The 144,179-nt window shown below is 43.9% G+C and overlaps 1 protein-coding gene across 4 annotated transcripts; it reads right to left on the bottom strand.

The window, feature by feature from the left end:
* Positions 1 to 207: 207 nt before the first annotated feature.
* On the bottom strand, positions 208 to 83,008 carry EDARADD (EDAR associated death domain). Of its 4 annotated transcripts, XM_027597234.2 has the most exons (7): positions 82,909 to 83,008; positions 82,273 to 82,388; positions 51,904 to 51,962; positions 47,919 to 47,958; positions 37,187 to 37,245; positions 14,324 to 14,369; positions 208 to 2,726 (listed from the first exon to the last, which is right to left on the bottom strand). In XM_027597234.2, the coding sequence occupies exons 3-7, from the start codon at positions 51,904 to 51,906 to the stop codon at positions 2,344 to 2,346; spliced, it is 531 nt and encodes a 176-aa protein (XP_027453035.1). In that variant the 5' UTR covers positions 51,907 to 51,962; positions 82,273 to 82,388; positions 82,909 to 83,008; the 3' UTR covers positions 208 to 2,343. The 4 variants fall into 4 exon arrangements, with proteins under 4 accessions (XP_027453035.1, XP_027453034.1, XP_027453033.1 ...); XM_027597233.2 differs by lacking the exons at positions 82,273 to 82,388; positions 82,909 to 83,008 and adding an exon at positions 60,465 to 60,803; XM_027597232.2 differs by lacking the exons at positions 82,273 to 82,388; positions 82,909 to 83,008 and adding an exon at positions 54,599 to 55,312.
* Positions 83,009 to 144,179: the final 61,171 nt, after the last annotated feature.

Here is a 144,179-nt window from a genome sequence, read left to right on the forward strand (position 1 = left end):
TCCAATCCTCTCCTCCCTCGGGTTGCTCTTTCTTCCCATTGCACCTCTGTTCTCTGTGAGCTGGAGGCAGAGGAATTCTCTGGAAATAAGGGAGACCTCCCCGCCCTCCCCACCATGGGAATGATGGCTGGGCATGGGGCTGCAGGGATCACCTGTTGTTTTGGGTCTCTGTCTGGGGGGCAGGGGTAGGCCTAGAGGCGGGGAGGAGGGAGGAGCCAGCTGAGGAAAGGGAGCCAAAGGGCTTTTCCCTCCCGTCCCCCTCCCTCTGGGCTCTCCCCACTGCTTCTACCTGGCCAGAGCCTCTGCAGCCTGGTGCTGAGCCGGGGTGACGAGTCTGCCAGGACGGAGACGGTTAGGAGGGTACTGTGCAAAGATGGAGTTCCCCAGCAGCACGGAGAGGGGAGGGACTTTCTGTGGCACTGGCCAGGCAGCGGTCGGCAGGACATTGGTCAGGCTGGGATCCCCTCCTTGTATCCTAAGGGTGGTGGGACACAAGGTGACGGCATCCCCTGCTGGGGGTCCATACCACGCCGCACTGAATAATCACAACCCTTTTCCCTAGCGTTGTCAATAACAAATACCGAAAGCTCCTCTATATTTTTCCCCAGCACATTTTGGGCTAACATATGGGGGGGGGGGGCGTGTCGCGTGTAGCTTAATGAGAACATGGAGCATAAAAATCAAATTCCTAGAAGATTAGAGCCCCTTTAATGAGTTCTGTATGGCGCCTGGAGCATGGCTGACAATAATTATTTAACGACTCCCTCACTGGACATCAACTGCTGAAAAACCTATTTTTAAAAATCTCCACATTTTATTACGGGCTGCTCCTTTAAATACATCCTGTGATAAACCTGACATTTATCTGATAAATCAGACAAGGGAAGATGAGCTGGGTGTGATGAACCCTGAAGGAGAAGTGATGAGTAAATCTCCATAGATTTTGCTAGTTTAGAGTTTACATTTGGTAGCGAAGCTGACTGTATATATTAGCAACCTAATAAAACCCGCTAAAACTGTTCGTGGAAAACTACGTTAGTGGTTGAGAAAATAATTTTCTTTTGCGTTATTCCTAATCTTTTTTGTACTCCAGTCAATGCTCTTCATCATTTTTGCTTGTTTTAATCAGGGACGTAGACAGAATACCACCAAACCGAAAGAAGAGCCTTAGTTGTCTGAACCCACAGCCAAAACCAAATAGCGCTTTTATGAAATTGTCAAGCAAGCCAAGGCTTTGCCTTGCATCTGTTACCCTGTAAAAAATCGAGAATATCGGATCTCTCTAGTAACAAACCCTCCCATCCTCCACACTTTACCTCCCCTTAAGCCACCAAATAAGAACACCAGATATTGTTTGGACCCAATTTTTCATTTGGTTTAAAATCCTTTGAAGTTTGGATTTTAGTACCGATTCCCGGTTCTTGGCTAAACCGCTAGGTAGTGCTTGTTACAAGTGGCCCTGTTTCCAGTTGGGATAGCAGGTGCTAGAAGAGTGGTTAGGTTGCAGCCATGGGCCAGGTGATGTTTATTTCTTCACTGAGCTTGATCTCAGGCGTGAAACCCTCAGCCTTATATAAAAGATGTAAAAGTAAACATTAAACTAATTTTTAAAAAGTCTTGGGTAACAAAGGGCATTTGGTGTACTCTCTTTGTCAAACACCATGCCCAAGGTCCTTATTCCCCCCGAATCCTGACTCTCTCTTCCCACCACCAATTTTGCATTTCTTCCAAAAATGCTTGAGCAAATGACATTTTTGATAGTGCACAGATTACCAAAGTATTTGTATAAAAGAGACGGCACATACGGTGTGAAGGTACGGCCCCATAACACCAATATCCTGCTACTTCACCTAAGCACTTTACGACCAAAACAGGTAACTTCTCTGTGCTGTTTTCTTGTCAGCTGTGGGAGTGCTGTCCATCCTGAAGGAGCCCATGGATGACGATCGACTGGGGCCATCAACAATCCTAGTTCTTATTTTAATCTTCCACAGCATTGAAGGGAGAGGATAATTTTATTTTCATCATGGCATGAATCCACTCCGATTGTAGACTTTGGCCCAGGCCCCTATAGAAGTCTACAAAGTATCTTTCCCGCTTCCAGGTTCAAATATTAAATTAAAACCGAGGTGCAAAACTAAACAAAAATCCGCCACCAAAACATAACCTACCCCTCCAAAAAAACCACCAGCTTTGGGGAAAACCAATGTCCACGGTTCCGTGTCCTTATCCTAAACTCTTAAAAAAAAAAAAAAAAAAAAGGACAGATCCTCAACCTGTGGTTGTTTCAAGGTCCTGTGCCTGGCTCAAGGTCCAAAGAGGCCAGTACGAAGAAGCGGAGGTCTAGAAGTTCCTGGGGTGGTCTCCACGCCCCCTCTTGGGCCACTCCTCGTCCACCCACCTGTGCAGGACCTTCTCCACGTCAGCCCTGTGGTAGAATCTGCACAACTCCATCAGTTGGCCCACTGGTCTCTGGCTGTTCCGCAGCAAGAACTCCAAGGTGGGGCTCTGAGGCCTCTGCTCCAAGAAACACAGTTCATCATAGGGCATGCCCCATTTGCTGGCAAAATTCCTCCAGTTTTTTACTGTCGGGTGACATGGATCCAGCTTTATCCTGATGACGTCAAGCAAGTCCTGATCATTGAGTAAGTCACTTATGGTCGGGGCCCGGAGCGAGCAGGCGGGACAAGTACAGTTCTCCTTGCAGGACTCGCCTTTGCTTATATCTGCAGGAACAAGCAATACAGCCCACAGGTCAGCAAGAAAGCAAATGCATGCGTCCATCTCTCCCGTCCTTGATTTTCCTGCTCAAATGCCGAGAGCACCGGTGAGAGTGTAACACAGCGTAGCCTACAGATACTCATAGATGCTTTCAGGTTACTCATTTCCATAGGCTCACACAACGAACGTGGCGTTCTTGACAGCCAAGGGATGGGTGGCTTTGCTGGAAGCACTAGTAAGACTTTATACAGCCAGTTTCCCTTTCTTTCGGAGACTCTCTGAGTCTCACATTGGGCATTGGCAAGACTGCTGGCTGGAATTTGGGCTCCGAGGAGCAGGGCTCTCTCTGGGGGCGGGTCCCCGGTGGGAGTCACACTGCGCTGTTCCACAAGTAAACTAGCCCATACTTGCCTGAACCTCCACTCTTACCCCTTCCAAGTTACAAGTCGGCCCTGACGGCTTTTTAATGCCAAACACAGCACGTTGGGGTATAAAGGATTGCACAACTCTTTAAAAGGCCTTTAGACACACCCACATACACTGAAAACTGGAATATTCACTCCATATGCATATTTGAAACGGAGTGATAATTGATAATGCTAGAAAACTTACTTTTGAGATTTATGGCCACCTTATCATCCTTTGCCTTTATCTGTGTTTTCTTCACTCACTTCACTTCTTCTGCCTTTGAAGTAGAGCCAATACCCTGAGGTGTGCACCGTGGGATGGAAGAACAGGAGGCTTTTGAGCTGAGCCTCACCAAGAAGGGCACAGCCCCAGCCCAGAGGAAGGGCAAACATTCTTCCATCAGTCATCTTTAGCCTCATTTCAATGCAAGGAGGCATGTTGCGGGGTGGGGTGGGGGGCGGGGAATGAAGGAGTCGGGAAGAAGTGCTCACAAGTCACTTATCATTAAGTTGCTAAGTGGTGTTTGCACGACATGGCAACCTGAGTGTCTTAACTTCTGCATCAGCACCGGGGCTCCTGACCCTTCTGACCAGGGATTTTAACAGCCAAAGGCTACACGAGAGACCACTGGCTTGGAAAATTCTGGGAGGTTGGTTACAATGACCTTTACTATACTGAGCCCTGGACTTCCCAATTTAGGAAAGGAAAGAATTTGGGAAAAAGGAGTGTCTTCGGTGATCTGAAGGTTGAGAACCAGCCATCCGGAGGCAAGCACAAACGACAAAATGACAAGAACCATGAAAATCCTGCTCCTACTCTTTGACCTACTAACATAACTTCTGGGAATCCAGCCTAAGGAGATAATCTAGAATATGTATACACATGACTGATTCTAATTACAGTCTTATCTTTATTATCCATTTTTTTAAATAAATGCCAAAGGTGAGGGACTAGTGAGATAAATTATTGTACTACTTGATGGAATTTTATTTAAGTAACTATGAAGACTAGGTAGCGACCCAGAAAACGCGTGTGCTGTAATTTCAAGTGAAAAGTGCAAGATGTAAAGAATGTGCGTCCTTGACATTAGAAGCGTGAAAACTCTATACTACGGAAGGAAATGCACAAAAATAGTAATAGCTATTGTCTTAATTCTGTAGGATTGTTTCTGTTTTCCAAACTTTCTCCAGTGGTGTTTTATTTCTGTGGTAACCAACACAATGTATTACACGAATAAGCAGGCTCCCACCTGACTTTGAAGGTCACCTGGACCTCCTGTGGCTTCTAATGCCCCCCTCACCCCAGCTCCCCTTGGATACGGCTGCCTCTGGAACTGGGCCCAAGGCTCCTTTGCCCCTTTGGACACTGTCTATTGCACGGCAGGGTGCATCCTCCCTGAAGGTTCCTTCCGACAGCCGAGCCCCAAAACCCCAGCCCCAGCCCACCATGTCCCAGCTGCATCCCTCCCCCATCACCTGACGTGCTGGGATCCCAGCCTGTCTCGCTCCCTGCCAAGTCCTTGAGAGGGACAAGGAGGTGCTCCAGGTCTGTTCTTAGCCCGAAGCTTTCCCCTCCCCCCCTCCCCCCCTCCCTCCCTTTGGTCACCTCCTCTGCTCCCAGTGTTCCACCACACACTCCCACTGAAATGGAAGGCCCCTTCTTTTTGCATCTGTGGGACCCCCCCGCACAGCCCTTGACATACAGCAAATGCGTAAGCAATGTTTATTGAATGAGTGAGTGAATGCACGAGTGAACAAATGAGTGAGCAGCCCTGCTTGCTCTTCTGGGCTCCACAACTGAGCACTGGGAAGCCCCTCTTGATGTTCAGATGACATCTCCAACTCAGGGGACCTAAAACAGTACTGAAGTGTCTCCCCCTAAGCATCAAAAGCACCCTGACCCCCTACTGACACAGCTCCCTAGGTGTCCTTGTAGACTTTTTCACTGTATTCAACCAGTGACCACGTCGTGGCCTCCACGGGAAGCTCTCCATGCTACAATTCCTGTCTTCCTTCCCAGAACTTCCTTAAATACAATCTGTGCTCCAGACCAGCTGGACTACTCCATTCCCCGAACTTCATCCATCCTGTAAAGCCTACCTCAGATTAATTAAAAGAAAGACTAATATAGCGCAGGGTAGAAAAATTGGAAATTATATACCATTACAGATTTTGTATAAACTATTGAACATTTAGGGTTTTCTCCAATTCTCATGACTAAGAGGAACAATATGATGCAGACCCTTGCATATATATTTTTGGCCACATCTATACTCATCGTACCCAGTAATGGGATTATTAGGCCCAAAAGTATGAGCATTCTAAGGCTATCAATGCATGTGCCCCAAAGTGCTTTCCAGAAATAAAGGTGGTACTAATTTACACTCCAACCAGGGAACAGTGATGCCGCTTATCTCACTTGACCTTTGTCAGCACCGAGTGAAAAATGTTTGTTGGTTTCACAGGCAGGAAAATTAGGCTTCATATTCTTCTGCCTCCACATGTCTTTGCTGGTGTTTTCTCTCTGATCAGTTTTCTCTCTTCTCCCCCTCTCCCTCTCACAGGACTCCTTCTGCTGAACTTCATCCATCCTATAAAACCCACCTCAGATTCACCCCTTGCATGAAATCTCCCCGGCTGTGGCCCGGAATGCTGCCCCATTCAGAATCCCATCATTTTGTTTGCATTTCCTGACTCTCCGTTGCGGTGAGATATTCTGCATGGTTTTCTTGTTCCTCATTACACCTTAAATGCCCTAGAACAGATCCAGATCATTCTGCACTGTGCTCTACATCTTAGAGTTTAAAAATGTTGCATTACATTTCTATGTAATATAGCCGTTCTTGAGCCATATTAATAATGATGCATTAAGAAGTAAAGCTTTGGGGCGCCTGGGTGGCTCAGTTAGTTAAGCATCTGCCTTCGGCTCAGGTCCTGATCTCAGAGACCTGGGATCGAGCCCTGCATCGAGCCCCGCATCGGGCTCCCTGCTCAGCGGGGAGTCTGCTCCCTCTCTCTCTGCCCCTCCCCTCTGCTCATGCTCTCTCTTTCTCTCTCTCAAATAAATAAGATCTTAAAAAAAAAAAAAGAAGTAAAGCTTTAGCAGCACAATGGGACAGAAGTCTATTTGTTTAAAAAATGAACTTTGTAATGGTAAAGGTGATTTTTTACTAAAAGAAAGGTATAAGGGAAATCCTGCAATTTTCTTTGCTTTTATTTAAAGGTAGGGTCAAATGAACAATATTCCATCAAATGGCCAAGAAAACAGGCTACCAAAGAGTATGTATAATTCTGATTTTCTAAAAACAAACAATATAGTAGGGGCGCCTGGGTGGCTCAGTTGCTTAAGAGTCTGCCTTCAGCTCAGGTCATGGTCTTGGGGTCCTGGGATTGAGCTCTGCATCAAGGCAGGCTCCCTGCTCACTCTCTCAAAAATGAATAAATAAAATCTTTTTTAAAAAGACCAAAAGACAATATAGTAATTCATACCCATGTAAAGCATATATTATATATATAGTCACAGACAGAAAAAGTCTGGAAGCATGTATAACAAAAATGTTACCAATGGATATTTCCTAATTTTTTTTTATAATGATTGTGTTTCTTTGGATACCTCAAAAATATTTTTTATATGTCACAGAAAAAGAAAGGAGGATTTAAATCTCAAAGTCCAGAATTAAATGTATTGGTGCCCAAGGGTGATCTCTGGTACCACCTTTGTAAGATTCATTGTTGGCAAGGTTTTCTCCTTTGGTGTCAAGACGACGACTAAAAATAATACAATAATAAATAATATAAAGAAGAAAGACATCAGTAAGGTTTCTGTGAAGCTCCTTTAAGCCCTCTAGTGTAAGAGAAGCTTTTCTTTGAACAATTACATTGACGATTTATTAATTTGTTTGAAAATAGATGATGTGCCAAAAATCTATCGATGTTTTCCTTTTGTATTTTCCGTGACACAAACCACAAACCGTTTATTGAATTGCAAGCTCCACGAACTGCCAACACTAGTGAATTTAGAGCTGCCTTTTAGAATCATAAACTATAATTAGCTCTCTGGCGGACTTAAGAGGAGAAACATGTTTTGTTTTGTTTTGTATCAAATATATTTTGTCCTGCCCTGCTTTAAACACCTATCATGTAATAGTGCACATAAAAGGCTAGGCTAGGTGATGCCTTGGGGAAGAAACAATTGTGGGGAGAGAGACAGAGGACCAAAGAAGCTTTCATCAGAAATGGGGAAAAATGGGATTATTATCTGATGCCTCTCAAAAAACAAGCAAAAGATTGCTGTACAGTTGAAGCTCAGAAATTGTTTGCCAGATGAATGAATAAGAACAATGCTTTCTCCCAGGAGACAAGGGACGCTTGTTACTTTTAAGTAATCTCTACACCCAGTGTGGGGTTTGAACTCACGACCCTGGGATCAAGAGTCACATTCTACCCACTGAGGCAGCAAGGCACCCCCTTAGAGACTTGTTATTATTGTTTGATGACTCTTAGGACCTGAAGAGAGAAAGTTAAAAGAAAGGGAAGTTTGCTGGTGTCTCCTGGTGATAAATAGATATTGGTGGAAAACAATACAGCGTTGGTTAAAATACAACAGAATGGACTGATTCTAGATTGGGGGAGCAGAGGAAGGGGCTATTTCAGAAAGGAAGTTACTTATGTATAAAAAGTCACTCAGATTCGCTAATGAGGGTCCTCACTTGCCACATTTTGACGCCTGACTTGTGTATTTTCTGCTGATGAAAAGCCAGAATGGAAGACACCATTAATGTATGACTTCTTATTCTAGAGGCCAAAGCCCTGGAAGACTCGTTCTCTGTGAGTCTAGTCTGAGTACCAGCTTACACCCGGGGAGAATTTGTCACAGGAGGAAGTGCTGGATTTCTGTGTCTCTTCATCACACCAACTGTCATTTATGGAAGGGCTACTGTATGACCAGCCCGGCATGGAGCCCTTGATCCTACATCATTCCAACCTGTGTCATGTGGGGTTCATCAAATCTCAGCACTCTAACCTCCTAGAGCTTGACTTCTCCAGGCATTTAACGTCCACAGACTTCAGATTCCTCATCCATAAAATGAAAATGATAATTTCTCTATCTCATGAATTAAATGCGATAAAGGATGTGAACGCATTTTTGTCAGGTCTTATGTAAAGATGGTAGGTCTTACTTTTTTTTTTTTTTAAGGACACAGGGAAGAAGAGAGTCCCTATGTAGTCTGGCCTCTGCAGATACCTCTCAGCTCACTTCCTTCTCTATCGCTCTTCCCTGCCCACACTTGTCCCTAGATCGCTAAGCTCAGGCCTGCCTCAGGACCTTTACACCAGCTAGCTCTTCTCCCTGGAGTCTTCTGTCCTCAGATCTTCACATGGCTGGCTCCTTTGCATTGTTCAGGTCTCCGTGAACTTTCTTAGCTAAAGCAGCTAAGCTTCCCTGCCAGGCAAAATCCCATTACCCTCGTTTATTTTCCTCAAGGCACACTCTACCACCGTATGTAATGAATTATTTCTGTTTATTGTCTGTCACTCCCAAGTAGTACATAAATTCCAAGAGGAAAGAGACTTTCGTATCTAATGTCACCACTTCATCCCAGGCACACAGTAAGCGCTCAGTAATATTTGTTGAGTCAATCAAATGAATGAAGAATGTGTCATGGAGAAACAGTCCAATTATAGTCCAATTAGAAACCCCTGGGCAGCCTAAGAAGAGCTATCTAGAAAATTCCACATCAACCGAAACATTTTTGTGTGTGTGTGTGTGCTGAGCATATATAAGGCAGAAGAAAGATGCCTGGTCGCTATGGAGAAGACGTAACCTGTGTACAACAGAGATTAAGAACAGCTTTAGAGGCATGCCAACGGACTCAGTATCAGCTAGCACGATGCAGGTGTGCAACTTGGACAGGTAACTGAGCTCTCCAAGGCCATATCCTCACTCCCTGAACAGGGACAGTGAGATCTATTTCACAAGGTTGTTGCAAAGATTGAATGAGAGCATCCATTAAAGCCTCAACCCACGGCATGGTGGGCAGGCAACAAAGGATTAATAGCTGCCGGTAAAGAAGCACAACCAACAGCCCTTTTTAAAGCAGTAGTTCTCAACCTTGGCCACGAGATGGAACTCCTCCTCCCCCAGAACCCTGCCTACACCCCAAACCCTCTGGCCCCACCCACTGAAATCCTTATTTAATTGGTCCTGGGGTGCAGGAGGGACATGGGAATTTTTAAAGGCTCCCCTGGGAATTCTAAAATGCAGCCAGGGTTGAAAACCATTGCCTTAAAGACATCCACAGAGTAAGTTCTTAGTCAGAAGGGCCTGCCATAATTACATTTTGGAATCAGAGCTACTTTTGAGAGATGGTGTGTCTGTTCAGTGATTAAGTCTTTGAACAGATAACATGTCCCCACACTCAACAGTAGAGTAGTGGGTTTTCCTATGGGGTGTTTTCTGTCCTCTCCCCCTGCTCTTCATCCTCTCTCACACACACACATTTACATAGACTTTAAAGAAGTGTTTCGGGATTCTAGAATGTTCTCCCTCCAGGTGTGGCTATGTCACTTAAAACAACGGTAAGAAACAGCTCGCATCCAACGGCGCAGTGTCTAACTCCGGTTTGGGGCTGGCGGGTTTTAAAATACTGTTCAATTAACAGTTAATTGTAAACTGGAACAAGATTCAGGATTCAGAAAGGTCATGATTACTTGAGCCTAGAAATTGGCTCCAGTCAGATGTTGGCAGTGGATCACAGATTGACTTAATGTGTCTCCCTGCAGGGTAGGTGCCGTTTTATCTTGTACACTCTGGCTTTTCGAGAACTATTACCACACGGGTGTTTCCCTCCAGTGTGCTCAGGACCACTGTGAGCTCTTAGATCATTTATAATAATGTTCCCCAGGATAACTAGGTCTTGAGTTAATTCAAACAATTAAATAGTAAACATTTTTTTATTGGCAACTTAGCAAATAGCAAAATATTGTGGTCCTGAAATAAAATAACTCTATCCCAGGTGTCTATAAATTATCAGATTTGGAGCCTGCAAAATACCAACAAAGTGTGAGAGTAGAGTCAAATATTTCTGCAGTTATGTGTGTTAAGGGTATAAACTCATGCTTTTTTCTATGTGTGTGTGGTTTCCAATGTGGTTGGAAATATATTTAAAATGTCAGTTTATGGCTTTGATAAATCACTGGGGTGCGCGCACGCACACACACACACACACACACACACACACACACCACATTATTCATCGGAGGTAGTTTATATGCTTTGAGCTGGAAAATGATGAAGAACTATTTTTATCTCCCAAGAAACTAACCCAAGGGCTTTTGGTGGGCGTTTGATCTCTTAACCAAAGGGAAAAACAATGCAATTTCATTCTCTCTCTCTCTCTAAAACACCCTTTTAAGGAGACATCAAGTTGGCAGCAGCTGTGGGGAGTCTAACTGACAAATTGGAAGGATCTGGGCTAGTAGATCACGCTGTGCCTTGATTTTGTCATCAAACAAAGCTGGAGTGTAGAGGGCACTTTAAGAAGAAAAAAAAAACAACAACCAATTTAGGTCAGGAAGGACCCAGGTAAAAATTCAGCTTAGAATTCCATGTGAATTTGGATTCTGAAATTACGTGACACAAACATATGAATGAAGTGTCATGTAATGGACCTAATTTGAAACAAAAGTAACAATCCTATTTTACCTGCATTTCTGTGGGGAAATTAGGTTTAGGTTGGGCAAGCGCTGAATTATGCAAGGTTGTCAGAAAATCATCCTTGAAAAGCTGGCCAAATGTGGAGAGCAGGTGCATTATTCTATTAATCGGGGGCACCACACAGAGTCTTCTTTCTTGCGCTCTGCCTCCCATGGGCGTTTGCTTCTGTACTCCCTGGTTCCATGAAGAGGGGACTTTGCTTTTCCAGGGGGAGCTGATTCTGATTTGTATTCTCTTTCTTTCCTTGCTTACAAACTGTCGGCTGTCATTTCCCATGTCTGTCTAATCCCTCCCTCTGTGGCAGTACCTTCCATTGCTTATTTTAACCAGCTATAAGCTGGATCACAGATAACTAAAGTTTTCAAAGACAAAAATTTAATAAAATCCAGGCTCTGAGTTCAGGGCCTGAGGGCCTGATCCAGGGAAAGTAGCGAGCTTTTTGTGAAAGCTATTACCGTGATTCAGAGACTGACTCTGAGGGCGGGGGTGTGAGGGTGGGCTTTGGCTTTGTTCCAGGTTAAGACTGTATCTGAGAAGGCTGACCCTCACCCCCCCTGTATGACACTCAAGCATTCGATGTGTGTACTACCCAGGCAATGCATCTGACCAGTAGAGAGGCAGCCTGGTTTGGTGGTTGGGATTGAGCTCCTGCCAGGCCCCAGGCCTGAGTCCCACTTAGGACTCCTGTGACCCAGCACCAGCCACGTGACGCAGCATCACTTCTGTAACCTCCATCTTGTGAGGAATATAAGTTCGGAGCTGTCATGTGCACTTTTTCTAAGCGGCTCTTTAAAGTGCTTACAACAGGGCCTGGTATATAGTAAGTGCTAAATTAGTGTTTGTAAGTACAATGATAAAGCTTACTTAAGCTGCTACTCTCACTCAAAGACCGAAATATACAGATCAGCTTTTGCCAGTTTACTCAAGAGCAAAGCCATTAAGTGTCTCTCATCCCCTTGTTTATGAAAAACAAAAACAGAAACAAAAATCCAACCAAACACTCACTCTTGTGTGCAGGGTAGCACGTCGGGTGCGAAAGGTATTGACTTCAATAGCACCATATGCACGCAATCATTTTACCTATCACTGTGAAAAGTTTATTCTCTTCAAAAGTCTTCCATTTCATTTTGACACAGGTAAAATTTTTTTTTTTAAAGATAAATGTACTTTTATTTTTTTTTAAAGATTTTATTTATTTATTTGAGAGAGAGAGAATGAGAGATAGAGAGCACGAGAGGGAAGAGGGTCAGAGGGAGAAGCAGACTCCCCACGGAGCGGGGAGCCCGATGTGGGACTCGATCCCAGGACTCCAGGATCATGACCTGAGCCGAAGGCAGTTGCTTAACCAACTGAGCCGCCCAGGCGCCCGACACAGGTAAAATTTTTTAAGAGATGACTGAAATTTGATTAAAGTTAATCTATTAGTCAACAACAACCTTAAATCATAAAGGTTTATAGATATTCCTAAACAACTTTATCCATTTTCATTTTAGCTCACATTCCACATTACTATGTAGGGTGTTAGTCTTTTAAAAGTTTAAATACAGGTTTTTTGTTTTGTTTTGTTTTAATTAGAAAAGAAAGGGGTGCCTGGGTGGCTCAGTTGGTTAAGCCACTGCCTTCGGCTCAGGTCATGATCCCAGGGTCCTGGGATCGAGCCCCGCATCAGGCTCTCTGCTCAGCGGGAAGCCTGCTTCTCCCTCTCCCTCTGCTGCTCCCCCTGCTTGTGCTCTCTCTCTCGCTGTATCTCTGTCAAATAAATAAAATCTTAAAAAAGAAAAGAAACGAAACATGTGCTTACTGCAGAAAATCTGAAAATTCAGATGAGCATAGGGGAAAAAAATTCATGCTCTTACCACTGAGGTCGATCAGTTAGCCTTTTATGGATTTCCTTATTTTATCACATGTTATATATATTTGCCTACATCTGATCATTTGTTATATACAAGTTTGTATATACAGGTTAAAAGTTGGGGGGGAGAGATTTTTTTCTGATATCCACTCATGTTAGAAATTTAAAAAATATAGGAGAGTGGAAAGAAAACAAAAATTGACTGCTTGTGAGCAAAGATGCTTTCTCCGCCTCACATCACCCAGCTAGTGCTTCTAATTTGAGCTTGTCGGCTGCAGCATTTGTGGAAGAGAGATAATTACTGGCCAGCAGTCCTAGCCTCCGGTGGGGGGCGGGGTGTGGTCGAGGGAAGGCAAGTTCCAACGGGGTGTCCAGATGGGACCCTGACCTTAGGCCTGTACCGTGAAACCTGCTGGGAAGGCTCCAGTACAAATTCAGCTGACTCAGTTTCCCCTTTGACTTCTCTAATCACAGCAGGATAGTGGCTGGACTGGAACCAGGATCCCAACTTCTGTCTCCCAGAGCTGTACTTCTGTCTGGGACTCACATAGTAGGTCTTTAATAAATAAAGATCTACTGAATGAAAAAAAAATCACCTAGAGTCTCACCACCCAGAGCTAACTGCTGCTAACACCTTTTTTCTTCCTTTCTTTCTTTCTCTTTCTCTCTTTTTTTTTTTTAAGTAGAGCCCAATGCAGGGCTTGAACTCATGACCCTGAGATTGAGACCTGAGCTAAGATCAAGAGTGGGATGTTAACCGACTGAGCCACCCAGGTGCTGCTCATGTCATGTTTCTAAGGGAGGAAAAAAGTTGATTATACACTACATGTTCTGATTTTCAGCATGGTTACATGGGCACAGTCTAGGTAGGATTGGTGACCCATTATCCTGAGGGCTTTAGGGTCCACCACCCTCCCCCTAAGAAAGAAAGAAACAAAACCCTGATGACTCAGGTCCTTCAATATGTGTTTTAAGAGGTATAGAAAACATTAGGGAGGTTTTAATGTTTTTTAGTTATTCTTTTGGTAGCTTCTTTTAATGCTCACTCCAGATTTTCTCCATGATGAATTAATAAGAAATCTGAAGACGGCCAAAGTTTCCAACTTACATTAACAAGTGGGAAAGGAGGCAGATCTTCATGTTTCTCTGGTTAAACACACCAGCGGCAGACGGGACGAGCACATGGCCGGTGCGGGAGGGGCTCCTCAGCTAACAGAGCGCCCCAGGCACAGAGAAGGGATGGAGGCAGTGACTGGCTGAGCCGGCCCTTCCCACAGGGGCCTGTTTGGCCCCAGCCCCGTTGCCTTCTTCCACCTGGCAGTTTTCCATCAATGCCAAGGCCCCCAGCTCTGTTGTGACTGCTACCCCCTCCTAAACTTTTCCTATTGAGAACCCGGCTGTGCCCTTCACAAGCCAAAGAGGGTCAGCTCGGAGAAAATACTCTGAAGGCTTTTGTGAAATCTGGTTACCATTTCCTTCCACTTCCCCCGGGCCTGTGGTTGGAAAGTTTCTCTAGCCTTTAATACAGATTTTTAAAGTTAATGATAAACATATTTGCAAATTATCTTTAATTCTGTCATGCCAGTTATCAGAAAAGCCCAGACCTCTGCAGAATCAATCCTTTACCTGAAAGGGGATCTCCAGTACTGTCTGGAAAGCCATTTTCTTCTCCCTGTTAACCAGAAAGCAACCTTCATTAGAATTATACCCATATGTGCACGGAGATAGTATCAATTTTCCAATGTAGTTAAATTTCCACCAGAGCCTGGCAGGGGAGGTGGTGATGGCTCTCAAGAACAGTATTGTAATGGGTATAGAACTATGCATTTCTTCTAGAATAGGGGCTCCTGGAGGGCAGGAGCTTTGGTCTGTTTGCTCCCTGTGCTGGGTTCTCCATTCCCAGGACAGCGCCTGGCACACAGCAGACCCCAGTGGATGAAACAATGTGCTACATTTTACTTTTATTTCACACGAGGGATGATTTTTATTTTATTCCCTATCTACTCTTTGTTTGGGCTTGCTGTCAGTCCAGGTTGTAATTCGTTTCCGGATCTATTGTATTTTTTAAAAATATATTTCGAAACGGCGAAGAGACACGGTCCAAAGGAAGTGTCCAAATCTCTTGAGAGATGATTGCGTTTCTGCCCTTCTGCTGGGGGTTCTGTTTTTACAAACAAGGCTGTGCTACGGGATAGGCTCCATGTAGGGATACAGTTTCCCTTGCTGGGGGGTGGGGTGGGGTGGGGTGGGGTGTGTGTGTGTGTGTGGGGGGGGTGGGGTGGGGTGGGGTGGGGTGTGTGTGTGTGTGTGTGTGTGTGTGTGTGTGTGTGTGTGTGTGTGTGTTTTCAATGAAGTCAGCAGAGGAGACCATCCTCAGGACATGTTTGTTTATATTAACGACATCTTCAGACAATGAAAGCCTCTCTCTGCCGCTAGTATGACCCCCTCCATCAGGTTCCAGAATTAGCACCAGCATGGGGTCAGAAGCCCTAGGTTTTCATCCAGCTACACTAATAACCTAAAACACCTCACTTACTGGCTTGGGTCTCTGCATCCTCATTTGTAGATTAAGGTAGCCGACAGATTGGCTCATCCCTAAGGTGCTCTGTGTTCTCAGTTTCGCCCTGAAAGACGTGCTAATGCCCTGGGGTCATGCCTTTTAAATAGTCTTTTTCTCTCCATCGTCTAAGAAGCCCTCCCCCTCACTCTGAGCTCATAAATCCCCATGTCTCAGCCGTGTAGATACATTTGTCTAATTATGAGCCTCATTTTTTTTTCCACATAAGAAGCATTCCGATGTTTAACCAGCCAGATCCCTGCCCCCCCTCACCCCCCAACGAATCTAAATATTTCTTGTTTCTGTTTGAGTCTCGCCTCTCACCACTGTCCTAACTGGAATGAAAAGCAACCTGCTCGCTCTATGCATACAGGGGCTCAGGGTTATAGGAAGTTTTTGAAAGAACAAAAATCTCTTTTTTTTCTTTTTTACTTTTACAAGCCTAACTCCAGAAGCTCCACAATGGTAGGGCCACTGTTCGACGGGTCATGCAGGGACCTGCCTTCCCACATCTGTACAACTGTGGCAGGACTGGGCAGGCATGCTTTTTTTATCAGCAAAGTCACGGTTCTGCTCACCGAATTGGAAACATGCATGGAGCAAACAGAAACAGGACCTTCAGCTGGTGCTGAGAGACACAAACGTGAAAACGGAGGTCCCTGCTAACCCATGAGCTTTCCCTTAACTAGAGACTACGTAACATGGCATATGTGACCTGATGTCTCATAACCTGGAGAACATTTCTACCAAAGACAATGTCTGGCCAGAATCATCCCCATGACAGAGATGAGGGACATGACATGACTCAGAATGACTTGTGAAGGTTGAAGGAGACAGAATAATAGAATAATATCTACGATCTCTGTTCTTGCTCTGATTATATTATGTTATGATACTTCTTAGGTTAGTTTTCTAAGAGTGAAATCAGAAAAGACTTATTTTTGCATTTTTTAAAATGGCCTTACTGAAACCACATTCACGCCTTTACTCCACACCTCCGGATGGAGTACCCAGGATGTACCAGTTCCCCATGTTGAACCTATATACAGAGATAAAGAAATCTGAACCCCTGACCTCAAGGCCTGCCTTCAGATATGCTGGGGAAGTAGAGACGCACACAACTAACTAAAATACAAGGCAGACAGTGATGGGTTCCAATAGAGAGGTGCAGACAGAGAGGAGACGTTTCCTCTGATGGAAAAAACCACAGGCGGTTTCTTTGAACCAGAGATATTTGAGATGAGCTTTGCTGAGGATCTGGACAGTAGGCACTTGGAGGCAAGGGCATTGAACCAGAGGCCCATGTGAGCTGGCAAGGAAGTGGCAACATGGCGCCTGTAGGGCACTTCCTCTGAAGCAAAGGCCATGCGAGGCAAGAGATGGAGATGCTCTGAGGCCAGACTGAGGCCTGGAAACCCATCTAAGGAGCAGGGCTTCCTCTCACATACAACGGGCCACTCACTCAGGAGCTCTCTCCAGAAGCAGGCCTGCTCAGAGCTGGCCGGGAGCGGAGCAGGAAATGCCCCCTACTGTGTGTGCAGCATAGGTACATGGCGGTTAGGGAGCATGTACAGGCCAGGTGACTGTGGGGTGTGGGGGCGGGGGAAGCAAGATGGCCTCAGAGGTGACAATTAATGAGACCCCAGACCACGCATCTGGGAAAGGAAGGGATAAGGCCGGAGCCACCACAGAGATACCGTCATGAGGTGAAAGGCGATAAAATCAAGAGTTTTGAAGGGTGATGGATGAGACCATGAGATGTCCGTGGCTGTTGAAAACATGGTGCTGGGTCCTTGAGGGAGGCCAGGGCCGGAGAGGAAAATATGGATGTTGACACGATTATGGAAGAAGAGAGATGCTGGAGAGCAAGACGTGTGGTCACAGCCTTGAAGAGGACACCGACACGTATATTTTGGGGGCAGGGGAGGGCACGAAGGGGGGGAGCAGAGAAGGGAGGTCAGAGAGGAGGGAGAAAAGCAAGAGGTGACAACATCTGTGGGCCCCGCAAAGACAAGATTTGGTGAGGAGCTGAGTGGTGACATCCGAAAGCAGTTCCAGCTGAGCGAAAGCCAGCTTCCACCAGGTGGGCAGTGAGGAGAGGCGTCAGCCCGCAGTGCTACACTCCCCTCACCCTTCTGTCTGCTTAACTTCCTCTTATCTTTGGGGTCCCGGCTCAGACATCACTTCCTCTTGGAAAGCCTTCTGCAAACTCCAGTGTGGGTCATGTGTCGGGGTGTTCCCAGGGCATCCTGTCTGTGCCGCCCCACGGGACGCTTGCTACACTGGGTGTGGGGAGTTGAAGTGTCTCTCTTCTGCACTAGACTCTGGACTACCAGGCAAGGGCTCATGTCTCGGCTGTCCTGTGATTAGCACGTGGGAAACAGATAACACGTAGTATCTGTGGAAGGGACAGCGAGTGGGAGGGAGGAGAGGAAAGAAGACACAAGTATGGTGTGGAGTCTGTGGTCTCCGGAGCAGGGGATGAACTGCCGTCCTCCATGATGCTCTCTCCGTGCTTCCCTCATGCCCTCTGACCCTGCTCGTTGGCCTCATCTTCTTGGGCCCTGATTCTGTGGCCTCCAACCGCACTCCATTGTTCTGGCCTCACCTGGACTCCTGTCCACTCAGTCATGGGCCAGTGTCTTAGCCACGTGTTTATAAACACCCTAGACTTGTCCGTCAGCTGTGAGCCCCCGGCCAGTCCTTAGCTCTGCCCTCCTTTCCCCCCTGTCTTGTTCTGAACTGCTGAGTACGGCTTGGGAGAGAGAAGTGATAAACCTCCCACATTCATAAGATCACATATCTGATCTCAGCTGGGTCTCAACTCTTCCTCGGTCATGCCTGGTTTTTCTTCCACTGTCCTCCTTAAGGCCCCCTTGGGTTTCGTTCCAAACCTTTTCCACTCAGCTGAAGGCTTCATACCCATTTGCGTCACTTATCCCGAGAAGGGGCTGGGCCTGTGTGTTCTTTTCTCCTATCTCCAAAGAGATGGTGTCTTTTCATCTTCAAGGCCTAACCTTTATCCTTGAACTAGGGTCCTGGGGTCCTGTGCAGGTGTTTTTAATGGCACTTTAAAACCAGGAAGGTTGGGACATATCTTATCCATCTTTATATTGCCTAGCGCTGAGCTTAGATGCTGCGTGCAGAAATGTTAGTTCAATATAACTGAACCCACCATTGTCGCAAGGGGGCCTCTCACTACAGCTCAGCCCTGAGGAGTGGTCTGAGGTGGACAAGGGAGCAGAGGATCAGCTCATGGACAAGGCCCAGGATACAGAGGATGTGGCAAGTTCTGTGATGGTTCTGGAAGCAGCTGACATGAGGGATTTCCAAAAGGAGACTGTGGGCTCCACCTGGATTTCAGAGGGATGTGACATACCAGTAGGGAAACATGGGCAGATGATCCCGGGTGGCAGACAGGGCCAGTACCGGTCCTCAGGAGGTGTGCGCTGTTGGGAACCTGACATAAGCCCAGTTCTAGGAACTGGAGTCCAAGGGACTGGGGGAGCTGTGACTTGGGCACGGAGGTCCAGCCTGTGGCATCCCTGGGACCTAGGACTGGGGCCTGAGGAAATGAATGGTGCTCAGTTGCACAAGCCGTAGCTTGTGATCTGCTGCTCCTGTTGAAACTGATCCAGGAACATGGAGGAGGGCAGAGTTGTAGGTCAGAGTGGCACCGGGCTTAGCTGTGAGCAACCCAAGACAGCAGGAGAAATGAGCCAGGGCCTCCTATCACATACAAGTCTCCCCTGTTCTAAGCCAACCTCTGAAACCAGTCCCTTCATTCTACCCCCTTTCTTCTTTCCTAATTCTTCCCAGACTTCTCAAGGACTTACTTCTGCAGAGTGCATACTATGTGCCAGGCACATGATGCTGTGGGTTAGCTCACTGCCTACTCCAAGTACTTCTCAGGAGCGAAGAACTACCATTTACAAATGACAAAAAAGATTTCTGTTTAAAAGCCTTATTTTAATTCTGAACGAAGTTCAAGTATAAAATATCGGTTTTGTGGGAGAGAATAGTTTCTGGGTATGGTTGGGCCCATGTGCCAAAAAAGAAAGGTCTAGATAAGAAAAAAGATGGAAACGACCCAAATGACTGTTGACAGATGAATGGATTAACAAAATGTCGAATATGACCCAGCCTTAAAAAGGAAGGAAATTCTGTCCCAGGCTACAAACATGGATGAACCTTGAGGACATTATGGCAAGTGAAATAAGCCAGTCACAAAGGGGAAAATACTATATGATTCCAGTTATATGAGGTACTTAGAGGAATCAAATTCAAAAGACAGAAAGTAAAATAGTGATTACTGGGATGTGGGGTGAGTGGAGAAGGGAGAATTAGTATTTAATGGATTTAGAGTTTCAGTTGGGGAAGATGAAAAAGTTCTAGAGATGGATGGTGGTGATGGCTGAACAGCCTGAATGGACTTAATGCCACAGAACCATATACTTAAAAATGGCCAAGATGGTAAATATTACGTTATGTGTACTTTACCACAATAAAAAAAATTTTTCTTAATCTCCTTAGGAAATTTGAAGGGACCGCAAAGTTGAACACCAGCGTTTTCTATACCCAAGCAGGCTAAAGAAAATCCCCATTTTGTAAAGCCTTCTCATTGTGAATACGGGGGAATTACCTTATACTTGGGAAAAGATGTTAACTGCTGCCAAGAATTCTTTGAGCAGAAAGTTGGCTAGGTTGCACTCGTTTTGTACTTTGGTTAGCTTATAAATGAGTCGCCAGGTCCCATTTCTGCTTAGGGAGCTGAAGGCACCAGGTGACAAAGAGCCACCTCTGGAAATTTCACACAGATTTCACATGGCAACAGAAACCCAAAGGCCAAGAACACTCTGTGGGGAAAACTTTCTCCTCAGAGATGAATGTGTATCCCACGTGGGGATGGACTGATAAGCAGAAGACGCTGACAGATTGATGGGGAAGGTACTAATCGGCACCTAGGAGTTAGTCTTCTAGGAAACATGCTCTTCCGGACTGTCTAGTTCCACTTTAAATGTCTATGCTTAGCTAATGAATAAAGAGTTCCATCTTTGTTATTTTGTAAACCAGGGAAAGGAAAACTGGGTGGGAAAGCACTCAACAGGTTGGTTCACCTGATTATCACCTGAGTCTGGTTGGAAACCACCATGGAGACCCAAACCAAGTTATCACTGCTCACTTGGTTGCAGCAACCCGAATTATACCCAAAGAGCCAGAAAAGAGCTACCTTCCACGCAAATGGACTTACCCACTTGAGGTACCAGTTCAGTCAAAATGCTTAGGTAGCTTCTTTGGGAGAACAACCAATGCTAAAGCTTGATCTCTGTGCTTTAAGACAATATTTTAGTAAATGGCTTTGAAAATATGATTTTAAAAGCTTAGGTGTGCAATAGTAACAGATCTTCTATAGCTTGGATTTAGACTGACCTAGAGTCTCCTGTCACATGGCCAGTGAAACTCAAGCCACCTTCAGTGGTGTGAATTCCCAAGACACAGTGGGTATCTGGTGTAACTCTCCTGAATGAACGTTATCGATCATCCGCTTCTACACATTAGGACTAGACTATGAGTCTCCTGTTGGATTTTTCTAAAGCAATTTATACTTAATTCTTTTTTCTGCAAATTAAATATGATTGTTGCAGTTAACTGTTTACACTTTTACTTTTTACTGAAGTATACTAAATATATAAAAAGCTGGGCATATCTATTTATTTGAAAGCGTATTCCAGAAACTGGCCTTTAGAAATGTATTTAATTTAGGGTACGTTTACCAAGCACCAACGCAGTGTCCGAGGCCATTCTAAGGCTTGGAATATGGAGACAAAGGATCCAAATCCTCGTGGCTTCAAGGTTCCAAGCCGGTAATGAAACAAAGACATGAGCATAAATATTGATACCACAAGGAATGAGTAACGTGTTAGAAACGCACAGAGAGAAAGCCAGGGGAGCACAAAGGTGGGCAGGAATTCAAGTGAGACCTCAGGGAACAGGGAAAGTTCCACTGAGGATGAAAGAACGAAATGCAGAAGAATGGAAATTTGAAATAAAGGCTGCACTGCTTTGCTGGGGTGAGAGCGAACCTGTGGGTTTGTGTACATTTGGTTCAAAGAGGGTTCTATCCAACCGCAAGGAAGACCTGCTACTTCTGGAGTTGAAGTGGGGGTCAAAGCCCGGAGCAGCTACTCCTGTGACTTGGAGGCCAGGCACACTCAGGTGTAATTTCACACCCTTGCTACGGTTTCAAAGGTGAAGGAGGGAGGGGTTTTCCCCTTGAGCATGAAGTATAGTTGATTACTGTTCCGAAATATCATCAAGTGTTTCACAGGAGGTTACAGTTTGCACATGCAAAGGGAGAGGGTGTCTCGGAGAAGCAGGGGGTTTCTGCCTAGATTTCTAACACTCGAAAATCGATGCACGCGATGCCGGAGCACACACTGCCTGTAAGATGAGCAAGCACCCTTACCACTCTGCAGTTTACCCTATCACCTTCCCATGGTGCATAATTATGTAGGGCTGGAGACAGACCACTTGGTTGCAAGTGTCAATATATGGAAGTTGGTTAGGCCTTTTTAAAATTTTTTTTAAAGATTTTATTTTATTTATTTGACAGAGAGAGAGAGAGACAGCGAGAGAGGGGACACAAGCAGGGGGAGTGGGAGAGGGAGAAGCAGGCTTCCTGCAGAGCAGGTAGCCCGATGTGGGGCTCGATACCAGGATCCTGGGATCATGACCTGAGCTGAAGGCAGACGCTTAACGACTGAGCCACCCAGGCGCCCCTAGGCCTTTTTTTTAAATTTAAGATTTTATTTATTTATTTGAGAGAGAGGCTGAGAGAGAGAGAGAGAGAGAGAGAGAGAGAGAGAGAATGAGTGGGGGAGGGGCAAAGGGAGAGGGAGAAGCAGGCTCTCTGCTGAGCAGGGAGCCCAACATGGGACTTGATCCCAGGACCCTGAGATCATAATCTGAGCCAAAGGCAGACACTTCACCAACTGAGCCATCCAGGTGCTCCTGGAAGTTGGTTAGGCCTAAATACCATTCAAATGTTTGAATGAGTTATTCCATGACTTTAATTTGAAAAAAAAAACAAAAACAAAAATACACACAAAATAAAAAATACAGATGGCTCCTGATTTTTCTTAAAAAAAAAAAGGCTTATGATTTTTTGGCTTTACAGGGGTGCAAACATGATACATGTTCAGTAGAAACTGCACTTGAGATTTGGGATATGCATATTTTCTCGGGCTAGTGATCTCCCAGTACGATCCTCTCTCTTGATGCCAGGCAGCGGCCCCAGCTTCCAGGCCACCATGCAACCACAAGGGTCAACAGCCAACACACTGACAACCCTTCTGCACCCACACAGCCGTTCTGCTTCCCACTGTCAGTAGGGTGCTCAATGACATGAGATCTTCTGCACTTTATCAAATAGGCTTCATGTGAGATGCTCTTGCCCGACGGCAGGCTAACATAAGTGTTCTGAGCGTATTTAAAGTTGGCCGGGCTGAGCTATGATGTTTGGTAAGTTAGGCGTAGCAATGCATTTTCTTTTTTTTTTTTTTTTTAGATTTTATTTATTTTTGTGAGAGAGAGGGAGAGGGAGAAGCAGACTCTGTGCTGAGCAGGGAGCCTGACGTGGGACTCGATCCCAGGACCCTGGGATCATGACCTGAGCCGAAGGCAGATGCCCAACCAACTGAGCCACCCAGGCGCCCAGTAACGCATTTTCAACTTAAATAATTTTAACTTACGATGGGTTTATGAGGGCATAACCGCACTGTAAGTTAAGGAATATTGTTATTCAAACTGTTTTTTTCAAAAAGCCACAAAAGATGTGAAAATCTTTCAATCTCTCAGCCCATCTCCCCCTCAGAGGTTACTGGTTACAATCTGGGGCATGTCCTCCCTGATTCCTTAGTCATAGGAACAAAGACTGAGACAGTTTTTTAACCCCAAACCATACTAGTCTGCATCTTTTTTTTTTTTTTAAGTGGAGGAGGAGCAGAGGAAGAGGGAGAAAGAATTTTAAGCAGGATTCCCACCCAATGTGAAGCCCAATGTGGAGCTCGATCCCACAACCCTGAGATCATGACCTGAGCTGAAATCAAGAGTCAGACGCTTAACCGACTGAGCCACCCTGGCACCCCTACAATTTGTTTTATTTAACAATATCTTATGGAGGGTAGCCGAGTGGCTCAGTCGGTTAAGCATCTGCCTTTGGCTCAGGTTATGATCTCAGGGTCTTGGGATCGAGCCCCATCTTGGGCTCCCTGCTCAGCGGGGAGTCTGCTTTTCCCTCTGCCCCTCCCCCCGCTCATGCTCTGTCTCTTTCTCTCAAATAAATAAAATCTTTAAAAAAATAATATCTTATGAATATCTTTTAAGGCCAGTGGTCTCTCCTCTTTTTAATGGTTTTAATTGTACCGTGTCAAAGTACCAAAATGTCTTCAACCAGTCTCTACAGATGGGCATATAGGTTATCTGCAATTTTTCTCTATTTCAAACACACTCTGCTGGGATTTCTGTAGGATCCTTAAAGGGTGATCGCCTAATCAATGAGTAATAGATGCTGCCAACCAGTGTCCTGAAAGTTGTATCAATTTGCACTCTCAACTGTGCATGTAGGTGGTTGTACCCCAACACCCACACCAGTGGGAGGCTAGTGGAATTGTAACTCACTAGTGAAATTCAAAGGCATTACAGTCAAATAAAGCACTGAATGATAATAAGAACAGAAGCCTTTAAGTCAAACAATTAGAGTGGATATAATGAGGGACTGTATAATTTAGTGATTAATAAACTCCTCTTATGCTGTTCCTAGGGAAATAATTACTAAGTGCTAGAAAGCCGGCATTTCTGCCCTTTGGCTTGTATGTGTCTGACCACAAATATATTATTTTGACTTGGCCCAAAAGTAGAAATAAGTTAATAAAACATCACATTAGACTATCAAATTAGATTCTAGATCTTCCTTGACTTATGACAGTGTTATATCCCAATAAACCCATTGTAAGTTGGAAAAACCCTAAATTGAAAATGTACTATGATAGCTAACCTACTGAACATCATAGCTCAGCCCGGTTGACCTTGAACATGCTCAGAACACTTAACATTAGCTGGCGAGTCTGGGTGGCTCAGTCAATTAAGCCTCAGATTCTTGGTTTCGGCTCAGGTCGTGATCTCCAGGTTGTGGGATCGAGCCCCATGCTCAGCAGTAAGTCTGCTTGAGCTTCTCTCTCTCTCTCTCTCCCTTGCCCCTCCCTCCTGCATGCTCTCTCTCTCAAATAAGTAAATCTTAAAAAAAAAGAGAGAGAGAGAGAACACTTATATTAGGCTGCAGTTGGACAAGAGCATCTCTTGCAGTTGGGCAAGAGCATTTGATAAAGTGCAGAAGATCTCATGTCATTGAGCACCCTACTGACAGTGGGAAGCAGAACGGCTGTGTGGGTGCAGAAGGGTTGTCGGTGTGTTGGCTGTTGACCCCGTGGCCGCGTGGTTGCCTGGGAGCTGGGGCCACTGCCTGGCATCAGGAGAGAGGATCATACTGGGGATCACTAGCCCAAGAAAATATGCATATCTCAAATCTCAAGTGCGGTTTCTACTGAACACGTTTCGCGTTTGCACCCCCGTAAAGTCGAAAAATCGTTCAGTTGGCCCATTCTAAGTTGGGGACTGTCTGTACTTTGATCTTTCTCCTAAAATTTCATTTCTGGAAAGTTTATTAAAGAAAACATTATCGAGGCCCTGGAATGATGACTGCAGTGGACAGCATGAATTTGTTGTGGGAACAGCAGTTTACATTTCATTATTGTGTCCAGCATTCAGAAACACAGAATACAGGTGGTCCTGGTCTACCCCAGCTGAGCGCGAGGCAAGGCAGGGTCCACCAAAAATCAGCAAGAGCAGCGCCGTCCGAAATGCCTGACAAGGGGAGGGCTGTTGAGAGCTGAGGCTGCAGGCAGGGGGAGAGACGAGGAGGGAGAGCAGAAAAGGGACAAGGTTGGGTGTTGGGGGCGGGGGTGGAGGACTTGCTCCCTGTGATGATGTGCTACCAGCCACAGTCATTCCCAGGGATGGCGCAAGCAGAGCGAGGAGGCAGGCCAGTGGAAGGTCACCTTGCTGGATACACAAATTAGTCTAGAACAAGTAAGGTTCTTGATACAACCTGCGGAAGTTCAGTTCTATCCTGGGAGTCAGATCTTTATGTGTTTTAGGCAAAACTGTTTAGGGTATCAAGACAAAGAAAAGATCTACCCCTTTGAAAGATTCTAATCAAATTCACCTGGTACCACTTGGTTTTAAGGGGTTCGTGTATCTGTTCTCCACATGGGGCACCCCAATCCCCAATCCCCTTAGTAGAGGTGAGGTGGTCAAGTGTGTAGACTCGGGGGCGGGGGTGGAAGGTGGGTAAGTGAAGGAGAGAGGGAGCAGGGGAAGTGGGAGATGTATAAAACTTACATTTACAGAACAGGTGGTTCCATCCCAGCAAAACCCACCCTTGAAATTCCTTCCCCTTCCTCTAAATGCGCCTCGGGAGCCCTCTCCCAGCCTGTTTCAAGAAAGGGCACTCCAGTCTGGACTGGTAGTGAGGGACCGCAAAGCCGAAGGAAGTCCCTCTCACCAGAGTTAAAAATAGCAAGTTCAGGCTCCACGGAAAGTTTTCTGGTTTTACCTAACAGCACTGCTTCCTCATTCTCGAAACGTCAGTCTCAGGGATGAAGTGAGAGACCACTAAGTATTTCCTCCAGCCAGAGCTCTCTGCTTTTCCCTCAAAGAACAAACCAGAGGGCTCAGCAATCTGTTAAGCAGATCTTGTTGGCGCTTGAACGGATTGCTGCGAAAGGGCAGGTGGTGACCTGCCGGGCTGCCTCCCCTCAGATACCATCGCCGGCGAGCGCTGCCTGGGTCCGTTCCCTGTTATTATAAAGCACATAATTGCTCCGGGTTTGCAGAGTCTGCTAGATCAGTGGGTCTGCCAAGGCAATGTAGCTGCTGGAGAGGATTTTGCCAACTACCTCTCAATCCAATTTAAGCAAAAGAGCAGCCCCACCGTTTACCGGTTTTGTTCCAGTCGCTCTGACCCACGCGGCGCTGCCAGACAGAGAGCATTTAGAACTGTGGGAAAAGCCAAAAATCTCCCCAGGCAAGAGGCCCAGCAGCAACTGGGAAGAGCAGTGGCTACTGACTCAGAAATGCTGGGCATCGGGGGTGGGGAGGGGGTGTGTGTGTGTGTGGGGGGGGAGGGTGACCCAGGACAAGGCACAGGTCCCCACACTGTCCCTCATCAATGGTCTCTGGTTCCCTCCACTGTAAAACAAAAGAAACCACGAACAACATGATTTCTGGGGGCCCCCTCGGCCCGAACCCTGCCAAGCTGTCAGTTTGCACATCTGGGCCCAAACCCACGTTCTAAATTGTCAGGATCAGCAGTGCCTAGCTAGCTGGCCTCTGGGAGCTGGGAGGAAGGTGAGGACCCAGAGATCAGAAATGAAGGCACGGAGGTGCCTGGGTGGCGCAGCTGGTTCAGTGGCTGACTCTTGGTTTTGGCTCAGGCCGTGATCTCAGGGTTGTGGGATCGAGTTTCGTTTGGGCTCCGTTCTCAGCACAGAAGTCTGCTCGAGACTCCTTCTCCTTCTCGCTCTGCCCCTCCCCCTGCTTTCTCTCTCTCTCTCTCTCAAATAAATAATCTTAAAAAAAAAAAAGAGGCATGGATGGTAGATGAGGGGTCAAGGCCATGGGGTGGGGGGAGAGAGTCCTACCTAAGATACAAAACGTGTGTCCTCCTAAGATACAAAACATGTGTCCTTGGAAATAAAAGACTTCTGTTTCTTTGATGAATAAACAAGATCCAAGATTAGCCACAATGTCTTGGGCATCAATCATTAATTAAGAGAGTTCTCTGGCTTGCAAAGGGTTGAGAACTTCAGTCTTGGTCTCAGTAGGGTACTTGGTATACTACTGTCAACAAGCATGCTTGGCATTCCATGGCTTAAAAAATGGGTGTGGGCCCCCTGCCCCCCTCCCATCTAGTCTGGGCAACATACTGTGCAGCTTTATCTTTAAAAGGTTTTGTTCAATTTCAAAGAAATCACTTAGTTATTGAGAGGCTTTCAACAGATAAAACAGCATCTTTTTATTTAGTGGCGTTTGTCACTAGGAACTGATTTGAGCTCTTAGAACTCGTTCGGAGGAAGGTCAGACTGGCAGCCTGGCCTGTTAGGTCTAGTCTGTAAATACAGATGCAAATGTAGTCTAAGAAATTGACAGCCTCACGCGGGGGTGGGCGGGTGGGGGGAGAGAGGCAGGGGAAGGACGTTGACCACAGCAATATTTCAGAGAGCAAAACAGTTGAAACCACCTCAAGTTCCACAATAAGGAAACTCTTAAATTACTCTACGGCCAAGAATATCACAGGATATGAGATGGGACATTTTCCTAGCGTCTCAAGAGTTTTGACTGGGGCCCCAAGTGGAGGACAATGGTATGTGGTGCCAGGTAAATCCCAAAGGACTAGCTAAAAAGGGGCCCAGAGTGGTGGTGCCACCTTTAATTACCCCATCCCCACCTTCAGCTTTTGTAAGAGATTTCTTCGAAGGAACTGGAAGAAGAGGCTATTTCCCTTCCCGTGCCATTAGGAGGGAGGGGAGCCTCTCTGCCCATTCAAACCAGGTGAGGGGGCCTCAGGATCACCACCTGTGGGGGGGTGCTTGCCAGAAGGGGGAGGCCAGCCTCCCGCTCCTTGACTGGATGCTGACTGACGTGTAGCTACCCTGGGCCCGACCCTCCTGCCACTGGGAGGCCCGAACCTGCATGTATGAGCAAGTGACAAGGGAGCTGTCCCTGCCCCTGACATGTTTCCCGTGGCCAAGTGGAGCGGAGCCATCTTGAAAGGTCCCTACTCAGGTAAGACGCTGTGAGATACCACTGGGGGAGAAGCGGCTGGGGTTGGCTGTTGGGGGCAAATGCAAACATTCAGCTGGGAGTGCTCCGTCCACATCAGGCCATTATAGGGTCCTGTGTTCTCACTGGGGGAAGGAGAGAGGAACTACGTCCATATCTCTTTGGGCCTCAAAATTTCAATCAGGCCTGAGCTGGAGGTGAGGAGACAAGCTTTGAGTTTTAAGGCCAAGAGTTAATCAGGTACGGTATGATGTTCATTTAAATGCAACACTAACCAGATATTTATTGAGCGTTTACTGTGTGCCAGGAGACTGGTACTATTCTACCCATTTTAGGAAGGAGGAAACTGACCAAGAGAGGTCAGGTAACCAGCTCAAGGTGACAGAGCTAGGGGCCTCATAGGTCCGCCTAGCTCCAAAGCCCATGGTGAGGCCAGTGGCAACCCCAAGCATGGAGGCTGGAGTCAATATGCCTGCACGCTTCAAATCTTGGCTCTCCTACTCAGTAGCTGAGTGGCCGTAAATGAATTATTTAACTCCTCTGTGTCGCAGTGTGCGTCTGTAAAACGGACATCATACTAGTGCATCCCACATAGGGTCATTTGGAAGATTAAATGAGTTCCTACAGGCGAGTGCTTGGAATAACTCTTGGCCTTAAAAATGTTAATTATTATTCTTTTGATTACACCCCATTAATCTCTTAGAATGCTTAGGATACCGTATTAAGTTGAGAAAGGAAGGGTGCCTGGGTGGCTCAGTCGGACTCTTAGTTTTGGCTCCGGTCAGGATCTCAGGGTCATAAGATTGAGCCCTGTGTTGGGCTTCATGCTCAGCAGAGTCTACTTGATATTCTCTCTCCCTCTCCCTCTCCCACTCATACTCTCTGTCTCTAAAATAAATAAATATTTTTTTAAACGTTACATGTACAGTGTGATTACAGCTATTTACAAAAGTTATATCCCCGTAAAGGGGGAAAAAAAAAGGAAATAATACTTCCCGTATCTTCTTTTCATAATAACATGACTTTTATTTGGAGATTAGTTAGTTGGGAAAAGCCCTGGCTTTCTGCTTGGAAGAGGATGTAAACAATCAGGGTGTGTGTTTTCTGCACAGATTAGTGGTTGGCACACAATACCCCGGATGCTAGAAGGTAGGTGTTCATCCGTCCATTCCACTTATTAAATGCCAAACGAGTATTAGATTCCAAGATAAATGCTGTAATATAATCAACACCAGATCACTGAATGCTGTTTTAGGTTGAATTGTGCCTCCTCCCACCACCCTCCCCCACCCCCACTCCGAATTCATACGTCAGAGTCCTAACCTCAGTACATGACTGTATTTGGAAATAAGGTCTTTACGGAGGCAATCGAGTTAAAGAGAGGTCATTAGGGAGGACCCTCATCCAAGAGGATGGGCGTCCTTATGAAAAGGGGACATTTGGAGAGGGGCACCACACAGGGCTACGCCGGGAAGGAGCAGGTGGGAGCATGCACGGAAAATGAAAAGTTAATGCTGTGGGCGTGTCTGGTCCCCTCACGTCATGGATGCATATCTACCCCAGCCTTCCTCACTGTGCCTCACAGTGAAGTTCCCGGGGCATTAAGAACTATCTGTGATGGGAACCTACCCCAAACCTGATCTCAGTTAGAATCTCTGCGGGATGGGACCCAGGCATTGGTGTATCATAAAAGTTCTCCAAGTGATTCCTATGTGCAGTCAGGGTCCAGATCCATTGGGCTGAGCAGATCATAGGTGGACACTAATTTTAGTAAGAAAATTTAAATCTGTTTTCTATGGGTCACTAATAGGTGCTTTCCACGTTCTGTAAATCTGTCCTTAAGGATTCTCGTTCCTGCCTACGGCGTCAGATCATAGAGCAACCACTTGATGAGCGAAGGACGCCTGCCCCTTCTCTGTGCAAAGTCACGTGTCAAGCTCACGGATTATCTAAAAATGGCCAAGAAGGGTAAGGTGGTGAGAGGATATGGCAGGTGAAGGGTAGGAGGTACATTTGTGACCAATCTTGCAATAACTGCACCTGTAGATTTATGTTAATGTGAACTAAAATTATTCATACATCAGCCTTGCTGTAGAACAGGTGAATTTAACCCATGGCCAGATGCTATTCCTCCCATTCAGTGATTTTGTTTGCAGGAGAGGAAGTGGGGTGCCTCGGAATCACCTATAGGGCTTTTAGAATCTACCCCTGGGTTTGGGAAGGTTCCGCCCTCCTCTTCCTATTCTGGAAGCTCAAAGCTCCTACAACCTGCCCCACTCCCTTATCTCTACCCCGCCTGCCTCTCTTCTCAGTGATGGCCAGCAGGGTGGTCTCAAGGAGCAGGAGCCTGTCTGAACCCCCAAAGTCAATGCCTTGAGCTGTGTTTGTTTCCTTGCATGTCCTGCCAGCTTAGCTCCCCTGTGGGTTTCTGGAGGGAGAAACCTGGCCGTGTGGGTCCCTGCAAGCCACATGGCCACACGAGGGCCTGGGTGGGTGGAAGGGGGGAGGCTGCTGGTACCCGAGGCTCTTGATTTCTGGGGACTCTGCACGTCTTCTGCCTTGACTGCTTTCTTTTCACATGTTCCCCAAATGTGTCATTTGCTCTGGTACCCAGAACACAGCAAGCTTGATTCCAAGTCCCGATTACAAATGGCAACTCCCACCCAGTCCCTGGGGCTCCCCGTCCATTTCCCCTGCTTCGTTTCCCTCTGAGCACTATTACCCGTGGAAACACTCGATATTATACCGTTTGTTCCTGGTCAGCCTTACGTATTAGTTGCACGCCCACGAAGCCTCTGTGATGTGCTAGGTGACATTTTAAGAGCTTAAAGAAAGATCAATTCATTCCCCGCCTCCCCACTGCCCAGATTAGCTGTTTTCCTATTTCTGGCAGTGACCCCCGTGTGCCCGGTCACCAGTGTTCCTTCTCTCCAGTCCCAAGCCTGACAGATGCCAAACCCTCTCACCTCCTCCCACACATGTTGTCATTTGGTTCTCGTTTTGTTCTGTTTGCAAATGTCCTTATGAGTTGAATTATGTACCCCCCCCAAAGAGATACGTTGGGGTCCTGGCCCCTGGCACCTCAGACCGTGGCTGTATTTGGAGACGGGCTCTTTACAGAGGTATTGAGTTCCATGAGGTCATGAGGCTGGGCCCTAAACCAGTATGACTGGCGTCCTTGTGAAAAGGGGACGTTCATACAGAGAGCCATGCACAGGGAGGAGATGGCCATTGACAAGCAAGGGCAGAGCCTGCCCCCAGCGCCCTCAGAAGGATCCGTCTCGGACTTAGAGGCTCCAGAGTGGTGACACCCCACTTGCGGTGCTTGGGCAACAGCAGTCCTAGACACCAGCACGGGTGTTCGGAATGGCACCCTCCTCTCTTCACTCTACCCTCCGCATCTCACACCCGAGCCCTGGGGACCCCATTCCTGGGTGAGCACCAGAGCCTCTGGGTTTCTCCCTAGGTCTCCCGTGGATAAGCCACCGCTGGGATGACTTGTCTAAAACTCTGTTCTTATGCCATCACTCTACAGGGAGACTCAGGAAGCTCCCCAGGTCTGGGAGACCAAGACCTCTTTGCCCCAAGCAGCACTTTCCGAAGTAGAGCTGTTAACCCTGCTGGATGCCCAGGTTAACAGGCATGCCCAGGTGGTGGGAGAAACATGGCTTCCTCTGTTCAGAGAAGTTTGCTCATCTGCCGAATGAACTCGATCAGCTGTCTCCTCTCCCTCCCTTCCCTTATGGAGATGTGCTGAGATTCTCCGAGAATCTAAGGGAGAGTTTCTCAGCTTACCTGCCTACGGGGGCCTCTGTTCTGGGAGCATCCAGAAACATTACTACTCAGCTTTCCAGGCCAGAGATGTCAAAATGCTAACTTTGACTGTGGCTCTAAGCATTCCCCATTATATCCCCGGTACCTAAGAGAGTGGTGGTATCGAAGACTTGACGGATGGATGGATGCGGCATCATCTATCCTGTTGCAATCCATTTCCAATTTACCAAATGCCACCATGCCACTGCCTCATTCATGACGGCCTCTCGCCTCCCTGCTGTGTGGACGGAACACACCCTCTAGCTCCTAATCTCCTCACTAAATTTCCTCCCTTCCCGCCCCACTCAAGGGTCGCCATCCAGGGCGCTACTCAAATCTGACATCAGCTATCCCAGCTTCTAGAGTCTGCATCTAAAAATAATGCTTGTATCTTTACCTAACCAGTCTTCTTTTTGTCCTGTCTCTGAAAAAGTTGAGATTCTGACTTAATTATTTATTTATTTTTTAAGATTTTATTTATTTGAGAGAGAGGGAGAGGGAGAGAATGCGAGGGGGGGGGGTCAGAGGGAGAAGCAGGCTCCCCGCTGAGCCGGGAGCCCGATGTGGGACTCGATCCCAGGGCCCTGGGATCACGACCTGAGCCGAAGGCAGATGCTTAACCGACTGAGCCACCCAGGCGCCCTGAGATTCTTACTTTTAAAATGCTAACTCATTGATACGTACCTCAGATATTTATCTAATATATGTGTGCCTGTATCTTCCCTGCCAGATTATACATTCCTTGAAGGAAACCAGTATGTTGGGTGTTCCCCACAGGACATTTTTTTAAAAAACTAGGCTCCACACCCAGCATGGAGCCCAATGTGGGGACTCGAACTCACAACCCTGAGATCAAGACCTGAGCTGAGATCAAGAGTCAGACACTTAACCAGCTGAGCCACCCAGGCACAACCCCACAGAACATCTTTAAGCACATTATCAATCAGTATTTGCTAGGAACATTAATCCTGTAAGGAAAACAGACCCCACTAATTATTACTTCTCCTTCTTCTCCTGTTTTGAATCTCTCCACTCCTGGTGATACCTTATCCTCTAAAATCCACTGTCTCCCATCCTGAAAAGAAGCAGCTTTTTTTTCCCCCGTATTTTCTCACACCCTCAAACAAGAATTCAATATTTTTTCCTTGCTCCCTTAAGGAAACTTCCAGGACTGCATGAACTTTCTTATCACCCACTCACTCTTTAAGCCTTACACTTACGTTTTTGTCCCGATGACCGATTTTTCCTTCTGAGCCCCTTTTCTTCCTCTGGCCTCAAATGAGGAACACTTGAGGTGTTCCTCAAGCTTCCATCCTTGGCTCCCCTCTTTGCTTTTCTACAAGGACTCCCTCCTTGGCAGTCTCGTCCACTCCTGAGGCTTCAGCTGTAACCTCCTGATGCGAGAGTCCTAAACCAAGACCTAGAGCTGCATTTTCTATTGCCACAAATCTCACATGCCCCAACCTCTACAAACCTCGATCTCCTGTTTCACAGCCCACAGATAAACAGAAGTTAATCCCGGCAACACATGAATCCTATCTTCTTCCTGAATTCTTTATTTATATTTTTGGTAGGACCAGGTCCCAGTTACAGGCTTAAAATTTACCCTCATCTTCTCTGCAGCCCCCTGGGGCTCCCAGATATGGTCATTGGTCCAGCACTCACAACGCCCAATACCTTCCATCCACCCGTGTCTGGCATTCAAGGCCCTAGGGCCCAGGCTCCAGCTTATCCCTCAGCCTTATCACCTAGGACCTCCTAATACTTCAACTCCAGGCAAAGTATTTGTCAGCGGCTCTCTCCTCAGAGCGTTGACAGGTACCGCTGCTGGTAGCAGGGATGCTCTCGTCCTGCCCTTGACACACATCCCAGAACCACTTCCGTGTCAGAGACGGTAATACCACACAGCCGTTCAAACTGATGGCACGGCCATGTCACAAACTGAATAAAGTTTGTGAGATAACATTACATAACAGAAGGAAGATATATTTACAAACAGGTTTGATAATTATTCATATGAAAAAAAATGTATGAGGGAATCCATCCAAATGACAAAAAAACAGTAATATTAGAGTAGTGGAATTGTGAATGAAGTTTTTCATTTTCCTAGATTCTAAATTTTACCTAGTGTGGTTTTTAAAATACATTTTTACTTTAGGGGCGCCTGGGTGGCTCAATCAGTTAAGCAGCCGACTCTTGATTTGAGCTCAGGTCACGATCTCAGGGTCGCGGGATCGAGCCCTGCATCAGGCTCCATGCTCAGCGGGGAGTCTGCTTGAGATTCTCTCTCCCTCTCCCCCTCCCCCCACCTGCACGTACTCTCTCTAAAATAAATAAATCTTTAAATAAGATAAAATGAAATACCTTTTTATTTTAGAATAGTTTTAGACTTACAGATATCTTGAGAAGATGGTATAAAGAGTTCCTGGATACCCTACACCCCATTTCCTTTATTATCATTATTATTATTATTTTAAAGACTTTATTTCTTTGACAGAGCAAGAGAGCACAAGCAGGGGGAACAGGAGAGGGAGAGGAAGAGGGAGAATCAGGCTCCCCGCTGAGCAGGGTGCCCGATGTGGGACTCAATCCCATGACCCTGGGATCATGACCTGAGCCGAAGGCCGATGCTTAACAACTGAGCCACCCAGGTGCCCCCATTTCCTTTATTGTTAACACCGTACATTAGTATGATACTTTTGTCACAACTAAATGAGCCCAGTAGTTTCATGTAGTTTCTAAAACTTAAAAGATAAAGACTTTAGTTTGGTAAAACCAAATAAACAACATAAATCGAGGAAAATGTCATTCTTTCTATCACCTCTAACTCCGCGTTAGCAACCTGATCTTTATTATTTTTATTATTACTCCGGTTTCGTCTTGGCATGGATTGTTGGCTACAAACTGGGACCAATTTTGCTTTAGTCTCATTTGCTAGATGTTTGTGCATGTAGTTCACATAGTTGAAACTTCATTGTTGGCTAAAGGTTCTGGAAAGTGTTTTCTTGAACATAAAGTTCCAGACATTTTTTTTTTTTTTCCTAAGTAGGCTCCATGCTGAGCATGGAGCCCAGCATGGGGATTGAACTCATGACCCTGAGCTCAAGAGCTGAGATCAAGAGTAAGATGCTTACCCAACTGAGCCACCCAGCCGCCCCAAGCTCCATGAATGTTTTTAAGCCCTGTGAACCATCCCCACACCTAGAATCTCACGTTGGATGCCCTGCTTCGCCAGCGAGTCCATAAGCTCTTTGGGGGTCTTCTCTCCTCCCTGCCCCACCCCCTGCTTTTTCTTCCATCCAAGAACACCCGGTCCAGATTTGGTCTCAGAACATACACTCAACAAATGCCACTTGTAATAAGTTGTAGACATAGGACAGGCTCTACCAGATGGGCTATGGGTTTTAAGTTCCTAAAAGTAAAGGATTCTCTATGTAATTTGTCTGAGATGTCAGACTTCGACTTTGCACATGAGGACGCTGCAATGTTTTCCCTCTGCATCATCCAAAGTGGATTTTAGTTTTCAAGTAATAAAAAGCATTCACACACCAAATGTTACATATTCTGAAGAACATATCTTCAGCTTGCTTTTAATGTCGGAGCTCCAGAAAATGGACTATGGGTTTTGTTTTGTTTTGTTTTCTTAAACATGTCTCCCCTGGTGAGTTTTCTGTATTTTAACTGCCAAGTTGGTTTCAAAGAATCCTTTGGATATCTAGCAGTTAGAACAAATCCTATAGATTATGCAAAGAAATAACGAACTGAAGTAGCTAGGTACAGTCCTACTTTTCATAGGAATATGACAATTTCTTTTACAACAGAACTGGAAAAAAATCTCAAATAGGTTTCTTCCCCTTTTATTCATTTACAGATCTATTTTTATCTTTTAGTCTTTACTTCAAATAGCCAGACCTATGACACTAAAATTAAACAGTTTCTGAACAGTGTCCTAATCTTAACTGGTTTTGGAAAATCCCTAAAAGCAAGCTAAACAAACAATGTAGCATTCTTGCATCTTCATGAGAGTCTATATCGTGTTACAAAACATGCGAAGAGCAAAACTTGGTTAAACAAATCGAGGAACGCAAGAAGAGAAAATTTCAGACTTTGGGGTTACTACAATTGTTTAAATTTAGTCGGTGCCCAAGTCAATCATTAGATCGTAATTCCAAGGAAAATGCTAAGGATTCCTAAAGAAGACTATGTATATTCACAACAGGTGACTGAAGAGCCCCAAACCAAAGTTAAAAGCAGCATCACTGACAACTTTCAAGAAAGCTGTGTACAATTAAAACTGACTGTTCTATCAACTACAGTATAATTTTGCCTTTTTTTTGCAAAAGTGATCTGACTATCCAAGAGTATCACTATTAATGATCTATGACAGACTGATGTTTGACAAGTAAGCCTAAACAGAACTTTCAATTTGTCTCACTAAAAAAATTACCTTGGCGTTATGGAACGGGCAGGACCAAACTAGCCCATCTTGAGGCAAGACATGCTTTTTGAGACATTTGACACTCTAAATATAGTTCAGCAGCTGTGAAGCGTTGTGCAATTCTGCTAATGAGCTTTGAGCGAATAGAAAGAAGTGGGCTGGACAATACAAGAAGTAACGGAAGCACAAGGTGACCCAAGGAAGCTTCGGGAAGGAGGTACCTCAAAAGGTGAACAATGGAATGACAGGCAAGTCTCAGTTTTTTGGGGTACATTTTTGTCCTTTCTGAAGTTTAAAATAACAAACATTCTTTTATAATCAGAAAACAGTACCGGGATTTGCTTTTTGGGGAAGGACAAAAAAAAAAAAATAACGTGTTACTGAAAAAAGGAAAAGTTTTATAAAAACATTACAAAAATGTTATTAGACTATCCAGTTTTGTTGTGGCTTTAAAAAAGCTTCCCATTCACAGCAGACCAACTCCATCTGAAAGAAAGCAGGCTCTGCTCTTTCATTCACCTACACTGATGGTCTGTGTTTAGCCTACAGACAAAAGTTTTTTTTTTGAAAAACGGATTAAAGCTACCATAGTAACCGGGAGTAACAGACGTTGTGTGGATGTGCTCTATCTACCGGGCTGTCTAAAGATCATTTCCAGACTTATTTTATTACCTAAAAATCCTCTTCTTTCTTTTCAAAGCTCTGGAAGAGAATTTCTAAAAAAATTCTAGGAGGATTAGCAAGAGCCTAAGGGTGAAAATATAACTGAAAGGAGTCTTACCTGATGTTGCACATCAGAATCTGTTGGGCAGTTCAACGTAATGGGATCACATTCCTCAGCTGGGGGGTGGAAAAAGACACAAGCTTGATAAAGAACACGCTCTGCAGTGTAAGGCCTACCATTAGGATGCAATATTATGTGCTCCCGAGACATCTAGTAAAATCAGGAAGGCCTCAGGTCTCCTGCTCTCTCTGCATCCATGTGTAAGGCCCCTAAGCTACACCCCACTGCCTGGGAGGGCACCAGCCACAGTCCCCACTCACCCCTGAGTAAAGAGTCTCAGCTCCCTGCCAGTCCACAGAATTACTCAGATGAGCCAGTCACATCCTCCCTGCGGAACCAGGGTGCTCCATCCTCTTGCCACATTTACCACCTGCAGTCCCTGGTTGTTCACGCTGTTCCCGAGGGCAACCCTCTGTGACCTTGCATGGCTTGCAGCGTCCCCCTCCCCCAGGCCGTGAGGATAAGTGACTCATAAACTGCTGTCCCTCTCCTTTGTCCAGTATCAGGTATGTGTGGCCGTCCGCCTAACCCGAGGGCAGGATCCGTCCCCCACCAGCTGGGTAAACAGGAGGTGGTCTGACAACTGGCCTCACAGACAGCATGGCCCACCCACTATGGAAGACATTCGGTCAGACTGAACCAGTGTCACTGGCCCAGTGAGGGCTGCCTGGGACAGAACTGCCAGTTGCCAGACATGCACGTCGGTGTTTGTCCTCTCTTCCCACCTAAAATGTCCTCGTCCCCAAGATGAAAACTGCTGTTCACTGTCTGCCCCCCCCCCCGCCCCCCCCCCCCCCCCGTGTGACATGTTGTCGGGTTCCACTGATGCTTGGCAGGCAAGCTTGGAGGATTCCAGCTCTAAGTGCCCTGACCGGTCCCTACTTAAGTCCCAGCTATCAAGGGCTGGGCTCGAGCTCTCCGGGGGCTGTGTCCAGCCTGGTGGCCATCACGGTACTTGGGGCAGGTGCACAAGGACCGCGATCGTACATGGCCAGGATGGCTGTGGGGATGGCCCTTTGGGAGGTCTGCAGAAAGCAATGAGATCACCAGCCCAGGGAGAGTGAAACATGGCTTCCTGCGTGTGGTTGTCTGGGCACAAAAGGCGACCTTGTCTGTCTCCTCTGCTGTCGCTGCCCTTGTGGCGGCACACATGCTCTCCTGACCCCCGAGGGCATCAAGGTACACATCCATGGCAGCCCGTGGCCCAGGAACTGGGGGGAATGGGAAAGGAGTGTTTGGCACGTGGCTGTTGTGCCAATGCCACGCCCCCAAGCCCGTGCGCCCGGGCTTAGCGCAGCTGCTTACAGTGGCGTGCCAAAGGACCAATCCTGCGATCGTGGGCCTGATGGACCCTACGCGACCCATAAGCAGTAGGCCTTCCCGGAGGTGGACCCCCAGGCAGATTGACTGGCCTTCCCTATGAGGTGGGCCATCAGCCTCCTCAGCCTGTCCCCATAAACCCCCCAGAGAGTCTGCACCGTGAATGATCAGAAAGTGAATGCTGAGGCTTTATGCAGGTAGAAATAAAAATATTCCACAGGAATCCGCAGAGAAAGCATAAAAAACAAAGGAACGGCAGGGCCATAGCCAAAAGCCCAGTTTCAGCCCGTTGCCGCTGGGCCACTGGGCTACCTGTGCCTGATACGATGAAGATCCGGATCCTCAGTTACAGGGGAAACCCATGGTCCCCCTGCGGCATGGCGAGGGGTTAGTTAGTTCGAGCCTGACGCAAGCCTGGGGTCCTGAAACCACATGAAAGCAACCACTACCGTACGGCAGGCAGCCATGGCAGGCCCCAACCCCCATATTACTGATCTGAGGCTCTGTGGAGGAGGAAATGTAGAAATTCGAGCAGAGCAGAGGATTCCCCCACCTACCCAGAGTTGATCTGGTGACACAAAAAGAAAAGGGCAGGGGAAATGAAAGAAAGACAGAGGTCCGGAGTTTGACCCAATGGCAAATCCAACATTTACTACAATCATTTACACAGCCCACAGATGAAAGAGTGCTGGATGGGTGGCTCAGTTGGCTGCGCATCCAACTCTTGATTTCAGCCCAGGTTGTGATCTCGGGGTTGTGAGATCGAGCCCGGTGTCAGGCTCCACGCTGAGCGTGGAGTCTGCTTGAGATTCTCTCCCTCTGCCCCTCTCCCACTGCATGGGTGTACACACATTTAAAAAAAAAAAAAATAAAGTGCCGGATGCCTCTGTGCCTGATGACATAAGTTCTGAATTAGCTTTAATATCTGCTAAAATGCATCAATTGGCAAAACCCTCATGGACTTAATCAGTACTGGGGCTCCAATTACAGTTACACCTGGAGATGCCACTAAAGGTCAACCCGGTGTCCCCCCTCCCGTAATCTTAGGAGAGCTCCTGAATGTAAAATAGAGGACAGGCATGCCTCACCCTGACCGTTTTGCCTCAATATCCCATGGTCACGGCACCCATTGCCCTAGAGCATCCCACAGGGGGCATGGCTACTCTGACTCCATAAATTAATATTCAGTCTTTACAGTTAGAAGGTGACTTGACAAAATGAGACCCCATAGACCTCTCAGTTCAAATAACCAATATCAAGGTAAATTAAACAGGACCTTCAAAAATCAAAACTTATTATTTAAGACCTGATGAGTGAAAGGCTGATTATCTACTGCTTCTCCATTTAACAGTTGAATATGGCCTCTTCTTAAACATGGAAGAAAATGAATGGCACCTCAAAGTGCATTACTGCAACCTTAATGCAGTGGTCCCATCCTTTAAAGCCCCATACCTGATGCCCAGTATTATTGAAATTACTGACTCCATCCTATCAGCCACTAGTAAATATGTGGCTATTAGAGATTTGTCTAATATGTTCTGTCCGGTGTCTGCTTTAGCAGCCTCTCATTGTAGTGTGCCTTCATCTGCAAAGGCACCTATACAGGGTGACCAGGCTACCCACGGGGTACCTAACAACCTCGTCCTACCACACAGCGTTTGCAGGCAAGATCTTAACTACACCCAACCTTCTCCAGGATCACAGGTATGACATTACATGGATGACATCCTCCTCTGAGGACATCCATTTGACAGAGTCATCCAAGCCATCGAAATATCCATAAAAGAGCTCACAGAAAGGGAACGGCACATTGCCCCCCAACACAGTGCACCGCCCTGCCAACTTGGTTAAATTCCTAAGACTCTTCCGGTAAACTAAGGGCTATTCCATCTCTGATGCTGCCAATAAAGAGTTATGGAGCCTCTCAGTCCCTGCAAGTTAAGACAAGTCCAACATCTTTTAGTTCTTTTGGAACTCTGGAGGCAACATATTCCCCCATTGACACACTTTACTTACGCTCATTGCTACAGTTACTTGCAAAGTGGTCCACCATAAATTTGGCTCCCTCCAACAAAAGTCTACAACAAGCATTCTCAGAGACCCCTTCATTGCCAGGGTTCAACAACCTCTTCATATTCCTCTTGAAGTCCCCAGACCACCCATGATAGCCATAAGTTGTCCACATGCTTCTGATGCAAGAAACTGCCCTCCTAGGCCCTTCTCTCTCTATACCATTAGAACAGCGATTGCTGGCTACGTGACAAGCTCTTCTGGAAATAGAGGCTCTCACTGTGAGCCTCCGTGCCCTGCTGCCCGTTATGCCTTAGGTCACAGAAACAGAACCGCACAAGCTTGACATGGCTACTGAGGCCTTGCTACTAAGTGGAGCAAACCCCGGATCCTCTGGCATGTTCCACCCATGGGAGGGGGCGTCCCCCACTACCCTCAGTCTCTTACCAGATGCCATGATGCTGGAAGAGGTTACTCTTCTGAGATGCCTGGGTTACCTGGGGCGGGCGGGCGGGGCGGGGCGGGGGGGGAGTCCCTTCAGAGCAACTGAGTGAATAGCAGTGGGAGTTTGCAAACACTGAAGATGAGATCACCACCAACATACACGATGGAGCTCATGGATAGTTGTGCTTTCCAGCCCATCCAGGATGTCCCTGATAACAGATGGGATTTAAGGGTGAGCACAATTGGCCAAACTTCAGGGTGTCATCTTAGTGCCGGCTGCCCTGGTCAACAAATGGTCCCGTCAGCAGCATCACTATTTTATTATTATTATTATTAATTTTTTTTTTTTTTTTTTTTTTTTTACAAACTCTTGAACCATTGCCTAAGACTTGCCCACTCTGGGGTAAAGAGCTCTGGGAATCTCTTGCCTCACAGATGAACAGAATATAAAGCAAAGTGACAGATGTCTTGCCTAGAGTAAGACCACCATATAAGGCCTCGCGAGAACACTCTCTATCCCCTTGGAGCTCCAGACATTACTGGATAGGGACCAAGGTGTTCATTCCACTTCTCAAATACACAATGCCTGGCTCTGAAAGGAGCCACTCGATGCAGCTTCCATCTACTCTATAGGCAACAGGTTCCATCGGAAGGTAGAATGGGCTCCTCACAGAATTCCTGTTTTAGTTACAAAGTGCAAACAGAACCCCTGCCTGGTGTCACTCCTGCCAGAGGCATTGGTTATATCGATTCATGGCCTCCAGGGCCATGCCCTCACTGCCCCCATGTCACACCACATGGCCCATTCTCTCCTGGTCAAGTGCCTGTTTTGCTATTTAGGGAGGCCCTTCTCTACCCTGTAAGTCTCAATCGTCACTAAGATTTAAATTGATGTCAAGATACCGCGGAGTCCACTGGGGTATAAGATCTAAGACTGAGACTCAATATTATGTGCCGTCTTGACAGCTGGTAAAATCAGGAGGACCTCGAACGGCCTCAAACCGCACTCTGCTCCATGGATAAGGCCCCCTAGCTAAACCTAAGCCACAGCTGCCACATACCCCTGAGTGTTGGGTTTCAGTTCCCTGCCAGCCCACAGAATTACTCAGATGAGCCAATCACATCCTCCCTGGGGAACCAGGGTGCTCCATCCTCTTGCCACCCTTACCACCTGCAGTCCCTGGTTGTTCAGGCTTATCCTGAGGGCAACCCCATGTGACCCTACATGGCTTGCAGCGTCCCGCTCCCCCAGGCCATGAGGATAAGTGACTCATAAACTGCCGTCCATCTCCTCTGTCCAGTGCCAGGTATGTGTGGCCGTCCGCCTAACCCCAGGGCAGGATCCTTCCCTCACCAGCCGGGTGAGTAAGTGGCACTCCAAACACATTCCCCTCTGCTTAACCCTGCATCAGATTCCACGGTGCTCATTTGCTCGTCTGACATTTGACTAAGCCTGGCAGACAGCAGGCAGTGGGATTATACCTGTCTTCATAGCTCAGCCTCCTAAAAGTCCAAGCAAAGCCATGTCAGCTCTGTTGTCAAAGTGGGGGTTGCCAGTGAAAGTCAAAGGAACCCGAAATGCATGTGCCACGTTGAACACCTTTTAAAAACTTGACTTGGGGAAGAAACCTCCATTCTTAGGTTGTTTGACCTAGGTGTTAACTTCACAGCTCCCCGGCTTGGCGTGAAGGTGGCCCAAATGTGTGAAAAATTGATTTTGGTTCCATCAGATTTGAATCTTTGTAGAATTCAATACTGCGGTCTAAACTTGAAAGCTGAGAGACATATAGAACATTATGAAAGAAAGGTTCGTGCAAACTTTGAAAGTTATAAAGCTTTAAAGAAAGAATCATTTATCAGGGGTCAACAGTTAAGACCGAATGAGAGATTCGTTGATTCATCTCTTTCTTACATTCGTTAACATTCATTCACCTATTAAGTGCCAGGCTGCCAGATTTGTTCAAACAAGGGGCTACATTCATGGCCTCCTACTCGATTCCAACTAAAGGACATTTTTTCCCCTTAATAGTATTATCTGAGAAATTTAAACTAAAAGCATGGTTTTTTCACTAAGATTCTCCATGATATCTTTTGAAGCGAGAGCAGTAGAGATCTTGCCTTGGCCTGTGCTCAAGATACAGTGCCCAGCATTGTGGCATCCAAAGCACGGTGTGGTTAACAATGCAGATTCCCGGGCTCCACGCCAGACTTCCGTCACTGGAATCTCGGAGCCCCCAGAAATCTGACAGCCAACGGGCATCCCACAGAATTCCGATGCACTACAGCAAAACGTAACAGACGTGTGATTTCAGTCACACTGATTCTCAGAAGGACTACTGTCATAACAGTTAACCCAGCATTTTGGTAAAAGCATGGTTTCTTTTCTCCCCAATATGAGGATAACTTGAACTTACGTAGTTACTTTTGTGAAGCAGTATCCCAAACGCTCCTATGGTCCTATCCCTCTCTCTCCTCTCTGCCCTCCTCCAGAGGAAAAAAAATTGTGCAGGATGGGGTTGCCTGAGCAGCTCCGTGGGCTCAGGTCATGATCTCAGGGTCCTGGGATCGAGTCCCGCATCGGGCTCCCTGCTCAGCGGGGAGCCTGCTTTTCACTCTGCCCCAGCTCGTGCTCTCTCACTTTCTCATTTGCTCTCTCTCAAATAAATAAATAAAATCTTTCTAAAAAATGGTGCAGGATGGTCACCTTTGTATTCCAAACCGTATAATTTGGGGGAGGAGGGAGTTTATTGTTACAGGAGTCCCAGTCAAGGTTAAGTGGGAGGCAATGAACTTGGACCAGGACACAGCAAATCATGCAGGCAGGAGGGGTGTTTGGTTTCCTCTTAGAACAAGGAAGCCTATTAACAAAATGCTGTCAATCAATGAGGGGAGAGATCATATAAAATATAACATATTGGCTTGTGAGTTTTAGGGTAAACATTTTTACTTCTGAATGATTTTAGTGAATTCCTTCATATTTATTTTTCTCCTAACTTTTTCAAACTGAACCACTACTTCTACATGTAGTTAACAAATTGTTCTAAAAGGTCCCCCCCAAATCATCTATGTTTGAGTTCCGATGCCTCAAATTTAGTAACTATAGAATTAGTCTACTTTACTTCTCTTTAACTTAAAATTCACCACAAATTTTTTTGAACAATAAAAGAGCAGGAACCATAGAGAAAAATATGATAAACTCTTGACTGATTTATGATGTACTTATGCGCAATAATTTCCCCTCACTGGGAACAGTGGCTCAAAAATCAGAATTTTTTTCCAAACACATTTTCTCTCAAATTGTGAAGAGTCACAATCCCTTCAGAACACTTAAGCCAGCAGTTTCTACAAGACATCAGGAGCTCTCTGATACAAAATAAGCTTCACTCATGTCACAAACTGCATGATCTCATCCTTTTTAACAGTTGTGCAATATTCCGCCACACACACACACACACACACACACACACACACACACACACACACACACACCCACACCCCACATCTTCTCCATCCATTCATCTGTCAGCGGACACTTAGGTTGCTTCCTTCTCTTGGTTATTGCAAATAATGCAGCTATAAACACAAGAGTGCATATGTCTTTTCAAATAAGTGTTTTTGTTTTCTTTGGGTAAATACCCAGTAGTGGAATTACTGAATCAGATGGTAATTCTATTTTCATTTTTTTTAAGGAACCTCCATACTGTTTTGCACTATGCCCGACCCCTGAAACTGATGTAACATTGTGTGTCAACTACACTCAAATAAAAAAATAATAAAATAAGCCTCACTCTTAAATTAGTCCTGAGTTTAGTGCCTGCAGATTCTCATAGAACAGCTCTCAGAAAACAGTCCTAACAAAATGAACCCCCTGAAATCTCTAAAATCAGGGGAGGCAGAAGCTACACATTTGTTCTCAATAAGAAAACAAGTTTAACAACATGTTTCATCTCAAAAACATGCTGATCACTGGACTACATTAGTTTTCCACTGTTGATTTATGGTGAAAGCACATAATTCGGAACCACTCTAGTCTGGACGGTGTGAGGAATAGCTTTATACTGCCCATGAATACAGTAGGAATATACTAGAAGCATCATAAAGATTTTGTGAAACATGCTTAATCTGCTTAAGAAAATGAATTTTGAAGACTTTTTAACCATATGGAAATCGTTCAAGCTAATTACATGTAACTCCTCTGTTAAATATAGCAGGAACCCCTAAAATTGGCTTAAATGTTAGAGTCCAAGTTTGGACTTAATTAGATTATATTTACTTTTAAATCTATACATTGGCCCCATTGGTAGCTTTTAAAAAATACTAGCAGATATCAAGTCATAGATATTATCATTATTATTATTATTTAAAGATTTTATTTATTTATTTATTTGACAGAGATAGACACAGCGAGAGAGGGAACACAAGCAGGGGGAGTGGGGGAGGGAGAAGCAGGCTTCCCGCGGAGCAGGGAGCCCGATGCGGGGCTCGATCCCAGGACCCTGGGATCATGACCTGAGCCGAAAACCAAGAGTCAGATGCTCAACCGAGCCACCCAGGCCCCCTTGGGGTAAGTTTTTCAACTTCTAGACATTATGTATAAGATGATGTGTTTCTTTAAAGAAATCATGTGCTTAATTAATTATACTGTTCTCTGTGAATAAGGATAGAAGAAAGATCTAGTCACATTTCTCATAAACGTGGTTTTCACAGTGATGTTACTTGTAAAATCTTCACCAGTTTAATTAAGATTTTGTAAATCTCAAATTCCAGGAGAAACCCAATAATACTGTTACTGTAGTATCAGGTTGCTAAGCAACCAGTCTTCCCCCCCCACTTTTTTTTTTCCCCCAAAACAGAAAATCACTTTCAAGGGTGTTAAAAAAGATCTTTAGACAGGGCAAGACATGACATTGCATTTCCAGAGTCACTGTAGCTCAGTCGTTGTCTCAAGCAATGCTGTTTTTGCCAAGGGGCTGGGAAAGCATCCTCAAGCCTGATTTTGCACATTTCCGTGGCCAGATTTCCCTCCACCATCTGATGCTTGCCTGTGTCAGGCACTGTCCTGGACTAATTTCACTGGATTCTCACCAGTGTTCTGGGAGGAGAACACTGTCCTTCCTGCACTAGGAGACAGGGAACTGAGACCCTGACATGTGGAACAACCATTCTGAGGACACTCAGAGTCCAGCTGGTGGTCTGGCTACAGTTTTGTTCTCTTGTCTATATGCCTCCCTGGTGGACACACCAAATCCTTGAAGCTTCTTAGGTTAAAGTGAGGTCTGCCTCCCAACCACTCAGGTATGCATTTACACACAGGTTCCTGGGCCTGGCCCCAGACCTACCACATCATGATTCCAGAGCAGCTGGGCCCAGAATCTGGATTTTAAACAGCTCCCCCCCCACCCCCACCCTCGATAATTCTTTACTGCACACTGAAGCCTAAGGAACACCACCTGAGACTCCCTCCCATCTGTCCCTGGTCGCCTGGCTTGCATCTTCTACCTCTTGGCTGAGCTAGAGAATCGAATCACAGACTGGAGGATTCAGGACACTTAGAGTCGTTCACCAACAGGGGAAAGGAGGAAGGGAGCTTGCCAGAAGCCTCCCCGAGTACAGCCAGGATTTGGACTCAAACCTGGCCTTTAGTCTCTTTTCCCTACATCACTGCCACTCCCAGGGCATGCACAGGGGGGCAAAAGGAATGAAACGCTAGCAGTGTAATTTCTGGGCGTAAGGAGAAGAGTCTGGCGAGTAAGGACTGGAGGGAGGGGAGCCTTGGCAGAACCCTGCACTCAACCTCAGGTGGACCCTGGGGGGGAGCTCCCTCCCCACCCTCCAGTCAGGTGACCCTAGGACTACCCTATCACAAGGACTGCCAGGAAAACCCACATTAGCGGGTGCTGGGAAGTCGTACCTCTCCAGGAACCTGGGGGCCCCTGCCCATCTCTGAAGCTGATCAGATCGGATGGTCCCCCACACCGTCCGTCCACCCCTCCCTCTCTGGCTTATCAACAGAACACAGGGGAAATACTCCAGGAGGGCAACCAGAAAGCCTCCACAACAGACATGGCTCTGCAGACTGCCCCACAGAAGAAATTACAAGAGGCTATGCCTAGCCATGTCTATGCCATGGCTAAAACATTAGTCCATGAATTACAAAAGATAGGTTTTTGGGGGGTTTTGGGTTTTTGTTTTGTTTTTGTTTTTTTGTTTTGTTTTGTTTTTTTTTTGCTTTTCGCTTTAGGGCCTGACAAGCATCCTTTGCCCCTCTGTCTAATAACAGAAGCCTCTTTCCTGTGGTTTGCATGGAACTAACTCTGTGCCCTCCCCCACCCAACCTCAAGGGCACAGACCTGACCAATGTCCTCCATCCTCCTGATGGCAGCAACTGATTCACGGATGGCCACGTGACCAAAACTCCCCGAATGACTGTCATCCCTAGAACTGTGCTGTGGGCGCTGGGGGGGGAGGGGGGGTGCCATCTTGACGGGCACCGCATACAGCTGGAGGTATAGGTGACCATCTTTCCCACCATGAAGGGAAAGCCTGCCGCAAAATGGAGCCAACACAGATGAAGACGGAGCCAATGAGAGACACAGAGAGACTGAGCCTGAGAGCATCCTTCAAATGTCCAAAGACCCGAAGCCAGTATGTCTCCCCTCCCTTTTTAAAATGAGCTTGAGTTAGGTTTCTGCCACTTGCAACCCAGAGTCCTGGCTCTCTTCACTTTATGCAACTTAAAAACACCATAGGGATTTAATGTGTAATAATGTGTAATGAAATAATTTATAAACTTTAATAAGAAACTCCATGCCTGAGATAATCAACAAGTCAAAAGCTAAATTGTCAGCCTGTTTCTGTTTAACAACTTTAAGTAACAAGAGATGACTTTGACTAGTGCTTTGTTCAAGATCTTAAAATAATCACAAGTTCAAGTAGTTATATTAAGTGTACATACCTTTAGGGAGTCCCGTATCTTGAATGGGATATTTGTCTGACTGTGGAAACCAACAAAAGAAGAGAGTTATTTTTAAACCCCATAGCTCAGTTATAAGAGCAAAGTGAAAAGAAAGCTTTGTTTGGGGAAAGTCATGATTTTAGCTTAAAACCTTGCAAGTTTCTAGCCTTGGATTTATCAACAGGCCTGACCCATTCCTCACTTTTATCCTCGGCCTATAAAAATGAAATCAAGGTTGACAAGAAGTTAATGTTGGAACGTGAGACAGAATAAGCCTTCTAAACTTCCTCAGCTCTGACGGCTAAACCACACTTCCTCTCTTTTCTGAGGTGCTACCCCTGCACCCCCTCCCCCCGTTTCCTGTAGTTGAAAACTGAGGAGCATTTGTTTTTGTGAATTATGGGGATAGACCCATTTCTCATCCCCATTTCTGTGGCGTCCCTTTGGGTCAACAAGCCTGTGGACCAGGGAGTACTCACTCTTGTAGAGCTCTGTTCTGGGTTGACTATGACAGGATTCGAAAGCCAGCCGGCCTACCGACTGCACAAAGATCTACAAAGATCTACTCATCGTGTATAATTATGCACAGTTCCTCAGTGCACTGGATGGAGACAGTACCATGGGAGGGAATTCAAAATAGCAAAGGCTCTTGCAATCGCATATTTCTTTCTTGGTACCTCCATGCAGGTATTCCGGAAACTTTTGACTTCCGATCAAACTTTGACTTCCACGAGAGGAGCGGGAATGTGCCCAGTCTCCCCATCCGGTCCCCTAACCCCTGCTCAGCTCCCACTCCCCATCTGGGCCTTCGCATCCACGCCCTCCAGCCTTAAAAAAAAAAAAAAAAAAAAGGCTGCACCTTCCAAATTGCCTGTAGGTCTCACGCATGTCTTCCTCTGACAGAGGAGAAAAAGAAACAACTGTGGGACCAAGGATTTTGCTTTAAAACTCCTTCCCTGCAGTTTCTTTGGAGCTGAACAGTGAAGTTTCCAAACCTCTAGAAGCCTCGAACTCCTCTTCCGCAGAAGAACACAATCAATCAATCATCAATCATGGAGAACTTAAGTCAAATTCTCCCTGAGACTAAATTCTTCTAGAGAGTCTGTTCCCCAGAGCACGGAAAACACACCTGTACTATAACACTTCTCAGGCTGTTTTATTTTGTTTTGTTTTGTTTGTTTGTTTTTTAAAAGATTTTATTGATTTGACAGAGAGAGACAGTGAGAGAGGGAACACAAGCAGGGCGAGCGGGAGAGGGAGAAGCAGGCTTCCCGCGGAGCAGGGAGCCCGATGCGAGGCTCGATCCCAGGACCCTGGGATCACGACCCGAGCGGAAGGCTGACGCCCAACGACTGAGCCACCCAGGCACCCCCAGGCTGTTTTTAAAGCACGGACTTGCCTATTTCCTCAGATAAACTCCGAGTTCTTCAAAAAAAGGAACTATGATCTTTGCAAACCCACACTTTGACTCAGTGCTAAATAAGCATCTACCAGAAGTCTACATGAAGGGCCCAATAGGCTGGAGCAAATGCAGGTTTCTTGGAAGGACTGACATTTGAGCTAGGCGTGAAGAATGCCCATGAACTCGGGTGACCAAGAGGAAGGAGCATGGTGGACACAGAGGAGCAAGTCCAGGTGGTGTGAAGGGTGACAGGTGTAGAAGCAGAGATGCACGCTGGAGAGGGGCAGGGGTGGATAGGAAATGAGGGAGCCAGTTTACATGGAAGATTCTGGAAGCAAGGTGAAAAGATTTAGGTGGGTGCCATTCCGGGTTCTTGGAAGCTTGGGCCATCAAACTTTGCTTTGTGCCCGGCATTGAATATGGGAAGACATTCAATACAGTCTTGCAGGAACTCACACAAGCAAATAATTCCAGCACGGTGTGATAAAAAGTAGGGGTTGGGTCGTGGAGAAAGGAGCCCCCCAAGGCCCCAGGGTGAGGCAAAGAAAGCGTCACAGGGGAGGAAGCACAGGAGTTCCTTAGGTGAGGAAGCTGGGAGATTTTCCTCACTGGACAGAACAGCGTTAGCATCCCTGGAAGGTGAGAAGGCGTGGGGTGTTTCAGGAGCAGCAAACAGCTACACTCAACTGGCTCATCAGGAGGGATGCTGAGATGAGGTCATGGATGACCTCATCTGCCACGTTGAGTATAGGCTTCATCCCGGGAGCACCTGCAATGTCATGGGCTGACATGCATCCTCCCAAAAAGATCTGTTAAAGTCCTAACCCCTGGTCCCTGCAAATGTGACCTCATTTGGAAATAGGGTCACTACAGACTTAGAGAGAGGACTAGTGAAGATGAGATCATACTGGAGTAGATAGACTGGAGCCTCGAGTCAACAGGACTGTTCTCCTTACAAGAGAAGAGACGCAGAGATGCAGACCCACGGGGAGAACCCGGCCACGTGCCAAGGCAGCGGGGGCACTGGAGGGATGCAACTGAACGCTGAGAACCACCTGGGGTTACCGACCACCACACAGACCAGCAGAGATGAGAGAGGATTCTTCCCCATCGGTTTCGGAGGGAGGAGAAGGGCCCTGGCCTTCCCAACCTGCAGACGTGGCGGGGCACTTAGGTCACCCGCTGCGTGGTCCTTGGTTGCGGCAGCCCCAGCCAACTGACCCAGGGAGAGTTTGGGGGAAATCACCGTGCCCTGGCACGGAGAAGTGAGCAGGGGGAGGCCGTGACCCTAGGCGAGAGGGAAGGAGAACCTGATGTTGGCAAGAGAGTGGGAGTCTGAGAGCAGTGCAGGCTGGGTGCTGGGGAAGAGGACCGGAAGGACAAACGGAGTGCACCTTCTAGCACCGAAGGTTCTCGTTCGGGGCTACAGCACGCGGAATGGTGAGCGATAGCCACAGGGCCAGCCACGTTCTGTCTTTCTGGAATGTAGGGACAGGGGGTGTTTCCATACTGACTTCCACCGTGCGTCCAGCTTTGTCCCCCACGCTGTCCCTTAGCAAAGTGTGCAGTGGGGACTCGAGACATAAGGACAAACACCTCAGGCCTTCAAGACCCTGAGGTGCCTCGTGAATCACCAAAGACTTCAGGATATTTCATGTTTCATTGAGTTATATTGTCTAATGATATTGTTGTGTGTATTTTATGTCATTCTAACTGAATTAGTTAATCAGAATTTTTCGTGGACTGGGCGGTTCCTCTCCTCCAAACACTTTTTTTTTTTTTAAAGGAATATGTCACACCCTATGTGCATAATAACACATGTGATGTTGCCAGAGGCATGGATCTGGTCATAAGCAAGAGGCGGTACCACATCGGAGAGCAGGGCTCCCGTGTGGGTGATTTTATACAAATCTGTTAACATTCATCGCTTCATCTGTAGAATGGGGTGGCTGTCCTACCATCTCAGTGATTACTTGGAGGATGAAGACGATGTATGTGAAATCCTTGGTAAACCTTCAGCAGCAGACACACCACAGACTGGTTCTGGGAGGGCCGGGCAGGGACCTGAAGCCAGCTACTGGGTCTGCATCCCGCCTGGGCTGCTTCCAAGGTGGGCCATTTACCCCAACCCCTGTGTCTCAGCTGTTCATCCGTGAAAGGGGCAGAGCTTGCCTTATGGGGTTGTTGCACATGTGAACCAAACAGCGTGGGCCCAGCTAGCCAATGGGTAGCCCCCAGTTAACTGTACAGTAGTCCTGTTGTTTCCTTCATCTCACAGTAAATATTTTGCATTTTGAAGAAGAGGAAGTTAAAAGGAGCCAGATAAGTATTTAAAATGGACAAGTATACAAAGACCTGGTATAATCTAAGAAGACCATAAGAACAGAATCTAATACCATTTTTAGCCCTGAGAAACCCAAAGTTTATTACATCACAGAGAACACTGTGATAAAGACATTTATCTTGGGAAAACCTTACTTCCAGGTTTCTGATCTTCGTGTAAATACTAAGCAATAAAAATGTAACAAAGGGAGAAAAGGATTAACAAGAGCTGTCACCACTGATGTAAAGATTATGACCTACCATGTTAAAGGATAAAGTGCTAGGGTCTGTGTCTTCCACCGGCTCCTTTGCCGTATGATCTGTAAAACAAAACAAAACAAAACAAAACAAAAACAAATGGAGAGTATTTTCTTTAAGAGACGTGTCCTTTGAGAACTGTCTTCATAATGATGCAAGCTACCCTAGTCAGGCTTGAGAAGAACGTTATTTTCAACCATTTACTAGAAACGAAATAGGAAGGAATGGGGTCAGATGGCACCAAGAAAGAGATTAAGACAAGCTTTGTTTAAAAAAAAAAAAAAAAACACACCATACTTTGAACAGTTTACCCGTAGAGATCTACAGACACTCGGAGTTATATATAACCGTGGATGATGCAAACATGGTACCCAGGACTCTTTGGTATAATTTGATTATAACTCTGAGCAGGGATGACATGATCTTGATTTCTCCTTCTCTCCATGTTTCCCACTCTTCTGTAATGCTTTTTAAAATCATTTAAAAATATTAAGCTTCTGGCTGTGGTTTAGGTAATTTAATAAAGTCAACAACCTCCCAGGATCATTATCTAACAAAAAGTGATTTCGACTTCCCAAGATTTTGCTTATTTACCACGTGTTGCATTTAAGAAATTGAATGAGGAAAAACGGAAAAACGTATAGGCCTCGGTCGAGGCCACCACTAGATCTTAAGAAATTATTCAAAGCAGAAAAGAGCCCTCCCACTCCGAGACACTTGCCCAGACATCTGCCAGAAAACTATGTTAATAAAGAACCAAATCCATTTGAGTGGGGCCCTCTAGATTTGTGCAGTGCACAACCTAAGAAACCCTAGGTGGAAGCCTTAAACCAGCCAAGAATTAAGTATACACTGTGGACCAGGTACCAGGCCCAGCACATGCCTTTGGGGATCAAAACGAGCATATCAAGATGATTTCCTGATATATTAATTTGTGTTTGTTCTCCTTAGATGGCTCCCTTCTAGAATGTGTCTGGGCTTTTCACAGATCTTTGCCCGGCAGGTGTTGACAATGCCCAAAGGAGAGGCAGTGTGAAGGGAACATCTATCTGTTTGTTTTATGACAGCCTAGTCACTGGAGAGATGAGGGGCCCAGAGGAGTGGGGACGAACGGAGATCAGCCCTCTGCTAGTGTCCTCCCATGGAGTGGGGGGTAGACATCTGCAGCCACATGAGTGGGACTGTGCCCCGGTCCCTGGCAGGGCCCAGAGGTAGCAAGGCCACATCACGGGATGCACAAAGGGGACTTCCCCGCCCTAGCAAAGAAACCCATGATCTTGTGCCTGGCACAGATGCAGAGGGCCGCTGGATCTCAAGGGTCTTTTAAGGCTCAGACCCCGAGGGTATTGATGCCTACCAAGATGACACCCTAGTTCTCCTGGCACCACATCCTCTCGGATTCCTGTGTGATGCTAAGGGGGGGCCCAGGGCCCCCATTCGGACTAAAGATGGAATTTCCTGGCAGCCCAGTAGAATATAGACCTGAACATGGATTTAAATCCATGTAAAGAAATTAAGAGCCACTTGTGGTGCTAATTCCACTCCAAGTTCACAGGACTTCTGCGGCCCAAGTAATAGGCACTTAGACAGCAGAGCACTCAGTGTTGAGTAACGGAAGCGCAGAATGATATGGAAACGAGAGGAGGAGCCCGTGCCCAGGCTTGGGTGCGTGGTGCGGGGGGAGGAGCGGGACAGAAGAGCCTGCAGGGGTACTGACAGCTGAGCCTGGAAGGCTGCGCTGAAGTGAGCCAGGAGAAGGGGAGGGACAAGCATCGTAGGTAGAGGGAACAGCATGGGCAAAGGCCGAGAGATGAGAAACGACACGACATATTAGTGTACTCCAGATACGTCCAGCCAGACTCACCAAGTTTGGTTTTTGAGTTTTTCTTTTCCGTCCTTCTCGTTCTGGTTCCTGGCTGGGGAGAGGGTGGTAGACGCCACCTCAAGTTCCTTCCTCCTGCCCCTCCTATCACCAGCCTTGCCTCAACAATTCCATTTTCACTAGAGTGGAGCTGGAGATAATACTTAAAAACATGCCCCCCCCCCCCCCCGCCATCAGGGGTGCGGTATGTATACTAGCAGGCACCAACGATGGAATTTCAGATCCACGGGCTGTGCAGGACCTGGGGAGCTGGGGTGTGTGTGTTGGGGGGCGGGGAGGTGGTTTCTAAACGACCCTCAAAAGGATCTGTGCAGATACCATCCACTGTATCTATGACAAGTTAGCTCTGTTTCCTACAGAAAAATTAGCATGAGAGGAAGGAAATGGAGGACATGGCTGGGAAAGGCAGAATTACACCAAAAGGGGCAGCGAGGATGCAGACAGCACAGTTACAGGGAAGGCAGACTGGGCTTGTGTGCAGAAGGCCTTGGCTCTCCCAGCCATGTCGCCGCTGAGCAGCAGTCCGGCCTTGAACAAGTCCAGGGGTGTGACCTTGGATGACCTAAGCGCTTGCTGCCTCAGGCTCCTTCCCCTGTAACCTGCAGTCAGGGGGCCCAGGAGATGGATGTTCTGGTCAGGCCGGGGGTGGGCACCCCATCCACTCCCCTCAGACCCTGACCCCGCTCTGGGTTGCACCTGAGTATGTCTCCGGAGGCTGGGAGGCAAACGGGAAGGGCCAGGCCGATGACAGCACCTGTCTGGAGGCCCAAAGTCTCTTGCTTTGGTCTGAAATCCCTGAGAATAGATGGAACTTACGATGGGAAGGGCACAACGAATTTAGGTTTCTCATTTTCTGAGGCATGGCCACAAGGCGAAAGGGCAGTCAGGAAAGGCAACGGGCTCGGAACCAGCCATGGAGGCACCTTCAGGGCTTTGGATCACATTCGCTGGAGCCTCTGATGTGGATCAGACCGTGGAGAAAGTTCTTCCAGGCGCGTCATTGCCAAGTTCGCTCACAGACCCAGGCTCCCGTGGTGCCCGACGTGCTCTGCCCTGACCCTGTGCCTTCTTCTGCCTGGAAAGTCCTTGTGGTTTGCACCCAACTGACCTTGTTTGCAAGACTCGGATGGCTGTGTACCGAAGAGATTATTTGGAGGAGGGCTGACTCTGGTTATCTCATACTGGCCTGGAAGTAGGAAGTTGTCCTAAAGCATTTCTGAGAGCTCTTGGAGCTGCACGGTTACAATATTTTTAAGTCTGAAATCAAATCGTTTAATCGGAAGCATTAAAAGGTTTATTTTTACAGGCCCCAGGGAATAGCGGGGGCGGGGGGGGGGCGCCCAGGCAAGGCTCTGATATCAGTTGAGACATGAGGCACAGGAGGGACCGAAACAGAAAGGGGGACCATGGGAGCTCAGGCCAGGGCAGCACGGGGACCTTCCTCTAGCTCTTGGCTGTCGCTCTGGTGTCCCGGGCAGTCCCCTCCTCCCAAAGCCACCTCGCCTCTCCTGGATCGGTGACTCTAAGCAAGGCACAGACCTCCCCAAATTAGCTAGCAACTGACCAAAAAGGATCTCACTGGTGGCAGCGAGGATGGTGTTTAATTTATACAAACATCTTCTGGAGAGTTCTCAAAAGGCATGAGAGAGGCCCAGGGTGAGCTCACGCAGCATGGCCCTTGGAGAGGGCACCTGGCCTTGTTCTTGGAGACCGAAGGTGAGAGCCAGCGAGGTAGGCAGGCTGCACGATCACTTGTTTCTCTGTCCCTAGTCTGTAATATTCACGGGTGAACAGAGAGCCTCCGCATGTCCTTCCAGCTCTAAAGGTCTGTGAGTGGTGAGAAGCAGGGCCCCCAGGGGCAAAAGAGCATCTTCAGGCTAACGTCACTAGGACATAGGAAGCCAAGGTCCACAGCACCTTCGTCTGAAATCCTGCTAGAGCTCCCACTTACCTAGTGCCCAGCCTGTGCCTGTTTTCCACTACTTTCAGAGGTTCTAGAAGTTCGTGCACTGACCATCACTGACAGTGGGGGAAATCTCTCTGTCCAGGTTTTCCCTCGTCACAAGGACGTCAGTTACAGGAGATCAAGGGCCCACGCTAATGACCTCATTGTAACTTGACTGCATCTGTATAGACTCTAGTTCCAAATAAGGTCCCATTCTAGGTACCGGAGTTAGGATGGCCACAAGGTTTCAGGGGGGAAATGCAGTGCATAACGGCCCACTCTCTGGCCCCCCCAATTCATGTCCTTCCCATGTGCCAAATACCTTCACCCAACGTCCCCCGAAGCACTAGTCTTTCCGGCATCGACTCGGAGTCCAAAAATCTCAGCCGTTCTCATCCACTCGAAGACCCAAATCTCACCCGTAGAATCAGAACCGCCGACTTCATCCCACAGCTTCTTCAGAAGCAAGAATCTCACATTTTGCAACACAGCCCCCGGTGAGCTGCCCAACAGCTGCGCTGTTCCTTCCTGACATCTCCCTTCATTAGTCCCGGCAGCCGAGGGCCAACAGTTCCGAGAGACAGTTTCTCCGAGGAAGTTCAAAGGCGGCCTCTGAGGACGTTCTTTGGGAGCCAACAAAGAGGGGAGCGTGTCAGAGCTTCCTGCCCCCCTTCCCGGGGCACCCGGAGCCAAGAGAGTGAGGCCTTGGGAGCTTTCTAGTGACGAATTCAAGGCAATTCTTCAAACTTGGGATTTCAGAGTTAACTTATTTTTCATTCGTGATTATTATTTTTGTGTGTGTGCGATAGCTTTTCTTTTGACCTACAGCTGTTTTCATTCCTGGGTCTGAAGAAGCCCCAGAGTCCTAACCCTATTCGGGACTCCGAAAGCTCTTAGAGCCGCAGGGCGCCTGGGTGGCTCAGTTGGTTAAGCGACTGCCTTCGGCTCGGGTCATGATCCCAGGGTCCTGGGATCGAGTCCCACTCCCTCAGACCCTCTCCCCTCTCATGCTGTTTTTCTCTCTCAAATAAATAAATAAATAAATAAAATCTTAAAAAAAAAAAAGCTCTTAGAGCAGCAATGCTGGGTGGTGGTGTGGACGCAGGATTCATCTCTCCTCTTCCCTGATTCCGCAGCAGCCCCGCTCTGTCATCCTCAGACCTCAGAGCAGGGGGGCTGAACAAGCGGAGGAAGGACCAGGGGCTCAGGAGGGTGCCCACCTAAGAGTGACTTCCCTGGAGGGTGGCCAGGCATTCAGTGTGTAGTCAGGCTCATGCCTACAGAGGGGACAGAGCTGAAGAGGGGCCAGGGAAGGGGAGAGGGAAAAGAGAGAGGGAAAAGGGAGAGCTACAGCATGCCATGGTTCCCGGTGCCTCTGAAGAAGAGCTGGCTGGTCCGGCTTGTCAAACACGGCGCTCACTCTCCGGTCCTGGCTTCTGCTCCCAGTGCTACTGGGCTTTGCCAGGAGGGCAGGCCGCCACCTGGGACCCACCTGAGCCCACAGGAGGGCTGGGAGAGGTAAGATGCCACCCAGCACCGTCCCGAGCTGCTCCCAGCCACCAGCCGTGCCACGCGGTGCAAAAGGGACGCCAGAACAAAGGAAGGACACATGCCCACATTGCCAGTGGCCCTGGGCACTCAGCTCTTGCAGCGCATCGCACCTCCTCCTCAACGGAGGCTTTCAAAGCCTCTTTCTTCGTTCCTGGCTTTCACGTCTGTATGAATGTGAGCCAGATTTTATTCACCTCCGACAGACGATTCTGACTCATCCCGTGTTAGATTTTTATTAGCGCCGGAGATAGAGTAAGATAGAAATGCTGCAACCAGCATGACTATTTTCCTTCTATGTGACCTCAACAGTCTTACACATTTTCTTAGTGTACAAAGCTGTCTCTTTCCATGAAGCTCATAACATGGTCTAGTAGCATGTACACGCCTTCGTTAGATGCATGTGGAGATACAAACGTCTTTTTTTAACCTTACAAGGTGAAGTCAGGGAACACATCTAACTTGAGGAATACGTTTCTAAAATGTCAATCCAAGGAAAGCTTTTTCTGCCCACAGTTTGAAGCGTATGGGGTGAAATTTGTAAATTCTTTCACTCACTTGGTGAGGCAATAAGGAGTTCATCCGGGCTTACTACGTGCCGAGCACCGTGTCAGGTGTTCTAGCTAAAGGGACGCGCACCCTCTCCGAGAGCTTTCGAGGCTAGCTGGGGAGAGACATCAGGGACATAACCACACCGAGAAATGGAGGCCAGTGCTAGAAAGGAAAGAACAGGGTGCATGGAGACTGCATGGGGCTTGTGAGCTCAAGTCTGAAGAATAAGTAGGAGGTAACTGGAGTGGGGAGGGGAGGGAGATGAAGGGGGGGGGCTCTTCCCAGCAATGAGAATCACCTGTGCAAAGGCTCGGCGGCAGGGGCGGGGGACGAGGGCTCTCAGAGGAAAAAGGAGGCAGTGTGATTGAAGGGCAGAGAGGCAGGGGCAGAACAGGCATCAGTCAGTTGGAGGGTAGGGAGAGCCGGATGTGAGGACTCTGGACACCTTCTGAGGACTGAGAACCTGTTAGAAAACCGATGCCGGTTTCTAAGTAGACAAATGACAGGAACTGATATGTCTTTGAAAGGTCACTCTGGCTGCCTTTTGGCGAAGGGGCTGGTAAAAGGCAAGTGCAGGTGTGAACACACCAGATGGCGAGTGCAGGAAATCAGGTGAGGGTGCACGGGAACTTGGTCGGGGGTGTACACGTGACAATGGCCTTTAACAAGTTCCACAAATTGGTACCATCTGTAGCTTCATTACAGCGCTGGAAGGGGTAGGTGGGTGTGTCCCGGAGGTTACAGAAATTACATGAGAAAGGGAAATCATTTTAGATCTTTTTTTTAAACCGGAGGAACCGGCACCTTATTGATAGAATTCCAGAGTGGGAAATGGATGCACATGAGGACCTCTTTGAGATGTCTGAATTTTTTCTTCGACATCTTTCCAAGTGACAAGGAGACCTCGACCTTAGGAGGCCTCGCCCCTCTTTGTAGCCAGAAAGATTTTACCTACAGATTTGGGTTCTTCCTCTTAAATTTAGTCAAGGAGACAGATTCCTTCCGAAGGACACCCTCCTATCATTCTATCCTCTGTTCACGCCTCACGTGCCGGGATTTCCAAGACCTTTTGTTCCAGGTTGTGAGTATCCATTTTGGCAGGGCCGGGCTGACCAAGAACACCATCGTGGGAAATCTAGATCCTGTAGTGCTGTTACATAAGGTCATCTAAGACTGTATTAGCCGCCCTGGTGGTCTCGTCACACTATGACTCACTGAAACTTTTTACACATTGTATCACTATTAAGCTGTAGTTTCTGAGCCTCGCCTTCTCTGGTGCCATTAATTTTTAGGGGCCCAAGCGGACTTTACACTTGCCCTCATTCAAAGGATCTCTGTATCCCCAAGATCTTTCTGAATGCCTTTCACCATGATCCTTGAGTGAGATCTGAGATCACTGTTGGTAAAAATCAGGCCCAATACTTCTTGGCACTTCATCCATTAGGTTCTTGGAAGAGGAGGTAGATGTGGAGGTGAGTGGGGACCAGAGCGGGAGGATTTCTCTCTTCACTTCCCTTTCTGTTTTCCCAAATAATGGGTATGGGGGGGGGGGAAGGCTATCCAATTTATTTTTTTCCATCTCCCGTTTGAAGAATTTAGATCTTTCTTTAGAGTCTCCAGGAAACTCTCCCAAACCCAGCATACCACGATGCCAATTCAGCTGTCTTCTGACTCACCTCCAGATACCGTCTCCTCCTAATTGCTCAAGCCACAGATTAATGGTGGAATGTTCAAGCCCTGCTCAAGCCCAAGCAATAAAATAGGAAACACGTTTATCTAAGCAGTTACATGCAGTTCTATACGGGTATATATGGTTCTCTGCCTAGCCTTTCCAACCTCAGCAAACCAAGAAAAAGCCCCAGTGTGCTCTGGGGAATACATCATTCATTCATTCCTGTGTTCAACAGTCGTGGCGGATCCCGGCCAAGATCGTGGAAGAGCAAGGACAGAGAAATCCTGGGAGGTGAAGTCTGAGGAGGATTTCAAATTCAAGTAAGAGATGAAAGAAAAATCTAGACTCCGTCCTCAGGTACACACACTATTTTAAATTAAGGCTAGAACTAGAGACCACTCTAATCAAAGGCCTCTACAGGTGGGATCCGGCTCTCGCTTTCGTGTATACTAATTTACGAAATAGCTCTGAGGGTCAATATACGGAACAAAACCATTTAATAAAAGTGAAAAGGAGAGAAAAGGAGACCTGGGAAGGCAGGTGAGTGGGGAGGAAGGAAGGGCCAGGGAGGAAAAAATGAAGATCACTCCTTGCGCTCTGGGCTGCCAGAGAGGTTTGAGGGACTTGTTTCAACCTGGGATGCCGAGTCCAGAACAAAAGCGACGAGGCCACAGCGTGGGAAGAGGGAAGGAGCGTCCTCGGCACGCGCGGGGGTGCCGAAGGACCGGGGCCAGAGCGCCCGCTTGCGGGGCGGGGCGGGGGGGGGACCTCGCGCCGCGTACTCGCGGCCCCGGCGCCGCCGCCGTTCCCGGCCCGACCCGGCGCGAACCCGGGTGAGGCGCAGCGTCCGGGAGTCGTCCCGGGGGTCGTCCCGGGGCTCGCGGGAGGCTGGGCCCCGACAGCCCCGCCAGCTCGCGGCCCGCGGTTCCCGCTCCGGGGGAGGGCGCGGCGCGGTGTCACTTTACCTGCGCGCAGAGGGTCGTCCGGAGAAGCCATGGGGCGGGGTGGGGCAGACGGGCGCCCGAGCGGGGCTGCGCGGCCTCGGGATCGGGGCTGGAGAGCGGGAGGCCAGGGAGGGCAGCTCCGGCGGCTCCTGCAGTTGCGACGCGCCCCTCCTCCTCCAGCACCTCCACCTCCTCCCAGACTCTCCGCCGCGTCCTCGTGCTCACTTCCTGCTTCGGCAATTAGCAAAGCCCCTTCTCCGCGCCGCCGCCTCCCTCCCTCCCTCCGGAGGCGCGGGCCGGGGTGCGGGGAGGGGGGGCCCCCGAGGGCCCCTAGCGTCGCCGGCAGCGGGCGTCCTTCCTGCCCCGCGCCCAGGCTCCGCGAGCTGGTGTCGCCGCGCGGCCCACGCGAGTGCTGTCCCGGACTGGCTGCGAGGAAAGGATCAGCCCTAAAACCTGGCGGCAGTCTGGTGTCGCTTTGGGGGCTCCCTAATCGCGCCCGAGGCCCGGACGCAGCTCTCGCAACGCGGCCTGGGCTGGGATGCGTGCCCGTGATCTGCTATTTAAACCGTCTCCTCGTCTTCAGGCAGGGTGGCACACGCGAGTAGCTTCGATCTGGATTTTTGTCATTGGTTATTACATGACCTCCAGGGTAGGTGCTGCACAAAGGGAGTGAAAAGATACACACCCGTACGGCCATTCTAGAAAAATAGCTCGGGGTTCTCTCGGAAATGCGGCATTGGTCCTTAAAAGCAAAGCACTACGGTTTAATTGAAAAGGGATTATGCACCGGTACTTAAGTGAGCACAGATTGGGATCGTTTACCAAGAATATATTTAAAACAGTTCTGTTTTAACTAAACCTATCATCAATCATAAATCTATTACACAAAGGTTACAGGCAATTTAAATTGAATAGCAGTGTCTTAAGGATTTTAAATAATCCATGTCTGCCTTGGCACACGAGAATGGAAAGATGGGAAATGGTTTGTAAGAGATAATATAGCTTTTAGTATACGGTAGCAGCAATTTATCGTAAAGGAGCGGCCTGCAGCTAAATACTCAGCTTTGAAAAATGCAGAAAAGCAGCAAATGTCTACATAACCTCTTGGTCACCAGAGGCTTGCTTTGTGCCTTTCATCATGTTTCATAGTCCTGAGGCCCATAGCGCTCTCTAGTTTATGTCTTATTCTCTGGAATAGGCCATGGAAGAAACACCAGGCTCAAAGAAGAGGGTCCTGCTGGGGTGTCTGAAGAGGGTACAACCTTAAATGGAGCTTTCGGGGGAATTTTTTAGTGGGAGGATAAACTTCCCTTTGGTCTGCTTCTGATAGGAAGGGAAAATTTTTTTAAGAGTATTTTCTCTTCGAATCTATTCTGAGGTTTGGTTTGTGGTTCTTCTGACTTCTCATGAAGATGGAATTATTTCTGAAGTTGGTTGTCAGGAACCGCATATCAAATTGAGCTATCTTGTTAGCAACAGAAGTTCAGGGGTTGCTATAAAGCTGTTTTGCTTTTCAAAACCCTGAACTATAATTCATGTATCATGGCCATTCTTTATTACATCAAACAGGAGAGAGGTGGCAGAAATGCACTTTCGGGTTAATTTTTTTACAAGGAAGGGTGACTATGGACCTCGGTTATTATTCCTATTCCCTTTCATTCAGTTTCCCTGAACCTCCTTTTCTATGAATTGCAACCATAACCCATCATTATCTTTATTGTTGCCACGTGCTTTGTGTACACTACAAATGGGAGGGTTTTTTTTTTTTTTGCAGTTTACAAAAAACTAATTTAAACACACTCATCCACCAGAGTTCCCAAAGGGTTCCCATTTAAACTATTTCCTGTTACATTATGTCATTCTGCTTTTGCTTCTATTGCTGTCTAAATAGTGTTGTAAAACACCCTTTAAAATGGGCATTTTTTAGAAGATTTTGTTTTAAAGATTTTATTTATTCATTTGTCAAAGAGCACAAGCAGGCGGAGTGGCAGGCAGAGTGGGAAGCAGACTCCCCACTGAGCAGGGAGCCCGATGCAGGACTCGATTCCAAGACCCTGGAATCATGACCTGACCCGAAGGTAGACGATTAACCGACTGAGCCACACAGGCGTCCCTAAAGTGGGCATTTTTGACATTTCCTGATAGCACCTACATACTCATGAATCTCAGAATCATGATAAATGGAGATAGTGGGCTTGGTAATCATGGAGTCAAGCATGCTGGATTTGACTCATGGGCCTGTCACTGTGCGTTTGGGTTGCTTGCTAAACTTGCTTCATATAAACCCAAATGTGTAAGAATTTGCAGGATTGTGACAGTTCAGTGGAATAATGTGTCTATAAAAATACCTAAACCAGTGTCTCTCACATAGTAGGTACAAATATACCAGTTCCCTTCCTGCCTTCATTCTGTCTTTGGAATTTCTTCCATTGGGAGAAGTTCCTACTGCCTTTGTTACAAGAAATGAACTGATATTTATTACAGCGTTGGTACATAGCATGGATCGATGCATTGAGTGATAGCATTAACATACTTTTTGAACGGCCTATTGCCCCCCCCCCCCCAAGCACCAAACAAAATGTCAAGCCCTGGGGAAACCAAAGTGAGAAGTCCCCAACTTTTAGGAGTTTAGGTACAGGAGAGATTTGCAAAAACTGTTTCACTGTAGAACCAGGGTAACGAATGGTTAAACCAGGAGGGGAGTGTGTGTGGGAGAAAGGCACTGATGATGTATGAAGCCATTTGGCTGGGTGTTGTCTACCCTCAAAATGACAATGTGCCATGAAAGCTTCCAGGCAAATTTATGACAATATGGCTAACAGCCTTAAGTGGGGGGGGGGGGGGGGGGGGACAACCACACAAAAAAACTGTTGGTCTTGTGTCTTTTCACAGATAATGAGTTATCAAAAATGTTATCTTTAAATGGGGAAAACAGGAACTCAAAATGTATTTCATTTGATTCATCACAGAATATGTTGTTTTTGTTCATTTTACACCATCTTCATTAAGTGTTATTTAAATTTATGCAATCTGAGATAAAATGTTATATTCTTGAGGGTATGTGCATTGTATATAAATGAACCCAGCAATTTGGGCTCCTGGACAGGGTCTGATCTATATAAAAGTGGCTAGAGCTGTAAGGATAGTGCATGGATTGGGGTCTATCGGAGGCTCCTTTTGTTCCAGAATGAAACAATGCCTCCCTCGGTTGCATTTGCTTGATACAGCCTTGTGGAATTGCATGTGGTGGAAGAGGCCTAAATGGGAGTTAATACGTTCGCTTGTCTCTTTAAATTGTGTCCAGAGTGTGTTTAAGGCAGTCGTAGGGGACCTTGGTGGTTTTGCCCTCTGACTTCTCATAATAATGCCCCAGTTTTCTTCCAGAGAATCACCGTTCCCACTTTCAGTCCATGTGGTTAGGCGGTGGCAACTTCACCCTGACTCCTGACTCCAGCAGTTGGCATGTGACCCAGTAATGGCCTTTCAGAACATCACTGGGTGAGTCCGTGAGTCTAGGAGACGCTCGAGACCTTTGCTGGGTCAGTGGGGAGATGGGTCTCTAAATAACTAGCCCACTTGTGCATGGTGGAAGAAATGAGCAGAGCGACACGTCTGCCAGGGTGCACATCACAGAGAGCCTTGAATGCCAGACGAAAGCATTTGAGACTATTTTTTCAGGCAACAGGAAGCCAGGAAGCTAGTCTTGAAAAGCAGCGTATGAAAATTGGTGTTTTGGGAGGATTAGTTGGGCAGCTGTGTGTAGGGTAGGGTGGAGGAAGGAGAGAACGCAATCCTTGAGTGCATTTAATCTTTACAATGCCCTGTAATTTATTACAGAGTTGAATTTGCATCCTTATCCAAACGTGAGGGAAACTCATGTTGGAAAATTGTAAATGTTCTTTTGTTGCCTTTTGAAGCATTCCTTGTCTCACACGAAGTGATTGCTTTACAAATTTGCAGATGTGTGTTAAAATGATGTATTCCAAAATGGTAACAGAGGGACTAAAAAACTTATGTAAGTAAAATATTATCATTTTTGCTGATTTGAAGCCTATTTGACAAGGGGCATAGCATTCTGGTGCATATATTTAAACATGAATAATTCTTAAAGCTTCCTCTACTCACTTATATAAAAGCCCTTTTTCATATGGAAGATTAAATCTCTCTTGCCTACTCCTACCAGCTTACTTTGAATTATTTACCATCCAGAAGCATGAGCTAGAAAACCACAGTTTTTGTGCTGTTTAGTTTTCCACAAAGAGAATTGCACAGTGTGGGTGATTCTCAGTATGGTGTGTTGCTAAAAACATTTCGAATGGATAGGAAGGGGGAGGTGTAGAGAGGTAAGGAGACGGGAGAAAAGGTATGGCTCTCTAATGAGCACTTTATTCTAGAATCTTCCTCCAGCCTCGGGATCTCACCACTCACAAGTGTGTGCTGGTGCCTTGATCTTATGGGCCATCATGCTCAGCATCTTCTAGCTGCTTTCTTAGTGAATATATACGTAACAATTTATTTCTTGCTCTAGATTTTGAAAGAAAAATCTGTTCAGAGGGATGAACTTTATATATTAAAACCTGAAACCCAACTAACTAAAGTCAGCTAGAAGAGATTTTGTTGTTTCTGCTGTTAGAAGAGGACAGATGAGAAGAAAACCTGGTGTTATCAGTGACCAGCTAAAACTTGTATAGTAAGCACCCCAGAGCTTAGTTTCCTGTGTTGTGTACTCCCAGAACGTGGAACACAGGCTCAAGTCGGTGCTTGGAAATCTACAAAATCATCCATCGTTAAATAAATTATTTTAACAACTTGTCATTTAGAATTTATTCTGAGCTAAGACAAGAAGGTGGGCTTAGATCTAAGTGAGTCAACTGAGAAACTATTAGAACGTAAGTGAGTTTAACTTGCAGGAGAGAGAAAGCTCAACATATGGGATCCCAACAGCTTTCTTACAGACCAACAATAACCAACGGTGGGGTTGTGGGGGATGATCCCATTTACAGTAGCAAATAAAGCTATAAAGTTCCTGGGGATAAATTCAATAAAATTATTTAAAAATTGCAAGAACTGAGGCGCCTTGGGTGGTGCAGTTGGTAAGTGCCTGACTCTTGGTTTTTGGCTCCAGTTGTGATCTTGGAGTCGTGAGACTGAGCCCTGCATGGGGCTCTGCGCTCAGCACGGTGTCTGCTTGGGACTCTTTCTCCCTCTACCCCGCCTCTAAAATTAATAAGTAAATCTTAAAAAAAAAAAAATTGCAAGAACCACAGAGCTTTCCTTAAAGACACAAAAAGTAAATCTGACTAAATAGAGAGCTATACCAGGTTAATAGACAAGAAGCGTCAATATTGGGGCACCTGGGTGGCTCAGTCTGTTAAGCATCTGCCTTTGGCTCAGGTCGTGATCCCACTGTCCTGGGATCGAGGCCCGGGGTGGGCTTCCTGCTCAGCGGGAAGCCTGCTTCTCCCTCTCCCTCTGCCACCACATCCCCCAGCTTGTGCTCTCTCTCTCTCTCTCAAATAAAGAAAAATCTTAAAAAAAAAAAGAGGCCTCATTATTATAAAGGCACTCATGATACCCTAATTAATCTATGGAGTTAATAAAACCCAGGCAAGCTAATAAGATTTTTCTTAGAACATGAAACGTTGCAAATGTATATGAAAGGGTAAATAAGAGAATTTTGAGAAAGAATAACAAAAAGGGGGGATTTGTCCTATAAGATAGCAAAATTAGTAAGAAAGACTATAAGAGAGAATGTCTTACCTTCAGTAAGCAGGAAAGGTTTTCTTTTTTTTAATATATATTTATTTATTTGAGAGAGAGCACCTGCGTGCATGTGAGTGGGTGGGTGGGGAGGGGGAGAGGGAGAGGGAGAGGGAGTCTTAATCAGACTCTGTGCTGAGCGCTGAGCCCAACGTGGGGCTGGATCTCTTGACCCTGAGATCACAAGCTGAGCTGAAAACAAGAGTCAGTTGCTTGATTGCATGTGCCACCCAGGTGCCCCAGAAAAGGCTTTTTAAGGCAAAAAAATAAACAGACATGAAAGAAAAATCTAATAAACCTAACTGGATAAAAATTTCAAATTCTGCACCATAAGACAATAGAAAATTATAAAATGGGGGTAAACTTAGAGAAATTAATTATATATAATATTCTATTTTATAACTATAATAAAAGATAAAATTTAATTATAAAATATTTGTATTTCAAATTATAAAACAGAACAGTATATAATATATAATTTATATATATAAAATATAAGATCAGCATCCAAAGTTTTCAGCATTCTTTAAAATAAAGTATGTTAAATGATAATATAAGGTCAGATAAAGACTAGAAAATTCCTAGAAGAAACCTAAATGATCAATAAAAATATGATAAGGTGCTCAACCTTATAAAAATAAGAGAAATACAAATTAAAGCAATAGTGAGCTAGCAGACTGGCAAAAACTTAAAAGCTTGCCAATATCAAATACTGGCAAGATTGCAAAGAAACAGGTCTTTATACACTGTAGGAATGTAAAGTGATATGGTCACATTGGAGAGCAATTTGACCTAAAATTGCTAACTTGGCTAAAATTGACCTAAAATTTCCCTAAAGGAACACTTACATGTGATACAAGGAGGCATGCATAAGAATGTTGGTTGCAACATTGTTGGTAGTAGCAAATATTAGAAACAACCTAAATGTCAACCAATAGGAGAAGGAATAAATATATAATATAATCATGCAATGCAATATTTTACAGAAATTACCAAAAGTAAGCTAAAAAAACATTTTAAGTGAAAAAAAAAGTTGCAATGTGATATGAGGGGTAGACACAAGCCAATCTATGTTTTCTATAACTACGTGTAAAATTTTAAAAAAACGAATACATGTCAACTTTGGAACCAGATTTACCATCCTGCCTGAAATAAGAACAATAAAAAACCCAAGTAAAATATATGAAACAACAGTTTTTAAAGCACTACACATCAGACAAAAAAGGTCAGTGATTCCTAAGAGCTGGGATATAAGGAAGGTGATTCTTTTTTTTTTTTAAAGATTTTATTTATTTATTCGAGAGAGAGAGAATGAGAGACAGCACGAGAAGGGAAGAGGGTCAGAGGGAGAAGCAGACTCCCCGCTGAGCAGGGAGCCCGATGCGGGACTCGATCCCGGGACTCCAGGATCATGACCTGAGCCGAAGGCAGTCGCTTAACCAACTGAGCCACCCAGGCGCCCCAAGGAAGGTGATTCTTATGATTGCCCCGGCTTACTGCCTTGCAGTGCAGGGAAAGGGAACACAGCAAAGCCGTATGACTCCCTGATGGGAAGAGATGTAGCTAGAAGTCACAGGGCAGAATGCTGTAGAGACTTCACAGAAAGTTCCTCAGAGATCCATGGAATGTCCCTCTTGACTACTCAGCATAACATTTACTGATGGATGCATTCATGTTGGAAATGACCCACAGTTGGAGAAAGGATGATTGGAGGGACTATGTCAGAGGATTAGAGGGGACAGTACCTGGTGCTTACTCAGAGCCATGAATAGTGCTTATTCCTACCAACTGGAATGGAAAAAAAACCTTATATTTCATGAGAATTTGGCAGAGTACACAGAAGATCTTGCCTCAGTAGTGGAGAATAATTAGGAGAATAATTATCCCTGGACTGATCAAGCACTGCCCCAGTTCCACCCAACAAATCTTAAAATCAAGACTCAAAAGGATCAAACACTTTTCAAGTAATTTAGCTGCATCCTGAAACGCTCAATAAATACAAATACAAAATATAGAAATACAGAAATATCCAATACCCAATAGGGTACATGCAGTGTCTGGGATACAAAGATTACTGGGCTTCCAAGAAGTAGGAAAACGTAGGCTCATAAGGAGGAGAAAAATTAGGTAATTGAAAATAATCCAGAACTGACACAAATGTTAGACTTAACAGAGAAGGACACTACAACTTTTATTGTAACTGTATTCCATAAGTTCAACAAGCTAAGTAGAGACATAGAAACTATTAAAAAACCGAAAATAAAACTTTTAGAGATTAAAACTGTAACACCCAAAGGGGGAAAAAATACGTTGGTTGGGATTAACAGCAGATAAGATATTGCAAAAGAAAAGATTAGTGACTTTAAGACACAGCAATTGAAAGCATTGAAAATGAACCTCAGAGAGAAAAAATAGTTTTACGAAAATGAACTGTGGGACAACTTCAAGCCATCTAATATTCATGTGCCTGAAAACCCTGAAATGGAAAGATGAAGGGGGACCAAAAATTGTTCGAAGAAATAATGGCTGAAAGGTTTCCATATTGGATGGAAACCTTAAACCCACAGATCCAAAAAGCTCAGTGAACCCCAAGCACTAGAAACATGAAGACAACTTCACCAAGCCCCACATAATCAATTTGCTCAAAGCCATAGACAAAGACAAAGTCGTAAGCCAGCCACAGGGAAAAAAAGATCCATTACAGAGGGACAAAATTAAGAATGACAACAGATTTCTCATCAGAAAGCATGCGAGCTAGGGGACAGTGGAGAAATGTCTTTAAAGAACTGAAAGAAAAAAACACCAGTCAACTGAGAATTGTACACCCAGTAGAAATGTACTGCAAAAACGAAGATGAAGTATTTTTTCGGACATACAGAAGCCGAACAAGTTCATCTCTGGCAGACTTGCACTAAAGGAATTGTTAAGGGAAGTCCTTCAAGCAGACAAGAATATGACACCAGATGGAAATTTGGATCTACACAAAGGAATGAAGAACAAATGATGAATCTGTGGTTACAAAGAAAACAATTTTTCCCCCTCAGTCGGTGACTTTAAAAGCTAATAGATTTTTAAAACAAAGTAGTAACAATGTATGTGGGGTTTATAATATATGTAGAAGTGAAATTAATGTCAACAATGACTCAAAAACCTGGAGGAGAGAAAAGGAAGTATACACTTCTAAGGCTCTAATGCAGGAATTGTTGAAATATCACTTAAGGCTCTACTGTGGTATGTTAAAGATGTATAAATAAACTCTAAAACAACCACAAAAATAATAAATAAGAGTTATGGTTAGTAAGCCAAGAAAGGAGACAATATGAAGTCAGAAATAATACAACTTGGCAGTTTCTTAAAAATAATTAAATATATACCTACCATATGGTCCAGCCATTCCATCCTTATTCATTCAAGAGCAATTAAAACAGGTCTAAAAGAATTGTGCATGAATATAAAACCTAAAACTATAAGCCTTGTAGAGAAGAAAACAGAGGAGAAATTTTTGTGACTTTGGGTTAAGCTAGGATTTCTTAGGTACAACACCAAAAATACATACTGATTTAAAAATTGAAATATTGGACTTCATCAAATTTTTAAAAATATTTATTTGAGAGAGAGAGAGAGAAAGCATGAGTGGGGAGGAGGGGCAGAAGAAGAGAGGCAGGCTCCCAGCTGAGCAGGGAGCCGGGGCAGAGGAAGAGAGAGAAGCAGGCTCCCAGCTGAGCAGGGAGCCGGGGCAGCGAAGAGAGAGAAGCAGGCTCCCAGCTGAGCAGGGAGCCGGGGCAGCGAAGAGAGAGAAGCAGGCTCCCAGCTGAGCAGGGAGCCCGACATGGGGCTCTATCCCAGGACCCTGGGATCATGACCTGAGCCGAAGGCAGATGCTTAGTGGACTGAGCCACCCAGGTGCCCCGGACTTCATCAAATTTTTAAACTTTTCCTTTTCTAAAGAAATTTAGAATAATGGAAAGACCAGCCACTGCTGGGAGAAAATATTTGCAAATCATGTGTTTGACAAAGGACTTTTCCCCAAAATATGAAAAGAACCCTCCCTCAACACATAAAGAAACAAACAACCCAATGAAAAATGGACAAAACATTCAAAGAAACACTTCACCAAGGAAGATGGCAAATAAACACAAGAATAGATACATCACTAGTATTTTAGGAAATTCTAATTAAAACCATAATGAGATACTACTTAACACCTGTTAGGATGACTAAAATTTAAGACGGATTATGCCAAATGTTGACAGGGATATGGAGGAACAGAAATTCTCCTGCCCCAGTGGTTGCAGTGTTGAGTACAACCTGTTTGGAAAACCATTTGGCAGTTTCTTGAAAATTTAAATATACACCTACAACATGCTCTTGCTATTCTACATATTTATCCAAGTTTTTAAAAATCACATATCCAGACAAAGACTTGTGCACAGTTCAGTGCAGCTTCATTTGTAATAACTCTAAACTGGAAACAACCCAGATGTCCATCAACAGGTAAATGGGTAAAAATATTGAGATATACCTTTAGAGTGGAATACTACAAGGTAATAAAAGGAATGAACTATTGTACACATAGCAGCATGGGTGAATCTCAAAATAGTTATGCTGAGTGAGAGAGGCCAGAAAAAAGGAAGAGTATATAATATGTGACTCCATTTATATAAACCTATTGAAATGCAAACTCATGTGTAGTGATAGAAAGCTGATCAGTTGGTGCCTAGGACGGAGGATGGCAGGGAAATATGATTACAAAGGGAAATGAGTAAACTTGGGGTATGGATAGGTTCACCACATAGAGCTTGGGGTAATAGTTTCATAGATGTATATGTATGTAAGAACTTATCAAACTGTACACTCTAAATATGTGTAGTTGATTGTATGATAATTATACCCCAATAAAGCTTTTTTTTTTTTTTTTTAAGGATGGATACATGCCAAACCTATAACAATGGCTAATAATGGCTATCTCTGGGCAACAGGGGAAGACAGCGAGGACTGGAACAGAGTAATGCTTAAAGAGGCTTTAGCTTTTTCTGTAATTTTCTAATTTTATGCATAAATATTTATGTATATATTTTTTAATTAAAAATTTGAATAGAAAATTTGGGAATACTTGTCATAAGGGTGCCTGCTTAACAAAATCAGTCTTGACCTGCCTTGCCCCCCCGCCCCCATAAACACTGTTTCAGGCTGATCTGTTTGCAAAGATTTAGTCACTTGGAAAATTTTCCTTCATTCTCCTCATTTTCCAGACTATGAAATGTTCAATATTGCAGACTATGACATAAATAGGAAAATAATAATTGACTTTTTATCCATTTTACACAAAAAGTGGTGGTTGGCATGTTTGAAATGGTTTGAGACTTTTCCTATCTGAGATTATATACCAATTAGCATTTCATTCCTCTGTGTCACACTATTTTGATCTCTTTTAAAATGCAAATAGTTTCATGCTATTATCAATTATTTTTATCCAATCAGGTTTTCTCTGGGGGAACAGAGGAGCATTAGGAAGAGAGGAAATAATGAAGAGGAGCAAGGAAGTGCACCAAGAGGGAAGGTAGAGGGCACCAAAGGCAAACACAAGTACAGAGGACCTGTGCGTGAACAATCTCAAACAAACATCTGTACTAGCAGTTTCAGTGGAAGCAACGTGTACTTTTTTTATCAGTAAGTTACAGTTGACACAATTAGCATGGAGAGAAATTTAATTCAGTTGAAACAGAAGGGGAAGTTTAAGTTGCACGTTGTAGAATATAATTTCTCATAGGTTAACAGAATTTAATTGACCTTTCTCTTATAATCATTGAGAACTTGCGTTTTAGAAATGCCCATCACCAGCATTTCTATAAAAGCTTTCTCAGTTTCAGGACTACTTATTTCTTTAGTTGAGAGGGTGGACTGTCACTTAACTTGTTTCAACAGGCAACTCCTTATGACACTCAGACATTTTCCATTTCAATCAGTGCAAAGATTTGAAAATGTGGAAGGAGGACTAATCCTCATCACCTCTCTCCTCTCCCATCCTCCTCTCCCAACCAAAAGATCCAATCAATTATGAATATCACAGTCATTTTCTTAATAGAGTTTGGGATTGAGGGTTATAGATGTGAACTTGGATATAAGGAAAAATAATCCAAAGAAGAATAATTTTAAGTGCACAAAGATAATAATTTCAGCTGAAGTATAACTAAGAAATAAGAGTAGAAGCACCTAAATGGTCAATAATAGTAGAGTGGTTGAATTATGATACCTTAATGATAATCACAAAAGTAACAACAATAAAATCATTATTTTGCTTTCAAATACTTAAAACCTTATAATGGCCAGCATGGAGCCTGAAAGTCATCACCACTCCTCCCTGACAACAAGGAAAAAGCTCAACAAACTGGAAAGTCAACAACCCTCCTTAGACCCATCAGAGAAGTGGGGTCACAGGGCAAACCACTGCTTTCAAAATTGGAGAAACCAACAGGCCAGTACAGAGGATTACAATCTACCAGAACAGAAACCCATAAACAGAAACCTTCATTGGAATTAATATCAAGGCAGGAAAACCTGCACTGTAATTGATCAATTGCGGAAGGCTCAGTATGGATTTCTGAGAAATAAAAACTCCATGGGTGACCACACATTTTTATGAATTTTACCTCATAAGTTTGACCAGGTTCTCACAGTGAGTATCAGCAGCAAGAGGAGAAATGGAATAATTTTGAAATACCCACAGCATTCTGTTCTTAAAAGGGCCTTCCCTTCAGAGGAACTATTCTACCAGAGTCGAAACTATTGGGGTTTTATCACAGCCTAACCAACCTGGAAGAAGGAAATGTCCAACTTCAGCTGACTCTAACCTTTCACATGGGGGAAAGGAACAACCCAACTCCAACCCACTCTAGCAATTTTGTCTCATCTCAGGGTGAGAGTGGACTGAGAAGCATTTGTGAAGCTTGCAGTCCAGAGGCACAGACTCACTAGAAGACTGAAAGCAAATAATATGACTACAGAATGCTTCCTCTCCCCCACACTCACCACCACATTACTGAAGGCCTATATACTGCAGTTGCTTTTACCTAGTACATCATCAGGAAAAAAATTACAAGGCATACTAAAAAGGCAAACAACAGAGTTGGAAGAAACAGCAGTAGAACCAGCCTCAGATTTGGCAAGGATGTAAATTATCAGACAGAGAATTGAAAACTATGATCAATATGTTATGGGCTCTAATGGATAAAGTAGACAGCAGGCGAGAACAGATTGGCAACTTAAGCAGGGAGATGTAAATTCTCAGAAGAAATTGTTTTTAAATGCTAGAAATAAAAAAAAAAAAACCCCACTGTAACAGAAATAAAGAATGCCTTTGATGGGGTCATTAGCAGATGGGATAGGGCTGAGGAGAAAAACTCAGAGCTTCAGGATAAGACAGTAAAAAAATCCCAAAATGGAAAAGAAAAGGGAAAGAAGACAGAAAAAGAAACTAGAACAAAATATTCAGGAACTGAGAGGTAGCTACAAAAGTTTTAACATCCATGTAATGGGAATATCAGAAGGAGAAGAAAGACAGAAAGGAACAAAAGAAATATTTGAAGGGATAATGACTGAGAATTTATCTAAATTAGTATCAGAGACCAACCCACAGATCCAGGAATCTCAGAGAACACCAAGCAGGATAAATGACAAAAAGAGAAAATCAAACCAAACCAAACAAACAAAAACTGTACCTAAGTGTGTTATATTCAAACTTTAGAAAAGTAATGATAGCGGTGCCTGGGTGGCTCAGTCGGTTAAGCATCTGCCTTTGGCTCAGGTCATGACCTCCGGGTCATGGGATTGAGCCCTGCGTCAAGTTCCCTGCTCAGCAGGGGGTCTTCTGCCTCTCCCTCTGCCCCTCCCATCGTCCCTGCTCTCTCTCTTGCTCACTCTCTCCCTCTCTCAAATAAATAAATAAAATCTTAAAAAAAAGAAACTTATTTTAAATATAAAGACACATATATAGATTAAAAGTAAAGGGATGGAGATACATATACCATGTTAATGCTAATAAAAAGAAAGAAGGAGTAGCTATATTAATTTCTGACAGAGCAGACTCCAGAGCAAAGAAAGTTATCAGAGATGAAGAGAGGCATTACATAATAATAAAGCAGTCAATTTTCCAAGAAGACTTAACAACTCTTAATAGGTATGTGTCTAACAACAGAGCATCAAAATGCATGAGGCAAAAACTTCTAGAACTACAAGGAGAAATAGATGAATTCATTATTACAGTTGGAGAATTCAATACCCTCTGTCAGAAATGGGCAGATCTAGTAGAAAACCAGTAAGGACATAGTTGAACACAACAGCACGATTAATCAAGTGGACATAATCAACATCTATCAACTATTTCATTCAACTACGGCAGAATACACATTCTTGATAAAGAACATGTACCAAAAAATACAATTAACATTACACTTAATGGTGAGAAACTAAGTTTTCCTGCTAGATTAGGAACAAGATAAGGATCTACATTCTCAACACTCCTTTTTAACACTGGAAGTCTTAGGTAATGCAATAAGACAAGAAAAGGAAATAAAAATATACTGATTGGGAAGGATGAAATAAAACTGTCATTGTTTGCAGATGACATGGTCATTCATGTAAAAAAATTGTCAAAGAATTGTCAAAAAATTCCTGGAACTAATAAGCAATTATTGCAAGGTTGCAGGATACAAGGTTAATATAAAAAAGTCAATCGCTTTCCTGTATACTAGCAATGAACAAGTGGAATTTGAAAATTAAAGACACAATACCATTTACATTAGCACCCTCCAAAATGAAATACTTACTTATAAGTCTAACAAAATATGTATGACATCTATATGAGGAAAATTATAAAACCCAAAGAAATCAGAACAACTAAATAAATGGAGAGATACTCCATATTCATGGATAGGATGTCAGTTATTCTCAACTTGATCTATAGATTCAACAGAATCCCAATAAAAGTTCCAGAAAGTTATTTTGTGGATATCAACAACCTTATTCTATGTTTTATATGGAGAGGTCAAAGACTCAGAATAGCCAACACAATATTGAAGGAGATAAACAAAGACTGATAAAAATCAACTTCAAGACTTACTATAAAGCTACAGCAATCAAGATAGTATGATTGGCAAAAAATAGACCAACAGATCAATGAAACAGAATAAAGAGCCCATAAATAGACCCACATAAATATCGTCATATAGTCAATTGATCTTTGACAAAGGAGCAAAAATATTATTTTCAACAAATGCTGCTGGAACAACTGGACATCCACATACAAAAAAAAAAAGAATCTAGACAGAGACCTTACACCCTTCAGAATTAACTCAAAATGGATCGTAGACCTAAATATAATTGCAAAGTTATAAAACAGATGACAACATTGGAGGAAACCTAAATGACCTTGGATATGGCAATGAGTTTTTAGATACACACCAAAGGCATGATCCATGAAAGAAGTAACTGATAAGCTGGACTTCATTAAAACTGAAAGCTTCTGTTCCGCAAAAGACATTGTCAAGAGAAAGAAGAGAAGCCACAAACTGGGAGAAAAATATTTGCAAAAGACATAGCTAATAGAGGACTGTTGTTAAAAATAGACAAAGAGCTATTAAAACTCAAACATAAGAAGATGAACAACCCAATTTAAAAATTGGCAAAGGACTTGAACAGATACCTCACTGAAGAAGATATAGAGATGCCAATAAGCATATGAAAAGATGCTCCAATGCTCCACATCATGTATCATTAGGGAATTGCAAATTAAAACAATAATGATATATCACTACACATCTATTAGAATGGCTAAAATCCAAAACATTGACAACATAAAAGGCTTTTGATGATGTGGAACAAGAGAAACTCTTCATTCATTGCTGGTGAGAATACCAAAATGGTGCAACCACTTTGGAAGACAGTTGGGCAGTTTCTTACAAAACTAAACGTACTCTTACCACATGATCCAGCAACTGTGCTCCTTGGTACTTATTCAAAAGAGTTGAAAACTGTGCACACAAAACAACCCCACATACAGATGTTTATAACAGCTTTACTCATAATTGCCAAAAGTTGGAAGCAACCAAGATGTCCTTCAGTAGGAGAATGGGTAAATTGTGGTACATCTAGACAATGTGATATGATTCAGCAATAAAAAGAAATGGCTATCAAGCAATGAAGAGACATGGAAGAAACTTAAAATTCCTATTAATAAGTGAAAGAAGTCAATCTGAAAAAACTATATGCTGTATGACTTCAACGATATGACATCCTGGAAAAGGCAGAACTATGCAGACGGTAAAAAGGTGAGTGGTTTGTAGAGCACAGAGGATTTTTAGGACAGTGAAATCATTCTGTATGATACTTTAATAGTAGATACATATCACTACACAGTTGTCAAAACACATAGAATGTACAATACCAATAGTGAACTCTAATGTAAACTGTGGACTTTGGGTGATAATGATGTGTCAGTGTAGGGTCAGTGCATGTGACAAATTATCACTGTGGTACAGGATGTTGACGATGGGGAAGGCTGTGTGTATGTGGGGGAAGAGAATTTTACTGTGATCCCTAAACTGTTCTAAAACATGAAGTCTATTTAAAAAAAAATTTGTAATGCAAGACAATACAAAACAAGAATGCATATCAAGAGAGAAATAATGTTTAAAGGGGACAAAAAGCTTGAGTAATGTGTACCTAGGGATTTTTGGTTGTACATTTGTAGGAAGTTCACATTGTTGTTAGCAATTGTTTATCTGTCCAAAGCAGAAGTAACACAAATAAATAGTGACGAAAACTCAAAAACATAACGTTCAAAAATGCCATCTATGGGCTCTTAAGAAATGGAACAAAATTATTTTCCATCCAATACTTCTTGGCTTTATAAGGGTTGTGAGGAATGAAGGACAGAATTTAAAGTCAGCTTTATGATTTTTAAAAGATCAGATAATGTGTTCTACAAAGAAGCCCCTCCCCCCCCCAGTAACAAAGAAATGAATATGGTAGCAGAAGGTGGAAAAAATGCTACATCCCTCTCAGCTCACGTTCTCTGAAGACCTGGCACTTAGTAGAGACACAATAACTATTTGAGGAATGGCAAATGGTAGTCTTTTAGATTCCTGAGATTTTCACTAAGAAGCCTTGGTGTTGTCATTGTAAATGAAGCTTGTGAATGGATTGTTTTTTTTAATATGTAAAGAATGTCTACACTGCAAGTACCTGCAAATAACTGAAGTTTTGGAGAGAACATTTTAATCAGCAGAGAGGGTCAAAATGACAAAGTTCCAGGATCGGAGTAAATATGGGATTTTAAAAAAATGATTAAAGTCCTTTTAAAAGACAGTTGGCTGTTTAAACCAAAAGTATAACTCACTGAGAGAATCACCACATTATTTATTTGGGTGGAAAGGACCTGGGGGTCCATTTTGCAGAGGACGAAAGAGAATCACTAACAGGTCTCATGCAGTGCCCAGCGAGTGGCTAAAATCCATGCCTCAAGAGACCCTGTGCTGGAATGCTGGCTAGAACCATCTAGAATCATGTTACTCTTTCTTGCATGCCAACATGTGTTTGAGTTAAGTTTAGAGCATAGTTAAGAGCATAATAACTAATAATATATATTAGTTATATATAATATATAAATATTATATATATATTACATATATTATTATATATATAATTTGCTTAATTAAGCAATATAATATATATAGCATATATATGCTATATATATATATACTAGCATATATATACATATATACATATATACATATGTATATACATATATATACATATGTGTATACATATATATACATATATACATATATAGCATATATAGCATATAAATAAGCAATATAATATATATTATATATAATTTGCTTAATTAATAAAATATATAATTATATATAATATATATAAAATGTATATATATTATATAAATATAAATAATAATATATAAAAATAACAAAACCAGTTAAGAGCATAATAACTATGAGTTATGTTAAGTTGTAATGATTATCAGTGTCTTTAAAAGCCTTGTAAAATTCCTTTTTGAGTAACTCTCACCCCACCCTTAGAGAAATTTTTCTGTGAATCACCTCTTTGAAATGTCTCATTGTTGTTATGTATTTACCATGGGGGGGGGGGAAAAAGCTCTCTACTAATGGGGGCGTTCAGAAGGGGGCGCCACTGACAACAATGAGAGTTTTTGCAGCCAGGACCATTTTGCTGCAGAAACAGACGAAAGCAGTTCAGGTCAGACAGAGCCAAGTGCTGGAGGGATTTTTAAGTTACAAAAACCAAACCAAACCAAAACAAAACAAAAATCGTTTTGATTTGGCCAAGATTTCAAGTTTGCTACTCAAGGTATGACCTGCTTCTAAGAAGGGCGAGTGACTTGCTCAAAATTATATTTGGAGAAGATGGAACTATTTGATGCAGCAAATCCATGTAGATCATAAATTACTAGGTATGGAATACATCGAGGGTACAGGAAGGAAAATGCTTCACCTGATCTGATCAGGAAGTGGTTGAGGCCTAAATTAAAGTGATGTAAAAAAAGTAAAGATCTGGGAAATATATGGGGGGAAATCCCTAGAGCAACAGCAGTAATAACCAGCTACTATTTATTGATCCAGACCCTGTGGTGGGCAAAGAAGAGCCCACTGGAGCCAGAGGATGACCTCCATTTGTCTTCAGGATCTGGCATTTCCTGCGAGCGAGGCATGGGGTTCTGCACTGGAGCTGAAAATGCTCGGGGCCCTCACCGCTCCTTCCTCTTCCCAGGGGGATGATGGGCACGTCCACAGTACAGTGTGACAGGCTCTTTACTAGAGGGAGATAAAAGGTTGCCAACGGTCGGTTGGAGCTGGGAAGGAGCCACATAGCAACAGATTTTCAGGGGAGGTGAGGCGTGAATGCAACACAGAAGAATGAGTATGAATGTGCCAGGTTTCCAAGTGGCAGGAGGCCACACCGTGCATTTGGGAAACTACAATAAGTTCATGACAACTGATCTGGCAGCATCGGGTGGGAGGGGGAGGCTGGGGATGGAGGCTGAGCCCAGAACTTGACCCTGGGGGTGAGATGGTTTGTATACTATGCTGAGGAGCTGAGATACTACACTGTGGGGGCACAGGGAGCCACCGGAAGATTTAAAGTAGTGAAATAATAATTGTAATAGAGTACTTAATTGCATCTTAGCTTTTATCAAGGGTAAGATGCACTACATTTTATGTTCTGCTAAGAAAGAGAAATGTTGTTAAACTATGACATGTCAAGTGCAAGTTGCTTGCCACCTTAAGAGATGTTAAAATGGGGGGGGGAGGACAAATCTTAGAACCAGTAAACGATGGTAATAGAATAATTAAGAAAGGGTAAACATTTGGATCAACAAAAAAGTGATTATTGTTTGCTATGTGCCCCAAACTATCTTAAATCTTAGAACAAAAGACGTGCTGGGTATCCTTCCCTTCCTAACGCCCCACAGCAGTTAGACCCAAAGTATAGAGGGCAGCCAAATACCATCTGTCACCATGTACCATGTGCAGACTCTAAGAGCAATGGCCTTTCAGAGAGGAAAGCGTTGAGAGTGGACTTTCTGAGGTAGAGAATTACTAGCTCGGAAAGTAGGAAAATTGACACAGAATCAGAGTTGACATCACTATATGATAGTCTATGAAATTTCCCTTCTCAGAGATCTTGAGGCACCTCAAAAATGTAAATATTTTTCATTTTGGACAGAACATGCAGGATAAATATGATCTATCCGAATTCCTGGTTCACTCATCAGGAATGTTTCTTAGGCTTCACTGGCACAAGAAAAAGGGTTTTGATAGTCCAGGGGGAGTCCTGACAGAAGCAAGGCACGGCATTTAGGACAAACTATCCACTGGAAAGAGAACAGATAAAAAGCCAGACTGGTCTGACCCTGCAGGCTAGGTAAGGGTTGGTCTGGCAATAGGGGCAGATGGGAAGTGCCTATCTCCTGCTAAAAGATCTGGAGAACACCCCTCCTGGAGAGACCACTGGGAGAGCAGCGGGTGCCGAGAGGCACTCAGGCCTTTGCTTGAGGGACCCCTGCCTGACGCTGGAACCAGCGAGTTGCAAGGGAGCTGAGCAACCTTTAACTCTTGAGAATTGGGTTGGAGGGAGAGGTCGGTGAAGGAGGAAGATCCAAAACTTGTGTAGGAGCTACAAGGGCTGGTGAAACCTGGCGTCTTACAGTAACAAGTTCTTTGCCTGTTTGAAACTTGACAAAGCAGTGAGGAACCACCAACAGGCACTGCACCTCCCAAATGAGCTTGCTGTTGTTCCCCATCAAAGGCAGATGAATCTTCTCGGGGAATGGGGAGCCATGACGGATTTTTGGTATCACTCGGACAGCTGGAAGAGTCATCAGCTCACACGCAGTGGGAGACAGCTTTCTGCAAAACACATTCCAGGCCTTCTCCATCATTCCCATGGCTCCCAGCTCCTCTTTGGGATGTTGCTCTTCCCCCATGAGCCCTCAGGCCCCTTCTGACTGCCCAGGGCACTCCATTGTGGTTTCCCAAACAGAACTCAGCTTACTTCCCATAACCAAAATGTACTAGTGATGCTTCTTGTTATCAAAACCTTAATTAATGATGGAAGGCCATATGCTATGATGTCAGTGGTGGTAATGTGTTGGCCTTCTCTAAGGATACAGTATTTTAAATTAGGACCCTTTATGCCAAAAGTAATTAGCAAATCTTTTTGTCTATAACATGAGTGATAATTTCATTATTTAATTATCATTTCATTAAAAAGGTATATCCCTTCAAAAAGCTTACATATTCTTAGTAAGACATATATAGTGAAATAATAATGTCTATAGCTGGATAATGGAGAGAGAGTCAAATGATTGATACAGAGTAAGTGTTACAAAGTTCAGAAAAGATAGAAATAGGAGAGAAAGACATCCTTTTGAGTTGTAAAGTTCACAAGACTAACAAGAGCTAAAAACTATCATTAGCCTCTGATTGGATGGCAGCTGGGGTGAGGAGAAATGGGAACAAAGATCATGCAGACAAGGGGCCACTGTAGATAGTCATTGAGTGAGAAATCAAACAATAATGAGAGAAAGTTTTCCTAAAGATTCTTATGGGGAAAAAAAAAAGAAGAAGAAGATAGCAGGAGGGGAAGAATGAAGGGGGGGAAATCGGAGGGGGAGATGAACCATGAGAGACGATGGACTCTGAAAAACAAACTGAGGGTTCTAGAGGGGAGGGGGTGGGGGGATGGGTCAGCCTGGTGATGGGTATTAAAGAGGGCACATTCTGCATGGAGCACTGGGTGTTATGCACAAACAATGAATCATGGAACACTACATCCAAAACTAATGATGTAATATATGGTGATTCACATAACAATAAAAAAGATTCTTATGGGAGATAAGGTTGGAAAGAAGTGGAAGGGCTCAACTGAAGAAGACCCTAAATGCCAGCCAGCGATTTGTTTGTGCTTGAACATGATACATATTGTAGGTTACATGATGACATTTTTGGGATGAAATTTTAGAATTACAGAAATTAATTTTACTTGGACTATGAATGTTTCATATAGTAGGTACTAGGATTGGAAATTAAGGACTAGAAACATGCCTGTTTCATGTTGTTCCTTCTGAAGGGCACATCTACTATTCAGCATTACTTCTTGACTCGTGGTATAATCTGGTTTTACACGCTAAACTTTTTTTTTGTTTTTAGGAACATGTCCTTCAGTAATACAAAAGTAACCTGAATCTGTACTGAAAGATTATTGATGTGAAGGACAGGATTCTAAAAAGAAAATAACAACTGAGTGTATTTAATTTTAAAACCAAATGGACCATCAATTTTTATGGAAGGAGTCTTTAACTCTTTTGTTTTCTCCATTTTTCTACCAGAATCAGTCAGTAAATGTGTAGTTACAGTACTGTCTCTTCCTATGAATTATTAATTATTAAGCCTAAAAATCGCAGTCCAAACTTCCCAGTGTGGGGTTTGAAAAATACTGCTATTGCGTGTATGTAGAATTTGGTACTACTTACAAAGTTAGAGGTTATCAGCTCCAATCTCAAGAATATAGCGAACAGTTAAACGGATCATTTCATCAGCAAGCACTAGGCACGAATTCTGGTGCACTCTGTTTTTCTGGAATCCTGATCTGTTGATTTCATAAAATGTTTAAGACAGCATCAAAAAAAAAAAAAAAGCCACCCTTAGTTTTCTGCTTCCAGCAAACATACAGTGATATGGACTCGATTCCTTGTCCAGCCTGAAACAAGCCCCAGAACGGACAAGACAGATGAAACAATGGTTTTCAAGGAACTCTACATCAAAGAACGATCATCTCTGAGACAAAAACCAAAGCTGGTGAGTCCTAGACCGTCACAAACACGCACTACCTGGAGAAAGTTCTCAGGCCAGGGGAGGCGTGGCTGGTAAGTGCCTGGAGGTAGGTCACAGAAAGGCGACCGAGAGGAGGAGAGCCCTACTTTTGGGCGGTCCGGGCCGAATCCTGGCCCCGGGGCTGTGCAGGTGCAGGTGCAGGTGCAGGGCTGAAAGGCTGCGTTCCGAGCCTGCGAGGAGGCTCGCGGGAGCGCGGGAGGGCGGTGGGGAAGCTGCTGGCGGAGGGGAGGGGAGGGGAGGGGAGGGGAGGGAAGGGGAGGGCGCCTCGCCCGCACCTCCTCTTGTTTTGGAGGCCCGCGTGGTCCTGCTTCATTGGCCGCCGTGGAGCCCGAGGCCGCGGGGAGGCGGAGCGGCCTCCGCAGCTGTAGTTCCCGGGTTCTCCCGGCCGCCGGCCCCGCCTTCCGGCAGAAGGCCGTCTCCCCGCCGCGCGGGACCACGACTCCCACAAGGCGCCGCGCTCGGACAGGGCGTGGCCGATAAAGGGGCGGGGTCTGCGTGGAGGGACGGGATCGTGATGCCGGTGTCTTGGTGCTCAGCATCTCCGCCTCCCCACGCGGCTTCCAGGAGCTCAGGAGCTTTCTCCTCGTTGGACTGACATCTGACGGCTGGAGTCATTTAAGTCCCCGGGGCGGCGCCTCGACCGGGCGCTCGATGGGCAGAGTGTGCCAAAGTGTTAGCTGGGGAGGCCCAGGGCTGGCGACGGGGTAGCTAGCGTTGAAGCCGCTGGTAGTCCTAGGCTTCCTGGGGAGCCTGTCTGAAGAGGTTACAGGTGCTGGTAGGGGAATCCCGGGGCGGGGGGGGGGGGGGAAACTGGGGCCCAAACCAGCGCTTTGAGACTCCAAGCCGGAAGCCAACAATAACTGGGAAAAGGCCCAACCGCTGAGGTGCTTTACTTTTGGCGGAGAAGATAAGCTAGAAAGATGACAGCCAAACCAATGGGATGTCTGTAGACATATGCTGAAACTTTTAGATCTGTCTTCTATAATTCCTTACCTGTCATTCATAGCTTTTATCTTTTTATTCCTTGTGTTGCCTTCTGGGAGAATTCCTTAGCTTGATAGTCCAGCTCTCTGGTTTGATTTTGAGCAGTGCCCATTCTGCTATTCAGCTCATCTCTTGAAAGTTTTCTTTTTATTTCAGTAGCTGTTTGTATTTCCAAGATCTCGGTTAATTCTTTTCATAACTGCCTGCTCTCATTTCATGATATGATATTCTGGCTTATCCCTATGATTAACTGTACTGATGTTAATGTCTTAATCACTTTTTCCCCCACTCAGGTGCAAATTCTCTCTTGAAAAAAAGGATAAAACATATTAAAGTTGTTCTTTTTTTTCATGGTTTGGTTTTTCTGCAACGTTTATGATTGTTGGTTTATGTCTCACTCATTTTTATGTACCCCGAGAGTCACTGTTTTTTCCTCTTTGCAGGAGGGAGGGGGATGAGGAGGAGGGAACTGCAGGGTTTTAATTTTTTTTTTTTTTAACGAAAATGGGAAGAGTCAAGGTTTGTAACCTACTGGTCACCTGGGTACCCCTCCCCATTCCTCCTGAGCCTGATAGTCATCGGGATTTGGTTTGTTTCTTTTACCCAAGTTCCCATACTCTCTGCTCCAAGCTGGAAGCAAATATCCCATTTTCTACTTTCTGAAAGGCTGTATTTTGGTGAAGCTTCGGTTCTAGTCTCTCAGCCAGTTCCCCTTTCATTTTATGCTGGCTTTCTCCCTCCAGGTTTTCACCCCCTTTCTTCTTGTACAAATGGGGATGGTAGGAAAGAGTGACTGAGGAGCCCTTCCAAATATTTTTTAAAATTTTTTGTTATGTTAATCACCATATATTACATCATTAGTTTTTGATGTAGTGTTCCATGATTCATTGTTTGTGCATAACACCCAGTGCTCCACGCAGAATGTGCCCTCTTTAATACCCATCACCAGGCTAACCCATCCCCCTACCCTCCTCCCCTCTAGAACCCTCAGTTTGTTTTTCAGAGTCCATCGTCTCTCATGGTTCGTCTCCCCCCGACTTACTCCCCTTCATTCTTCCCCTCCTGCTATCTTCTTCTTTTTCTTTTTTCTTAACATATGTTGCGTTATTTGTTTCAGAGGTACAGATCTGTGATTCAACAGTCTTACACAATTCACAGCGCTCACCAGAGCACATACCCTCCCCAATGTCTATCACCCAGCCACCCCATCCCTCCCACCCCCCACCACTCCAGCAACACTCAGTTTGTTTCCTGATATTAAGAATTCCTCATATCAGTGAGGTCATATGATACATGTCTTTCTCTGATTGACTTATTTCACTCAGCATAACACCCTCCAGTTCTATCCACGTCATTGCAAATGGCAAGATCTCATTCCTTTTGATGGCTGCATAATATTCCATTGTGTATATATACCACTTCTTCTTTATCCATTCATCTGTCCATGGACATCTTGGCTCTTTCCACAGTTTGGCTATTGTGGACATTGCTGCTATAAACATTGGGGTGCACGTACCCCTTCAGATCCCTACATTTGTATCTTTGGGTAAATACCCGGTAGTGCAATTGTTGGATCATATGGTAGCTCTATTTTCAACTGTTTGAGGAACCTCCATACTGTTTTCCAGAGGGGTTGCCCCAGCTTGCATTCCCACCAACAGTGTAGGAGGGTTCCCCTTTCTCCACATCCCTGCCAACATCTGTCGTTTCCTGACTTGTTAATTTTAGCCATTCTGACTGGTGTGAGGTGGTATCTCATTGAGGTTTTGATTTGGATTTCCCTGATGCCGAGCGATGTTGAGCCCTTTTTCATGTGTCTGTTGGCCATTTGGATGTCTTCTTTGGAAAAATGTCTGTTCATGTCTTCTGCCCATTTCTGGATTGGATTATTTGTTCTTTGGGTGTTGAGTTTGATAAGTTCTTTATAGATTTTGGATACTAGCCCTTTATCTGGTACGTCATTTGCAAATATTTTCTCCCTTTCTGTCGGTTGTCTTTTGGTTTTGTAGACTGTTTCTTTTGCTGTGCAAAAGCTTTTTATCTTGATGAAATCCCAATAGTTCATTTTTGCCCTGGCTTCCCTTGCCTTTGGCAATGTTTCTAGGAAGAAGTTGCTGCGGCTGAGGTCGAAGAGGGTGCTACCTGTGTTCTCCTTTAGGATTTTGATGGACTCCTATCTCACGTTTAGGTCTTTCAACCATTTGGAGTCTATTTTTGTGTGTGGTGTAAGGAAATGGTCCAGTTTCATTCTTCTGCATGTGGCTGTCCAATTTTCCCAACACCATTTGTTGAAGAGACTGTCTTTTTGCCATTGGACATTCTTTCCTGCTTTGTCAAAGATGAGTTGACCATAGAGTTGAGGGTCCATTTCTGGGCTCTCGATTCTGTTCCATTGATCTATGTGTCTGTTTTTGTGCCAGTACCATACTGTCTTGATGATGACAGCTTTGTAATAGAGCTGGAAGTCGGAATTGTGATGCCGCCAGCTTTGCTTTTCTTTTTCAATATTCCTCTGGCTATTCGGGGTCTCCTCTGGTTCCATACAAATTTTTGGATTATTTGTTCCATTTCTTTGAAAAAAGTGGATGGTATTTTGATGGGGATTGCATTGAATGTGTAGATTGCTGTAGGTAGCATTGACATCTTCACAATGTTGGTTCTCCCAATCCATGAGCATGGAACATTTTTCCATTTCTTTATGTCTTCTTCAATTTCTTTCATGAGTATTTTATGGTTTTCTGAGTACAGATCCTTTGCCTCTTTGGTTAAATTTATTCCTAGGTATCTTATGGTTTTGGGTGCAATTGTGAATGGGATCGACTCCTTGATTTGTCTCTCTTCTGTCTTGTTGTTGGTGTATAGGAATGCCACTGATTTCTGTGCATTGATTTTATATCCTGCTACTCTATTGAATTCCTGTACGAGTTCTAGCAGTTTTGGGGTGGAGTCTTTTGGGTTTTCCACATACAGTATCATATCATCTGCAAAGAGTGAGAGTTTGACTTCCTCTTTGCCGATTTGGATGCCTTTGATTTCTTTTTGTTGTCTGATTGCTGTGGCTAGGACTTCTAATACTATGTTGAATAGCAGTGGTGAGAGTGGACACCCCTGCTGCGTTCCTGACCTTAGGGGGAAAGCTCTCAGCTTTTCCCCATTGAGAATGATATTCGCTGTAGGTTTTTCGTAGATGGCTTTTATGATATTGAGGTATGTACCCTCTATCCCTATACTCTGAAGAGTTTTGATCAAGAAAGGATGCTGTACGTTGTCAAATGCTTTTTCTGCATCTATTAAGAGGATCCTATGATTCTTGTTCTTTCTTTTGTTAATGTATTGTATCACGTTGATTGATTTGTGGATGTTGAACCATCCTTGCAGCCCAGGGATAAATCCCACTTGGTCGTGGTGAATAATCCTTTTAATGTACTGTTGGATCCTATTGGCTAGTATTTTGGTGAGAATTTTTGCATCCATGTTCATCAAGGATATTGGTCTGTAATTCTCCTTTTTGATGGGGTCTTTGTCTGGTTTTGGGATCAAGGTAATGCTGGCCTCATAAAATGAGTTTGGAAGTTTTCCTTCCATTTCTATTTTTTGGAACAGTTTCAGGAGAATAGGTATTAATTCTTCTCTAAATGTCTTATAGAATTCCCCTGAGAAGCCATCTGGCCCTGGGCTTTTGTTTGTTGGGAGATTTTTGATGACTGCTTCAATTTCCTTAGTGGCTATAGGTCTGTTCAGGTTTTCTATTTCTTCTTGGTTCAATTTTGGTAGTTGATACATCTCTAGGAATGCACCCATTTCTTCCAGGTTATCTAATTTGCTGGCATAGAGTTGCCATAATATGTTCTTATAATTGTTTGTATTTCTTTGGTGTTGGTTGTGATCTCTCCTCTTTCATTCATGATTTTGTTGATTTGGGTCATTTCTCTTTTCTTTTTGATAAGTCTGGCCAGGGGTTCATCAATCTTGTTAATTCTTTCAAAGAACCAGCTCCTAGTTTCATTGATCTGTTCTACTGTTCTTTTGGTTTCTAGTTCATTGATTTCTGCTCTGATCTTTATGATTTCTCTTCTCCTGCTGGGTTTAGGCTTTATTTGCTGTTCTTTCTCCAGCTCCTTTAGGTGTAGGGTTAGGTTGTGTATTTGAGACCTTTCTTGTTTCTTGAGAAAGGCTTGTATTGCTATATACTTTCCTCTCAGGACTGCCTTTGCTGTATCCCAAAGATTTTGAACAGTTGTGTTTTCATTTCCATTGGTTTCCATGAATTTTTTAAATTCTTCTTTAATTTCCTGGTTGACCCATTCATTCTTTAGTAGGATGCCCTTTAGCCTCCATGTATTTGAGTTCTTTCCGACTTTCCTCTTGTGATTGAGTTCTAGTTTCAAAGCATTGTGTTCTGAAAATATGCAGGGAATAATCCCAATCTTTTGGTACCGGTTGAGACCTGTTTTGTGACCTAGGATGTGATCTATTCTGGAGAATGTTCCATGGGCACTAGAGAAGAATGTGTATTCCGTTGCTTTGGGATGGAATGTTCTGAATATGTCTGTGAAGTCCATTTGGTCCAGTGTGTCATTTAAAGTCTTTATTTCCTTGTTGATCTTTTGCTTAGATGATCTGTCCATTTCAGTGAGGGGGGTGTTAAAGTCCCCCACTATTATTGTATTGTTGTCAATGTGTTTCTTCACTTTTGTTATTAATTGCCTTATATGTCCTTCCTCATCTCTTACTACAGTCTTTGTTTTAAAATCTAATTTGTCTGATATAAGGATTGCCACCCCAGCTTTCTTTTGGTGTCCATTAGCATGGTAAATGGTTTTTCACCCCCTCACTTTCAATCTGGGGGTGTCTCTGGGTCTAAAATGAGTCTCTTGCAGACAGCATGTTGATGGGTCTTGTTTTTTAATCCAATCTGATAGGCTGTGTCTTTTGATTGGGGCATTTAGCCCATTTACATTCAGGGTAACTATTGAAAGGTATGAATTTAGTGCCATTGTATTGCCTGTAAGGTGACTGTGACTGTATATTGTCTGTGTTCCTTTCTGATCTATGCTGCTTTTAGGCTCTCTCTTTGCTTAGAGGACCCCTTTCAATATTTCTTGGAGGGCTGGTTTCGTGTTTGCAAATTCCTTTAGTTTTTGTTTGTCCTGGAAGCTTTTTATCTCTCCTTCTATTTTCAATGACAGCCTAGCTGGATATAGTATTCTTGGCTGCATATTTTTCTCATTTAGTGCTCTGAAGATATCTTGCCAGTCCTTTCTGGCCTGCCAGGTCTCTGTGGATAGGTCTGTTGCCAATTTAATATTTCTACCATTGTAGGTTACATATCTCTTCTCCTGAGCTGCTTTCAGGATTTTCTCTTTGTCTCTGAGACTCGTAAGTTTTACTATTAGATGTCGGGGTGTTGACCTATTTTTATTGATTTTGAGAGGGGTTCTCTGTGCCTCCTGGATTTTGATGCCTGTTGCCTTCCTCACATTAGGGAAGTTCTCTGCTATTATTTGCTCCAATATACCTTCTGCCCCTCTCTCTCTTTCTTCTTCTTCTGGGATCCCAATTATTTTAATGTTGTTTCGTCTTATCGTATCACTTATCTCTCGAATTCTGCCCTCGTGATCCTGTAGTTGTTTCTCCCTCTTTTTCTCAGCTTCTTTATTTTCCATCATTTGGTCTTCTATATCACTGATTCTCTCTTCTGCCTCATTTATCCTAGCAGTTAGTGCCCCCATTTTTGATTGCACCTCATGAATAGCCTTTTTGATTTCGACTTGGTTAGATTTTAGTTCTTTTATTTCTCCAGAAAGGGTTTCTCTAATAACTTCCACGCTTTTTTCAAGCCCAGCTAGTATCTTTAAAGTCATGATTCTGAACTCTAGGTCTGACATCGTACTAATGTCCGTATTGAGTAGGTCCCTGGCTGACGGTACTACCTCTTGTTCTTTTTGCTGAGGTGATTTTTTTCGTCTTGTCATTTTGTCCAGAGGAGAATAGAGGAATGAGAGAACAAAATGCTAACAGGTTAACAACGTCCCCAGCAAATATACTGTATACAAATCAGAAAAGACCTGAAACCAGGGGAAAAGAAAGGGAAAGAAAGAAAAAAGAAAGAGAAAAAAAGATAAAAACAAAAACAGAACAATACAAAAAAGGCAGAATATGATCAAATATGATCAGGCTAGTGCATAGATCAGTGCCACACACTAGATTTTGGGCGTATTTTGGTCTGTTAGAAAAAAGTGCCTCCTAAAATTTTAAAGGAAGAAAGACATATATGTACAAAATAAGGGTTGATACAGTGAAGGGATGGAAGATGACTGTAAAGATGAAAATTATAAAAGATTTTATAAAAGGAATTGATAAGATAAGTTGTTTGAAAAAAGAAAGAAGATTTAAAAAAAAAAGAAAAAAGGGAGAGAATGTCATCAGGCAGGAGACTAGAACAAAGCCATACACTAGTGATTTAGGGTATATTTTGATCTGTTAGAAGAAACTGTATCTCAAAATTTTAAAGAGAGAACAACTTATATATATATATGCCAAAAATAAGGGTAACTACTATGAAGGGATAAAATATGACTCTAAAAATGAAAAATAAAAAATGTTTTTTTTCAAAAAGGGATTGATAAGATGTTGGTTGAAAAAAGGGAAAAAGAAAAATTAAAAAAAAACAGTTAAAAAAATTAACTTTGATGAACTAATGAATCACGGTAAAAAAAAGCCATGAATTCTCTGTGCAGTATTCCCCTACCGCTGGAGTTCTCCCCTTCTCCTTGATCGGTAAACTTGGTCTTGGCTCGCTGGCTGTTCATACTGATCTTCTGGGGGAGGGGCCTGTTGCTGTGGTTTCCAAATGTCTTTGCTGGAGGCTGAATTGCCCCGCCCTTGTCGGTCTGGGCTAAGCAAGCTGCTCGGGTTTGCTCTCAGGAGCTTTTGTTCCCTGCAAGCTCTCGGTACAGCTTTGGAGGACCAGGGTGAAAATGGTGGCCCCCCCAATCTCCGCCCGGAGGAGCTGAGAACTCGAGGCCCCGCTCCTCAGTGTGCCCCCAGTGAAAAGCAGTCACTCCCGTGTCCCTGGTCTCCGGCCGCACTCCGTGCTCACCCGGCCTGTGACCGAGCGTTTGTATCTCTGGCACCCGACCCCGTGTAGAGTCTCCAAACCCAGCAGATCCCTGCGGTGCGCTCCTGCGCCGCTCCTCCCGGGGGAGGAAGGGGGTGTCTCCCCGGCTCTGCCGCTTGTTGGGTCCCTGCTGGAGGAGCAGTGGCTCGACTTCCAGTAAGTGGTCGCTTCTCTGTTCAGAGAGTTGTTGCTACTCTCCTCTTCGGTCTCCTGTTGAGTTCGTAGGTGTTCAGAATGGTTTGATCCCTATTCAGCTGAATTCCTGAGACCAGAGGAAATCTAGGTCTCCTACTCCTCCGCCATCTTGCTCCGCCCCCCTTCCAAATATTTTTTAATATCTTCTTTTCAGTACTTGAAAGGGAACCAAACATCTTCACCAGGACTCTCAAAGATGAATGAAAAACCAGTAATAATTTGCTACAGAAATGACAAACATCGATTCTTTGTACTGCATCTAAACAAGTAAATTTTTAAAATTAACATTATGGTAAGCATAAGAATTTGCTGGAGGTAATCCTTTGAAAGTTGATGTTTGTTTACTTTTATATCTTGGTCAAGCAAGGCACCGAAGAGTCGTGCTGATCATCCATATTCTATATAAGAACTCTCAGTTCTCTTAAGGACATGAAAGAAATTCACTGGAGAGAGGGGAGGGAATAAATGACTAACTTAGGATAAGTTCAAATTTAAATTGGTACATCAAAAGCTCTCTCTAACTGCCTCTCTTACACATATCTCTACTAAAATAGCAAACCCAATAGAGTACAAAATTATTTGCTTCAAAATACATAGCCTTGAACTTTTGTTATGTAGATAGAAAATTACCCAGTTGCCTCTATTGGTTGGTTAGGATTTTGAGAGGAAGCTCATGTATAGAAAGGGGGATTTTTAGCACCGAGAGAGGCCAAGAAACTGGGGGACATTAACACTGCCTGCACAGTCTAGCAGCAACTCTCTGAGGTCACATGCTGATTTTGGATGGTCATCCTTTCCCTCGGGGAGGTCATGACTGTTCAGAGTGAATGTGTATATCTGAAGAGAGGACCTCAAGACCTCTGGAGGTGGGCATGCCTCATGCACCGCTCAAGGGACTTACTGCTTCAGGTGTTTGCACAATAGACTCTAGTTAAAGTCCACCTTCAGCTACGTACAATCTACTGCAGGTGATGGGCCCTCAGAGGCCTTTGCAAGAAGTCAAAGCCCTGACTGTTAAGAACACAGAATTGGATACTACGTACGTAGCATACATGGTGTGACCAATAGGCATTAATAGTCACTCAGAGGTTCTGGTACATTGTTGTCCACTAGATTGTAGGGGTAAAAAACATCTGGAAGGTTCCCAGGAAATGGTGGATTTTTTTTTTTTTTTTTTGAAAGAAGAGGAGGGTGGGGTTACTAGACCTTAGGAGGTAATGAATAAAGCATGAGAGGTAGGAACTGAATCGTGAACTTTTGTTGTTGGCTTGGCAGGAGTTGAGGTATAAGGTCCTGGGTCTGCATGGAGGTGGGTAGGTCACAGGGAAGCAGTGAGGTTAGTACTCTAAAGGGGAGCTGGCATTTGGGTTTGGGTATCAAGAAATCACCAATGTAATTAAGCGGGATAACCATGTTTGTACTGTATGTGTGTGTGTGTGTGTGTGTGTGTGTGTGTGTGTGTGTGTGTGTGTGTGTGTGAGTGAGTGTGAATTCTTCATAGCTGGGGATACTGAGTTGGATGGTTATTGATATCCTATCCAATTCCAACATTCCTAGTATTTATGACTTCTCTGGCTCAAGTATTAGCAACAGCTATGGAGAGAAGTGTTAGACCCCAAAGCATGGAGCACAGTGTATAGAGAGTTTCTTCAAAGCTTGAAAGAAGGCTTTATCAGTGTATTTTTGCCTGCTCAGGCTGCCATAACAACGAGACTGGGTGGCTTAAATGACAGAAATTTATTTTCTCACAGATCTGGAGGCCGGAAGTTCCAGATTAAGGCGCCAGCAAGGTTGGTTTCCAGTGAGCCTTTTCTTGTTGGCCTGTAGATAACTATCTTTTCAACTGAGCTTCTTCTCCGGGGGAACTCAGAGGGGAGGCAGGGAGAGAGCTGTCATGTCTCTCCCCCTTATGAGGACACCAGTCCTAGCAGATTAGGACCTCCATGACCTCATTTAACTTGTATTACCTCCTTATAGGCCCTATCTCCAAATGCAGTCACCCTGGAGATTAGAAATTCTACATATGACGTTTGGGGGACACAATTCAGTCCATAACAGTCAGTGCAGCAGAAAAACCACAGAATGAATTCTAGAGTAGTCACACTGTGATGTTCTAAGATAAGTGGGTATAAGAAAGCCCCTCTGAAGTCCAATAGGGCGTTAGTGCTAGAGGCCAACAGGGAAATCCCATATGTTCCACAGTTTTGAGTTTGATGCAAAGATAACTCTGAAGGGAAGATATTTGGGAGGCCTCTGCCAACCACCGCCTCTAGCCAGGGGTGATTGTGGCGTGAACGGGTCTCAGAGCCCAAAGTGCTGCATTGAATCAAGACTTTGGGGTTGGAAAAGTACCACCCCCAAAGCCTGAGAAGGATGGTGCTGTAAGTTACTTAAAGAGTACTGTTCAGGGAGATAGGAAATCTGGGGTGTCTTCTTTGTTCTGTGTGAACAAACCAGATGTGAAAACTCAGGTTAATTCCTTAACCATCTACAATCTACCACCATGTGCTGGTGTCATGTGTCCCAAGCCCCAGAGTCAGTTTTATCCATAACCACAGGCAGGTCCTTTGGTTCCCAAACTCTTAATTGGGCTGACAATCACAATATATACAGGGCACGTGACAGCCACTGGTGAGAAGTAAGGGTTGTCTTCCCCTTGGGGGGAGTGGAAAGGCTCTGGGAGAGGGCAGACCATAGGGCCAAACGCTGAGCCAGTGCCTGGGAGTGGAGGGATGGGGGAAGAGTGTGCTGATGACAGCCTTGTGGAGGGAGGGCAGAAGGTGCCATCACTGTGACACTTCGGACACTTCTGGGGTCAGAGAGAGGGGCAAAGGGGGATAGAGTGACAGCAAAGTGATTTGGCTGAGCTTGAGCTCATAGCGCCTTAGCAAATTAGAATGGGAAATACCTTGCTATTGTTTTTGACTCTGTGAATGTGCATTTATGAGTGACAGAGTGGGGACAGAGAGAGAGAGAGAGAGAGAGAGAGAATATGCATTAAATTTTAAACAAGGGCAATAAGGGATGCCTGGGTGGCTCAGTCCATTAAGCATCTCCCTTCAGCTCCGATCATGATGCCAGGGCCCTGGGATCGAGTCCCGCATCAGGCTCCCTGCTTGGGGAGCATGCTTCTCCCCCTGCCTCTGCCGCTCCCCTTGCTTGTGCTCTGTCTCTCTTTCTCTGTAATAAATAAATAATAAATAAAAAATAAACAAGGGCAATAAGTAATGTTTACTTTTATTTCTGATGAGATTTCTCCTGTAATATTAAGAAATACAATATAATTGTAAATGGGGTGCTGGTGCTGGACTCCAGACATAGGTGCAAAGAATTGAAGAGGGCGATCCAAGGAGCTAGCCTCTTAAGAGAAGTGAACACTTTGTCACTGGTAAGACCCCGGGTCCTGCAATACAATATAGCTCCTGTGATCTGGGTCCTGTTAAATGCTTCTTGCCATCTTCAATCTAATAGTTTGATTCTTCATTGCATTAAGTCCAGTGGCCCAGTGTGGGGACCCAGGGGAAGCTAGGACATTTGGCCCTTTGTTGAAGGAATTTTAGTAGTATAAATAGCAATAGTTATCAGTTCTGGAACGCTTCCGCTACTCTGCTCCAGGCACCGTGCTGTGACCTGGGTTTACAGTGGTGAGATAAACATAGAACTAGATGTGGGCTCTGTTTCCAAGAAGCTGAAGCCCACAGTTCTCCTTGGCCCATTCCCATTCTGTCTTCTCCAGCCACCGAGCGCCTACAGGGTTGGACATGTCTGCTCTGTAAAAGGACTTCGTTGTCCTCCGTGGGCTCATCAAGTTGGTGGAAGAAGAAGCAGGGCATTTCTTCTTTCCATTTGCTGGTGATTTTATCATCGGGGGATGGTTTCTGGTTGCTGAAAGTTGGTGCTGTTATCTGGCATGGCCAAGTTGTTAAGCGTGAGAGAAGAGTGGAGAAAGGGAGCCTGAGATCGTAGAGGAGGAGCAGGTCCCGAGCAGTCTGTCCTTCCTTCCCGCTCTAGGGTGACAAGCAGATTCCAAGAATGCGGTCAGTTACTGGAGGATGGCCGGCAAGGAGTGAGGAGGGGTTTGGGTTTAAAAGCAAAACAAATAGCCCAGTTCTGTTAACTGATTTTCTGAATGCAATTATGGGAAGTGCGGTACTGAAGAAGATGGTCTGCGGAACAGAGGGAACAGAGGGGTGGGGGGATTACAGAAAATGTTGACCAGTCATTGAATTTATCACTCTTGATACCCCGAGCACAGCACTCATTAATCTCTAGCCTGGTCAATCTGTTGTTTGTAAAAATGAGCTTTCTCCAAACTGACAGTTCTCATTTTAGCAACATAAATCATACTAAACTTTATGACTCATATATTTAATCCTGTCTAGTAAAGAAAACTGGAGAGTTCCATAGCTCTGTAAACATTTAAGAAAAACAATGGACTCAACTCTAGTTACTTTTTAACCCTCTTGACTTGCTGAGGGAAGGAGAAAGTAAATACCAAAAATCTTATCACCAAGCACAAATTGCAATTTGTACCTGTCAAGATGTTATTCAATATATAAATCATCAGTCTCCTCAGGTGCCTTTTACCTTCTTGTATCTCTATTATGCCGGGTAAATGAGTAGTGACCAGAGCCCAGCTGGCTCATTGATCACAATTCAGCTTACTCTCAGAAGTACAAATAAATTCCATGTTTATCCTGGTTACTGGACACTGATATAGAATTATTCACTGGCTGATTCCTAGATCAGAAACCACAAAAAAAATTATTTTTTTATGGAATTATAGTTGACACACAATGTTACATTAGTTTCACCTGTACCACATAGTGATTTACTCTATAGGTTAAAGCTCTAGATGCAAAATTTTAATAGAACAACAATATCCTTGATGGTATCATGGAAACGTAAGTGCCCAGTGCACTTTTCTTAATGTGGACAATTACTTAAACATCACAGTAAATGAATCAAGGCCATTGTCAAGCCTCTGTCAAGGAGAGTCATTAACTAGAGGGATTTCCCATTGCTCTTCAGGATGATAACCTCTGAGTGACAGGTTCTGTTAGTTGGCCACACACATTTGGAGCCTTGTGGACTTTTTGACAGCTGAGCAGCTTATCTGTGTTTCAAGCATTGTGATACTTTTTCTTCATGCAAGAGTGCCAGTTGTCACCTTTCCTGTTGCCACTGTCTTTAGGAAAGTTCCTGACTCTGAAGGTCGAATCAGTCCTCCAACGGGATTTTCAGGAGAACCACCTCCAAGATGATCACCTGAGATATCTCCAAGAAAAAACTGAAAGTCTAAGCATCCATAATAAGTCTATTCATGTTGATAAGGAAAGGATTTTCCCCTTAATACCAAACAGGCTCCATGAGAGCGAGATCTTTACCTGTTCTGTTCACCCTGTGTCACCAGTCCCTAGAACAGCACCCGACACACCTCTCAAGATTATGTTGTTTTGAATGAATCACTATGGACTTTGATAGTGAGGTATTTCATGGTCCTTAGGCAAGAGATGGGATTTATGTTGGGATTTCAAAAATGGGAGGAGCCAAAGAGCAAAATTGAGAAGCTAAACGTGAAAGGATACACTTTACTGGACTGGGGTAGGTCTGAATACATTTCAAGCATAACTAACCAATGGCTGTGGGTCTCTATGCATTTTGATAATATTCCTTTGAAAATGTGAGGCACACAGATGTCATCTCCAGTGAATTCTCCTTGTCCATATACAGAATCGCACACACAAAAAAAGGCATCCTGACTGGCCTTAGCTCATTCACTCCGGGATTATAAGTATTTCTCCCCCATGTTCTTTCTGACATCATGGACTTTCAGGTTGACCTCTCCCATCTTGGGTTCCACTCCCATTAGTTGTAGATGTCATGCAATGTTTGCAATGTGAGGGTTGCAATACTATCTGACCTTTGGTCATAATATATCTTTGAAAGCCAGTGTGTATTTTACATTTACGGCATTTCTCCATTTGAACTGGCCACCTTTCAAGTGGTCAATAGCCACAGGTGGCTGCAAGCCATGGTATTTGGACAGCACGGGTGTAGAAAGTCCATACATTCTTCCACTCAAAGGATCTTGTGAGTTAGGCTACATCTTTTTTTTTTAGTGTCTTTTAAAAATATTTAAATTCAATTAGCCAACATATAATACATCATTAGTTTCAGATATCGTGTCCAGTAATTCATCAGTCGTGTATAACCCCCAGTGCTCATCACATCACATGCCCTCCTTAATGCCCACCACCCCGTTACCCCATCCCCCACCCATCTCTCCTTCAGCTGCCTTGTTTGTTTCCTATAGATAAGAGTCTCTCATGGTTTGTTTGTCTTCCTCCCTGATGACTTCCCATTCAGTTTTCCCTCCCTCCCCCTGTGCTCCTCTGCGCTACATCTTAACCTCAACAATCAAGTCAAATGGGTGTAGTAACTCAATCATGTATATCTATTCTAAACCTGGTGAGGCAGATGCTTGCACTGCCTTTGTCTCTGCTAGAGTGCTTACATTTGTTATTTTTATTGCTGTTGTTTTCATGTCTCTTGTTCACTGCATGTCTGATAAAAGAATTAGTGAAATGTGTGACTGCAAAAAATGTAATGAGTCATGCATGATTAAGACTTCCTTCTTGACCAAACTTGAGTCAGGTTTCTCTGAGTCCTCTTTCGGCCCAGGCCCTGAACTCAGGCTCTGAGCATTTAGTCCAGTTTTAGCAAGAATCCTGCTGAGTCAATTTTTCAGAAATCTCCTGTCCTACACTTGATATCCGATCAAATTCCTTCTCTCTCACCCTTGGTATCTTATCACTCTTATTTTTAAGATTTTGTTTATTTGTTTTGAGAGAGTACACGCGCATGAGCGAGGGGGAGAGGGAGAGGGAGAAGCAGACTCCCCGCTGAGCAGGGAGCCCAATGCCAGGTTTGATCCCAGGACCTGGGATCAGATCATGACCTGAGCCAAAGGCAGACACTTAACCAACTGAGCCACCCAGGTACCCTGATATCTTACCACTCTCAATATCTGATCAAATTCCTTATTCCCTGGGGTGCCTGGGTGGTGCAGTTGGTTGAATGTTTGACTCTTGGTTTCTGCGCCGGTCGTAATCTCAGGGTTGTGAGATCAAGCCTCACATCGGGCTCTATGCTCAGCGCAGAGTCTGCTTAAAATTCTCTTTCTCTCTCCCTCTACCCCTACCCCTACTCCCTCTCTCTAAAATAAATAAATCTTTAAAAAAAACTCCTTATCCCCCACTCTCAATATTTTATGACCTTGGCCTTCCTTCAGCAATATTCCTGTCCAGGTGATTCAGCCAGAATCCCTCCACCCTTACCCATGATGTTCCTTCTTAATTTTCCATTCAATGACACCCCACCATGCTCTTTAGCTATAAATCTCCATTTGTCCTTGCTGTATTCAAAGCTGAGCCAGATCTCTCTCTCATACTATAAAATAAAATCCCATCATAGTAGCATCCCTTGAATAAAATATTCCCTACAGTCTTTAGCATGTGTCACAAATAATTTTTTTTCCTTAGCAGTCAAGAGGGTGCTAATGGAGAACCATGACAAAAAGCATAACTTCCTATAATGGACATTTCCTGGGTTTACCTGTCAAATATTCTTTTCCTCTCCCTCTAAGGTAGTACCCTCCTCAGTTCCAGTTCTTAGTAGAACAGCCAGCTGGCCCAGGGGTGGGCAAGTGAGCCAGATGGGGCCAAAATTAAAATTCTGTTGAGAAATTGGACCTTGAGGATTCAAACCAAGGATGAAAAAGAGTTGGTGCTCCATTATTCTGATGGCCCACTAATTCTTGTTTTTTTGGTTCCTGTATCTATCATAGTCCCTGCTTTTCTGAAGATAATGATCACTCATCTGAGTACACAGTTCACAGAGTCCCTTTACGTGGCCCATGTAGGCCAAGGTGGTGGAGCACAATAGATCTCTGTAAGTTTTAAAAGATGCCTTTGTCCCCGTTGCCCGTGGCCAGTAAAGACAAAGGTCTGGGTGGGAGAGGGGACATTGGAAAAGGTGAAGTTATAGCTACTCACTGATTTTGTGGTTGGTGGAGAGAAAGCAACACCCACATACAGGGCCAGTGGGGTGGGTGGCTGGAGGGAACATCCTTGGATCTAGGAGGTATGGGGGAAGGAGAGATGTTAATAACCTTTTTCTTTAAAACTGTCCCTGAAGCCTTCCTCACAAAGGAAAATGCCCTAGTGTGACTCTCCTAAACTTTGGTAAGACCCTTAAATGTAACTGACTGCTGGGTCTGATGCTCCCTGCTAGATAGCTCTGATCATGATTTGATTGCTACTTATTTTATTTTTAAATTATTTTAAATCCAATTAACTTATAATGTATTATTAGTTTCAGATGTAGAGGTCAGTGATTCATCAGTCTTATATAACACCCAGTGCTCATTACATTACATGCTGCCTTCCTTAATGTCCATCAACCAGTTACCCTATCTACCTGCCTCCCTTCCCCTCCAGGAACCCTCAGTTTGTTTCCTATGATTAAGAGTCTCTTATGGTTTGTCTCCCTCTTTGATTTCATCTTGTTTTATTTTTTCCTCTCTTTCCCTATGATTCTCTGTTTTGTTTCTTAAATTCCACGTACGAGTGAGATCATGTGATAATTGTCTTTCTCTGACTGACTTATTTCACTTAGCATAATACCCTCTAGTTCCATCCAGGTCATTGCAAATAATTGCCATTTAATTTAACTCAGAGACAGAGAAGGGCACTGGAAACAGCAGGTGATGGCCCCAGCTCCTGCCCCTCCCATGCAGAACATCTGTCAACACCTATGGACATCTTTCACACCCCCATTCTTATAAATGTTGCTCCGTCATTACATGGGGCAGACAAATGCTTCTGGTCAGTGGCGTGGACACACTGGACAAGCTTGGCCTTCAGTAAGACAAGGACTAGATTCAATTACTCAAACCGAAACTGGGAAACTACCAGCCTCCCAGGAAGTCACATTGGAGGTACTCAACCTGTGCCCCTCCATAACCTGTGCCTCCCTTGAGGGTTTCCGACAGTTGTCAACAGTACTTTCTTTCTAGAGGCCCCATGTGGACCTCTGGGACTGCACCTCTTGTGTAGAATTCAGGCATTATTTTGCCTCCTTCCCAAAAGACATGGACTTGTACTTTAAGGGTGGGCCTGAGGAAAGACCACCAGGAGGTCATATAGCCCTAAGATGATGGCAGAGCTCCGCCTAAAATGAGGCTACTTTTGGTTACTAAAGGGAATCTTTCAGAGCGATGACTGATTTATTACTTACGCACATATTGCGGACGGTTTTCCCTACAATGGGAGTCATCCAGTTAGAAGAGGTGGTACAAAATTTGTTACCAACTTCAATGAAGTGACTACCAGTTTGGCTATGGGAAGCAGTCAGGCCAGCCTCAACCCACTGCCTGAGGTTATTATGGGTGTCAGAATTGCCCTAGACTTCTTCCTGAAGGGCCAAGGCAGAGACTGTGCAATCACTAATACATCCCGCTACACCTAGGTTAAAACCTTGCACCATGTGGCAAGGTCAGTACAGAATCTTGATGACAATGATGGTTTATGAGATTTGTTTGGCTGGTTGGGTCCAGGAGCCTGGAGGGCATGGCTGAGGTCAATATCACAGGTTAGCTTCATCCTTCATCCTGTTCTATTGATAGTAACTTTAAATGTTCTATGAGATCAGATGAATGGATTTGGTCCCAGCCTCTACTGGTCAGAGTCATTAGATTGTCTCACTTGTGAGAAAATTCACAAGAAGCCAAGAGAGTATAGAAATAAGGAGTGGGTATTGTGGGAGACGGTTCTCCACAGATTTATGTCTGCACATCTTGTGGGCAAAGGCATTGAAAGCCTTGGTTCCAGACTATCTTTTTAAGGATATTTATATAGTGAATATCTTTGAAACATGGAAAGAGTATCTCTCTCCTGAGCAGATGGCGGGTTGGCTTCCTGTCCTGTGTAATAATGATAATGTCTCCCTCTAAGGGAAGTTCAGCCAGGGGGCGCCTGAGTGGCTCATTCCGTTAAGCATCTGCCTTTGGCTTGGGGCATGATCCCAGGGTCCTGGGATCGAGTCCCACATTGGGCTCCCTGCTTGGCGGGGAGTCTGCTTCTCCCTCTGCCCCTCCCCCCTGCTCCTGTGCACATGCACGCTCTCTCTCTCTTTCTCTTGTGCATGCGTGTGCGCAAAAATAAATAAATATAATCTTAAAAAAAAAAAAGGAAACTTCAGCCAGGCTTACTGCCCATTATAAAAGATTTGGTGTCCCTATATTCAGGATTCCTCAGCGTGCACAGTATCCACCTGGGCTGCCCCATGTTTCCTCCATGGTACCCAGGGAATGAGCGAACCAATGTGAACATGAAGTTCATGCTACTTGCTGTGCCATTAAGCAATAAAGTCCTTTGTTTTTGACTCAAATACCTTGCATTTCCTGCCGGTGTCCATGACATTGTAGCAGGCTAGTCACAATAAAAATTTCAGACCCTTCACAGTTCCTGATAAAAAGCAAAGTAGGCAGCTGAATTTTTAAGTATGGAGTCCACAGGAATAGTCTGGGAGTTATAGGTCCTGAAACATTCCTAATTTGCAGATGAAGAGCCTGAGCCTTTGAGATGAAGGGCTTATCCAAGGTTATGGCAAGGGTACACAGAGCTGAAACTAGATGCAGGTGTACGTGCTTTTTTGTCAAGGCTGGCTGTGAAGTCGAGCTGCCTCAAATCTTGGTCCTTTTTGTCACTTCTTTTTCTCTGACCCTGTTGCATAGTTTTGGAAGTAGGGATAATAATATCAGCGAATGGGTTATTCTGACTTTTCAAAGTTTTAGTCCTTGTCAGACATTTACCACAATGCTCAGCGTGCGGATATGTGTGTGTGCACACACACGCTTGGCACTCAAAAAATTGTTCCATAATATTAACATTGCTTATCAGTGCACTTTGTACCCACCACCAGTTGGCTGTTTTGTCAAGAACTGATGAAAGCAGAACCGTTATATGAGGAACTTCTAAGCCCAAGCATTAAGTGCTGTGAGAAACCAGCACCTGGGTGGTCTTGTCTCAGCTGTGCATCTGTGATTAGAAGGTGGCAAAGCAGGCTTTGGGGACATAGTTCGCCCCTTCATGAAGCAGCCATTCAGGAACTTTCTCAGAAGGGCTAATGCCTAATCTTCTGAAGACCATCAAGAACAAGCCCGTGGTCTGTTAAAATCAGATTTATTGACTCAATACAGTGAGGGAGGACATTCCTCAGGAACCATAGAGTGCTGGTTACCAGGAGGAAAGCATCTTTTACAAAGTTTGGGCTCCCACTGAAGGAGTCTGAAGCAGGTATATGGGAAGCAGAGGTCAGTTCCAGATCGGATGCTCTTTCTGAGGGGAAATTAGTAGAAGCGGGGATTAACCAGGACTTGGACCCTGCCTTAGTCAGTTCAGGCTGCTATAACAAATGACCATAGACTGGGTGGCTTAAACAACAGACATTTACTATTCCTGGAAGTTCTAGAGGCTGGGAAGTCCAAGATCAAGGTCCTCGCAGATCTGATGTCTGGCAAGAGCCTGCTTCATTGTTTGCAGACCTCCATCTTCCTGTTGTATCCTCACATGGCTGACAGCAGGCAGAACAAGCTCTCAGGTCTTCTCTCAGAAGGGCATTAATCTCATTCATGAGGTCTCCAATCTCCTGACCTAATCACCTCCCAAAGGCCACACCTCCCAATGGCATCACATTGAGGGTTAGGATTTAGACATCTGAATTTGGGGAAAACACAAACATTCAGTCCATTAACCGGTGTTGTCATGAGGACAGGGTAGCTTAGCAATTGGGTATCCCCAGGAATCCATGGGACTAGCAAAGCAGATCAGGGGGTGTCATTGGTAGGAAAGCAGGAGTTCCCCAAGAGGGAGTCCTCATAACATTTTACAGAGACAGCATGACCCTAGAGAAACAATGGTTCTCATGACCCATACAGCGGCCTTCATCTATGCCTGTCCTCCCAGCCGGATTCACAGCAAGCCTGCTTCTTTCTTTTTCAGTACAAATTGATTTCCACTCTTTGAATCCTAATGAATTTTTGCTCTTTTACAGTTAGTAGGTTGTCCTTCAGGATTTGGCACGTTAGGATTAGCAACCACGAAAACCGCCAAAGGTCCAGAGCCCTGGGTTGCCGAACCGAGCTTCTGTCACCATTTCCCAAGGTAGGGACTCCAATTACTCATGCACCCTGTGCTGCTGCCAAAGGTTTGTGTACACTGGCTTGTTTTTTAAAAAAATGTAATTGCTTATGTGTGTGTTTGAATGGTGGTGATCACGCTGAACTGGGCTTTCAGTGAAAATGGTGGCCAAGCTATACCTAGAAGTCACTGAAGAAAGTTCTAAGAACTCCTGGTTGGTATGAGGCTAGAGAGAGAGAGAGAGAGAATGAGAGAAAAGAAATCTGCCTACCTGCGTTTTGAAAGTCCCTGGGCAAATCGCTAGGGCTGTGCATTCACCAGATGGAGATTCCATGCAGGGAAGCCCTCCTGAGCCTCATCTCCTTGTGCTCCTCCTCCAGGAGCAATTCCTAACTTGAGACCAGGGTATGGGAAGGAAGAGGAGCAGAGTAGGGTCCAGAAGGAGGGACTGCCACAGACCATGGGGCACGAGAGGGCAGAGTGCGGACTCTCTGGCACCTGCTCTGTGTGGAGGTACAAATGGGCTCATCTCATCAGGTGCAGGGGTGCCCTTGGCCCCTATGGTGGGCTTTGCTGTGCCCCAAACTCGGGAGGAGAATAGGCTGGTTCAGGTGACTTATTTTTGGCTAGGAAGGAGCTGATGGCAACGTAAATAGACCAACTAGGGAATGATGCTGGAACTTGAGGTTTCATCCTTTATGACTCAACTTTCTCTCCTGTCTTCCCTCGCTCTGTATTGTGTTCTCAAAGAAGTTTTTGGCTTGATATTCCTGTTCACTGATTTACTCTTCAGCTGTGTCTTTTCTGCCGTTCAGCCCATCTGGTGAATTCTTTTGCTGTAAAAACTGTCTTCCCTTTGCAAGATCTTGTCTCCGTACCTCGTCTATTTTCTGCACGTGCCATTGTCTCTGAGCCACTAAAAATATTAACTGTAGTTATTTTAGAGCCCCATCCGGCCCTTTCAAAAAGATTATCCATTTATAGAGATTGTCATCTCTCTTTAATGACGCTGGTTTCTCCTCAGAGATGTGTGAGTGTTGGTTATTAACAAATCTGACTTGAGAGTCCCTGATAACTCGGGGTCTTACTCTTCACACCACGGAGGGTGGTCTGGGAGGAACTCGAGCCTGAAGGCAGACCCTCCTCGTGTTGCTGCCTGGCTCAAGGTGAGACATGAAGCCTTTTGGGTCACTTTCCCCATCTTTATGTCATGGTGATGATAGGGTGATCTGAGGTATCAAAAAATTTTGTATTTTTATTGTCTCTTCATAACTGAGAAGTAAATGGGCATATATTATGGGAATGTCAAATAAAAACATACAACATATTAAACATTACTTGTTTTTTACAGAAACTTCTATGCAAAAAAGATACTTTGTGCTGTAAAATATATAAAGATTGATTTCTTTTAAGTCATCTTGTAGACACAAAAGTAGGCTTCAGATAATCAAAGAGAACATTCTTTTCTAGTTCCCAACTGATACTTAAACTAGCAACAGAAGGATCATCTATCTTTCCTCAAAGCTTTTGTAACAACCCTTCAAATAGAAAATCTCTGAATGCTGATGAAATGATTTATGAGTTTAGAGCTTACCAATGGTATTGACCATGAATCTCTGAAGCCACATAAAATTGAAATATGTTTTGGGGTACCTGGGTGACTCAGTCAGTTCAGCGCCTGATTTTTTTTTTTTTAGATTTTCTTTTTTTTAGATTTTTTTGACAGAGACAGAGAGAGAGAGGCACAGCAGGGAGAGCAGCAGAAGGAGAGGGAGAAGCAGACCCCCCCCCCTTGCTGATGCGGGGCTCAATCCCAGGACCCTGAGATCATGACCTGAGCTGAAATCAAGAATCAGACACTTGGGGCGCCTGGGTGGCTCAATCAAGGCGTGAAGCCTGCTTAAGATTCTGTCTCTCCCTCTGCCCTAACCCCATCCATCCCCATCCCCTGCTCCTGCACACTCTTTCTCTAAAAAAAAAAAAAAGAAAAAAATTGAAATATGTTTTGAGCTGAGCTCAGGATGCTTCAGTCTATCCATGCTTCTTGGGAAGGGCTTCTCAGCGTTCTTCAGGTAGATCACCAAGGGCAACTATTGCTCTCCATAGCTCAAGTTTAGTATTATGGAAAAGCTTGAACTAACAAGATTAGAATGTAATGTTTCTATTTTATATTACTATCCTTCAAATGCATTAATGGTTTCTTTTATAGTATCTCCAGAATTATAGTGGTCTTATGCCAAGGATAGGATCAGACTCACCAAGACTTTAAATATTTTTTAAAGATTTTATCTATTTATTTGAGGGAGAGAGAGAGGGAACACAAGCAGGGGGAGTGGCAGGCAGAGGGAGAAGCAGGCTCCCTGCTTAGCAGGGAGCCTGATGCGGGGCTGGATCCCAGAATCCTGGGATCATGACCTGAGCCAAAAGCAGATGTTTAACCACTGAGCCACCCAGGTGCCCCATCCAGAAGTCTTTTCACCTCAGCAGGGTTTACTGCATTTCCTTTCACCTGGACCAGAGAGTAGTGGAATGCCTGGTTCTAAGAAGGATAAGACCATTATTCCCAAGCGGTCCGGGGCCAACCCCCGCTTTGACTAGCATCCATACCAACCACAGAGCCGAGAGGAGGGAGGCCGAGGTTATGACAGCCGTAGGCCTGAAGAACAAACTTCTCCTGGGGGGACCATCATCCTGCTCGATGTAATGACAATTTACTGGGAAATGTCTGTAACTTAGTTGAGTTCAGGTGCAAAAAGACACAAACTATTTAAAACTAATATTAGTACTATTTAACCTAATATATTAGTAAATACATAACTAATATGAGTGATTTAATATTTTAAGCTAGCTTTTTAATTTAAGATAGCAATTTTTTGTGACATTAATGCTTCAAGATCATAGAAACTAATAAGCATGTTATGGAATTCATATATACAGATTGTAAGATAAAGAAAGGTTGACAAGCTGGACAGCAAAGGAAAGGTCAAATTATTGGAAGGAAACATCCAGTAAAGAACACTGTTGAAAATCTAATCTAAACATACAGCATAGTTTATGTAATCTTGGTCTTTTAAATACTTGTCTCTTTGTTTTAAATTTTCTTATCCTGATAACATGGTCCTTCATAATATTAAGGTTTTTTTTTAAAGATTTATTTATTTATTTTAGAGAAAGGGAGAAAGCACCTGCATACACATGAATGCGTGGGGGTGGGGAGAGGCAGAGGCAGAGAATCTCAAGCAGACTCTCTGCTGAGCGAGGAGCCTAATGCAGGGCTCAATCCCAGGACCCTGAGATCATGACCTGAGCCGAAATCAAGAGTTGGACACTTAACTGACTTAAGCCACCCAGGTGCCCCTATAAATATTAAGTTTTACTGAGTATTGTCAGCTGATAGCTCTGTGATAGGCCTTGTTCTAGAGAAGTTAAGCAAGTTCAGGTGCCAGCATCCATTTCCATAACCCCACTTTGACAACATCTAATACTATTCGTTCCTTGCCTTCTCCAAAAATTAAAATAGCAGTTATTATTTACCAAATGTCTGCTCTGTGTCAGGGCAGGCTGTAGGAGCAAATCTTCCATTTAAGGAGACCTAATAAAGCTTGCTATTCTCGCGGACTATCCTTTTTTTGCTTCTCAAGGGCATTACTTAAAATGCCACGGGGGAGATGGCTTCAGATCCCGCTTTCAGATGACCACAGCTTATTCTCCCAACTCACAAAACTAAGCCTAAGCCAATGGGTTCAGGAAGAGATGGAAGTCTAACAACTATTTCCCAGTTGAGTTTCAGTGAAATTGAAGTGTAGTAGGTACCTATTAGATGGTCTGTTTGTCCTTCTCACTGCCACCCCTAACCTTCATCCCTTTGAAAACTGCTCATTCGTACCAATGGATCCCTAATGGGTTGGCTGAGGGAGTGGCCACATTTGGATAACACGGCCCTGCCCCAGGCCCAGGACCTGGCACAAGAGTTCACACCTGACCACGCTGAGCCAATCAAAGTGCCTTTGCTGAGAATTTGGACTGATTACCAAGATACCCCTCAGAGACCACATGGGTTTGAGGAGGGAGGGAGGGGAAGCCTGGCGCTGGGGCCGTCCGTGTCCTTCTGTATAAACTGGGGAGCAGAGAAAGCTGGTCTGCAGGGCAAGGTGAAGGGAAGACAGATGTTCAGAGAGGAACAGAGGTATGAGGGAGTGGATCTTGGTGGTGTTCGGTTGCCCACTTCCAGTTTGTTTCTGGGATTAGATGCCCTGCAACCCCCATTGACATAAGCCAACTTCAGCCACCAGAACTCAAAAGCGATAAGACCAGTGAGCGCATTTCAAAGAAAATACTTTCCTGTTTGCTAAGGGCTGAAGAGAAAACAAAAATTAGAAGCACTTGTTTCAGAGCCAATGCTAGTATATTCCAGGAGTCATTAATATTTTGGAATGAGGTGACATCTCCTCCTTCTACACTTGTCCCTTAGAAGAAAGGTAAAAACCAGCAAAAGGTATAATGATTGAGGTAGGACTGCCTAAAAGTAAAAGCACAGATGCTGGAGAGAGACTCACTGGTATAAATCCTGGGTCCACAACTCCATAGGAATGCAACCTTGGGTGAGTTACTACGCTTTTCCAAAGAAAGAGAGCTCTGAAGGGTTGCCGGGAGGATTAAAAATGTTCAGTACCTGTAAGCCACTAGGAACCGTGCCTGGCACCTAGCAAATGCTGAATAAATGGGAGCTACCATTGCGCAGGTGGTGCTCTGCTCTCACGGTGCCGGAGCAGAGATCAAGGGGCCATTTATACCCCCTCCCCACCCGCAAGAGATGCTCCGCACACTAGAGCTGGTCAGGGATGGGTGGGAGCGCTATTTGAATCAGAACCAGAAATGTTAGCAATAACTCAAAAACAACTTCTCATAGCTCCTTCACCCTGCACTTACTTTCCAGGAGGTTGTTTGTCACCAAGCAATACAGAGCATTCACTTTAATTTATATATATATATATAATTAATGTAACTATATAATTCATATAACTGTATATAATTACATATAACTATATATATTATAATTATAATCGGTATAACCTGTATTTTATGATACTTGGTTTTGTGTGCAACTTTTATAAAATAACTCAAATTTTTCATTTCAAAAATCCATACTTTGACTGTGCTAAAAAGCCAGATAGTAAGATTAGAAATCCATGGATTATACTGGAGAGTTGATGTTTGGGGAGGGTCTGGAAGGAAAGGCGTAGCATAAGTGACTCCTTTCACACTGGGGGACATGTGTATTCCAGGAATGTGGGTCAGCCTGGCAGTCGCTCCCATTAGTGATACCCCCAAATGAAAATCCTCTTAAATACTCACATAAGGACCAAGTTCAAAGGACTGATTTGAAGACTTGCAGAACACATACTCTGTTGTCTTTTTTCCAAACAAGAGAACAGCATTGGAAATACAAGCTACAATCTTCTTCTTCTTCTTTTAAGATTTATTTATTTATTTGTTTGACAGAGAGAGACACAGTGAGAGAGGGAACACAAGCAGGGGGAGTGGGAGAGGGGGAAGCAGGCTTTCCACGGAGCAGGGAGCCCGACGTGGGGCTCGATCCCAGGACCCTGGGATCACGACCTGAGCCGAAGGCAGACACTTAACAACTGAGCCATCCAGGCGCCCCATGTTACAGTCTTCTTAAGGAGAAGGTGAAGTCCTTGAAGGGAGTCAGAGAATGGACACCAGTGATCAAGAAAAGCGACAAAACAGAAGCGACTCTACTCCTGAGTGGAGATGGAAGATCAGAAGGTTGGGAGCAGAGACCTCCTCCACGGAGCCTGCACAGGAAGCACCAGGCTCTTCAGGGAGGTGATGGATCTGATCCTTCCAGAAGAAGAAGCAGCAAGAAGCAAAAGGGAGCAACCACATGGAACCAATCAATGTGGTTTTGAATGAAGGGGGTGGGGAGGCATTGACCTTGAGGAATTCCCGCAAGAGTGCTCAAGCCCCGTGTTGTGAGGTTCTCAATGTCTTGGGGTACAGACTGACAGAAGGGAGAAACTCAGTGCCAACACAAACTTAGCTTCGCCAGCCATCTATGACCAGCAGGGCTGTGCAATCAGCCCTTCCCTGTCTGCAGTCAGTCTCTCCATGACCTTGTCCCGGGCTCCACCAGGTGAGGTTTATTTCCCACTGTCTAAACAGCGGTGGCGCTAGTCCTCACTGTGATTTCCCCTGGGTCCTGGGTGGAGCGGGAGAGAGCAGGAAAGTGGGAAGAGTTAAGAAAAGGTTCAAGGGTACCTGGGTGGCTCAGTCAGTTGAGGTTGAGGTTGAGGTTGAGTGCATCTGACTCTTGGTTTCAGCTCAGGTCATGATCTCCAGGTCCTGGAATGGAGCTCCGCCTGGGACTCTGAACTCAGCCCAGAGTCTGCTTGTCCCTCTCCCTCCCCCACTGCCCCTCCCCCCACTTACGCTTTCTCTCAAATAGATAAAATCTAAAAATTAAAGGGGGGGGTGGAGAGAGAGAAAAGGAGGAAAGGGTCTTAATGTGCGGGGGTTCTGTTACATTACTCTCTGATCTGTTTTAATCTTATTAAGAGTTGCCTTATAGAAGTTAATGTGTGAAAAAATGGAGAATTACGGCATGAGTTATGTTTTTTAAATCTTAGAGTCTCCCAAATGTGTCTAGCACATTGAACGCCAGCCAAGCTCAATATGTTGGTGATTTTTAAAAGATCTTTCTTGGGACCCCTGGGTGGCTTAGTTGGTTAAGTGTCTGCCTTCGGCTCAGGTCATGATCCCAGGGTCCTGGGTTCGAGCCCTGCATCGGGCTCCCTGCTCAGAGGGAAGCCTGCTTCTCCCTCTCCCTTTGCCTGCCACTCCCCCTGCTTGTGCTCTCTCTGACAAATAAATAAAATCTTAAAAAATAATAAAATAAAAAGATCTTTCTTCATGTGACATTTCTCTTTATATAAACTCAGAGTTATTAATGATTCTGAATTATTTCACGTTTTCCTCTGTTGTCTGGTAGAAGGAGGTTTTATACTCAAGAAATGCTGTGGGGTAAGAAATCAGTCTTTCGCTTTGGTTACTTTCATTCCTATTATTTTTTTTAAAAGAAAGAGAAGTGTCTTGAGAAAAGGCCAGAAAACCTAACGTCAAGCAAAAAGTCACTCATATAAGTCACAAATAAAAATCCAAGAAACAAGTCACCACTATCCCTTTTATAGTACGGTATTTGTGAGCACCAGTATCCAGCTGGTTCATTCTTACAAATTCATCTTGCCATTAAAAATACAAAGTGTGTTATTACATCTTCCTCCCAACACCTTCAGGTTGAAGTAGAACTGTTTAGTCAACTGTTTCCTCATTCATTAAAAAAACAAGTCAACTGAAAACACAGTCACGGTAGAATGGCAATACATTTGCTAACGTCATGGAAATGCAAATAGTGCAATTTAATTCACACAAACTCTTAACACTGTGGTAATCTAACAAGGAGCTCTGAGGCCTTTGTTATTTTTTTTAAACATTTATTTATTTGAGAGAGCGTGCACACATGCACACGAGCGGGGGGGGGAGGGGTGTGCAGAGGCAGAGGGAGAGGGAGAAGCAGACTCCCCACTGAGCAGGGAGCCCAATGTGGGGCTCCATCCCAAGAACCCAGGATTATGACCTGAGCTGAAGGCAGATGCTTAACCGGCTGAGCCACCCAGGCACCCTGAAGCCTATGTTATTATTATTATTTTTTAATTGTTAGCCATTTAGCAGTGCTTCAGAGAAAACCTTGAGCGGGTGGGATTTCTTGTCTTGGTCCTGAAACGGGTAACCATAAGTTAAGGGGACTAATAAGCGCAACTACAGACTAATAAGCAGAACTATAGCCTTTTCCTCAGGCCTTGTTCACCCATCCACCTTTAGGTTTCCCTGACTCTTTTCCTTAGGTGAGGCAGATCTGAGGCTCTCCCTCCCATCTCTCCTTTGGCTGCCTCTCAGATAAACCCTTTCCCTGCTGAATACTTGATGTCTCGGTGATGGTCTTTGCTGCACACCAGGCTGGCAAACTCGAGTTTGGTTATAGTACCAACACGTAGGATAATCATGTAGACATTTTGATTCTCTGATGAACTTTTTGGAAGAAGGTATATCCTTTGCTAATGAAAGATCACTTTTCATCTTACTGCCTTTTCAAGAAATGCCATACGCAAGTGATCTAAGAGGAATATTGAGGGTATTGGAGAAACAAGATTCACGTTTTACTTAGGCAAGTCTGTTAAGATCATAAAATGTGTTTTTCTGAAACAAACCTTGAGAAGGAATGTCAAGACAATGTGTCTTAGTGCTTTCTGCCTAGAAAGTGAATTCACGCCACATGTATACTGGTGAAGTTATAGAACAAAGATGAGCTAATCATCATAGTGATGGCATTGACATTAAAGCTTGGGTAAGTAAATTCAATTTCTACAACACATGAATTTAAAACTTTTATTTCCCTATAATAAACACATAATAAATACAGCCTCTTACAACACACTTGTAACCCTAAACTCAGGATTATGAATTAAATTCCACAGGAGAGGGAAAAAATTTTTGTACTTCAAAATAGATTACTACAGGAGATTGTTTCACCTTTCATAGAAAAAGAATTAGCCAGAAACTCAACTTCATAATGCTAAAATTCAGAGTACATTCAGCCCTTCCTTAACCCCACTTGGGTAGTGTTCTTTTCTTTTGGTGTCATTATGATGACTGATAAAGTAAATATTTTTCCTCCTTCTTTTTCTCTGTCCAAGAGTAACGACAAGTTCAGCGTTGATGTCTCAAAAGGGCTTGCATCATTGATTTTATCCTCTCAAGGAAGTATACTAGTTTTTAAAAAAAAATTAAATTTAGGGGCGCCTGGGTGGCTCAGGTGGTTGTGTCCGACTCTTGGTTTTGGGTCAGGTCAAGATCTCAGGGTCCTGGGGTTGAGCCCGGAGTCCGGCTCCACACTCAGCCAGGAGTCGGCTTAAGATTCTCTCCTACCCTCTGCCCCCGCCCCTGCTCGCATGCACGCATGATAAATAAATAAATAAGTAAACAAAATCTTAAAAAAAAAAAAAGATGAAATGACCCTATACCAGGACTTCCTTCACCCTTAATCTCTTGTATCCTAGACTTTCAAGCCAACCCCCTGTCCCATATCCAATACTTTGCTTCAGTGTGGATGAGGATTTATAATCTTACCACCATGAAGCCTTAAAGAAAATTCTCAGCCTTCGTTTATTTAACGATCTTTAAAATTGCAGCACTGAGCAGATGTTGCCTTCTAACGCTACCTGGGTCACTGATCATTTTACTTCAGAAAATTTCATGAATTAGAGATTTGCTAGTTAGACATTTGCAGTCTCAGACTTGAGCCATGACTTTATTAGTCAGGATCAGAAGAAAGAATATATAAGGGCTCCAGAAATAAAGTAACCCAGTTAAAGAATTTAAGAAAGAATTACACAAGTGTCCGCCTATACACAACACTCTTCACAGTCCCTCCCTTGTTGAAAACTCAGGAGAAAGAGAACACAGCCCCTCTCATCTCTTCCCTCTTGGTTAGCCAGAGCTGCCTTCCTCGCTGGGAAAAGCAAATGATCCCCCACCCACGGCATTGCCACTAATTTGTGGTGTGATTTCAGGCAACTTCTTGGTATTTCAGTAGTAACCCGCTGGGGTTGTTGGGAGAATTAAATAAGTTAATACTTGTAAAGGGAAAAGCACAAAGCCTGCCATGGAACAGTCCTAGAGGCAGCTACTGTAGTAAGAGTAATACTTGCTTACCGAGTAATCCAGTTTCAAGCTCAGTGTAGCCCTGGGGTGGTGGGGGTCTGCCCGATTGCAGAACAGGAATTAAAAAATAAACTATAAGAATTCACCACTTTATTTCTTAGAAATTGGGAGAATATTTGTGGGACTTCACTTTTAAAGGTGTTTGACCCAAAGGATTATAATTTTTTAAAAGATTTTATTTATTCATTTGGCAGAGAGAGAGAGAGAGCACAAGCAGGGGGAGTGGCAGGCAGAGGGAGAGGCAGGCTCCCTACTGAGCAGGGAGCCTGATGCGGGGCTTGATCCAAGGACCCTGAGATCATAACCTGAGTTGAAGGCAGACCTTTAACCAACTGAGCCACCTAGTCGACCACAGACCATGAGGATTATAATTTTGAATCCAGATGAAAGTGTTGCTATTGGTATGATCACCACGGTGTGCCTTCAACATGCTAACCTTAATAGATGGTTATGTTTCGACGGTTTTCTCGGTTACCTGTTGCGAGCTTGGACCTCATGGTGCCCATGTTAAATTATATAAATAGGTAAGTAATCCATTGGCACACTAGAACAGTGGTTCTCAGACAATTAGCTGTCTACAGATATTTTCGATGGTTACAACTGAGAGCACTCCAGGATAAAGGTCAGAGGTGCTGCTAAACATCCTACAATGAGCAGGACAGTACCCACAATGAAGAATTATCTGGCCCCAGGGCGCCCGGGTGGCTCAGTCGTTAAGCGTCTGCCTTCGGCTCAGGTCATGATCCCAGGGTCCTGGGATCGAGCTCCACATCGGGCTCCCTGCTCCGCGGGAAGCCTGCTTCTCCCTCTTCCACTCCCCCTGCTTGTGTTCCTGCTCTCGCTGTGTCTCTCTCTGTCAAATAAATAAATACAATCTTAAAAAAAAAAAAAAAGAATTATCTGGACCCAGATGACTGTAGTTCCAAGATTGAGAAACCCTGATGTAGAGGAAGGAATGCCAAGACTTGGCATGCTGAGAATACTGGCTTTGAGCCACATGAATGTTATTCTCATTCATGCCCTTGCTATGTTCCCAAAAGGACAAGAAAATTATTTTTATCCCTTGCAGATGAACTTTTTAATTAAGGACATAAGACGACCTGAGTTTTGGATGTTAGTCTCCTGGTTCCCTTGCCAACCCAGCATGCTCATGAATCCATCATGCTCAATGGCAGAAATTCAAGTTATGTGAAAGTTCAGTTATGTGGACTTTCGATCACCAAACCTGTCACTGTGCAATGCCTAATTTGGTGGCCACCATCATTCACCCTGAACCCCCCATCTGGCACCCTGGCCTGAGATGACCAGCCAGCTACCTAGTGGTATGCCAGTGACCTTGGACTTCATTCTTCTTGGAAAAGGCAGGAATTTTTCCTTCACCAGTACAGACACATTCTGCATTTGGATTGGCCTTTTCTGTCTGCCCTGCCTCCCCCAGCATGATTATGTGTGGATCCTCTTTTGCAACAGGAAATGATTGAGAATCAAGTAATGGGACAAGCCATTTTGGACTATAAAACACAGTGGAACACATTAGAAAGAATAATCGAAATATTTTTTTAAGATTATAAATCTGATTAAAAATCGTTTTATTATGGCTAAAACTTGGTTACTTATGGAAAAGAAATATTAAATTGCAAGAGATCAGTTGCATTATGTAACAGACATTCAATTAGTAGTTGAAATGTTAAGGAATGAAGAAAGTTCTGACGGTCTTTTGATAAATTTGGAAAAACAGAATTCTGTTTTGAGCAGTGTGCTTTTAAAATTAATTGAAATGAATTGTGTAAACATGAATCCAATAACCTTTATTAAGTATTTAAGCAATGTTGCAGACAAGATTGCATACTACCTTCCCTCAAGATCACAAGATAGCCGCTAGTAGCTTGTAAGACAAGACACTTCTTCACTTACCTCTATCCTGGTCATAGACTAAAAGCTCTTTCCATAGGTCTGACTGGACCAACATTGGTCACTTCCCCCACCTTGAACCAATTGTCTGGGGGTGTCGTGATTGGTTCTAATTTTGGTTTCTGGTTCTATTATCGTAAGGTCAATGGAGTCACCATATTTGGCTTAGATAAATCAAGACCCACCCCTGTGGCTAGGAATGAGATTATCAGCTCTGGAATCACGTGAGTCATAAGGGGTACAAATAAATGATTGATGAATATTGGTGATCTGATGCAAAGGTGGAAGGGAGGGACAGATGCTGAGGGAAGAGTGTCCATAAGGAGCAAATTCTCTTTCCCTTGTCCAGAGTCAGGGCCACATACTTGCCAACACTGTAACTCTAACTCCCTCCTTCTTGTCTGTTCTCCTGGTTGAGCAAAAAAAAAAAAAAAAAAGAAAGGTAAAACAAAACAAAAAACAAACAAACAAAAACATAGCCAGGTGGCAATTGCAACTTCTGTTTCTCCGCAAAAAACTTACTCTGTCCTGGGAGGGGGTATAGAGAGAGGGAGAACACATCAGTAGAACCTTTAGACCCACAGGACCAAGAGTCCTGGGAAAAGGAAGCAGGTGGTTCATGAGCTACGACTGTGGAAAGAATCCTCTTCTCTTCCTCACCCAGCTCTCCTCTTGGGTTCCTGCATCTATGCATTCTTATACAGGAAGAAAAAAACTGTATGGGTCACTAATTCAAGGTATCTGAAAGGCAGGAGCCAACCCCCCATCATGTCACCCTTGGTAGCATAGATAAAGCTGACCCACAAAGGAGGGAAGACCACAGAGAAGGTTCCAGAAATTGAGCAGGAGCTCTGACCAAAATGCGCCTGAAACTTAATCTACTTTCTGATTTCCCGTTCTTGAGGAAATAAAGTTCATTGTTTCTGATTCAGTTTTAAATGGAGATTTTCTAAATTGATATATTGATATATTGTAATACAACGAGGTCATGAAGAGAATGGTGAGAGTCGGAGGTCCACTCTGGGATCTTCCTTAATCACCAGTCCTAATAGCAAAGGTGCATGAGGACTACTAGTACCCTACAGTGGCAGAAGGATCATGGTCTCAGAGCCCTCAGGAATAAAGCATTCAGGTACTCTGCTGAGCATAGACCTCTGACCAGTAGAGCTGCTGGCCAGATGTGACAGGGAGGAAGGGAAAAATGAGCACCAGCTGTATCTTCTGACTATGATTTACTTCAATCTGTATTTCCTTATTTTCTTTGTCTTCTATTTATTTGAAAAATTTTCCTTCTCTTTATGCTTACCTCTCACATTATTAGCAGGAGTTTGGGCAATGGTTAAATTCACCATGGACTTCAGAATATTAAGGAAATATTGGGTTGGAATCCAGAAATGGAATGGACATTATTGGGAGCATGTAAACTCAGAAAACATTCAAGTCTGTATTTCTAGTTGCAAGAGGTAGGCATGACTTTGGGCTGCCTTTCACTGGTAAGAGGATGAGAGTGTTTACAGTTGTATGTGGAAACTTGCAGGATCTCAGGAACATTTTGGGAAAGCCTCAGAAGAAGGATTTAGAGTGTATAAATGTGTGTGTGCTGGGAAGTTAAGTACTGGAAAATGGTGGTGTTGGAATATAGCTGTGTCTTTTCTGCCCAGCGCCCATCTTTGGAGAGCTGTCTTCACCCACTCCACATGGTACTTGATATGTTAGCTCAGTTCCTTTGAGATCAGATGGCAAAATGGGATTAAAAGAGACTTCTCTGGGGGAAATGCCTATGAGAGGGAGCTGGGAAAGGGTGGGAGAGCTGTCAGACCTGGATACTCCCAGGCTTGCCTCATGTCCCATCTGAGCTCACAGGTTGGCTGGGAGCAGCCTGGGGGGAGCATGGGGTCCAAGCTAGCCTGGCCATGGATTCACAACATCAGAAGCCTGCAGTCAAAGATCTGAAAGGCTCATTCCCCTGGCCTGTACAATCAGTAAGAAAAGGGAACATGTCAGCCTACACACTCCTACCACAAGGGAAGTAAGACTAAGTGGGTCAATGACATACCCTTTCAGGAATTTCAGTTTCCAAGGAGAAAACCCACAACAGACTTAAGGTCAGAAGCAGTCACAATGGCAGGGCCCACAGAGAAGTTCCTGCAGCTGAGGACTTCGGTGCTGCCATAATTTCCGTTTCAAGATTTTTATGATTCAGCACATTCTTTGACTATATGGACTATTCAGTATAATCTTAATATATCCTTGTTCAGTATATCTTAATATATCCCCTTGATTTGAAAATTTTAGAGTTATTTTCTATTGCTTATAAACTTCGAAGAACCCTAGCAGTGGAGGAGTAAAGGGGCTAGCTTTTGAAAATAAAAAATATTTTTAGAGAAATATAAAAGTAGGTACATAGTATTATTTAAAATCTTAAAGAGTTACATACATGATATCACATTATATGTGTTCTGGAAACCTGTTCTGTAGGCATATGTTTAAGATTTCATCCATGTCTATAGTTCATTATGCAATAATCCATTGAATGAATATACTGTTTATGAGAATGGTATACCCATTCTCCTCTTCATGAACAATAAGAAGGATTATAATTTTTGCAATTACAAAGCTGAGAGTACATGTATGTGTCTTGTGCACCTGTGCAAACATTTCTATGGAATTCATACCTAAGACTGTAATTGCTGTGTCCTGAAGTACCCACTTTTTAAAACTGGTTGGCTGGGAGCAGCCTGGGGGGAGCAGTTCAGTTCACAATGTTTGAAAAATTTACTTTAGGAACACAGCAAATTTCTCATCGTTCCACATCATTGAAATACTTAGTATCTTTAGATTCATAATGTGGCATATTTATAAAATGAAATATTACTTGACAATAAAAAGAAATGAAGTGCTAATACATGCTAGAACACAGGTGGACCTTGAAAATATTATGCCAAGTGAAAGAAGAGAGTCCCAAAAGACTATGTATTGTATGATTCCATTTATATAAAATGTGCAGAATAGGCAAAGCTAAAGAGACAGACAGTGAGGGGCTGAGGGGTTGGAGGGAAATGGGGGATGCATGCCAAAGGTATGGGGCTGCTTTTGGGGGAAATGGTCCAAAATTGATTGTGGTGGTGTTTTCACAATTTTGTGAATATACCACACTGGCTGCACCAGTTTACATTCCTACCAGCAGTGCAAGGGGTTTCCCCTTTCTCCATTGAGCTGGGCACTTTAAATGGGTGAATTATATGATATGTAAATTACATCTCAATAAGGCTGTTACCAAAAAAAAAAAAATGTTTGGAGACTACTGGTCTAAATAGAGTAGGAAATACTAGCAACAGTAATAATGTAACTGATGGAGAAAAATGAAATAAATAAGATACCGATTTTTATTGCTTACTGGAGATGGGATAAATTAAAGATGACAGAGAGTGCAGATAGACAGGCAGAAATGTGGTTTTATGAGTTGAGATGATACCAATGTCAGAGAGGGTGCAGATTTTGTTGGCAGCACCGTGTGTCTCCAACAGCTGTGATTTAGGGACTGTCAAAGCCTAGTGATGCTGAGTGGCAGAGAGCTTTGGGTGTGCCATACAACAGGAGAAGTAGGTGGCTGCCTTCTGTCTTTCTGATGTATTGTGGTTAAAGCGTTTTGTGAAAATTAAAGGTAAACCAAAACCATGAGTTATTTTATAAATATTTAAAGGACAGAAAGTAATTTTAATTGTGTCAAATGTGGTACATTGAGGACTAGGATTGACTTCAAACTACGATGTGCACTTCTTATTCTTTTTTTCATTTAAATTCCAGTTAGTTAACATTCAGTGTAATAGGAGTTCCAGATGTTCAATGTAGTGATTCAACACTTCCGTACATCACCCCACGCTCATCACGACAGGTGCGCTCCTTAGTCCGCATCACCTATTTCCCCCATCCCCCCACCCACCTGCCCTCTGGTGACCATCAGTGTGTTCTCCATAGTCAAGAGTCTTGGTTTCCCTCTCTCTCTCTCCATATATATACATACATATATATATAACCACTTCTTTATCCATTCATCAATCAATGGACACTTGGGCTATTGTAGATAATTCTGCTAGAAACATCGGGGTGCATGTATCCCTTTGAATTAGTGTTTTTGTATTCTTTGGGTAAATACCTAGTAATGAAGTTGCTGGATCTTAGGCTGCTTCTATTTTTAACTTTTTGAGGCACCTCCATACTGTTTTCCACACTGGCTGCACCAGTTTACATTCCTACCAACAGTGCAAGGGGTTTCCCCTTTCTCCACCTTCTCACCAACACCTGTCGTTTATTGTGTTGTTTGATTTTAGTCAGCAGATGTGAGGTGATACATCGTTGTGGTTTTGACTTGCCTTTCCCTGATGATCAGTGGTGTTGAGCACCTTTTCATGTGTCTGTTGGCCATCTGCATGTCTTCTTTGGAAAAATGTCTATTCATGTCTTCTGCCCATTTTTAAATTGGATTATTCATCTTTGAGGTGTTGAACTTTATAAGTTTTTATATGTTTTGTATACTAACCCTTTATTGGATATGTCATTTGCAAATATCGTCTGCCATTCAGTAGATTGTCTTTCAGTTTTGTTGATTGTTTCCTCCGCTGTGCAGAAGCTTTTTATTTTGATGTAGTCCCAATAGTTTATTTTTTATTTTGTTCCCCTTGCCTCAAGAGACATAGCTAGAAAGAAGTTGCTACAGCCGATGCCAAAGAAGTCACTACCTGTGTTCTTTTCTAGAATTTTTATGGTTTCAGGTCTCACATTTAGGTCTTTTAATCTATTTTGAACTTATTTTTGTGTATGGTGCAAGAAAGTGGTCCACTTTCATTCTTTTGCACATTGCTGTCTAGTTTTCCCAACACCATTTGTTGAAGAGACTGTCTTTTTTCCCACTGGATGTTCTTTCCTGCTTTGTTGAAGATTGACCATATAGTTGTGGGTTCCTTTCTGGGTTTTTAATTTCGTACAATCTATGCGTCTATTTTTGTGCCAGTACTGTACTGTCTTGATCACTACAGCTTTGTAATAGAACTTGAAGTCTGGAATTGTGATGCCTCCAGCTTTGTTTCTCTTTTTTCCTTTCTTTCTTTTTATTTTTTTATTTTTTTAAGAGAGAGATAGATCATGAGCAGGGGGAGGGCATGCAGAAGAAGACGGAGAGAGAAAATCTTAAGCAGGCTCCATGCCCAGCATAGAGACAGATGTGGGGCTCGTTATCATGACCCTGAGATCATGACCTGAGCCAAAATCAAGAGTCAGATGCTTAACCAACTGAGCCACCCAAGTGTCCCAACGTTTGTTTTTTCTTTTTCAGGGTTGCTTTGGCTATTTGGGGTCTTTTGTGGTTCCATACAAATTTTAGGATTATTTGTTCTAGCTCTGTGAAAAATACTGTTGGTATTTTGATAGGAATTGCATTAAATATGTAGACTGCTTTGGGTAGTATAGACATTTTAACAATATTTGTTCTTCTAATTCATGAGAATGGAATGTCTTTCCATTTCCTTTTGTCATCTTCAATTTCTTTCATCAATATTTTATAGTTTTCAGAATACAGTTCTTTCACCTCTTTGGTTGGGTTTACTCCTAGGTGTCTTATGGTTTTGGGTGCAGTTGTAAATAGGACTGACTCCTTAATATTTCTTTCTTCTGCTTCCTTATTAGTGTATAGAAATGCAACGGATTTCTGTACATTGATTTTGTATTCTGTGACTTTACTGAATTCACTTATCATTCCTAGCAAGTTTTTTTTAAAGATTTTATTGATTTACTTGACAGAGAGAGAGCGCGAGAGAAAGACAGAGAGAGCAAGCCCAAGCAGGAGGAGTGACAGAGGGAGAGGGAGAAGCAGGCTCCCCATTGAGCAGGGAGCCCAAAACGGGGCTCCATCCCAGGACCCTGGGATCATGACCTGAGCCAAAGCCAGACGCTTAACCGACTGAGCCACCCAGGCACCCCAGTTCTAGCAGTTTTTTTAATGGAATCTTCCAGGTTTTACATATAGAGTATCATGTCATCTGCAAATAGTGAAAGTTACACTTCTTCCTTACCAATTTGGATGCCTTTTATTCCTTTTTGTTGTCTGATTGCTGTGGCTAGGACTTCCAGTACCATGTTGAATAGAAGTGGTGAGAGTGGATATCCCTGTCTTGTTCCTGACTGTAGAAGGAAGGCTCTGTTTTCCCCATTGAGGATGATGTTAGCTGTGGGTTTTTCATACATGGCCTTTATTATGTTGAGGTAAGTTCCCTTTAAACCTACTTTTTTGAGGGTTATTTATCATAAATGGATGTGGTACTTTGTCAAATGCTTTTTCTGCAGCTATTGAGATGATCATACGGTTCTTTTCCATTCTCTTATTGATGTGCTGTATCACAATGATTGATTTGGGAATATTGAACCACCCTTGCAAACCAAGAATAAATACCACTTGATCATGGTGAAAGACTTTTTTTAAATGTATTGTCCGATTTGGTTTGCTAGTATTTTATTGAGAATTTTTCCATCTGTGTTCATCAGATATATTGGCCTATAGTTCTGTTTTTTAGTGGTGTCTTTACCTGGTTTTCGTATCAGGGTAATGCTGGCCTCATAGAATGAATTTGGAAGTTTTCCTTCCTCTTCTGTATTTTGGAATAGTTTGAGAAGAATAAGTATTAACTCTTCTTTAAATGTGAAGCAATCTGGTCCTGGACTTTTGTTTGTTGGGAGTTTTTTGATTACTGATTCAATTTCTTTGCTGGTTATTGGTCTGTTCAAATTTTCTATTTCTTCCTGTTTCAGTTTTGGTAGTTTATGTTTCTAGGAATTTATCCATTTCTCCTGTGTTGTCCAATTTGTTGACATATAGTTTTTCATAATATTCTCTTATAACTGTTTGTATTTCTGTGGTGTTCATTGTTATTTCTACCCTCATTTGTGATTTTATTTAGCACTTCTTATTCTTTCTGGTTAGCACACCTGCCTGTCAGCACTGCTTTCTCGTTCTTGGTGGAGAAATGATAAAATTATTATCCTCCTTATACTGTATGGTACATGATCTAAGAGTTGCTAAATATAACATAAATCTGTAATTACTGATTGCTAATGGGAGAAGCAATATTCTCAACTGTGGTTTTGGTGATATTGCTATCTTGGTTCATATCCACAAATGAATGGATTTTCAGTATATGTGGGACTATAGTTCTAGATTTTCCAGAGGTCTTGATTTAGTATGGTTTAACTATTGTCGAGAATAGTAAGTGGTGAAGTATATCTAAAAGTAATCCAGACTAGGATTTCATTCCCAGTCTTTCATTCATTCATATATATATATATATATATATATATACATATATATATATAATTTGATACTTTCTAAGGGAATAACACACACACATATATATTTATATGTGTGTGTAATATATATGTGTAATAACACACACATATATGTATTTGCATATATATATATAATCTAAGACTACATATACCAATTTTCTCATGAAGAATTGTCATGAAGAAAAATCTCTCTGTGAAGAACTCTGTCTTATGTGCATAGTATTTCAGGGGTTTTCAAGAAACAGTCAATTCGGGGCACCCAGGTGCCTTAGTCGATTAAGTATCTGCCTTCGGCTCAGGTCATGATCTTTGGGTGCTGGGATCGAGCCCCGCGTGGGGCTCCCTGCTCAGCAGGGAGTCTGCTTCTCCCTCTCCCTCTGGCCCTCCCCTCTGCTTGTGTACTCTCTCTCTCAAATAAATAAATAAAATCTTTGATAAAGAAAACCAGTCAATTCGTAAGTTAGCTATACATTCATCATCATTATAGTTTTCTGCAAACATGACATTTGGAGCATATTATCTATATAATTCTAGCATTTTGGCTTACTCATCTTTCAAAAGGTGCATTTGTGAAATAAAAACTTTAAAAAAACCTAGAGTCTTAAAATGTATATATTTTATGCTCTGAGGATGATTTATTATTAAGCAAACCTTGCCAAAAGGCCATTTGATAAAGTGGACTTCCCGGATGCCTGGAATCTTTATTATTAACACCATTACCTTAATGTCTTCTAAGGAGCTGTTTGCATTTTAGCGAAGCTGAGGTTTTTTTTAACCTGGAAATAGTCCCTGATTGAGCAAATGAAGTGGACAACATCTGCTGAAAGGGGCTAATGTCAGGGGAAAACCGTAAAAAGCTAGGATAAGCATGGCCACTTCAGTGGCTATTCAGAGTCCAGGAGGTGTGGACATTAGTGAAATGGGCTGCTGGGGGCTGCTGGGGGGTGGGGGGAGCTCCAGGGAAGTGGTGCATGGACCCATTCTAATGGCATCAGTATCTGCTAAGTTCCAGCTGATGGTTGACAGGTGGGACTGTTGTCAGACCTTCAGACTTTTCAATAGGCCAGCAACTTGGGTATAAATGCAAACTCTTCTTATTGCTAAATGTTGCCATCTAATTACATTTTTAAATGATCTGTTGGTCCGACAATTTGCAAGCCAAACAGGTTAGTTCTGGGGGCCATATGGGGCCCATTCACCACCAACTTGAAACCTTCACACTAGAGCATTTCCCAAAGGAAGCTGAAAGATACTGAGGACAGATGTTAGGCTCTTCTCAGTTAAACCTAGGGCTCATGACATCAGGAGGTCTCCCCTCTGCTTTTTGTGGACTACCCATGATTAAACTTTGCACAGTGTCCCCATGGCCAGGCCAGGTCCTTCCCCGAAGAGGGAGTTCAAAGTCAATGTTCAATCTCTCACCATTTTCAGAACCAGCAGAGGCCCCCATCACTTCCCAGAAGTCACAAGGAAATCTTCTGAGTTAAATCAAATCATGGGAAAGGCTGCAGCTACTTCTGCCCGGGATTTAAGAGCATGAAAGTTATAGGTATTGCCCTTTCTCCACTTTCCTCCCACATACTGCTTAATACTTAGGTTCTTCAATAACAAATCACTGAGAGCTTGGAGTTATAAAAGTCAAGCCAAACAGACTCTTAAATATGGTGGTTGCCAGAGGGGAGGGGGGTCGGGGTCGGGGCAAAATCGATAAAGGGGATGAAGAGGTAAAACTTACAGTTATAAAGTAAGTAAGTCATGGAAATGAAAAGTACAGCACAGGGAATGATGTTGTGATAACTTTGCATGGTGGCAGATGGGGACTACACCTACCATGGTGAGCATCTTGTAATGTATAGAACTGTTGAATGAATGGGGTGCCTGGATGGCTTAGTTGGTTAAGCATAGGACTCTTGATTTCGGCTCAGGTCATGATCTCAGGGTCATGGGATCGAGCCCGATATGGGGCTCTGCTCTCAGCAGAGTCTGCTTGCCCTCTCCCTCTGCCCCTCCCCCTGCTTGTGTGCACACGCTCTCTCTTAAATAAATAAATTAAATATTTTTAAAAATTGTCAAATCAATATGTTGTACACCTGAAACTCACATAATGTTGTTTGCTAATTATACTTTAATAGAAAGGAAAAAGGCAGGCCAGGGAGTTGGGAGTTGGCGTAACATACCCGCTACTTAAGCTAGTTAACGTTCTGCTGTGTTAGAGACTGAGCTCTGGAACCAATTGCCTGATTCAAATTCTGACTCCACCCCCGCCTCAGTACCTGTCTGAGCTTACCCCATTTGTAAAATGGGGATAGGAAAATACCTATTTGTGAAGTTGTTGTGAGGATGAAATAAGTTAATACTCAGTACACCATACAGTTGTTTGCTATTATAGGAAAAATGTTATTTTGGAAATTTGAGGGAAACTGGACCTCAGAGAAGATAACTGACTTGCCCAAAGTCACATTGCTTAAAAAAAAAAAAAAAAAAAGTAGGTGCCGAAGTTTGAACTCCAGTGTAAATCCAAATATAGTATTCTGGTGTATTTACCCCGCCTTCCAAATTTTCTCATAATCATGTTGGGTTTGTCTGACTCCTTCATATATGTGATTTGTACATAACCAGGTTTTGCTGCGGATCCTGGCTGCACTGGAATTTGTATATTATAGGAATCGATTGCAGTAAACATCCTTATAAATAATCGTTTGAGCTCTTCCAAGAGGAAAACAGGTTCAAGGCAGCAAGGGGAGATTCACAAGGCAGAGCTGATGTAAGGGGAGAAAAAAGCTTCTCCAGAAACAGTGGACTCCAAATAAAAAGCTTTGTCCAAATGTAGAGAAAACTAAAAGCTTATTACTTGGTACGTGTTTGGGGATGTACTAGAACAATTTGGGGTTGAGTAGCAAACCAGGCAGCAAAGTCTAGAAATCAAAAGAGGCCTCTTGAACTAAATGGCCTTGGGAACTTAATACACACCAAAAACATTTTTATTAGCTCAACGTCTATCAGTGAAGGCCTTGTACATAGCAAGCGCTCGCATCAGAGTCATAAAACTTTAGGTCAAAAGCAGCTTAATGATCCCTTACAGATAAGGAAAGAGAAGCCGGGACAGATGCCTGACTTGCACAAAGTCACGCAGGGAGTCAAAGCAGAATGAAAACCAGACTCCAGGAACACGATGCCCAGACCCCAGAATCAGATCACATGGAGCCCAATCTGACATCACCTCTTGTGTCTTCTATGACTTTGGGGAATTATGAACTATTTCTGAGCTTCAATGTCCACATGTCAAAAAAAAGAGAAAGCAGCACTTGCCTCACATGGTTGTTCTGATGATGATGATCCATACACAGCACCAACCATCAAGCCTGACATGCAGTGAGCCCTCAAATGCGTCTGTCGCTGACATCACGGGCCACCAGCGCAGGGTACTCTCAACTGCACTGTCACATATCAGTCATTTAATGAATAAATGATCAGGACGGACTGTTTTCTTGGGCTGATATAGAAAGGCACCTGCTGGTGTCACTAGGCCGGGGACAAGGCTTCTCCTGGAGCAGGTTCTCTCCGGGACACCAAGCCCATGAATTACGGGGGCCAGATAGGGTCTCGGCAGGTAGTCAGCCTGGATGGAAACCCGAGCACATTTGGGCGAACGTGCTGTGACTTCTTTTGGAGGCTGAGTGGGGAGAACGCAGCACAGAGAAGCGGCATTCACGCTGCCTCTTCCTCCCATGGGCAAGCCCCTTGGCTCCCTTCCCCGTGTGCCCCAGGTTATGGGCTCCCCCTGCTTCCTACCCACACGACTGCTTCCTCCCTACCCTGCCGGGGGATCTGGAGTCGCTCAGACAGGACTCCAGCCACAAAGCGATGACCCTGGAGGGGTCTAGCTGAGGGAGAAGGGGGGCAAGGAGGGGCCTGCAGAGGGCGAAGTGAGGACACTGGACATTTCAGCTTTTCCCCTAGGACTACTGGAAGCTAGAGGAAGATTTTTCTGGCACTTTTTAGTGATTGAAACACTGGTTCTGCCGTCTCTCATCTTCTGACACCTGCACTTCAGAAGACAAGAGGTCGGGCCATGGAGTTATCCACCCCTGCAGAGCTGGGGCTTATTAGATGGGTGGACTGGGGCGGGCCCTTTCGGTGATTTCTCTGGTAGAGACGCTGATGAGGAATGATGACAATAACGTCAATAAAATGTATGCAAATCATCACTAGAGCTTTTTTTTTTAAGATTTTATTTATTTTTAGAGAGAGAGAAAGCAGGGGGAAGGGCAGAGGGAGAAGGAAAGAGAGAATTTCAAGCAGATTCCCTGCTGAGCATGGAGCCTGATGTGGGGCTCGATCTCTCAACCCTGAGATCACAAACTGAGCTGAAATCAAGAGTCGGATGCTTAACCCACTGAGCCACCCAGGCGCCCTGCCATTTTAACCATTTTTAAGTGTACAATTCAGTGGCATGAATGCATTCATAAGATGTTGTTGCAACCTTCATTACTCTTCACTTCCAGAACATTTTCATCATCCCAAACTGAAACTTGGTATCCATTAAACACTACGTGCCCATTTCCTGGTCTCCCCCAGCTCCTGGAACCTCTATGCCACTCTCTGTCTTTATGTATTCACCTGTTGTTGGTACCTCATAGAGGAGGAGTCATACAATATTTGTTCTTTCGTGAGTGGCTTATTTCACTTCGCGTATCTTCAAGGTTTGTGTATGTTGTAGCATGTGTCAGAATTCCCTTCCTTTTCCAGGCTGAAAAACGTTCCATTATGTGTATATATCACATTTCGTTTATCTGCTGATGGCCCAAAGTGATTTTTAAGCAACTAGATATTTCATTTCCAAGATCTCTAAAAATTTTGTAATATATAATGAACTTTCATGTATGTTATCTCTTCAGTGTTTGAAGACATTAATTATACTTCTAAAATATATAAAGTTCTGCCCTATTTGCTCGGTTACCTGTGTTTTCTCCAAAGTAAATAAGTCCCTTTATTTTCTCTCTCCCATAGTGTCAGTTAGCCCTAATATTTGGTAATTTTAGCTCATGGGCTTATCTTCCTAGTGGAGACTCTATAGACTGTCTGTGGCCTCTGTTTGTACATCCATTTCAGACGGGGAGTGAGAGTCTCAGGAAGCACCACGCACAAATGTTGGCCAATTTCTAGTGAGAATGAGGGAGAGGCAGGATGTGCTCCCCACCCTCACAATGCCAGCCTAGAAGCTGAGTCCCCTCCCCTCTTACTGCCCCCTTACCAGAAGAGGACAGAGAGGGACCCAGGTGACTGGGCTACCCTGGTTTCAGTCTCCCAACCAATCAGCTTGGCTATTTTTCTTGGTCCTCCCACTGGCATGGTTTCCCCCACCTCCATCTCCATACCTGAAAACTGGAAGAATGCTTCTAATAGATTAACTTTATATTTTACCCTCTTTTCTTCAGTATTTCCTTTAGAGAGAATCTCGTCTGGCAATATCAAGGGCAAATAATTGCCTTAAAGAAATCGTATTGTTACCTATGGGGTAGGTAAGTAATAGCATATACAAAAGGACTGCAGTTTTTAATTTATGGGATTTTTTTTAAAGACTTATTTATTAGAGAGAGAGAGAGTGAGCTTGTTGGGTTGGGGCAGAGGGAGAGAGAATCTCAAGCAGACTCCATGCCGAGCGCAGAGCCCATGGGGGGGGCTGGATTTCACAACCTTGAGAACACATCCAGAGCTGAAACTCAACTGACTATGCCACCTAGGCGCCCCTAAATTACATTTTAAAAAAGATTTATTTATTTATTTATTGGAGAGAGAGTGAGAGTGAGTGGGGGAAGGGGCAGAGGGAGAGGGAGAGAGAATCTCAAGCAAACTCTGTGCTGAGTGGGGAGCCCATTGCAGGGCTCGATCTCATGACCCTGAGATCATGACCTGAGCCAAAATCAAGAGTGGGATGCTCAACCGACTGAGCCCCCCAGGCACCCCTGAAGATTGTGATCTTTTAAACCAAGCTAAACTTTTTTAAAAATTTTTTTATTGTTATGTTAATCACCATATATTACATCATTAGTTTTTGATGCAGTGTTCCATGATTCATTGTTTGTTCATAACACCCAGTGCTCCATGCAGAACATGCCCTCCTCAATACCCATCACCAGGCTAACCCATCCCCCCCTCCCCTCTAGAACCCTCAGTTTGTTTTTCCAAGCTAAACTTTTAACTGTCTACATGCCCTTTCCTGTTCTTGATGCTTCACTACCAACTCTAGGAAACAGCCTCAAGTTCAGACTTTCAGAACACGGGAAGACTCTGGAAAAGATTTCTTGAAGGGGGAATATGGTAAGACAACTGAGTAAAGAGGCTGTAAGAAATGCTAATTCTTATCATGCTTGATTTCTACTGGGGAATTTTTCTTTTCAGGCAAAGGTGGGCACTTTGGAGGGAAATAGAAAGTAGACTTGGCCCCAAAAGAGCGAAGAATAGTGATGTCACTCACTGGTAACTGGTTTCACTGGCATGAAACCAAAATTCCAGTCCTTTTTCTACGACCAAACAACTGTTAGTGACCTCTGCTAAGTCAGCTCACCTCTCCATGTATCCTCATCTGTAACATGAGGGCAAATGCCCCTGCCTTCCTTAAGCCTGATAAGGTCACTGCAAGAGTAAAATGAAATAACAGGATCTGTTGTTGCTGACTCTTTGCTATTTCTAAGTACATTTCCTTTAATCTCAATGGTTTGTCCAAGCTTTGTCAGCAGATCCAATGGCATAATAAAGACAAGGGCTAAACTGGAACCATATTTTGGATTATGAAATTATGAAAGGAAGACTCATGACAAACTTTCCACCAAATGACACCAAGCTTTAACCTCCACGAAGGCAGGAACAGGGTCTGTACTGATCCCAACTGAATGCTCAGCCCCAAGCCAAGAGGTTAATACAAGAGCAGGCAACAGATATTTGTCACACGGACATGAAGAGTGGTCTTCACGGTTATCTACATGGAGAAACTGATGAGAACATTGCCCATATTAGGGTCCGAATGCAGGGCTCAATATTCTACCTGATATGGAAGGTAGCCCAAACAGGGAGAAATTTGGAAAATACATTCTAATGGCTGTTTGCTTAGGCAATACTTTATGTTTGGCTTTGAACTGTACATATTGTGTAATTGTGGACGTGAACAATGTGGTTGGAGATTATGCAGAATAGCAACATATTGCTTGATGTATTATATAGTGTTAAGGAAATCCTTGGCTCTTCAAACCGTATAGGTAATTAGCAGACTGTAGTTTGGTGCAAGTCAGAGTGTTTGCTGGATGAATTGCAGTTCATAGTTCATTCAGTTCTGGTTACAGGGCCTTGTAACTATCCTTTCTGTTTACTACGTTATATAGTTTTATGATAAAAGATGAGCCAAATGAACTGCCTTATAATGGTTTACAATTTTTCATTTCTGGGTCGTTTTGTAAAAAGTTCTCTTTCTCTCTCTCTGTTTTTCTCTGTCTCTCAGGAGCCAGACAAACATACTTTGGACCTTTGGAGCAAACATGTCCTTTCCCTGAAAACCAAAAAGGGAAATGAGAAAGAGGGAAGAGAAAGATCACATTTTATAATTTGAGCAAAATCTGATGCTGGCATTGGTTGTACTGAGCTGAGCCTGGGCAGAGAGATGGGGAACTGAGGTACCTCCTTGCTTTCCTGAGTGTAGACTGGTAGATAGAACTTTATGATAGCTTGCAACACTGTCTTCATCCAAAACTCACGGTAATTTAAAATAGGAATACAGTATTAAAAAACCTGTTAGTTCAAGGGGCGCCTGGGTAGCTCAGTCGGTTGAGCATCGGGCTCTTGATTGCGGCTCAGGTCATGATTTCAGGGTCATGAGATAGAGCCCTGTGCTCAGCACGGAGTCTTCTTGTCCCTTTCCTCTGCTCCTCCCCTGTCTCATGCTCTCACTCTCTCAAATAAATAAATAAATAAAATCTTAAAAAAAAACACCAAAAAAACTAAAGATCACAATCTTCAGAAAAAGATTTGTTCACATATACCTACCTGCCCCCATCCTTTCTCCCTAGCCAATATGACGTCTTTAGTATTATCACTAACTTTAATATTTTTACAAAATTATTTCACATATTAATATAAATTAATTATATTAATATAAATTAATATATAATTTATATATATTAACTATATTAATATAAATCTAAATAAAAAATTAAAAGGTACCTACATTCTTGCAAATATATCTAACGGCTTTCATTTGTCCATATTTTCTGTCCAGATCTTATCTGTATGTGTACAGATGCCATATGTAGTTTTTAATCATGGTTCAATTTTATTTTTAAAAAATGTCTGTAAATTGGGGCACCTCGGAAACTCAGTCAGTTAGGTGTCTGCCCTCTCCTCGGCTCATGATCCCAGGGTCCTGGGATCAAGCCCCATGTTGGGCTCCTTGCTTAGTGGGGAGTCTGCTTCTCCCTCTCCTTCTGCCCCTCTGCCCTCCCCTTGCTTGTGTGCACTCTCTCTCTCTCTCTGACTCTCTTGCACACGCTCGTGCTATTTCTCTCTCAAATAAATAAATAAAATCTTTTTTAAAAGTCTGTAAATAATAATACCCTAGCTCACTTAAACACTCATTTTATTCACTTAAAAGGTTTAGGACGGATCTATAAGAAGAAAAATCAAAGACCATTGCTCTGTACTTGAACCCTCAACTGAAGAATGAAGTCTTTGCAAGAAATTCTTTCCTTTGTGGGTCAGAGGGCGTAGAAGGGGGATGGGCACCAGCTTAGCATTTAGGCATGGGAAGTACTTTGAGGTGAGATTATATGTTTAAGTTATAAGAAATAAAAATCTTTGGGGAAGAGAAGAAATAAATGAGCCATTAAAAACTACTCTAAATTTTAAAAGAAGAGGAAAGATTGATTTAAATGTTCTGTTACAAAAAAATCTTGTAAAAATGGCAAATACAGTAGAGCATAATATTATTTACATCAGAACATGTGCTTTTGAAGATTTGTGGTCTTGTAATGAATTACCTGTGTAGCTCCATGACAGAGAATAGCCATTTTAACAGGAAAAGGCATGTTTACCGTGAAAAGATACCCAAACACAGAGTGCTAATGATATCTTCACAATCTGTCTTCTTCACCTGAAGTTTCTACTTTCAGTTGGCCATTCTTTCCATCCAGAAGCTTAGATAAGATGTAAATGCAAGAAATAAATACAGCTGGCTTGGCACTGGCAGAGCATAGGTCCTGAATCTTCAAAGTCTAAAACCTTCCCTGCAAAATATCTAGCATGGTGAGGAAACAAAGGAGATGGGGGCTCCCTGAGATGTGGATTCTATGCTCACTCATTATATATAACTCAGCCCCTCACTGTAGTCTTAATTAGCTTGGTTTTATTTATTTTTTTAAAGATCTTATTTATTTGAGAGAGAGAGAGAGAACAAGTGGGGGGAGGGGCAAAGGAAAAGGGAGAAGCAGACTCCCCGCTGAGCAGGAAGCCCAACGTGGGCTCCATCCCAGGACCCCAGAAACACTGAATGTTATACGCTGAGACTCTTTGTAGCTCTACAGCTCATTCGAAACCACAACTGGTAAAACCAAGAACTCTAAGATAAACCAAGAACTAGGACCTTGCTACTAAAGCACATCCTAGTGTCTTAGGATTTGTCAGTTATGGCGCCCACTTTCGCTCTCTGGCGACTTTATGGAAGGCTCCGTGGAAGGGTTCTTCTTTGATTTTTCCTATTGAATGGAGACAAATGAGTGAAGGCTTTCTTGAGGCATAGTATATTCTTATATTGGTCTTTGTTTATATTAAATTAAAAGTAGGAGGCTACTGTTCATCTGACATGATAACAAATAACAAAATAATAACTCCTAACCTGGTCATAACCAAAATTCAGAATTTCTAGGCAACCGTATTTTTAGTTCAGCAGCCTGGGGTTCACTATTCACAATTCCGAATTTGTCTCTAATTTATATGTTTGCCTTAGGGTTTGCTTTAAGTTTTCGTTGAGCAAGTAGCATTGGTTGCTTATTGGCAGGAGGAAAGTCTGAACACTTCAGCCCACTATGTCTTGCTATTGGAGTCACCAAGGAGAACACAGTGCCGTCCAGCACTGGATGGAATATCCTTTCACTCACGAGGCGAAGGGACAAGTAAGATCAGCTTCAGTAGTGGGTGTTGGCCTCTCATGGCCAGCAGACCCCTCCCCCAACTGACGCGGGGCAGTTGGCTCTCCGGCACCCCTCTGGAACTGCAGCAGAAGGACCCCATCCCCTCCCCCCAGGGGACAGATATAGCAGTGGGGTTGGCGAGGTGCCATATGATGCTTAAGCAGGACAAAGGATCACACACTGAGTCTGAAACAGAGAAAGATATTCCCACACAAGGTGACAAGTTCAACAGAGGATGCGGTGACTTTTTATCTCTTGGTAAGAAATGTTCCAGACCCAGGGCCCATTCTTACGCAGCTCATGGGGGTTGAAGAGCTGCATGCATAAAATTCCTTTCCCCGTAGTTTTATTTTAGTATTCCTCTATCTTACATTGACTTTGTATAAAGCTATTTCATTTAGGGGCGCCTGGGTGGCTCAGTCAGTGTCTGCCTTTGGCTCAGGTCATGATCTCAGGGTCCTGAGATCAAGCCCCGCGTAGGGCTCTGTGCTCAGCGGGGAGTCCGCTTGTCTCCCTCCCTTTCCCTCCTACTTGTGCTCTCGCGCTCTCTCAAAAAATAAATAAAGTCTTTAAAAAAGAAGCTATTTCACTTCACAGTAACTTCAACTGAGAAGGTTTCCAAACTGAGTTAAATCCCATTTTCCCTCATTATATTGGCCTTGGGATACCATTCCAGCTTCTCAGGAATTCTGAGCCAAGGACATCCTTTTGAGATACTTTTTAGTTGAGAAGGTAATGCCTTTGATAACTGCCTGAAGGTATGCCGTGAGCCTTACGGGGGCACTCGCAAGTGAAACAAGTGAATTGTTCCGCTTATAGCATACCCATCATACCCTGACCGAGTGTTCCGTCCTCTGTTTGGTCTTTCTCCCACTGGGTGGCTGTGCTGCAGCGGTACCTACTGTAACTTGGCTTTATGAAATATCTGTATAGAATTTCCAGGGAACAGGATCCAGGGCTCCCAGGCTGTTGCTCGTAAACCGGACCCACGACGGCCTAGCCACGTAACCGTGTAACCATGGTTCCGAATGGCTACACACCTAGGGCAAGTGGCCCAAGACATAAAACCAAACTGACCATTGTAATGCTTCCATGTAATAAATCTCGTCTGGTTGAGCTTACTTTTCACACTCTGGAGGGACATTAAAGATAACAGGCTGGTTTTGTTACATTCCATAACTGTGGTGACAACATCCTTCATTGAACGAAAATTCTTTAATTCTGTTGTAATAAAATGTAGCAATGTGGTTTTATTTTTGAAATTATTTCATAATTCCTTTGCCACCTCTTTGTTCCAAAGATGCTATCAGTATCATTTTCTATTCACTTTATAGTTTTGCCTTTCATTTCTTAAAAAAGATTTTATTTATTTGTCAGAGAGTGAGAGAGCACGCAGAAGCAGGGGGAGTGACTGGCAGAGGCAGAGGGAGAAGCAGGCTCCCCGCTGAACAGGGAGCCTGATGCCAGGACTCGATCCCAGCACCCTGGGATCATGACCTGAGCCGAAGGCAGACGCTTAACCAAATGAGCCACCCAGGCGTTGATTTATGGTACTGCTTTTATGGTGTGTTAGTTTCCATATGCATATGGTATATGGTACTGCTTTTAGGGTGTGTTAGGTTTCATATACATATATTCTAACTCAAAGCTCTCTCTTCTGTCCCATTGGGCTATTTATCTGTACTTGGGCTACTATCACCATTTTATAATTTATTTAAATGGCTTTGGATTATGTCATAATACCTAGAAAGGCAAGTCCTTTCTTTTCTTTTTACAAACTGACTTAATTATTTATGGATGTCTATCTATATAAAGTTTATAATAAGTTTATTTGGTTTCTCAAGAAAAATCCAACTGGAATTTTGTTTGGAATGGCACTAGATTTAGAGACTAATTTGGAGATAATTGATGTTTTTGTAATATAGATGCAGTCCATCCCAAATCACAGGATATCTTTCCTTTCTTTTTCCCCTCAGACCATCTTCTGTGTAAGTACACGTCTCTTAACCTCCTACAAGATAGTGTAGGTGAGGACCTCAAAGTACTATGTTAGACAGTAGCAGTGATGTTGGGCATCACTTACCTTGTTTACTATCTTAAAGATCTTCCATTAGGTATATGTTTGCAGTATTTTTGGCATCGACGATTTATTGAATAAAAGATATTCCCTTCAGGGAGCCTGGCTGGCTTAGTCGGTGGAGCATGCAACTCTTGATCTTGGGTATGAAGTCTACTTAAAGTAAAAAATAAAAATAAAAAAAAAAAAAAGGTGTTCCCTTCTATTCTTAATTTGCTAGAGTTTTTTCCCTCTTAAAGCTAATAGCTGAGTTTTTTTTCTGCATCTATTGATGATTATATAGGTTTTTCTCCTCCAGTCCGTCAGTATATTGAATTGTATTGTTTCATGTTATTCCATTCCTGGAATGGAATATATATATTCCACACACATATATATATATTCCATATATTCCTGTAATAAACTAAACTTTGTCATCTTATTTATATCCTGGCAGATACAGTTTTGAGATTTTGACATCTCACTCATGACTGAAACTAGCCTTTTTCCTCTCGTATTGTCTTTGTCTGGGTTTACAATTAAGGTTATACTAGTCTAGCAGAACAAATAAGACTATTTCCTCTGTCTTTATTTTCCAGAGGTTTTACAAATTTGGAATGATGGATTCCTTTCAAGTTTTGGTAAAACTTGCTTTTAAACCGGCCAGATACAAGCATTTTTCTTTTCTCAGAAAAAAAAATGCATAATAGGAAAATAGATAAGTATCTGTACATATACATACATATGTGTGTGTTTACAGAAGTATAACAAACATCCAGAAGAGTGCAAAAGACATAAATATATACCTTTATTTTCACAAAGTAACTTTAAGAGTGCCTTCTGCTCAGGTCATGATGTGGGGGTCCTGGGATAGGCCCGTTCAGGCTCCCTGCTCAGCGAGCAGTTTGCTTCTCCCTCTCCCTCTGCTCTTCCCTCTCCCCAGCTCAGGCTCACTCTCTTTCTCTCAAATAAATCAATAAAATCTTAAAAAAATATATAGAACATTACCTGATCATTTCTTCCCAATTTTCTTGCTATTATTGTCTTTTTAAACTCATTAGATAGGTATTAATGCAATTTAAAAAAGAAAAACTAGATAGTGTGTATTTATATTAATTTGTTTTTACTGATTACCTGTCCATTCTTTAATGTTAGACTTTTGTTTTGGGGGACCTTTGTCTATGATTTTTTTTTAAGATTTACTCATTTTTTAGAAAGAGAGAGAGACAGAGAGAGACCAAGCAGGGGGAGGGGCAGAGAGAGAGAGGAAGAGAGAGAATCTCAAGCAGGCTCCCCACTGAGCACAGAGCCTGACATGGGGCTCTATCCCATGACCCTGAGATCATGACCGGAGGCAAAATCAAGAGTCCAGCCACCTAACTGACCGAGTCACCCAGGTGCCCCCAGTCTATGAGATGTTTTTTGTTTGTTTGTTTGTTTGTTTTAAGTATCTGTTAGAGATAATCTCTCTGGCTTTAGTTAATATAAAACTGTCATTACTTTGCCCTCATTTTTGGAAAACAGGCTTGATGATACATAATTCCTGGTTGCCACTTACTTTCTCTCAGACTTTGAAGTTTTTTATTGTACTCTGTTCATTGCTGCTTCGAGAAACCTATTTAATTGTCTGTTACTCCTTCAGAAGTGATCTGCCTCGTCTCCACGATTGCTTTTAGGATTTTTTCTCATTTCCTGGGGCACCTGGGTGGCTCAGTCGTTAGGATCTGCCTTTGGCTCAGGTCATGATCCCAGGGTCCTGGGATCGAGCCCCGCATCGGGCTCCCTGCTCCTCGGGAAGCCTGCCTCTCCCTCTCCCACTCCCCCTGCTTGTGTTCTCTCTCTCGCTGTGTCTCTTTCTGTCAAATAAATAAATAAAATCTTTAAAAAAAAGATCTTTTTCTCATTTCCTTTTTTTTTCCTAAAGATTTTTTCATTTATTTTTTGACAGAGAAAAGGGATCCTGGGATCCTGGGATCATGACCTGAGCCAAAGGCAGACGCTTAATGACTGAGCCACCCAGGCACCCCTTTTTCTCATTTCCTATTCTGCAATCTCACTACAAAGCATCTGCATGTGGGTTTCTTTTTATTCTTTTTTTTTCATTTCTTTTTATTCATCTTGAGATTCGCTGAAGTTCTTAAATTTGTGGATAGGTGTATTTTATCATTTCTAGAAAATTTTTGGTCACTACTTGAATATTCCCTTTCTTTCATTTTCTCTTTTCTCTTCTCTTGACATTTTTGATTCAGTGTTTGTGGAACTCCTCATGGTAGATTTCGTGTCTCTTACCCCCTTTCTCAGATTCTCCATCTTCTAGCTTCTATGCTGAAATCTGGGCACTTTTTCAGAATTATCTTACAGTTAACTAAATCTCTCACCTGTGTCTACTTTTTAATCTAGTGTGAGTTTGAAATATCCCTGCTTATAATGGAGGATAGTTGGAAGAAAGGCAGGCAGGGACAGGGGCCCCCCATCCTAATGGGAAACTATCCTTCAAAGGAAAAAGACCCCATTCTGTTATTCTAGGCGTTACTGAGTGCCCCAACTTTAAGTCTTCCTACCGGGAGGACTTCACAACTTTTTATGTAGCAGAAAGGAAGGGTCCCAGGCCAGCTCAAGAGCCAGTGGGATATTTATTTATTAGTTTTAAATTTTTAAGATTTTATTTATTTGAGGGAGAAAGAACGAGCTCAAGTAGGAGGATCGGCTGAGGCAGAGGGAGAAGCCAGCTCCCCGCTGAACAGGGAGCCTGACGCGGGGCTCGATCCCAGGACCCCGGGATCACAGCCTGAACCAAAGGCAGATGCCCAACCGACTGAGCCACCCAGGTGCCCCAGCCAGTGGGATATTTAAACAAAGAGTTTCATCTGGTGGCCTGAGGCTGGCAGGCATGTGTTAGGGCAGTGGCGGCCACCGCCCTCTTGATCCCCGAAGCTAGGAACCACGACCCTGGAAGGAGCCTCCGCCCTCTCTCACGTGAACAACTAACTATCTGATAGGGAGCTGAGCGTGTGGACAAAAACCTGATTGGGTGACAGGTGCAGGGAGGGTTATCACAGTAAAACAGCCCACGCCAAAGAGCCCATAAAAACACCTAGAATTAACCACCAAATCGGCAATCCTCTCGGGTCCCCTCCTTCTTGGGGAACTTTATACTATCGCTCAATAAACTTTGCTTTGCTGCCCGCCATTCTTTGTCTGGTCCACCTCTTCATTCTTGGAAGCATCTTCATCAAGAACCGCGGGCACTAAAGGAAAAGTGATCCTGCAACACTTATATTTTGCATTTTTAAATGTTTTCTTTTGTTACTGTTTTTATATCAACTTCAATCATCCCTTGCTGTTCATTTATGTTTAAATTTGGTCTTCATTTAATTTGCTTATACTGGAACCATGTCTTACATAGTTATTTTATATTCAGAATCTGATCATTCCCATACTTGGAGTCTCGAGGCATGAATTTGTTATATGTTGTTTCTGCTGACTTTTACTGATAGCCAATGATTTGGTTGTTGTTTTTTTTTTCCAAAATGGTGACTTCACGGTTGACTGCAGTGAACAGGTGGCAATCCTGAGTGCCTAAATCCGAGTTGTTTTCCTTCAAGAGAGCTTTTGAGTTTGTATCTACCAGAAGCAGGTAAAATCACTTTAGTTCATTTGAGGATCTGGGTTAAATGGGTAGCCTGAGGTTGAACAACTTCATCCTGCAGCCTGCTAATCAGAGTGATGTTACCTACAATTGCCTAAGGGGAAAGGACAAATTTCCTTTGTTTTCTACTCAATCAGCTTTCAGCTCACTAGCCCTTTTAATAGCTTTATTTTCCTTGGTTCCCAGTCTATTGTTTGGAATAACTTTTTCACAGTATAAAGTACAGGTCCACTTCCTCTTCCTTGTAGTACAAGACCTTGTTTTGTTTTGTCTTTTTTTTTGATGACGTGAGCTGTTCTCCATCCTTGGGTTAAGAGAGGCTACTTTCCCTTTCCCCTGGAGGGAAGAAAGGAGTCATGGTGACCGAGCAGCGATCCCTGTAGAGAGCTCATTGCTGGTGGGAGCTCCTGTTCTCCCCCAAGTAAAACAAGGGTATGTTGTTTTTGTTACCGTTTCTAGGGAGGTGTCAAACAGGAGAGGGAAATTAAGCCAAGAGCAACCACTAGTGATATCTGATCTTCCTTTTAGATGTCTGTTCGTTGTGATAAGGATGCATGGATGAAAATCCTATCCCAGACTACAAACACAGGTTGAAAGAATTAGAGACACTGACACTCGGGCCACCTCTGGATGGACTGATTTAAGGGATGTAAGGGACTGGTGGTTGCGAAGTCTATTTAGGACTGTTGGCTTATGTCTTACGGATCCTCTTTATCTAGCTAACCATTTGTTTAATTTCTCTTGTTCTGTTGCAATGAGCCCTGACAATGTTAAATCCTCCCGACTGTTGTCAGTTGCTACCACCGCCACATATTCTGCTTCTATAACGAGGTCAGAGAAATGGAAATATCTGTGCCATCAGAAGCTCTTATTGGGGACACTCTTGTAACTCTCCCCCCTCCCCCACATCCACAACATTCAGTGAGTTTTTTTGTGTCCTTATGGTAGTAACCGCTAACGTTAGTAGAGTCCTAATCCCGGGCTGATGCTATGAGCGCAGATTCAGTGGTGAACAAATCAGGCATGGTCCTTCCATATGCTCACTGAGCTTAAAGTTGCCTCTTCTTTTTGACAGTCCCACTCTCTCCCTTATTGAAGCTCACTAGGGGTTGCCCTAGTAAGTATTATAAAATACCCACTGCCTTCTTTGAGAAGTCAGACTGACCCTGAACCCAGAGGTAGGAGAAAAGGTAGTATTACAAATTGAACATTTTTATCATGAATGTCCATGAAGCCTAAATAGAGTGGATGTCTGCTGGGTTGCCTCGATCAGTCTGCTCCCAGCCCACTCCCAAACGTTCTGACAACTGTCCACTGTTGTCCACCCCGTTCAAATAAAAGTACCCATATTTTTACAAATATGGGCTCGGGCAGTTTCTGGAAACTTGGAATTGGGGCCAAGAGATTATAATCTTATTCTAGAAGGGCTGAGAAGTAAATCTTAGAGAAAACGTTTCTGCCATGGTTTGTGTTTATGCAAATGAGAAGCTGAGAAAGCTCCTGTGTGGTGAAAAAGAGGAGTTGACAGCCAGGAAAGGGCAGAGAGATGAGAAACACTGAAATTCCCCCAGGAATTTGGCGTCTCTAATTCCAGTTTATTCCTGTAACATAGCTGCGTTCTTGCTCTTGTCGTCCACGAGTCCCTCCTGTGTCCTTTTAATACATTCTTCCTTGCTTAAACCTGCTCTGGTAGATTTCTATGAATATTGCGCTAAGACACAACACTGGAAAAGGTAAGTGTGCTTACAGAAAATGTTTTCCTGTTTGCTAAAGGCTGAAAAGGAAGATTAGCACTGGAAACATTTATGTCTGGATCAACTCCACACTACCTAAAAACCACTGGGTGACTTTGGCAAAAGGCACTATGCTTCATGGATCAGTTGAACTTTTGCAACTCCTCCTTTTATGCCTGACTCCATTTGTGTGCCCACCATGTGAGTACCCATTCAGAGAGAACCGGGAGAAGTGCAGTAGGGAATCATTCGTCGTGTATCAAATAAAAAATTACACAACATTGGGTTAATTATACTTATGTCATGACACTGCATCTTACCTCGTGAGTCTGAACCAAGAATAGCATAACCGTTTTGAACAGTACTTTCCCTCAGTACTCTCCCATGACCTGGAGCACCAGAAAAATCTTTCAGGGGTTACTTTCACTCTTTGTCCCCATGCATTGTTTCAGCTATTCTAAACAGGAACCCTACTCTCATCCTTGGCCAGGGCAATTATATTATCCTAACAGCTCACAAGTTTATTTTCTGTAAATGAGGATTGTAGGACATGTCTGTATTATGGGTTAGAAAGCTCTTGGCATGAAGTCTACACTGCTAACTTATCTGTTCAACAAACAGTTATTGAGTGATTACTACGTGTCAGGTGCTATTCTGCATGCAGAGGAATCTTACTTTTTTAGTTGAAAAGAAAGGAAATAAACAAGATAAGTAAAACAGGTAGAATTTAAAAATAGTGCTAAGGAGAAAATAAAGCAGAGAAAAGAGAGAAAGTATCAGGGCAGGGGGAATTACAATTCTAGACATGGAAGGTGAGGTGCTCCAAGAAATGGAATTTTGAGTGAGTATTTGAAGAAGGTGGAGGAGCAGGCCACATAGGTATTTGGTAGTTGAAGGAGAGTATGCCAGGTAGAGAACAGGAGTTGCAAAGGTTGGTGGAAGCTTGCTCAGTATGTTTGAAGAACAGCAAAGAGGCAAATCTGGCTGAAGATGAAGATGCCGAGGAGAAAGTAAATAGAGCTGAGGTTAGAGAATAATGAGGGTCAGATCACATGAGGTCACTGTAAACACTCAGGCTTTTTATGAGGAGCAAGGAGGGAGCCTTTGAAGGGTTATAGGCAGAGGAATGACATGATCTGATGTATGTTTTAACAAGAGTGTTATAGTGTTTGGTTGAGAAAAAATTAAAGGCAAGTGGGGAAAGAAGCCGGAGGACCAGTTAGGAGGCTTTTGCAGTGATCTGCATGAGAAACAATGGTGGCTTGAACTAGGGAGGCGGTGGTGGGAATGGTGAGAAGTGATCAGATTCTGGATATATTTCCAGGAAAGAGCAGCAGGATTTGCTATTGGACCAGATTGGAGTGAGAAAGAAAGAAAGGGAAAGGACAATAAAACATCAAGAATTTGGGGCTGACTCACCCGAAGTAGGGAGTTGCCATTTCCTGACAAGGGAAAGATGTCAAGAGGAGTATATTGGAGCAGGATGCTTATTAGACACCAAAGCAAATGTGTCAGGGGGCAGATGGACATGTGTCTGCAACTGAACGCAGAGGTCTAAACTAGAGAGAGAAATTTGGGAGCCACTAACATATGACAGCATTCAAAGTGGTGGGAAGAAATTGCCAAGGGAGTGAGAGTAAATAACAAAAGAAAAGGCCACACTTAAAGATTTATTTATTCATTTGAGAGAGAGAGAAAGAGAGAGCACTCATGAGTGGGGGGAGGGAGGGAGGGGCAATGGGAGAGGGAGAGAGAGAATCTCAGGCAGGTTCCCCACTGAGTGCAGAGCCTGATGCAAGGCTTGATCTCACAACTCTGAGCTCATGATCTGAGCCGAAATCAAGAATCGGAATTTTTTTTTTTAAGATTTCATTTATTTATTTTACAGGGAGAGACAGAGAGAGAGAGCACAAGCAGGGGGAGCAGCAGGCAGAGGGAGAGGGAGAAGCAGACTTCCCACTGAGCAGGGAGCCTGACATGAGGCTTGATCCCAGGACCCGGGATCACGACCTGAGCCGAAGGCAGACATTTGACCAACTGAGCCACCCAGGTGCCCCAAGAGTTGGACTCTTAACCGACTGCGCCCCCCAGGTGTCCCAAGAAGGTCATATTTAGAGGCCATGGAAATGAGGACAAACCAGCAAAAATACTGAGAGGAAAGAAACTAAGGGGTAGGAGCAAAACCAGGGGAGGTCAAGTGAAGAAAGTGTTTCAAGGAGAAGGTGCTCAGCAGTGCCCAATGCTGCTTCAGGTCAGGTCAATGAGACCTGAGAACTGATCTTGGATATAGCAATAAAGAAGTCAGTGGGGAGCTTCCATAAGAGCAGTTTTGGTGCGGGCAGTGGGGACAACCAGTTAAAGTGGGTTAATGAGAGAACAGGAGGAGCAGAATTGGACACAGCAAATATAGTTAACTATTTTAAGGAGTGTTCTGTAGGAAGAAAAACATGGCAGAAATAGGGTCAAGAAAGTGTTTTTAAAAGGTAGGAGTACTTGCAACATGTTTTTACATATTGATGGAATCTGCCTGCAGAGTGGGAAATCCATCATGCAGAACACAATGAAAGAATTGTTAGAGCAACGCCCTTTGGTTAGCAAAGGGAACAGAGCTGGGGTGTAACAGGTGGACGTAAAGGAGAAAAGGCAGACGCAGGTTGGTAGGTAGGTGAGGGGGTGGGAGACACGGCTATACTTTGGTTTCTGTATGCTTTTTGGAAATGAAATAAAATTTCTGGTTAACATACTTCTTTTTTAAATACAAAGATAGTCATGGTAGAGATACTGACTCTGGGATGAAAAGGGTATCTTTATAATTTAAAAAGTCCTCATGTTGCTAATGCTGTTGCCATGAACAGTGACACAATGGTGTGCTAATATTCCAAGACAGCCTGGTGGTTTTCTTCCAAATAGTTCTTTCTGACACTGTTATCTGGACATTTTAAAGTGTTTTCCTTAACAATCAACCCTATTAAAATAACCCCACAATAATTAGTTCTTTTTATCTAAACATCAGCTAGTTGTTAGTTTAGATCTTTGAGTCAGAAAGTTTTTCTTGCTATTTTTTTTTCTCAAAGTGTACTACATTCCTGTTTCCTGGGCATTAGTATGTGTAGTCTCGTCTATTTCAAAAGTTGGTAATATATGGCTGCTGATTGCTCCATTCATTCAATTTGCAATTTATAGCTACTTTCCAGTTCAAGCTATTAAATGTGGGAACACAGGATAATGGGCCATTTGCTGAATTGCTGATACTGATGCTCATGCTGCAAATTGGAAGGGATAATTCTAAAACGTTTAAATGATGTTAGGAAAAGGCTTTTTGTTTGTTCATCGGTTGAAAAAAAGGCTTGGTAGAGCACTGTTTTTTAGGTGGAATCACTGAAAGTCAGGATTGAAAAACTCTCAAAGATCACCTGGTCTCATCATTCATTTGATGCTTATGCTCCCTTATAACCACCCCTGCTGAGTGGTGGTCTTTCCTTAGCTCCAGTGCCAAGGAAGTGACTACTTTACTCCTCTACATCATAGAAATTCATCAGCAAAAACACATTAGTAGTTTTCTATTCAAAATTACTCTTTGGGACAGTCAAGAGATTTTCCAGTTGTTACTCAAAAAATACACATCGGAATTAGGCTTTTTTACATAGATACAAAATGGAACATGCCGATGGCATAAATATCTTGTGCAGTAGGTTGAGGTGCAGAGAATCCTCAGCTAATCCTGGCATGAAGCACTAGTCCTTTCATAGGTGAGAGTATAGAAGGGTACAGGGAGTCTGAGCTACAGGGTGCTATCCCAAAGGAAGGTCCTGTATCTTCATTTTCTTTCTTTCTTTCTTTTTTAAGATTTTATTTATGTATTTGACAGCAAGAGAGAAAGAGAGAGAGCACAAGCAGAGGGAATGGCAGGCAGAGGCAGAGGGAGAAGCAGACTCCCCACCAAACAGGGACCCCGATGCGGGGCTGGATCCCAGGACCCTGGGATCATGACCCAAGCCAAAGGCAGATGCTTAACCAACTGAGCCACCCAGGTACCCTGTATCTTCATTTTCTTCCATAACCTTCACAGTGCTATAGACATTTCTCTTGTCTCTGCCTTAGCACAAGATATCCGTATTGCTACATTCAAAATCCCACCCTCCTGCTTCATAATTTTGGTCAGAAGATTGAGTTGATAATCATTAATGTTTACTAAGATAACTGGACACCACTACACGTCTTTTTTTTTTCCCTTTTGAAATCACATCATGCTGAGTGAAGAGAAATCATTTCATGTTAATGAATTTGATGTTTTGCTTTGTTTTATTCTACATGGTTAGAATTTATTCTGACTGATACGGATTTTTCCATTTGTGACATGAACCTCGGGGCAGGAAAGTTTATT

The sequence above is a fragment of the Zalophus californianus genome, chromosome 15 (assembly GCF_009762305.2).
Source record: "Zalophus californianus isolate mZalCal1 chromosome 15, mZalCal1.pri.v2, whole genome shotgun sequence".
In the NCBI taxonomy this organism is placed as follows: Eukaryota; Metazoa; Chordata; class Mammalia; order Carnivora; family Otariidae; genus Zalophus; species Zalophus californianus.

What these genes read in the sequence shown, in the direction of transcription:
- EDARADD (XM_027597232.2), bottom strand. Translation starts at nt 54,644, where the DNA reads ATGCCTCAGAAAATGAGAAACCTAAATTCGTTGTGCCCTTCCCATC. An exon ending in TTCGTTGTGCCCTTCCCATC is followed by an intron (nt 51,963 to 54,598) that starts GTAAGTTCCATC and finishes TTTGTTTTACAG; the next exon opens with ATCATACGGCAAAGGAGCCG. An exon ending in TACTGGAGATCCCCTTTCAG is followed by an intron (nt 2,727 to 14,323) that starts GTAAAGGATTGA and finishes TTGTTCCTGCAG; the next exon opens with ATATAAGCAAAGGCGAGTCC.